Below are 144,179 nucleotides of genomic sequence, written 5' to 3'. Positions count from 1 at the left end.
GTTTTAATCTCAGCTGTCATCTTATAGTTGACTGTTCACATTCCCCATTTCTGGGGCAGACTTCCAGCTGTGGCCTTCATCTGTATACTTGCAAAAATGTGCAAGTTGTACAATCTTTTGTGCCTGCAAAATTACTCATTAACTCATTTTCTTCATGGGCATTCCTCTTGTTGCGTATGAACTGGGGAATTGAGCCCTTCTACCAGCTGGTTCACAGGCACCGTTATGCAGATGTGCATGCAATTCTGCAGGTGCAAACATTTGTGTGCACCTTTTTATAAGAGACAAAAATCAGAGGATTTGAAGCCTGGGGAAAATGTGGTCTTGCAAGTACAGGTATCCACTGGGATTGTTCATAGTGATCTCAGGTGCTGTGCAGTGGACTTGAAGGTCAAAGCTATTCCAGCACGCACCCTGTTACAAATGTTTGCTCCTTGTTGTACAAGCTAGCATTGTGAACTTTCACACTGACTGTTACACTAGCTGCCATTAAAACACCCCCAGTCTTACCATTCTTGAGCATGCACAGTGATGGAAGAAACACTGCTCAATAAACAAAGCAGCACCTTGAATGTTGAAAATAGGGTTCAGAGATAATCAAATGGTTTAATTCATGCTGTTGGCATTCTCAGGTGTCTTCTGCTTAAGTGCTATTTTAATGGTAGCTCATGTCATAACCCCTCTGGATTTTCAAAGCATCATTGAAAATAGCCTGATGGAGGGGGGAAAAAAGCAAAACCTTGATACTTCATACTGCTGTCTGGATGAACAAAGTTGTTTCTTTTAGAAGAAACGTTTTCAGGGTACAATGTGTCCTATAGTATAAAGTCTTCTGAGTAGTAAATAGTATAGTTATGGTTATGCTGAAACTAGCTGGCATTATAACTCGCTCTTCTCATATGCTAAGAAATTTTTTTTCCTATTTGGCTGAAATTTCTCAAGCTTGGAAGAATGATTGTGTTTACATTTTCAGCAAAATCAGTCTACCTTTCTGAAATTATGCAAAGCTTCTTATCTGCCTTGAATCCAATTCACAGTTGCCTGAATATTTTTAATATTCAATGGGGACACATTCAGACCCCTTGTCTCCTGACATGCCCTCTGCAAACACCCCCATCTCTTTACTCCATTCCTCTAATCTGTGTCTCCCTTTTGTCCCTGCCCTCTTAGCTCTTCCCCAGTGAGGTCCCTTTTTCATACAAATTACCTATGAAGGTTGTGGAATCACCATCCATGGAGGTTTTTAAGAATAGGTTAGACCAGCACTTGTCAGAGATAGTCAAGATAATACTTAGTCCTTCCTCAGTGCAAGGGACTGGACTAGATGACCTATGGGGGTCCCTTTCAATCCTACATTTCTAAGATTTCTAAGGTTTAGAGAGCTCCTTAACAAAGAGAAGGTTAACGGGTGACTCTATAAGGGGGAAAAATAATTGATAATGGGCTCTTCCTCTAGCAGAGAAAGGTATAACACAGTCCAATGCCTGGAAGTTGAAGCAAGACAAATTCAGACTGGAAATGCAGCATCAAACCATAGGAACAACTTACCAAGGGTCGTGGTGGATTCTTCATCACTGGCAATTTTGAAATCAATATTGGATGTTTTTCTAAAAGATATACCCTAGGAATTATTTTGGGAAAGTTTTGTGGCCTGTGTTATACAGGAGGTTAGACTAGATGATCACAATGGTCCCTGTCAGCCTTGGAATCTATGAATCGAGGATGGATTTCTACTGTAAGAACATAGCAAAGAATTTGAATTGAAGACGATAACAAATACATAGAGCAAGAAGATACCAGAGTGAAGGAAAAATCCCTCCCATCCCCACAGAATTGCACAAAACAAACTACACCGAAGAGAGAGAAATCTAGAACGCCATTACGCAAGACGACAGCCCTGTAACAACCAGCATAGTATGACTTTATGTTGTGCTACTGTCAGAGTTCCTTTTCGTAGTGACAGTAGTACTTTGTGTGCATCAACCAAGTGTGATGTAAAACGAGTGACCCAAAAGTGCTGCTTCCTCAACACGGTAAGCCTCAGGGGCACTTAAACCGAGAAACCAAACCACAGCATTCCAGGGTGCAGCTGCAAATCTGGTAGGTAAACGGGAGCACAATCCCAAGTCAGTACCAGCAGGTCCAAGCAAACAGACATACAGTTTAAAAGGGATGCAATTTTAGGTATGAATTACCAAGGGAAGAGACCATATGCATTTAGATGCCTCTACATCTTTAAACATCAAGGAAGTTCTAAAGTATATAGGAAATGCCCTAGCCACCTTGAGAAGAAAAGGCAAAACCTGCCTTTACGAGCATCATACGCATCATCCTGCATGTTTTTTGAAACAGAAGATTGCTGCTTCAAGTGAAGGGCTGGCAGCAGGATTGAAGTGATGGAAGGTGAAGACTAGCATTGTGAACACTCCCCTCCTGGGTATGTCTAGATTGCAGCTGGAGCTGACAGCGAGCTACAACACAGGCTGTACAAACCCACCTGGAACCCTAGGTAATTCCTTGAGAGTTATAGTCCTTGCTGAAGCTCGCACTGCTGTGGCTAAGTGTTCTGGGACCTGAGCTAATAAGGTAAAAGGTTAGCTCTGGTATGCCTGCTCAAGCTGCAATTACACCCGGTGACTGAAATACAGCCATAACTGTTATCAGCTCTGCCAACACGCTTTAACCCTTATCAGCCAAAGTGCTGACCTTAGCCTCTGCCAGCTTTGCCAACCCTATGCATTCAAAAACCACGAATCAGCCCCCCCCAGAATAATGAGATTGTTAAAAAAAAAAAAAGTCTTGATTTTTAAGCAAAATTCATACATTTGAGGATCTTTTTATTTGCGTTCTGTTTTCCCAGCCTTTTGGGTAGTTTGGATCCTGTTTTAAGTTGTTCTCCACAATTATGAAAGATAGAAACTTGTTTTCTTTAAAAAAAATGTTAGTAAAGATTTTAACATAAGCACTTGACTTCAAGAGTGCGGGCTCTACAAAAACACCAAATATTCCTAGATATTCCTAGATAAAATCACAAGAGTTGGCAACACTGCCCAGAGACACCCAACCATGCTAAACTGCGGTGAAGTCTGCGATACTCAACATCCTCTAGGATCTAGTCACTGATATGTAAGGTGAGTTAATTTGGTGATGTGTTGTGTCAGAGAGAGTACATTCCCTATTTCCAGGAAAACACTGTTTGATCTTAAATCAAATCTATATAAAGTGCACCCAAGGATTAGGATAGATATTTTATAAATGCATGTAATAAAAGACTGAAGCAAGCAAACTGCTTTCCACTTCTGTCCTATACCAAATTTAAACCCAGATATTTACTGCTGAAAGGCTAATGCATTAGTTTTCTGCATCATAGCTCTCTCATATGTCTTTCACCCATATTTTCAGCTGCTTGTAGGAAGGAGACCTGTGGACTAATGGGAACACATTTGGTTGCAGTAAAGGAATCCCCTCAGGTTTAAAGTACCCCATTAATTCATAGTGGGATTTTTTAAAAGCATCTGTGTCTTCATGGGAATTTTTCTCCCAGTGTTTACATGTTCTGTGTGCCCTTATAATCATGCCAGCAACAACTTTTATGGAGACTTTTCAGATGCGTTTTATCAGCCATCATGCTGTTGATACCAATATGTTAATTAAGAGACTATTATGAAGGTATTGAGTAATCTCGCTTTGCAAATGTTAATTATCCAGAATCTTTCATAAAATATTTGATTCTTAAATACTCTAAAGGGCTGGAGTCATGTTACTGAACAAGGAGCAACATTAGCCTATGATCATATCTGGGAGTTAAAAATGGGCCAGATCCTCAGCTGCTGCAGAAGGGCAGAGGTCTAATGAAGTCAAAGAAGAGGCACCCATTTTCACCAGCGGAGTATATGGTCCTATAAGTTCAGCTAGTACTCTGAAGCTAGTCAATTTCTAATCTTTAACATTAGAATGATGGGTTTTTCTAAGCTGCCAGCAAAATCTATTTCCTTGGAGTTTTGGTTATGCAAGGAGTGCAGGGTTGGCCTGGCTAAAGAAAGGATATATTGGTACCACATGACTATTATTTCCAAGAGGTTAAACGTTCTACTTTTTGATGGCATGACCAAGAAAGAATCTTCCCTTGTGATACAGCCAGGTACCTTCTTTTTCCTTTGGATTCAGAGAGCCCATTTTACCATGTTGTAGACCTTGGAGATTGCTGAGCATTGCTGCCAAGAAACAAGAGCAGCAGCTGAAGCAATCTAATTCTGCATCTTGGTTTTGCTCAACACTATTTCCTCAGTCACCATGTTCCATCCACTGCTTCGCTTACATATTATGCAATGTGCACGGCAGTTTGTTTTCCATGTTTTCTATTTAGTGCAACAGCAAATGTAATCAAAGTCGCACCTCCAGTACCTTCAGGGTCAAAGTGAAGAGAAGGGTACACAACATTTTGGAAGGTAATAAAAAGAGGTGCATCTTTGTAAATATCTTTCCTCATTTCCTGATTTACTGGAGAATAGAAACAAACAGATCTAATTCCCCTTTATCAGGCGCATATAACTTTCATAAACAATATTAATAATATTTAATTACCATAACAGCAACTTTCATCGAAGGTTTTCAAAACACTCTAGAAACACTGGCATTCAGGATTGGGTCCATTATTTAATTTAGTCAGAACTGCAAACCCCCCTTGAAATAAGTGTTATAATATCACTGATTTTACCACTTTGATGCTTCTGGATAGTTTCAGATCAGACATTATTTGTGCACTGCTGGTGACTCCTACTACTTAACTCTAATGGAAGGCAGATAGTTGTCTATTACCCAATGGGTAAAAGGTGCATATTTCAGTCCTGGCACAGTTCCAATTTAATATTAATAAACCAATTCTTATTTCGTAAGCGCAGGCAATATCCTGTAAAACAGATTCTAGGAGGAGACCAGGAAATTGGAAAATGTTAACATTAATCACAAAGTCCTGCTTATGAAATATTAATTGTTAACAATATTAATGGGTGTATTTAAAGATATTTTCATTTGCTCCTACATGTACATATTGCACACTAAATGTATCTACTGTATATCTCATACACAAACACATATGTTTAGTAAGAGCTAAGTATTATTTATTATTAATGGTAGTTCTAGTAAACCTCTTAATGGCAACATTTCAATAATATATAGTCACAATATCAAACATTTTAGTATCCAAGCAGTTGTCATCTGTAGTTTTAGGGATTATTACCAGAACACTATAGTATTTTTAAAAGTGAACCATATGGTAAAAGAGATTTGGTTTCTCCCTTTGCTAATTCTTAATAATGTAGAAAGCCTGTCTCCCTTTAAAAAAAAAGTTTTTTTTCCCCTACTTGATTTTTGTATTAGATGTCTAAGGTCCTCATTTCTCTGTTCATGGCAAGATCTTTGGAGAACCAAATAGTGATGTCACACCAGGCATCCTAGAACCTGGCCTGCATCTCTGTATTGCAAAAATGAGGGGAATTTCCAGGCTCTTTTTAGCCCTTTTTCTGTGAACAAATTACCTACGAACAAATTATTCTAAGTACGCTTTTCCAACCAGCTGTGCACCCATCTTATAGTAGGTTTGTCTACTATAATATTTCTTTAGTTTGTGTATGAGAAGGCCATGTGAGACAATATCAGAAGCCTTACTAAAGTCATGATATAACTCATCTGCTACTTCCCTCCATCCAAAAGTCTTGTTATGCTGTCAAAGAAGGATACTAGGTTGGTTTGACATGATTTTTCTTGAAAAATCCATGTTGCCTGTTACTTATGGTGTTATTTTCTTCTAGGTGCTAACAGATTAATTGATTATTTGCTCCATTATCTTTCTAGGTTCCAAAGTCAAGCTGACTGGCCTATAATTCCCTCAGATAGATTGAATTCCATGAGTCTATCACTATGAGGCATGTTTTCCAATCCTCCTTTAATCATTCTCATAGCTCTTTTCTGAATCCTCTTCAATTTATCAATATCCTTCTTTAATTGTGAACACTGGATCTGAACGCCATATAGCAGCAGTTGTCGCAGCAGTGCCAAATACAGATATCCTGATGATGTAATTTCTTTTGCTGAATATACATACTTTTTCTTTCCTTATTCAGTTTTTCAATTTTCTGTTGGGATGTGAGTTTTCCAGCTCCTGTGTTTATGGTGTGACATCTTTTCTTACTTGAAAGTTGGCTGAGCCTTTGCCAGTACCTGCTGTATGTTAGTTTGTTATGTGCCACTCTTTCTTGGTTTTCCCCACAAAGCTAGCATCGCCCTCTCCTGTGGTATTCTGTACATACATGTTTTGTCAACCAAAGTTGGAAATGGGATTTCTTTATCTTTTGGCTAGGAAACTTTGCCTTTTACGGTGTAATATTTGGAGGCTTTTATTTTCTGCTGCATCTTTCACTGCTCTGAGTAACATACAATGTGCATGCCTTGTGTAGCGGGGTGGTTACCCGCTCCTTCCCTTCGGGGCTTGAGACAGCCCAGGAGAGGGCTGTCTCTGGAGCAAGAAGCCTGGGCTGATTGAGGAAAGTAGGCTCAGCTGTGGCCATGCCCCAATCAGGCCCAGCTGTCCCCTATAAGAGGCTTGGAAAGCCCCAGGCTGCAGGCCTGACTATAGGCCGAATAGGTGCAGGGTTGCAATGGGGCAGCCCATGGAGAGGCAGAGGCAGCAGGTCCGAAGCCCTTTGCCTGTGATGAGTGACTTATGCTGCAGTCAGCCCCAGTGAACGGGGGCTAGATGGAGACTCCGGCCAACTGGCCTGAGTAGCCAAGACTGAGGCGAAGTGGGGATAGTGGGTGGGGGTTCCCCTGGGAGGGGGAGACCCAGAACTGTGGGGGTATTGCCAGGAGGCAGCAGCCAGTAAAAGGGGCATGGGAGTCCTGGGAGGGACATGGGGGCCAGCGGTAACGTGGATCACTGGCCAGCAGAGGGTGCTCTGGAGGCTGAAAGCTAATTCCCGTGGATAACCAGCAGGAGGTGCCACCGGGTGAGTCTGCACACTTACACTTGGCACTCCTTTCCTTTTTTCCAACAGGTGTTTGTTAGTATCCCTTAGGACTCCCGTCGAAGATGCTGCTGGACCCGTTGCTACTCTATCCTCTCATTGTTTGTGCATTGGGAGTATAAACAGAATGGATATTTTCAGTAGTATTGGAAGTTTGATCCATCTGAGAGGGAACACTCAACACTGATAACTGCAAATAATCCTTAAAATAGAATAATAAAATCACCGAAGTGTAGGACTGGAAGGGACCTCAATAGGTCTTCTAGTCCAGTCCCTTGTGCTCAGGGTAGAACTAAGTAATAACCAGACCATTCCTGACAGGTGTTTGTCTGTTGACTCTGTAAGAAGTCTTGGTGGGGCTCCACGTTTATTGTCCATTAGCAATTTCCCCCTCAAATAGCTCAGTTTACAAATCATTGGTATGGACATTTAAATCCTCTAATTCTCTTCTACTTCTCTAACCCGCAATGGGAACAATTTAGCTGAAGGATGATACCCCATAAAAGTATATCTCTGCCAATCCTACCCCGAAGTACACGTGGACAATGGATGCTGTAGTCCATTTTGCCCTCATTTAGATTAGCATAAGCCATTGATGTTATTGGGGATAGATGGATGCAACTGAGGATAGAATCAGGGTCAATTTTTTTTACTCAGATTGGATTTAACCCCTACTCAACACTGGCACTGACCAAATGCGTCCTCATTAGAATAAAAGTTGTTGCTAATTCTTTACCATTTAAACAACAGTCATTGCCGTTTACCATCACCAACTGAGACTGGTTTCAGGGAAAGCAGCCATCCTAATTAAATGCAGCCCAATTCATAAGGTATTGTAATATTTTAAACTAAGCCACTTACTTAGCAAAGTATATGTGAAATCATCTAAAATATTATTTTCTGATGCTCTCTGCATAAAAATAGCTGAACTCATTCAAATCAAATTTTATACAATAATTAACATTTCCATCTGGGCTGGAAACCTGTGTGCCAAACTTCAGCCCCAGGGGAATTAAAACAGACAAGATGTAAAGCCATCAAAACAGACCCTTTGCCATGACAGTGTTGCTAAATTAACACGAGTGTCAACTACAAGTCTCTAGCATTTTTGTTTGATCTCTGCTGCTTCTGATGTGTTCAATATGTTGCAAGTACAGTATATGCCTGTAACCTCTGTGGATGTTGCTCATCCCATCCCCACTCCATCTGTCCGATCCTGTAAGTGTTTCATAAGGGGAATGTTGTGGTAGACTGTAATGTACAAGTTGTTTTGGGTAGTTAGACATGATCTTGTTCTCTTCCTCCAAGTCTCTTTTTGTTTTTTTATGAGTACACAGGATCTTTGACGTGTGACTGTTAGTTATTATATTTATTATTTTGTATTATGGCAGTGGCAGGTGATTCCAACCAAAATTGGCAGCCCATTATGCTGGATGCTGTACGTACATATAGTGATAGACAGTCCCTGCTCCTAGGAGCTTACAGTCTAAATAGACAAGACATACAAAGGGTTAGAGGGGAAACAGAGGTTAGAGGGGCAGCAGAAGTCAAGTTCCTTGGTACATTTGGTTGCAAGTGTTCAGCAACACTGTATTTTAAAATATGGTTCGTCTAAAAATTGACTGTGTAAAAAAGGCTTGTTGGGGCTCCATCTAATTCCCACCTCAAAGAGCTCAGCTTACAAATAGTGTGCAAAGATGTCTTTTCTAAATGCCAGCCTGCACACTTATCCTGGGATAAGGGACTCATTCTTTCCTTCTTATTTTTCCTCACCAGTAATAAAGATTCTCTGGACAAAATTCAGCCTTTGGTTACACTCGGTTACCATTGTCACACGACTCTCTTAATGAAAGCTGTCTCACCATTTGAGAGACTGGGATAAGGGCTGATTACGTCAGAGGGGTCACCCAATGAAATGAATAGGCAGCAGGTTTAAAACAAACAAAAGGAAGTATTTCTTCATACAATGCACAGTCAACCTGTGGAACTCTTCGCCAGAGTATGTTGTGAAGGCCAAGACAATAACAGCGTTCAAAAAATAAATGGATGGAGGACAGATCCATCAATGGCTATTAACCGGGACGGGCAGGAATGGTGTCCCTAGCCTCGGTTTGCCAAAAACTGTGAATGAGTGACAGGGAAGGGATTACTTGATGATTACTTGTTCTGTTCATTCCCATCCACTCTCCATTTTTGTTCAGGCCTAATTCGATGGTGTCCAGTTTTCAAATTAATTCCAGTTCTGCAGTTTCTCATTGGAGTCTGTTTTTGAAGTTTATTTGTTGAAGAATTGCCACTTTTAAGTCTGTTATTGAGTGTCCAGGGAGTGGATGGGTCACTACAAAAAGTAATTTTTCTCTCTGCTGATACTCACACCTTCTTGTCAACTGTTGGAAATGGGTCACCTTGATGGCATTGGCCTCATTAGCACTACAAAAGTAATTTTTCCTCCTTTGGTATTCACCCTTCTTGTCAACTGTTGAGAATAGGCCACTTCTACCTTAATTGATTTGGCTCATTATCACTGACCTGCCCCACACTTGCTAAGGCAACTCCCATCTTTTCATGTGCTGCAATATATACACATGCTTACTGTATTTTTCACTCCATGCATCTGATGAAGTGGGTTTTAGCCCACTAAAGCTTATGCCCAAATAAATTTGTTAGTCTCTAAAGTGCCACAAGGACTCCTCATTGTTTTTGCTGATACAGACTAACATGGCTACCACTCTGAAACCAGTCTCACTGATGTAAGTTGAAAATTATTTTCCATGTGCAAAAGGGGAATCTGTTTCCACTTGAGTAGTTAACAAGTTTACATGGAAAATCTGTGCTTGAAACAGAAGTTGTAAAAACGTACAGGTCCTGATTCTGCTCTCAGGAGTCACTCCACTGAAGTCAGTGGAGCTGCTCATGTAAGTAAGAGGAGAATCGGGCCCTGTGAATCACATCAGCTCTCTCAATGGTGCATACACCCTGGGCATACAATATATAAACTAAAATTTTATATCTATATATCTGTCAGGCCCTGCAGGTCTCAAACCCAGGAAGCTGCTGGGACCAGGGTCCAAGAAACTCCCACCCCTGTGCTCAGACTGGGAGAGCTCCATTGCTCCTGATTGGGCTCCAGCCCCTATTTAAGCCAGAGGAAGTTGTCCATAAATGAGCTTCATCCTGTCCTGGACTGCTTGTCTGATGTTTACCTCTGCCTGCCTCCTGATCCTGACCTCCTGATATCCCGACTCAGCCTGAACCTGGTACTGCCCCCTGGTTCCTGCCTTCTGATTTGGTCATCCGAACCTGACCTCCTTGTATCCTTACTTGGCCTGAGTCTTGGCAACTGACTCTTGATCCCTCTCCTCCAATTTGTGTCTCAGTTCTGATCTCCTGGGTTCAAACCCAGTCTAATTCCCAGTAACTGGCTCCTGGTCCTGCAACCTGTGCTCAACACTAACTTCTAGACCAGGCCACCCATTCCCTGACATTACCGCACACACAAGGCCAATCAAAACGCATCCTTGGTCATGTTAACATAATTTAATACATTTCCTCAGCTAACTAAGCAGTTATTCCTTACACATTCCAAAGTCCTTGATTGCAATGGGATGCACAAGGATTGCAGGATCAGGTCATATAAAGTAAATCTCAGAAGTGTTGTAGCTGCGCAGCCCCATCCCTTTCCCCCTCCTCGTGCATGATAGTGGAGACTTGGAGTGAGGAATGAGCAGATCAGGGGAGTCCTAGAACTAGCTGCAGAGAGGAATGGGAACCCAACTGTGACTGGAGCCAATAGAGTGTTGTAGTGTCTCCATACATATGTCCTCGGCCTGCTGTGCATCCCTCTAGATCAAGGTTTCTCAAACAGGGGGTCTTCGCTTCTGTGGGGAAAGCCCCTGGTGGGCCAGGCCGGTGTGTTTACCTGCCCCATCCGCAGGGCCGGCCGATCGCGGCTCCCACTGGCTGCGGATTGCTGCTCTGGGCCAATGGGAGCTGCTGGAAGTGGCGCGGGCTGAGGAATGTACTGGCCGCCGCTTCCAGCAACTCTCATTGGGCCGAAGCAGCTATCTGCAGCCAGTGTGAGCCGCGATTGGCCGGCCCTGCGGATGGCGCAGGTAAACATACCGGCCCGGCCCGCCAGGGGCTTTCCCTACAGAAGCGAAGACCCCCTGTTTGAGAAACACTGCTCTAGATTTTAGACAGGCTCCAGATCTATTCCATAGGGGGACAAACTCTTAACTCCTAATGCAGTAACATTGGGGGAGGGTTCCTCCCTTACAGCCCCTCATCCATGGGTTGTCTTGCAATAGGAGGCAGTACAGGCCATTGACTTCATTGGGACAGCGTGAGTGAGTAAAGTGACTCACATGTGGATGTGTTTGCAGGACTGAGCACTAAGATAGAACTTGTTCTTCTGTTGTTTGCTAGAAATCCATCTCCACTCCTGAGCAGAGTCACCTCCAAGTTCACAAGTGTAGTATGTAAACTACTGCTAAAGCAAGACTAGGCACCGGATGACTGGAAGGTAGCTAATGTAACATGGATTTTTTAAAAAGGATCCAGAGATTATCCTGGCAATTACAGGTCAATTTGTCTAGCTCCAGTACAGGACAAATTGATAGATACTAGAATAAAGAAAAGAATGATTGGACACTAGCTGATAGATAAGCATGACTTGTTGGAAAAGAGTCAACACATATTTAATAACAGGAAATCATGCGTCACCAATCTATTAGAATTCTTTGAGGGTGTCAAAAAGTATGTGGGTTAGGGTGATCCACTGATAGTGTACTTGGATTTTCAGAAAGCCTTTGACAAGGTCCCTCACCAGAGGCTCTTAAGCAAACTAAGTAGTCATGGGATAAGAGGGAAGGTTCTCTCATGGATCAGTAACTGATTAAAAGATGGGAAACAAAGGGTCGGAATAAATGGAACAGTGGAGTCCCCCAAGGATCTGTATGGGGACCAGTGCTATTCAACATATTCATTAATGATCTGGAAAAGGAAGTGAACAGTGAGGTGGCAAAGTTTGCAGATGATACAAAATTATTCAAGGTAGTTAAGTCCAAAGCCGACTATGATGAGTTATGGGGGAATTCACACCATGGACAACTGGACAACAAAATGGTAGATGAAATTCCATGTTGATATGTGCAAAATAATGCACATTGGAAATAAATAATCCAAACTACAAATATATAATGATGAGTTCTAAATTATCTGTTACCACTCAAGAAAGAAATCTTGGAGTCACTGTGGATAGTACTCTGAAAACTTCAGCTCAGTGTGCAGCAGCGGTAAAAAAAAAAAGCCTCTCAGAATATTAGGAATTGTTAGGAAAGGGATAGAAAATAAGACAGAAAATATCATTATGCCACTGTATAAATCCATTATACTCCTGTAGGGTGTCCAGTTCTGATCACCCCATCTCAAAAAGTATATAGTGGAATTGGAAAAGGTTCAGAGAGGGCAGCAAGTATAGAAAGTATAGAAAGGCTTCCATACGAAGGGAGACAAAAATGATTAGGGTTGTTCAACTTAGAAAAGAGATGACTACGGGGGAGATATGGCATGGGGTATGCTGTCCCACTGATCTAGTAATGTTTTACACCCACTTTGCACTGGTGTAAATGGCTGTGCAAGGAGTGAAGGAGTGGAGAATTGGGCCCTTCTAGTTTTTCCTGTCACAATAGAAGAATCTCTGAGAAACAGAACTGTACAAGAAACACCCTGCAATGCAGCATGTTTTAAAAGGGATTCAGTAATAATGATCCTTTTTCAAATCTTGCGATGCCATCATATGTATAAAACACAGGACCGGAAACCTATGAAGTAAAGCCACTCACACAGAAACCCCTCTTTGTACTGGGAGTATCACAGACCATTTGAGTGATATGTTCCTCATTAACATGTGAACCCTTCTGTACGTATGGGCAGTGTGCAGTGCCATAGCTCCCAATGAAACAGCTGTCATGAAACCACTCTGTGCTCAGCGGCCGAGCCGTCGCTTCCAGCAGCTCTCATTGGTCTGGAGCAGTGAACCGTGGCCACTGGGAGCCACGATCAGCTGAACCTGTGGATGCGGCAGGTACACAAACTGGCCTGACCCACCAGGGGCTTTCCCTGCACAAGCAGCGGAACAAGTTTGGGAATCACTGCATTAGGTGAATCCTTAGAGGGCTGGATCCTAGGCATTATAGCAGCTTTGCTTTCAGCGATTAAAGCTGGGATTAGAACTGAGGAATTGCTGATTCCACCTTCTTCCCTCTGACAAGTAAACGTTGCTGCCTCTCAAGGGAGCAGTGTTCATTTGACCCCTAACCTTGAAGAAGCGTGAAAAGCCCCTGGTGGCTCAGTTGGCAAGATTTTTGGCTTACTCATTATGAGCCTAATGACCAAACAGTGGACTTGGATGGGATTGTTTGCCAGAATCTGAATCCCTGACAAGCAGCTTCCTGGAGCTGCATACAGAATAAACAAATGAGGGGCTAAGATAGTACAGATCTTGAATAATTAGGCATGGGAAGAGATTTACATGAATGCCTTTATCCATTTAATGAACCTCTTGTAGAAAGTGAATACCCTAGAGCTTGGAGGCAGCATATGTAATCACTAACCAGAAGGCTAGAAAGACACAGCCGTATCAAATTGCTGATCTTTTTGGTGTAGCTGAGAATATATCCCTTATTTGGAGACACATCAAAATCACATCTGGTTGACTGCGAATAACTTACTTTTAGAAGATGGTAATTAACTTAATTCTAACATGTCAAGATCGCTGGTTCATAGTACTCAAATAATTTGTTTCATGATAGAAACTCTTATGCTAGATGCTGCTGTTTATCTAACATCTCAAATAGGTAACATTAGCTGAATAGCCTCATTCCAAGTACATCCCTTACATAAAAACATGAGACTGGCCATACTGGGTCAGACCAAAGTTCCATCTAGCCCAGTATCTTGTCTTCCAACAGTGGCCAATGCCAGGTGCCCCAGAGGGAATGAACAGAACAGGTAATCGAGTGATCCATCCTCTGTCACCCATTTCCAGCTTCTAGAAAACAGAAGCTAGAATCATAGAAGATTAGGATTGGAAGAGACCTCAGGAGGTCATCTAGTTCAACCCCGTGCTCAAAGCAGAACCATCAGGCTAGGGACACCATCCCTGCCCATCTTGGCTAATAGCCATTGATGGACCTATCCTCCATGAATTTATCTAGTTCTTTTTTGAACCTTTTATAGTCTTAGCCTTCACAACATCCTCTGGCAAAGAGTTCCACAAGTTGACTGTGCATTGTATGGAGAAATACTTCCTTTTGTTTGTTTTAAACCTGCTGCCTATTCGTTTCATTTGGTGACCCCTAGTTCTGATGTTATGAGAAGGAGTAAATAACACTTCCTTATTTACTTTCTCCACATCAGTCATGATTTTATAGACCTCTATCATATCCCCCCTTAATCGTCTCTTTTCCAAGCTGAAAAGTCCGAATCTTATTAATCTCTCCTCATAAGGATGCTGTTCCATATTCCTAATAATTTTGTTCCCTTTTCTGAACCTTTTCCAATTCCAATATCTTTTTTGAGATGGGCAACCACATCTGGCACATAGTATTCAAGATGTGGTCATACCATGTGTGACGATGTATCCCATAATGCTTTATGGGAATATAACATAACTGGAATATGTTTTACGCTACATGTGCCATGTAAGTTATCTCTGTAAAGGTTATGGTCTACTGAATCTATTCATCCTGTTTGTACACATATATCATTTTTGTACTTGAAGTTATGAATATTGGCTTATACTTGCTTGATTTCTAAGTAAGATTTGTAAGGCATTTGGTCAGCTTCTTTAGACAGGAATTTGCAAAGTTAAGTGCCCAATCAAGAAGCACTTAAGGAACAATGGATCTTGGAATGCTCCAATCCACATAAGAAGTCTACTTGAGGACGTTCAAGGTAGCATGTGAACCATGGCTGCTACCTGTAGTTCTGAGTCATGCATGGACATGTGACTTGCCCATGTGGCTCCAAAACTCCATCTTGGAGCTAGACTTTGCATAGGAGCGAGGAGGGGGTCTCCACCCACAAGAGAAAATCTATTTAAACCCCTGGGAGACCTCTCCATTTGGTTTTCAGCTGGCTAAAGAGAGCGCCTCTTCACCCCCAAGGATACCTGAAAGGAACTGGAACAAAGGACAGTAACTACAGGGGGTGTGAATGATTGCTGGACCCAGACTAGAAGGAGACTAGTTTATAAAAGGAAGTTTACTGGAATTCCTCTAAGGGTGAGGTTCTTATCTGTATTTTTTCTTACCGTATTAAGCTTAGATTTGCGTGTTTTGTTTTATTTTACTTGGAAATTCACTTTGTTCTGTCTGTTATTACTTGGAACCACTTAAATCCTACCTTCCGTATTCAATAAAATCACTTTTTACTTATTAATTAACCCAGAGTATGTATTAATACCTGTGGTGTGTGTGCGTGCAAACAGCTGTGCATTTCTCTCTCAGTGTTATAGAGGGTGAACAATTTATGAGTTTACCCTGTATAAGCTTTATACAGGGTAAAATGGATTTATTTGGGTTTTAGACTCCATTGGGAGTTGGGCATCTAAGTGTTAAAGACAAAGACACTTCTGTAAGTTGCTTTCAGTTAAGTCTGCAGCTTTGGGGCAAGTAATTCAGACCCTGAGTCTGTGTTGGAGCAGACCGGCATGTCTGGCTTAGCAAGACAGGGTGCTGGAGCTCAGAGCTGGCAGGGAAAGCAGGGGCAGAAGTAGTCTTGGCACATCAGTTGGCAGTTATTTGCCTGTGCATGGGAGTAAGAGGACATATTATGGGTAGCAGTATGGTGAGGGGACGGCAGACTCTACAAAGCCACTATTTCTCCTCTTGTGTAAATGGACGGGGTGTTGGTGTTACGATGAATAAGTGAAGCATTCGCTCTCTCCCCCACAACATACCAGCCAACTCCACTGATCCAGATATAGGGATGGTGCAGATTATTTCACCCATGGAACAAGGGGGCAACCAGAGACCAGACGTCTCTCTCCAAGAGTTGGTTACTGGTCTGGTTCTAATAGCAATACAGCCACACATGGCCTTTTTCTCAGGGTTTGTGGCAAAACCACAGCTGATCCCCTGAAAGTAGGTTTTTGAAGCTCGGCTTTGAGAATTTTGGGAAGTATTATTCTGGGGGCTGAGCACAACAAAAATCACAATAATAATATACTGATTTAATAAATACTAAAAGGCTGACTTAAACTGACGAGAGTCAGGGGGCTAAATTCTGCTATCTTTACTCTGCAAAACTCCCACTGACACAAATGATATTTTTACCTGAGTAAGGAGTGAATAAAAACTTGAGTGCAGTAGAAAAGACTGTATTGCTTGGCTCAGGAGTTTTCAAGTCACCCTCTTCATTGCTGGCCTCTGCTATAGTTTGCTAAAGGGAGGTGCAGTGGAGTTCAGAGAAGACGGCGGGATAATATGGAGCAAGATCTAAGAGCTCTTAGAGTGAATTACCATCAGTGGGGAAAACGTGCCCTTGACAGAGAGGTAGAGGCAAATTGTGAGAGCAGCCGAGGATCTCCATGATCTATAAAGCCAGGGAGTGAGAAAGTAAGTAAGTTTTGCACTGGAATCCTGGCACTCCATTGTTGATGTACTTGATGCATGAGGAGACATTGGAGGTAGTGTATGTACTATGTATAATTCTGGAGTGGTATCATCCTTCCTGTCCTGCAGGAAAGGGAGTGTTTGCTTTACAGGAACTTCATGTTATTCCATGGAAGTTGCCTGCAGGACAGGTAGGATTATAGTCCCCTCCAGGGTTGTATCTGCTACAGTAAGCAGCATAATTGTTGTTTATTATTTTTGTGCTGGGAGCTTCACAGAAACCAGTAAAATGGCATTCTGCAAATGAGTTTCTATACAAAAATGATGTGTCCAGTTTAAAGTCATTCAAACAACTGAGCCTAGCATATGATAAAATGTAAACTCAAAAATGTTTATAGGAGAAAAAGGGATGTTGTATGCATTTATGTAGATATTTTAGCACACCTATCTTCAGTGCTTATCCTCGTCAATACAGACTTTCCTCTACAAAAATTATTTCCTCTTTTCTTCTGTGTCCCTGTGTCTTTCCCTCACAGTCCTTGTCTGGTAATTAATTTGTTCCCTGCTAAATGACAAACTGCTTCTTTCTTGTTATTTAAATGAGAAATTCCATTCTTACTCAAAAAATACACTTCGACTGCTCCAGGTGAAAATTACCATGTCAGGCCAGATGGACACAATAATTGGAATCCAACACAGCTCTGAAGTATTCTATTTTTATGATAAATCAGTAATTAGCAAATTTGTAAAACTAAAAGAAAGAACAGTATGAATTAAAGCAAAATGTTCCAAGCTCAGTGCAAATGGTATAAATGCTAGCGCTGGTTGTCTCTCCAGCTTTACTGGTAACTTGAAACCCTCTCCAGGCTGTGATTGCAGAGCTTTTTGACTTTTAAGATGGAGAAATCAGACTTGAAAGACATACTCAGAACTGTGTCACACTTTCTTAAGCTCAGACTGTGAGAGTCTTCTCAACAGTAGCAAAACACTGGGAGGAACAGGGGGTGAAATCCTGGTCTCACTGAACTCCCTGAACTCAGGGGGAGTTTTGCCATCAACTTTTCAATGGAACCACAATTTCACCCTGGTGTTCTCCTCTTCATTGTCCTAACCTCCCATTCTTCCATGTTATGGAGTCTTGGGTCATTTAGATGATCACCCAATTTGCGTGCGAAAATGCTTTCCCATGGTGTCCATGAAGTCCTCTCATGAGCTATTCCCTCATTTTCTTCCAAGCCTCTCCTTGCTCCTCCCACATGTAGTATTGTCCCTGTCTAAGGACTAGGGCTCAACACCAGAAAGGGTTTGTCATAGTGAGATAGTGCTTTGGGTTGTTTTTTTAATGCTGCCTTTGTTTGAAAACATTGATTTATTGCCTGGATCTTTTCTTTCTGGTATCTCAAACAGAATGTGTTCTTTTGTCTACTTTTCTCTAAAGGGAGGATCTTTACAGGCATTGGGTTTGGTGAGTTCCTCTTCCCTGTAACTTGCTAGTACATTAACCTATACCACCACCGCATGCTCCAGAGGTGATTTATTCTTTTCAGCTGTACGTTCAGGGAAGACACTGTAGATGGACAAACTCATCTCTGTCAAGTCACCCAAAGTTTCTACAGGGTTCTTTCCTTCTAAAGAGCACATTTCATCTTTAGACTTCTAAGAAATTCATCCTATCCAGCTGCAGTTTCTTCTGAGGATTAAACAGGATACACCTGAGATAAAAATTTTAAAAATATCATTAGTAAATGAGGGGCATTTTTCCAAAAGCACTTAAGTCAAAGGTTACTCGGATAGGTGCCAAGGAGCCTAAGTTTCATTGAAAATCATTTGGATGTAGGCTCCCAAATGCCTACATCACTATTGAAGGTGGAATTTAGGCTCAATCAGGGAACTAGTGGAGGGTTAATTCCCAGTTCAAGGAGACATATCCATGCAAGGGATGGGATAGCTTAATGGTTTGAGCCTTGGCCTCCTAAACCCAAGGTTGTAAGTTCAATCCTTAAGGGGGCCACTTAGGGATCTGGGACAAAATCAGTATTTAGTCCTGCCTAGCAAAGGCAGGGGGCTGGACTCAATGACCTTTCAGGGTCTCTTCCAGTTCTATGAGATAGGTATATCTCCATAAATTATTATTTTAGCTCTGATCAACCTAGCATGCTAGAATGTGTAGCTGTGGCAGCACAAGCTATAGGAGGAGCCAGCCACCCCAAGTACATGCCTAGTGTTTTGGACGGGTATGTACTCAGGGCAGCTAACCCCTCCTGCTGCTTGTGTCACTCCAGCTTCACTTATATTTTTAGTGCGGTAGCTTGATTATAGCTCATGAGGGTATGTCTCCTCAAGCAGGGAATCATACCCCCAGCTTGAAGTGCAGACATTTCCTTAAGTCCTTTAGTCCCAGACTCTGATCTCTTGGTTTCCAACCCGGCCTGGTTCCCAGCTCCCACTCAGTCCATTAAGTCAGAGTGCCCATGTCCCAGGCGTGAGAGTTTGCATGGACCAGTCAGGGCACAGAAGTGGGCCCAGGGCTGGCAGAATGGATCTGGTTAATTATTTGGGAGCATTGGACATGCTCAAGAGAGCTGCCTGCTTTCAGGCAAACAACCAAGCCCGGTTGTGCAGCTGAGCTCAGGAAACCAACTATTGCAGGAGCAAGTCAAAAATGCTGCAATCCAGGCATGCTCGCAGAGTTCTGTTCCCCGATACAGCAAGTCCGAGGTTTTATAAAGCAATGTCACTGCCTGTTCATGATGCATCCTCAGTCTGATACTACTGATGGTGCAAAGGAAAAGGGCAAATATAGTGCCAATCTATAAAAAGGGAAATAAGGACAACAAGGGGATTTACAGACCAGTCAGCTTAACTTCTGCACTCGGAAAGATAATGGAGCAAATAATTAAGAAATCAATTTGAAAACACCTAGAAGATAATGAAGTGATAAGTAACAGTCAGCATGGATTTGTCAAGAACAAATTGTGTCAAACCAACCCGATAACTTTCTTTGACAGCCTTGTGGATATGGGGGAAGCAGTAAATGTGGTGTATTTTGACTTTAGTAAAGCTTTCGATATGTCTGACATGACCTTCTCATAAACACCTAGGGAAATACAGCCTAGATGGAGCTACTATAAGGTGGGTGCATAACTGGTTGAAAAACTGTTCCCAGAGAGTAGTTATCAGTGGTTCACAGTCAGGCTGGAAGGTGCATAATGAGTGGGGTCCTGCAGGGATCGGTTCTGGGTCCGGTTCTGTTCAATATCTTCATCAATGATTTAGATAATGGTATAGAGAGTACACTTATAAAGTTTGTGGACGATATCAAGCTGGGAGGGATTGTTTTTGAGGATAGGATTAAAATTCAAAATGCTCTGGACAAACTGGAGAAATGGTCTGAAGTAAATACAATGAAATTCAATAAATACAAATGCAAAGTGTTCCTTCCTAAGTGGAGTAATCAGTTGCACACATACAAAATAGAAAATGACTGCATAGGAAGGAGTACTGAGAAGAGGGATCTGAGGGGTCATAGTGGATCACAAGCTAAATATTAGTCAACAGTGTAACACTTTTGCAAAAAAAGCAAACATCATTCTGGGATGTATTAGCAGGAGTATTGTAAGCAAGACACGAGAAGTTCTTCTGCTCCACTCTGCGCTGACTAGGCCTCAACTGGAGTATTGTATCCAGTTCTGGGCGTCACATTTCAGGAAAGATGTGGACAAATTAGAGAAAGTCCAGAGAAGAGCAAGAAAAATGATTAAAGGTCTAGAAAACATGACCTATGAGGGAAGATTGAAAAATTGGTTTTGTTTAGTCTGGAGAAGAGAAGACTGAGAGGGGACATGATAACAGTTTTCAGGTACATAAAAAGTTGTTACAAGGAGGAGGGATAAAAATTGTTCTTCTTAATCCCTAAGGATAGGACAAGGAGAAATGGGCTTAAATTGCAGCAAGGGCAGTTTAGATTGGATGTTAGGAAAAACTTCCTAACTGTCAGAGTGGTTAAGCACTGGAATAAATTGTCTAGGGAGGCTGTGGAATCTCCATCTTTGGAAGGTTTTAAGGACAGGTTGGACAAACACCTGTCAGGGAATGATTTATATAATACTTAGTCCTGCCTTGAGTGCCGGGGACAGGACTAGATGACCTCTCGAGGTACTTTCCAGTTCTATGATTCTATGAAAGTTGAGTCTGGTCATCAGCCTGCTGTCCAGGGAAGCATTAGACTGGGCCTCCCTCTTCTTGGAGTGTGACAACTTGATACTGTCAAGCTGGGAGGTCTTTCTGCAAGCCATGGTGGTGCTATTTGATGATCTACACTGAGCTTGAATGGTGGAGGCTGCCCTAAGGATGCTCCAATGGGCAGGGCACCATAGCCATCTATGCAGCTCAGTTCTGCAGCCTCATGGCTGATGCAGATTGCAATAAGGCCGTGCAATGTACCAGTTCCGGTGAGGCCTGTGAGAAGAAATTAAAGATGAATTGGCCCAGATGGAGATGCCTGTGAGTCTGGATGGCTTTGTGGCTCTCATCGTCCGTGCAGACAACTGGTTACAGGAATGAAGGAGGAAAAAAGAAGTGTCTTGCAACTCTCCTAACCTCTGTTCTGTTACCTGTTGATCAGTGCATCCCACCGAGCTGATGCATGTGGATGTATCCTGTTGACAACTCACCCCCCATAGAAAAGGAATAATGATGCTGGCATCCAGGGCCATTCTTAGGATTTATGGGGCCCTACGCAGCATTATTAAACTGGTGCCCCATTAATTCCAGTGCGCTGAGGGGGCACAACCACCATGCCTGCCTGCAGGCCCCCAGAAGAACCCCTCCACAATTGCTGATGTCCTGGGAGCCAAGGGGCGATTCTCGCCCCCGCAGGAGTGGAGAGGCCGGCCGGTGAATTTGGCGGAACTTTGCCCGACTCACCCTTGGAGCTGGCCGTGTCATAGGGGTCCGTGGAGCCCCACGCCCAACCCAGCTCTCTAGAGTCCACCTCTGCTCAGCCCTTCCAGGCTGTGTCATAGTCCCCCTCGCTGCTTGTCCACCACCGCCGCTGGCACCATGGTGAAGTGCAGCATCTCAGGGCCGGGGGACCTGCAGGGCTGCGGCAGCTCCTCCAGTCCTGTGCGGCTCCCCCTGGAATCGGAAGGATCGCTGCCAGGAGTGGATTCATCAGGCCCAGGAAGAAGTGAAGGATCACCTGGAAGAAGCAAGACCAGACTATAAATGGTATGCAGACCAGCATTGACAGCAAGGCCAAACCTACCCAATGGGAGAAAAAGTATCTCTCCAGGGAGCATCTCCACACAGACAGAGCTGCTAGCAACTTGTGGTTCCTTGGCTCTTTTAACATCCTGTGACAGGTTAATCCAGTCACTTTTGATCTTCAACTACCCCACTCTCTGAAGACTTATCTGTGCACATATCACTTTTGAAATCCTACATGGAAAACCCTTTCTCTCGCAGAAGCCAGCCACCTCCTCCAGCAGTACAGGTACAAGACCATGAGGAATACATGGTTCACAAGATCCTGGACTCTAAATGTAAACATGGCGGGTTCTGGTAGCTTACTGTCTGGGAGGAGCATGGTCCTGTGGAGCGTACCTTGGAGCCAGTGGAAAATATACACTTCACCCTGCACAAGTGTTCCATAGGAATCACCCCCGAAAGTCCCATTTCACCCTACGGCACCCCTTAGTGAGGGGGTGATGCCAGGATTTGTAGGTCTCAAACCCTTGTCTAAAGGCTCTTACTCACAGTTGCCAGAGCTAGAAGCTATACTCTGACAGAGGACTCAGGTCCTCAGATCTGATTGGCAGAATGGTGGGGGTCTTGACCGGTTCCCTGCTTGTATTTAAACTGAGCACAGGAACAGGAAGATGTCCATGCAACTCAGTTTCCCTTGCTTAGGACAGCCTCCCTTGTGCTGCCTGCTCCTACTTGCTGTCTCTGATCTGCTGATAGCCTGATCCGGCCTGCTTCCTACATAAGAACAGCCATACTTGGTCAAACCAAAGGTCCATCTAACCCAGTATCCTGTCTTCTGACAGTGATCAATGCTAGGTGCTTCAGAGGGAATGAACAGAACAGGTAATCATCAAGTGATCCATCCCCGTTGCCAATTCCTGGCTTCTGGCAAACAGTGGCTAGGGACACCATCCCTGCCCATTCTGGCTAATAGCCATGGATGGAGCTATTTGCCATGAATTTATCTAGTTCTTTTTTGAACCCTGGCACCTGACTCTTTTTTTGCCCTCTGGCATATCTCAGACTTTGATCTACTGGTATCCAAACTGACCTGGCCTGGCTCCGAGTCCTTCTCCAGCCACTAGATCAGATTGACCACATCTCAGTCATGACATTTAGGCACTTTTGAAAATTTTACCTGTTATTTCTATGACTATAATATCTTAGCATTTCATAAATATTTAAAAATGAAAATAATACTCTCTCCCTTTCTTTCTTCCCTGTATATATTATAGGGCACTATCTAGACAATTTGGATGCAACGTTACATTTTGTAAAGGGAAGTTATTATAAGCGAAAGCTCAAAAAGACTGGTACCCAATTTAAAAAAATTCCAATTAAAAAGGGAGCTGTTAAAGTAATAAGCACTCCTCTGCAGTTTTTGAAAATACAAAGAAATGAAGTGTCAGTGTTTTTTATCCAAAGCAACTGCTCACAATGTATAAATTGCAGCACTGAAAGCTGACATGTCAAACTGAGGCATGGTCTACACCTAAAGCTTAGGTTGACCTAGCTATGTTGCTCAGGTCTGTGAAAAATGTTATGCCTTGTGTGACATAGTTATGTTAGGTCAACCTAACCACCACTATAGGTGCAGCTAGGGCGACAGAAGACCTCTTCCGTCAATCTAGGTACCACTTCTCGGAGAGGTGGATTATCTACATCTAAGGGAAACTCGCTTCCACCTATGTAGGAAGTGTCTACACTACAATAGCACAGATGCAGTGTAGGCAGCCCTGAGTGAAAACAGAAGTAAAATTGACTTTGTTGATTTCCATTGTTCCCGGTAGGAGAAATGCTGAAAGGAAACAAGGAACATAAGTAGTGCTATGTAAACTAGATTTTTCCCCTGTAATAATCTGAGGGGGTTTTATTATTGTTAATGAAGGACCGTGTTTGTGTACAACATACGTTTTTTAAAGTTGACAGTGTCGTTAACACTACATAAACACCACATTTAGGAACTAGCTTGCAGACCGTGTGGAAATGATTGTCTTTTAAGGGAAACTGCAATGTGTTACCCCATGACAAGAGTACAGTATTTCACTACTAAATATAAATCAATAATTGTTGGCCTATGGTGCTGGTTAAACAAGATTAAATTATATGTGTGTTCAAGTCCTCCGAGGATGATATTATAAGTGGCCTCAGAGGAAAAGTTCTATATAAATGCAACCACAGAGCATTACAAACATCAATTAGGCCTCCGAGTGTTAAACATTGATTAGGTCTCATAACACTCCTGTGAAGGAGACAAGTATTATTTCATTCTCTTAAAGCTGGTTAGACTGAGGTATAAAAATTTAAGTGGCTGGCACCGGGGTGGGCAAACTTTTTGGCCTGAGAGCCACATCGGGGTTGCAGATCTGTATGGAGGGCCAGGTAGGGAAGGCTGTGCCTCCCCAAACAACCTGGCCCCTACCCCCTATCTACCCCCTCCCACTTCCCACCCCCTGACTGCCCCCTAGAACCTCCAACCCATCCAACCCCCCCTGGTCCTTGTCCCCTGACTGCTCCCTCCTGAGACCTTCTCGACCCTAACCAATCCCTCAGGACCCCATCCCCTATCCAACCTCCCCTGCTCCCTGTCCCCTGACTGCCCCGACCCCTATCCACCCTCCCGCCCCCCAACAGGCCCCCTTGGACTCCATCTATCCAACCCTCCTGTTCCCCATCCCCTGACCGCCCCCCCGAGCTTCCACCCTATCCAACCACCCCTCTGCTTCCCGCCCCTTATCCAACCCCCCCAACCCTCCACCCCCTTACTATGCCGCTCAAAGCAGCATGTCTGGCAGCCGCGCCACCCGGCTGGTGCCAGACACACTGCCCTGCTGCCCTGCAGGAGCGCACAGCCCCGCCACCCAGAGAGGGGACAGCAGGGGAGAGGCTGGGAGCAGCCTCCCCAGCCAGGACTCAAGGGCCGGGCAGGACGGTATCGTGGGTCGGATGTTGCCCGTGGGCCGTAGTTTGCCCACCTCTGGGCTGCCATGAAGTCATGTAGCAAGTCCAATCAAAGCCAGGAATAGAACCCAAGAATCTTGGCTCCCAGTCCCTTGCTATAGATGGCTGACCCCACTACCTACCAGTGTCTATAACTGTAAAGCTAAGCACGTTTTTTTGTGTGATAGCATATGACTGTTTTCTAGTTCTTTTGTTTAAATTTAGCTTCTATGTTAAAATGATAATTTAATGGAAGTAAGCACTGGTGTAAAAAAGTGTCTGGATGCCTTTGGAAGTGTACACACGATTTATCCTATGCAGCTTTCCATTAAAGTGAATTTCAGCATTTTCAATCTTTTCTTTATGATGTTACTGTCGCCTCTGAGTAAATAATATTTGTTTGTCTAATACTAGTGTACAGTACATGCTTCCATGCATTTATACAAAATAAATTGTAAATATACAAACCAGTATTGCCAACCCCAACTCTTCAAAAAGCATGAGGTATTTAAAAAAAATAATATTTGGGTTCTTTTTTTTTTAGCCTTCAGATTGCTTTTAGGTCATGTTTTCAAACTTTTCTCCAAAACCATGAAGGCTAGAAACTGTTTCCCCATTCTCCTAAGGAAAATCTCTGTCAATACTTTGCACTTTTAGTCACTTTTGTCTCGGTGTTTGTAGACAAAAAACAATAGGTTTTCCAGTTTTGGAAGGGGCATGTATGTTTCATCCCTTTCAGCCCAAGAGATGCCAGTCTGTGAGGTGAGTTAGTGTTGCACAGATTGTGGAAGTTAGATAATGTGTGCAGTTAAAGAATAGTAACGACCAAGGCCCTGACACTGCAAGTCTCCAAGTACATCAAGAGTTAAGGGGAGTTTGTGTGGGTGCAGAGATTTGCTTTTAGGGTTGACTCCATATTGTTTGTGGTCCTTATGCAAAAAACTCCCTCCTTTGTATGCCCCATGCCAGGGGGTGTGATGGAGTATATAAACCCCACACTAGGCCAGAAGGGGCTAAGAAGTGATTCTGGGTTTAGGTGACTCCACCCCACCACACCTGTAGAGCCTGCTGCAGCTGATGAAGGAGATTAACAAGGTGGGGAGGGGAGGAAGATGAAATGGCAGAGGAGGAGAGACCTATCTTAGGAGTGCCTGAGTAAGGGTGAGTCCTGCAAATGGTAGCTACTCTAAGCCTTAAGAGTAGGGGCCAGAGAGGAGACCCAGGTGTGAGGCAGCTGGGAGTTTTCTCTCTTGGGCTGAGAGAAGCCTGAGAGGCAGAGTCCTGAGTTGGAAGCTTGACAAGACAGAGGCTGATCAGGGACTGCAGCCTGCCTGAAGCTGTGGGCAGAGGGAGAGTGTGACAGCCTCAGGTAGTGGGAGTGAAACTTGGGCTAGTGTGAAACTGAGCTAGCCTGGAAGAAGACAGCAAGCAGCTGAGCCCAGGTGGGCTGAAGATTCAGTTGTTTGTGCTATTTTTGGTTGGACTTTAAGTGCAAGACTTTGAGGCCTTGTGGGGAAGCCAGTAGTGGGAAGCAGCCCAGGGAGGCAGCTCTGAAGCACTCCAGGGTGTCTTAGCACCCTCGGTTAGAGACTGATGGAGAGGGAGGGCCTGGGAACTTGTGGAGGGGGCATAAATCCCCCTACCCCTGGCAGAGGAGAGGCTAAAGACATTGTAAGCCCTGTGTTAAGGGCATGCCACATACGGGGGCCCGCAGGTAGGCTGAAGACCCTTTCTTTTGTGAGGCTATTGGCCTCTATGTTTTGTTGGACTCTGTTACCCTGGAAGGGGGTGAACTCAATTGTCAACCCAGCCAGAGGGCCGAGTCACTACCTACCAAAAGGTGGTGAGGGATGCTGGAGACGGGGGAAGAGTTGGGACCCAGTGACCTTACCACTACGCAGCACCACCGGTAAGCCAGGCCTCATCACAAGAGGTTTCTTGTATTCCTGTTCTGCTTAGGGGGAACTAAGTGACTGCTCCCTCTCTATGACCCCGAAGTCATAGAGAGGTCAGAGAGGAGGCACTCAGCATGGCACAGCCTGCACATCAGCTCTATGCATAGAGGAATCCACAGGATTGTGCCCCTTTTGAAATTCCACTGGGATGGTGCTGCTCCACACTGGCTGCAGCACAGGGCTCTGTGCCTCTTGCACAGTACAGTCCTGTGTGCAGAATCACTCTTCCAAAGCCAGATCTCTTAGCACAGCCACCCCTGTATTTAGAACTGCATCATTGCTGGCAGTCCTGGGCTCTAGAGCAGCATGAGCCATATTGTGTCATACTTTGTATGACTTGCATATGTCAAAACAAGGGTGGTAGCAATGGTGGAGTAGAAGTAGTCTTAGAAAATTATATTGAAGACAATGATTCTTTGCTAATTTTCTTGGATGTGAACAGAAGGTCAGGTAGAATGAAGTCAGACTCATTACATTACTAACAGCAGTTCTTGTTGCTCTGATCTTTGCAATTTTTGGATGGATGATTAGTTTTAAATTTAATGTCTTCTCATAATAAAAACCTCGATATGCTTAATTTCTTATAAAATGTAGGAGTCTATTCAATGTTTTTACCATATCACTTTATAATACCCCCTTTTCTGTATGGCATATATTTACCAAAATCATTTTGATTCCTGTAGAATTTGAAAATCACTAAATTGCAATGAAGTTTCAATGTTTTTATTCAAAGCAGCTTTTCACAATGTATAAATACTGCATATTAACACACATGAAAAATACAACTTCTAAGGCACCCAGAAATGTGTCCATACACTAGTTACAGGACCATCAACAAATATATTGTGTACAATTTGATGTAGACAGTCAATATTTGATATATCAAGATACAAGTCCCTCCGTACTGTACCAGTTTCAGAAAATATTTACAACACTGTGATTGAAGGGGTGCCTGTACCCTTATAATATTATATTATGTACTCATCATTACAAATATTAGAAACGGTTTTAGTCTGTTCCATAACATTCTGACAAAATAACGTAAGGGCCTAATTTGCAAAGTTCTACCTTTAATTTCTTGTGCAAGTTACTAGTTTGAAATCAAATAAATTTACATAGACAGATTTTGTGAATTTTTGGTTCTTTGCTTCATCTCAGAGGTTTGGTAATAAGCCTTACCAATAGACATGCCAGCTTAGCAGAACATTGCTCATTTTCCAATAGTCTAGTGGATACATTTTCCCCCCTTATGCTTAAAATGAATGAGAATGAAATGTTTGTAGCAGGAAGAGACCATTTGATCGTCACTATAAATGTCAGACTAGTTGATTTGCTAAGTAACTAATGCTTTGTTAGAATAATGTAGTTCTTTGGTCCTTTGTTTTTATGGAAGGCATAATATTTTTATTCACTAGAAATCACAATCCTGTCAACCTGTAGATAAGTTAGGGAATGACTTTCAGTGTAGTATTAAAGTAGTGGAAAAGAGATTTAATATGGCTTAAAACATACAGTTAACTGGGTAGACACAGATACCACATCCAGGATACCGAATACTTAAATGTACTATGATTAAGATTGTCTATAAGTCTCTTATGTAAACTTCTTTAGTGTCTCCTAAAGAGTGCTGGCTTTAGCCAGATTTGACTTTTATAGACCCAGCCACAAAAAGCCTGAGATTAACTACTGTGGTTGGGAAAACAATATGCACAGTTTATATAGAACAAAGCCCAAACTGACAAGTCTCTAACTATGTTGTTTAAAAAAAAAACCAAACAAACAACCCGTATTATCCTTTTCACAAGAAAAACTTAAGGCCCTGTACTCTGATTTTGCCAACTGTTTTGCAGAGATTATTTGGGGAAGTCCTTAATACTACATATGCCGTTGTGAAGTTTTAAGATTTGTTGTACCTAATGGTAAGGCTTATTCACAAATGCAATAAATTTACAGATTATACTTTAAACTCAGTTACTTCAAGGCTGGCAAAAAACAAAACAAAACAGAAGACCTGTGCACCCCCCCCAGCAAACCTGTCTGTATATCCCTAACATTAAAAGAGCATTTTATCCTAGTGAAAAACTATTGGCACAAAACCTATATACTATAGATTAAAAGAACAATTAATAGTAGTGAAAAAGATTGCCTAAAACGCATACCCTAACCTACCACAGAAATATAAAAGTTTATATTCTGAAAATATATACTGTATTAAAGTTTGTAAGCTTATTCATTTAAACAGAAATGTACTGAAGTAGTAAACTAAACAACACTTATCTACAGCAAAAAATATACATGCAAGACATCACAAAATAAATTGCTTACCTTGAATATCTACAAATGCAAAACTGCAGATTCTTAAAGGATTGTACAAAACAATTTACACAAGAATAAAATAACATACTTAACAACAAATTGCATTTATTTTTTTAAATACCGTGAATATTAGTAAAGGTACCCAGACTAATATGTACAGTACATCTATGTATCTGAATAGCAAGTAAAGACTGAAACAGAAGAGAAAAATCAATTCTGAGCCTTAAATACTCAAAAAGGAAGCTTTTGAAATTATTAGCCTTTTTCTGAAAGTAAAACAAATTCTATGGCAACTAGATTGTAATTGTTTAGATGTGAATAATTAAACATTAAATATGATTAGCGCCTTTTATGAAAAAACATATTTCAACCATTCCTTTGTCAAACAAAATATTAATATGAATATTTGAAAATGCAATTGAAATGGTGCATTTAAAAAGTTGATTGAATTATGATTCTTTTTTGTTCTAAAACCTTCTGTGATAAAACACATCTTCATACCGCAGAGAGCAATTTTCCTAGATATATCAACATGTAACAAGCACAGTATTGAAATAAACTTTCTAGTATTTTACTGACACATTTTACATGCCCTGGAGTTGTACCTCTCTGAACCAGTATAAGGAAAAATGAAAGTTGGGGCATCATGATACTTTTCTTGATTTTTCTAAAGTCTCATACTGGAAGCCTGATTGTACAAACACTTATGCACGTGACTAATCCCATTGAAGTCAGGGGAACTACTGAAGTAAGTGACTTGTGTGCATGCTTATATGATTGGGTTCTATGGCCCTGATCCAGCAAAGGCTTTAAGCATGTGTGTAACCTGGTCACATATTTAAATTTTGCTAGGGGGCCTAAGAAGTAAGCAACCCTTAACATATAACAAGTGCTGTATCAACCATTTTCATATTTTTACTGAAAGAATTACACTTTATTTTAGACCACTGAAAAATAAGAGTCACTCCATAATCACATACAATGTTGCATTTCGAAGACATTTAAACAAAGTCTAACTATGGGTCAGATTCTGCCATTTTTTTTATTTTAAGCAGAAGAGGGGGAGGGGAGTTCTGACTTCAACATAGTGCTCTGCTTTAAAAAAAAAAATCAATGGCACAATTTGGCCCTAGGAGCATAAATAGAATGTAAATGGAAGGTATTTTACTTTTAACTATGAAAACCGAAAAGATAGATGGACTCTGTGGAAACCTACTGCTCACTAGAATTGCTGGCTTGCAATCTCTCACAGACTTTATTGAGACTCTTTTTTGAAAGATTGTAAGGAAAAAATGAACAAACCCCTCAGCTCACTTGTGGTTCTTTTAAACTGTAATCTGGTCAGTGAGCTCAAGGATGGAGAGCAAGTGCACAAATCACTAAAGAAACAAAGGTGCAAATTTTCTGCTTTGAGAGATTTTGATTTGGGCATACTAACATGGCAGTTCGATTCACTGAACATGTTCATGTTATTTCCTCCCTAACTGCCTGCTTGACTGTTGAATCCAGGGTTCAAAAGTCAGTATCGCTGAAAAGTATTACGGTCACATTTTAAAAGAGCAAATTAGATTTTTTTTTCCCACTTAACATGGACTGTTTTTATGGACAGCCATAGATTTTTTTTTTTTTTTTTTGCTTCCCCATAACCAGATTATGGGATTGCCAGCAATGGAGTATTGGAAAAGCAAAACAAAAACTGTTTCCACCCATTTCAAAACCTAGCACCTTTTTATCAAACTCCTATCCCAGACCCAGACGCCTCCAAGTATTAATTATCCCACAACTGAGCAATCAGGCAGATAGACTAAGGCTCACAAGGGTCGGTTTGTAGACTTCAGACCAAAAAGAGATGTTTAAACCTGAAGAACGCTATGATGCCACATAAGGGCACCACACACCCTGTTATTAATGTCCAGCTAATAAGAAAATAGTAATCTTAAAGCATTTTGTTGGCAAGCCCTTCAGTGCTCCTCAGGAAGGCAGGAAGTGAAGAGAGACTTGTGTGGGACTCACTATTGGAGCTTCCACTGATTTTCCTTAACAAGTTTAACGAACTATGACTTGACTTCAATACATCTTTGTACAATTTCACACATAAAGGAACATGTACATGGCTGTCACTTTTAGTGGCCAGACATTTGGTGATTTCTGCATGTTCTTTATTGTATACACAGCTCACTGTTAAAAATGCACTGGGCTACTTACATTCTCATGTGAAACCATTAATCCAGTCAAGGGAAGTATGAAAATAATATCTATATGATCAATAAACAGTTGCATACAAACATAAAATAAATAAGTTAAATAAATTCAATGAAAGAAAAAAATCCTAGTAGGTTTTTTTCTTTCAAAACTAACTTTACATATTATACATATAAATTATCAGGTTTTTTCCATTACATTGTTAGAACTTAAAAAAATAATTAAAAGATTTCTGAAGTATAATAATCTGGGTCTGCAGAGTGTTACTGTGACCTGATTTTCAGATTGAGCCCTCAGTGTCAGCACAGACATTTGTTGCAAAGCAAGAATAAGTTAAAAAAAGGACAGACAAAATAAATCATTACAGAGGGTGTGCCTTACTGGGCCACAGTAGTGCTTTTCAGCACGTGGAATGTACACTTCTAACTGGATGAGCTTGTGAATGATGCAGCACTCAGCAGAATTTATGTGCGCTGACCAAGCCTGCCTCCATCTTGATTACACAAAATCAAACCAGCTAGAAGCAACTGTGTAACTTCTCAATTTAACTCACAAGGAAATTGACACAACCATATGTATAAGATACACTGTCACAAATTCATCTCAAGGATGCATTCCCTCCGCTTTTCAAACACAGGTAATGGTTGAACTCTGTTTACACTTGGAATGTTTTCTCTCAAAGTTAAACTGTGACTTCAGACTTCATAGATTTTGTCTTGCAAGTAGCTGAATAATGAATCCAGTCCTTTGGAAGAACTCCACAGCTGTTTTAACATCTGACACTCTTTTTCATTCACATCTTCAAGTCCAGATTTCAGGAAGCTCCGCACCAGGCATTTAGACTCTTCTAATACCTAAAGTTAAAATATTAGCAGTTATTTTTTTAATTTAATTTTTGATCTGCTCGACCTATTATGGACAGCAGTATTAACAGTGTTTTAACACTTAAATAATTATCTCTGTGGTGTAGAGAAGTTGGACCTGATTTTTCAGAAGTATTAAGCAGCCACCACTCCACCTGAAGTCAGTGAAGGTCGCTGATTCTCAGCACAGAGATTTGTATTTATGCTCTCGTACCATGATTTCCAAAAGTAAATAGTGATTTCAGGTGCTTCCATTATTGCGGGCCTTACTTAGGCCACCTTAATTTAGAAACTGTCTTAAGCCAAATTAGGTTGTCTCTCTTTACATTTTTTTACATACAAACCCCAATAGGAACTCTTATTAGTTAAATGAAATTGGGATATGTTCCATGCTTCACTGTGTTCTAAAGGTAGAGGGTTAATACAAGATGTTAGTGTTTGCAGAAAAGGGAGACAAAATGGAGCAAGCTCTACCAAACAACTGAGTCCTAGACTAAGGTATCCTCTCAGTTTTGGACTGTAACTCGTTACTATTCCAGAACTGTGTTTCTTCTCAATAGACTGTAAACAGGTCAATTATAAGCAGCAGGGTTACTGGGTTTTTTTCTGTTTGTTTTGTATTTTTATGCACAATTGTCCACAATGAGCTAGAATGAGACCATTATATTTGTTCTACTAGACTCCTAACTCTTTTATAACTTTTAAACCTTTTGATAGGTAGCTCATGCTTGGTCATATTATAGAAGTAGGGTGGGAAGAGACCTCAGGAGGTCATCTAGTCCTTCCTTCAATCTAACAGACTTCAGTAGAAGATGCTATTGTACACCTGATCCGTATGTGGGGAAATGAAGAATGCAGGATGAGATTCAGAGCAGTTCCCATTTCATATAATATAGGATGTATCAGCCTTATCCAATAAGCTTATGCTGCATTTCCAAAGACCAATTCATGGTGGGTTTAGTTCTGAGTGTCTTTTCTGAGATGTAATCTACACCTGATTTAATTAAAAATCTTCTGTGCCTCTACTGTGTCTTGAATGACAAGTCTTCTAAGTGAAGTCAAGGAATGCTAAGAGCATGGCTACACTGGAAACTTCAAAGCGCTGTCACGGGAACGCTCCCATGGCAGCGCTTTGAAGTGCGAATGTGGTCATGTGTGAGCGATGGGAGAGCTCTCTCCCAGCGCTCCTGGTAATCCACCTCCATGAGGGGATTAGCTCTGAGTGCTGGGAGTGTGGCTCCCAGTGCTCGGAGCCTGTCTACACTAGCACTTTAAAGCGCACAGACTTGCTGCACTCAAGGGGGTGATTTTTCACCTCCCTGAGCCAGCAAGTTAGAGAGCTATAAAATGTAAGTGTAGACAAGCCCTAAGAATGCCAGGGGCATGCAGTATAACTGAAAAATTAAGTACAAATGGCTACCAGTTGCTTTCATTTTGTCAGTGCTTTTTTAGGGAGGCTGTGGTTTTCATTGTTACCGTTTACATTACGTTTCTTTTAAAAGCTTAGATAGGGCTGATGCAAGAATATACAAGCCTCAAGGAAGAGGGCCTTGGAAAGTGAGGGTTATGCAGGAGTTTTAACAGCCACTAAGCTGCAATCAGAAAACAGGGAAGTAATAACTCCTTGGACCGATTTGGCTCCCAAGATCCTTGTATGGATCTCACCTCTCCCACATGGACCTCAAGAGAATGCTCTGTGGAGTCAGAAACTATGGGGGCAGGGGAAGAGAGAGGGAGGGAGTTGGCAGTCTGGTGATTGGATGAAAGCAGGAGCTGGGGACATACATTTTCCCATCCCTTCCACTGGCTCCCCTTCACTGGGGTTGGGGGGTGTCCCTTTTTTAAAGGCTGTGACAAATGCATCTCCATTGGAGCTGTGCTGCAGGGAGCAGAGAGAAGCTTCAGGGAGGGACAGAGAGTCTGCACAGAGGTGCAGGTCTCCTGCTGACTCTGTGTATGGATCCCCCTGGTTCATCAGTGAGCCCTACAATCCATTCCATATTGGGAAGTGAAACAACCTGGGAAGAAATCCATGAGCAATCCTTGCACAGACCTCCTTCTATTAGCCCTTCCCTCCAGAGGTTTTACTACAGGAGTTGAGAATCTAGTTCTCTAGTACATGACTAGCCCTTGTAGCACACATTCCCTGTTTTCAGTGAAGTTATACTTATAAATTCCTTTTGCCTATAACTGAACAGGTTTCTATTTAATTCCTTAATACGAGTTGTAGTCTAGCAGATAGAAACAAAAACTGATAGAGTTCTTACCACTGCGCTGCAAGATGCCATTTCTTTTACTCTCAGCATCACTTCTTGACTGAATGTTGTTGGCCAAAATACTTGTGACACAAGTCCTCTGCTGCAGGCTTCCTGTGCTGTTAGCTTTCTCCCGCAGAACAACATTTCATTTGCCTGCAAAAGAAAAGGCTCTCTCAAGCTCCTGGGTGGTGATTTCCTTCTGTCCTAGACCACATATGCCTAGTGCTATGGTCAACTAAGACTTGCAAATATTTTCATCCTTCTCCTTAGTGAGAAGTACTTATAAAGTGTTTTTGGCAGTGACATCTAAGCATTGTATGGACAAATTAAAAAAATACATTAGCTGTTCATATCAGCATATTGATGTCAGTGATTTTTACAAGAGTAACTGTCAGTATATAGGCAATGATAGAACACTGATCCATGACAGCAAGTATAAGCTATTATGGGGGTCAAATTCTGATCTTTTTTTACACTGGGGTAAACTAAGTGACTAATGGAATTACTCCAGATTTACACTTGTGAAGCAGACAGCAGTGTAAAGCCCCAGTGTACCGCATTAACTATTAGCTATTGCACGAGTCTAGCATGGTGCAGAAAGATACTTTTAAACCTCCCACATTAGCTTTGCCAAAGCAATTTGTCCCTTTCCTGACATATCCTTGAAAGTGGCCCCTCTTCTCATGTCCCTTGGGTCTCTCTTAACCAGAGACTGTAAAATGTGTCAAATTCTGTGACAGTCATAAAAACAGTGCAAAACAGTATGGAATTAACCAAGCCCGCTGAGCAATTCTAGGAGAAAAGTGCCTTACCAGAGCAACACCCAGTATTTGTGGGAATGTATACGATGAGCAGCCAGCTGGAGTGAGTCGGATCGTCGCATATGGGGTCTGAAACCAAGCCTTCTCGCTTGCCCAAACGATATCACACAGTGGTAAGATAGATGCTCCCAACCCAAGAGCTGGGCCATTGATAGCAACTACAATTGGCTTCTTAAATTGAATAAAAGCTTTTACAAAATCCCTAAAATAAAAAAAAAGGAAGTTCTTGAACAGGGAAACACTTAAATTAGTTCTTGAGTTTAAACTATGTATCTGAAAACAGATCTGAATGTCAAATGCTTTGCTCAGTTTTTATGCCTTCTACTGGGCCTTTCCCCAGATGAACACTTCAGCTGATTTGTCTGTAATTAATTTATAAGAATACTATGGCATAGAAAATGATTTCTCTTAAATTGTATTTGGTTTGTGTAGAGTAACTGGAATGCCTGGAACAGGGTACCTTTTTGCGGTATGGTTAGGACTAGTATTATTTCTGGACCAGTAAGTGATGGGTTGTATACTTAGTGGCTCTCACTCTATTCAAGGAAGGCCAGCATGGACTCAGGTGGTCGTGCTTAGCTAACTTGATGGAATCCTTTAAACATATTGCAGAATGAAAGAGGAGGGAAACTCAATGGGTGCACTGTTGTATACTTCTGTAAAAGAACCCGAGACTCTGCATCAAGATTAATGGTAAGGTATCCTCCTGAGCCATGGAACAGAGATAAAACAGGGTGATCTAAAGAGTACACACAAGCTGAAAGAGAAAGACACAGAGGGGAGCCGCAGATTGGAAAAAAACTACGTTGAAATGAGATTATTAGAGTGGTATCCAGAGGTCACATGCTGGATCTTTGTAAGAAGTGATTTAGATTAAGGTATAACAAAGACCTCCATGTCCCACCTCTTACAACAAATTTGAACTGATGGAGGGGGGGGATAAAGAGGGGAAGCGGAAATAATGCAGTCAAATGCAAAATGGATTGGCTTATTTAGGTGAGGGCTAGAAAACGGTAAATTTAGTGCAATAAGAGCTTTGAAATAAGTCACCTGCCTTCTAAGAACAAAGGGGTATGGAATCTGTGTGAAATGGAACAGTCTGCACACTGATCAGGAAAAGTGTGGGTGTATTTATGGACAAATTATGGGTTCCATCAAACCAGTGCACAGCAAGAGAGAAGGCAAACAAAATACTGAATGATATTAGCAGAAGGAAAACGCAAAGCAAGAGGTGATACTGTTACTGCCCAAGTCTCATATGGAGTATGTTGTGGAAGAATGTGATTCCTTTAAAGACATTTGTCCTTGGATGTGCTTGCAGATTTCCTGTTGAGATCAATGGGACCTATACTTGTGCATCTGAGAGCAGGATTGGGATGCTGGAGATGATAGCAGATCTCATGGAAAGATTAAGGCACTGATTTTAGCAAAGCACAGGTATATGCTTAACTTTAACCCTGTGACTAGCCCCACTGAAGTCATTGTGACTATGGATTGGGATATAAGAGAAAGGGGTTTATTTTCAACAACAACGAAATAAAAAAAGAGGCGACTTCGAGATGACCCAATATTAGCGTTTACAATGTATGAAAGGGACTGACAGTGACAGTGATGTTTTTTTTCAAAGAGGTAGTATAATCAATATTAAGAGGCCTGAGTCTGAACATGAGAAAATAAGGAGTGAATAGGGAGGTCAAGAGCTCCACCTCATACAACTGACAATAAGACAGAACAGGTTACTAGACAAGGCAAGTAGAGTACGGAGGAGTACTGTATCGATGGGCTCAGAAGGCAAAGATGTATTACTGGAAAAGGAGGGGACTAAGGGGAATTATATCACGCTTCGCTGACCAAAGCAAGGCCCAATGATTAACTTAAGGCATTTCTCTGCCTGTAATGTGACAAGCTTGATCAATTTCAAAATTTCAGAGTATTCTGGGCACCAATGGGCACAAGCCTATTGATTTTTGGTACAGATCAGAAACTGGAAAAGCCTAATGCAGAGGAAAATCAAGACTCCCACACTGCTAGGTGCAGAAGACAGAGGAAACTCCCTTTGCTCCTGCAGCTGCCTTCACAGATCAGAGGCAGCAGCTAAACATGCTGCATGGGGAGACAATCTGCAGCCTGGCAGAAACAAGACAGCCTTATAAGGAGAAAGGGGGACCCCAGGAGAGGAGAACAGAATGTGAGGGGACATTCTTAGAATTGCACTGGAAGTTGTAAATACTGTTGCACAGTGGAACTTATTACAGTGAAAAGGGAAAATGTTATGTTTGGAAGGCTTTCGTTTTTACTACAGGAGACGTGAAAATATGGTCTTCATGTGCACTTTTGAATCTTGCAATGAGCTTGGCATGGACACAGCACTCTCATTGCAGGATCAGGGCTTCTAGTCTGTTAAAGAGCCTGTGAAACAAACGAACTGCAATCCTGTTGTTTTAGGCTATGATCAACATATGAGAGCTATAGCACAGACAGAAGGAATACACTGTGAGAATTCTTCTTTTCATCTCATAATATTGATATGAACACATTCCATTCTCAGCTGATACAGAGAATGGACACGGGTAAGTTACTATACACTGGAGCACCCTAACTACTGACAAAGCAACATTTTCTCTCTCTCTACAGTGTTATTTTGTGTCAGTCAGTTAACTGCTTCTCCCTTTTCAGGGAATGATTGAGCAACAGAAAAGCATTGACGGTTAAGTTAAAAGTTTATGAATATTGTATTTCCATGCTCATAAAATCTAATCTGACTGGGCCAGAATCTGACATTCTTGCTGAGAGGAATGATGTTGTTCTGAGACTACTACTGATTTTAACATAAGAAAGGGTAGCAAAATGGACTTGATCCACACCCCTTTTAAATAAGAATCCAATTGACTTCACTGCTTGTTGTCAGGCCCTATATGAGGGACATACCAGATTTCATTGAGCAGTTTATATGGGGCCATATTGCAATACCCTTCCTTCCATAGATTGTAAGCTACTATTCAGTGCAACTGGAGTAAGGCACTACCAATGTGAGTCAGAGTATCGCAGTCTGGTCCATACTTGTTTAAATGTTGAATGGATATGTATGACTCTATACATCTATAAGATTTCTGAGTGTATAAATATGTTTATTTAGTCATTCATATTTATAAAATAAACATTAAACAAGTATTTACATATTGATTGTGTATATATGTATACCCACACACACACACACACACACACACACACACAATTTCATACATAACTAGTGATTTTGATACACTTTGAAGGCGCCTGATTTTCTGAAAGTGCTGAACATCCATCCCAGAAAAAGTAGGCCTCTTTCAGGAGTCCTCAGCCTCACAAGACACTTCTGAAAACTTAAGCCATAATATTATATAATTAAATTTACAAGACATTCATTTTTCTCTATTTTAAGTTTCAGAAATATCTACTAGAATTATCCAAATTGTACTGTAATAGTTGTGACAGATACGGCAATTTCCTGTGTATTCTTGGGAGACCTTACTGAATTAAGTTGAAGTGTCTTTGGGGTCCATTGTATTCAATGCAAATCTTATATATTTTGGTGAGCAGGGACTGTATGTAACCTCTCCAGGAGGCAGATGTGATGTGAAGCCAGGGAGTTTCAAAGGTCTAAATTAAAAATGTGTCAGAGAAGAATGGATTTTGGGACATTAAATGTGAGGTATTCCTCAGGAAATGTACTTAGGGAGAGGTTAGTTCGAATTCCCCACTTCCAATTATGCAAAAACTCAGCCTTTTGAAACTATGCCCTGAGGAATGGGTAATTGTCTGCTGATTATCTGTTCCAAGAGACTGCAGATCACATGCCCAAGCTGTATAAAGGAATAGTTGTACTGCAGTTGAGATTCTGCTTCTGAATTTGAGACAGTTATGAACATATTACCACAGGGAAAACCCAGTTGTGGGTTTTGAAGGACTGACCAGGGCTCACGGTTGGACCTGGGGTGAGCTCTGGTAAGCTTTTCAGCATGCAAGTAGATTCTTTTATTGTTTTTAATGTTTTCCCTGTAATGCTTTTATCTTAAGAATACATGTGCTTGCTTAGAATGAGCTGTGTGATAACTTATAACTGATGGCAATACACAGGTGGCAGCCCCCAGGGAGAGAGAAAAGCACCAACACTGGCTTTTTTGGCAGTCTAGTTTGCTGGGGAGATCACAGTGTAGGCAAGGAACTGTATAACCTTAAAGAACGCCCAGTCAGGATGGCGTGAGATACGGGATCTCTGCCCAAGAGAGGTGACTGCTGGGACCCTAAGAAATACAGGTGCAATTGCCCTGAAACTGACAATAGTCACTGCAGTAACCAAGACACTGGTAATGAACAGACTGAGGTCATTACTAAAATGGCTTGGCTTCCGTTAGATAATTCTGTTGATTTATATCATGAAACAATAAAACAAGTTGTCCTAATATAGCTGAAGTCCAGATCTATAGCAAACCATCTCCTTTAGTTGGATTCCTTCATAATAATGTCAGAATGTACTGCATAAAACTTGAAAACTCTCAAAAGAGGAATACATATTTGTAGGAAATAATAAGTCTGAGCCAAGTCCTCAGCTGGTGTAAAAAGATGTAGTTCTATTGACTTTAATGAAGTAACACTGATATACACCAGCTGAAGATCTGGTCATCTATTTATACCACTGTGGATAATGGGAACATTTGATGGTTTATAGTGTAGACTGATTTATAGACAGCACTTCATAAACCCCGGATTTCTATTAAAATAATCTATTTTAAACAAAACCACATTTTAGTTATGAAAATAGAACTACATTTACATATAAATTACATGATTTAAATGTAAGAAAAATATCAGAAACCTTTCTAAGAAGGTTCTGAAATACATTAGATGCCTGCTGTATTAATATAACACGACTAAGTCATAGATCCCCATTTGTACTGAAACTCATTAAAATGATGATAACTGAAACAAGTAAAATATCTGGCTTTGAGGAACAATGTTAAAACATGAAGCCACAGCTAATTTAAAAAACAAAGTTACATCTCAATTTGAATTTGAGACTTGAGGAAGAATTTTGAAATACCCTGAGGTAGTGGAACTAAATAAATCTTAACACATTGTACTGGAAATAAGAGTTCTGTCTCATAAGAAAAAGCTACAGCAAACTCATTCCTTTTTCTTGTTAAATGAATTTGTAGGACTAAAATTAACGTACAATCAACACTTAAATATATAACACTCTTGGACCTGACAAATATTTTTTATAATCACACACTGCATTTCATAATTTAGAGATCATATGTAAGCTTGGGTCACCTTATAGCTTCTGCAATCCTAGTGCTTTCTTTTCTTCTGTCATTGGATAACCTGCCAATTAAATATGAGTAATCTAGGCCACTACAGAATACACTTCCCACTGCGCTGAGAAGTAAGAGTTTACTGTCATCAGCTGATGCATTGCACAATGCTCTCCGAACTTCCTTCATGATCTGTGGATAAAGAAAAGTAAACAATTCGACATGCATGCCTTTGCAAGATAATTTCTCTTGCTTTATAAAATTGTACTTGTTGTTAGAGATGTATATTTTGGCCACTGTAACTTAAGTACTTTGAATTATAATAGTGTTTACAAAGCCCTTACATCTTTGAAGTGCTTTGCGGACATGCAGTAATTCAGATCCATTTTTGACAATGTGGCATTTCTTCGCTTATCCTTTGGGGGAAATTCTGGTTACCTATTGATATTTATCAGATATTGTTATTCTATTGATATTTAACAGATTTCTTGTTTCTTGGCTCTTGTTTTGCTCCTATGACTTTTTAAAAAATAAACGGATATACATCATTGTACCATCAAAGTTGTTACCACAGCAATAGCAGGGTAAGCTCTGTGTTTGAGTGAAATATATAAACCCTGGCCTTCGGTTCTTCCACCAGTTCAGTTAGGGCAGTCTGTATCAGTCAGGTGGAACAATACAACTTTAAATGCTCAGACTTATGGCTAATTTATCGTTTATAGTACTATGGTCAGTGACATTTTTAAAGTCTACAAATGCTATCGTAATAAAAGCCAGTAGAAAGGTGACTAATTTACCGCTTGATTTACTATTAGATCAAATTATTCATAAACACTAGTCAAAATCTTTAAGACCTTGATATACTGGTGTTGAAATAAGAGACTATTATTATTGCAAGCACAACATTTTTCCTAACCATTTTAAGAAGGGGAATAATATTTCATACATTTCTGCAGGTAGTTTTCATTCCGGCCCTGACTGAACAAGGCATGTACACACATATGTAACTTTAAGCATGTGAGTAGCCCTGTTGACTGACTACTCTTGTTGACTTTTATGTGTGAAATCCTGCCGATTTAAATCAATGGGAGTTTTCTTATCGACTCCAGTCGGACTAGGATTTCATTTAGTGAGACTATGCATTTGCTTAAACTTTTGTACATATTTAAGTGCCTTCTTGATTCAGGACCTAAAGCATGATGGGCCAAATTTTGCGCTCATTTATGCTGAAAGATTTGATGTACAGGGAAATTTTCAAAGACCGCAAAATTTGGCTTGATGAGTTACAGATGTAGAGAAATAAGACATTCAGATGGCAACTACTACTTTTCACTACGTAATGCTTGCAAAGTGCTTTACATCTCTGAAGTGCTGTACAGATATGTACTAATCCAAATCGATTTTAAAAAATGTCACTAAATGTACAGGTGCAATTTTATGCATGCCACTCTTCCTGGACAGGCTTTGCACACACAAATTCTATGATTTATGGCAGTGTTTCCAAAGCTTGTGATGCGGCTTGTATAGGGAAAGCCCCTGGCAAGCCGTGCCGGTTTGTTTACCTGCCGCATCCACAGGTCCAGCCAATCATGGCTCCCACTAGCCGCGGTTCGCTGCTCCAGGCTAATGGGAGCTGCTTGAAGTGGTGGCCAGTACATCCCTCAGCCCGTACTGCTTTCCCTACACAAGCAGCATCCCAAGTTTGAGAAACACTGATTTATGGGAACAAGCTTGCATTTGCTTGAGCAAATCATGTAGCGTGGTGTCTACCTGATTTGCATGTGCAAACACAAAGATCTGAATTCTAGCATGTATAAAACTTGCACATGAGAAATGGAAGGGTAAGTTTTCAGAAGATAAAAACTCTTTTGTAGGTGCATATTCGAGTGTTTACAATCCTGACTGTGTGTGAAAATCAGGTAGTTATAGGCAGAAGTTCTCTCAGCTCTGTAGCTAGAATTCATGTACAAAAATGGCAGCACTGATTTTGTGAGGGCAACTTACACCCAAATCATGGAGGCACAGGCTCAGTCCTTTTGAGAATATTAATCCACACTCATGCAAAAATGCAGCTGGGTAGAACAGCATATGCAAATTTTGTTGTAGCTGTGAAGTGAGAACAATCTTACTCAAAGTTTTGCATGTGATTTTAGACCTGATCAAAGCTAAACATTTATTTCAGAAGATACAGAACTGTGTAAGTCAGAGATCTATTGGATTGACTAGTCCAACTCCCTGCTATTATAAGATTGCTCTCATCAGTCTCTTTTTCTAATGTTTTATGTTTCCCTAACACTGGGACTTCCACTATTTCCTTGGCAGATTCTATAATGTAGTCAACATGTTTGGGCAATATTTTGTGTGGCCAAATTAGAAGCAACACTTCCTGTTGATCATAATGGGGGGCTTTGCTTCAAATATGATGATAGAATATGACTCTCCTGTCAGTTAGTTCCTCCTGATATTCAACTGCAATGTTCCCATCCCCATATGTTTATATGCACATCTACAATTTCTCTCTTCCTTAATGTTATCATCCTTCAAATACTTGTTTTGCTCTTAGCCCACATGTATATCTGGATCTCTTCATTTTCCCACAATAAACTTTCTGGACTTAGGTTTAAATGGATCAAATCATAGAAATGAAGGGCTTGAAGGGACTTTGAAAAGTCAAGTCCAGCCCCTGCGCGGTGGCAGGACCAGTTAAACCTAGACGGTCCCTGACAGGTGTTTGTCCAAGCTGCTTTAAAAACCTCCAGAGATGGGGATTCCACAGCCTTCTTTGGGAGCTTAATTACCCTTATAGTTAGAAAATTTTCCCTAATATCTGAGCTAAATCACCTTGCTACAGGTTAAGCCCATTACTTCTTGTCTGACCTTCAGTGAACAGTTGATCACATTCCCCTTAAAAGCAGTCCTTGACATCTGAAGACTGTTATCGGGTCCCCCCATCAGTCTTCTTTTCTCAAGTCTAAACATGCTCAGTTTTTTTAACCTTTCCTCATAGGTCAGGTTTTCTAGACCTTTAATCATTTTTGTTGCTCTCCTCTGGACTCTCTCCAATTTGTTCACATCTCTCCTAAAGCGTAGTGCCCAGAACTGGACACAGTACTGCAGCTGAGGTCTCACCAGTGCCAAGCAGAGTAGGATAGTTACCTCCTGAGTCTTACATACAATCTCCTGTTTCTACACTGTAGAATATTAGCCCTCTTTGCAGCTGCATCACATTGCTGACTCATTCAACTTGTGATTCATTACAATCCCCAGATCCTTTCCAGCAGTACTAGTGCCTAGCCAGTTTATTCCCCATTTTGTAGTTGTGCAGATCTTTCCTTCCTAAGCGAAGTACTTTGCTCTTGGATTTAGTGAATTTCACATCTTGTATTCAGACCAATTCTCCAGTTTGTCAAGGTCACTTTGAATGCTAAGCCTGTCCTCCAAACTACTTGCAACCTCCTTGACACCCCTTGCAGCATGGTGTCATCTGCAGATTTTATAAGCATACTCTCCACTCCATTATTCAAGTTGTTAATGAAAATACTGAATAGTATCAGCCCCAGAACTGACCCCTGGGTGACCCCACAAATTTCCCCTGAGAGTTTGACAGCGAATCATTGATAACTACTTTTTGAATAAGGTCTTTTACCCCATTTGTGCAGCTGCCTTATAGTAATTTCATTTTAGACCACGCTTCCCTAGTTTCATTATGTGAATGTCATGTGGGACTGTGTGAAAAGCCTTACTAAAATCAGGGTATAACACATCTGCTGCTTTCCCGTGTCCACTAGGTCAGTAACTCTGTCAAAGAAGGAAATTAGGTTGGTTTGGCAAGATTTGTTCGTGATAAATATATGCTAGCTATTCCTTTATAACCCTATTATCATCCAGGTGCTTGCCAACTGACTGTTTAATAATTTACTCTACTATCTTTCCAGGTGTTGAAATTAGGCTGACCGGTCTATAATTCCCTGGGAACTCTTTTTCCTCCCCTTTCAAAGATACTATATTTGCCCTTCTCCAGTCTTTGGGGACCTGACCCATCCTCCAGAAGTTCTCAAAGATAATTACTAATGGTTCTGAGATTGCTTCAGCTAGTTCCTTAAGTACCTTATAATGAATTTCATCTGGTCCTGCCAAACTGAATACATCTAATTTACTTAAATATTCTTTAACCTGATCTTTCCCTATTTTGGCTTGCATTCTTTCCCCCTTGTTGTTAATATTAAATGTGTTGAGTATCTGGTTGCCATTTAACTTTCCCTGGTGAAGACTGAAGCAAAATAGGCATTAAACACCTCCGCTTTTTTGATGTGATCAGTTATTAGCTCTTTCCCCCGATAAGCAGAGGATCTACACTTTCCTTAGTCATTCTCTTGCTCCTAATGTGTTTAAAGTGCCTCTTCTTATTGCCTTTTATGTCCCTTGCTAGGTATGCCTTAGTCATTCTTATTTTATTCCTACATGATTGTGCTATTCTTTTATACGCCTCCTAAGCAATTCGTCCTCATTTCCACTTTTTGTAGGATTTCATTTTGATTTTTCAGGTCATTAAAAAGCTCCTGATAGAGCCATATTGGCCTCCTACTATGTTTCCTATCTTTCCTTCACATCAGGATAGTTTGCAATTGTTCCTTTAATATTGTTTACTTGAGAAACTAACAGTTCTCCTGAACTCCTTTTTCCCTTAGATTTTCTTCCCATGGGACCTTACCTACCAGTTCTACAAGTTTGTTGAACTCCATTATCCTTATTCTGTTGCTCTCACTCCTTCCTTCCCTTAAAACCATGAAATCACCCAACATGCCTTCCACCTTCAGATTCACTTCCAATTCCACCATGTTGGTCAGAATCAGGTCTAAGATGGTTGTCCCTCAGGTTACTTCCTCCACTTTCTGGGACAAAAAGTTGTCCCCTACACATTCCAAGAACTTAATGGAAATTTTGTGTTTTGCCAAATTACTTTTCCAACAGATGTCTGGACAGTTCAAGTCCCCCATTACTACTAGGTCCTGTGTTTTGGATATTTCTGTTATTTGTTCTAGAAATGCCTTATCCAGCTCCCCTTCCTTATTTGGTGGTCTACAGTAGACCCCTACCGTGATGTCACCCTATTTTTTACCCCTTTTATCTTTTTACCCAGAGACTCTCAACTGGTCTGCCTCCCACCACCTCCTGGACCTCAGAACAAATATCTGTTTTGATGTGTAAAACCACACAGAAGGGCAATTTGAGAAAAGGTTTTATTAAATGTACACAACACTCCTCCCCCATTCCAATTTTTCTCATCCCCCCTCCCCAGTGCTGAAGATTGATTGTTTGTTTGTTTGTTTACAGAGGGAGCCGAAGGACTTTAAAAATCTGTCCCTGGGAACTGATCCCTGGGATCAAGGTGAATCAGAGGAGGCCAAATTTCTGACATTCAGGGAAAACATTTTAAAAATATAAATGAGAACTTATTTTCTCCCCTACAGATGGGACATAATTCATATTAATATAAACACCGAAAATTAGAAAGGAAAAAACCCCCCAGAAAGCCTATCGAAGCCCTTCCAGGCTCCTGATAATTTTTGTTGCTCCTCTCTAAATTTGTCAATACTACTTTAGCAAAGATGTGCTCAGAAGCTAACAGAGTATACTTGGATTACCAGAATTCCCTGGTTCTGTGATATGATGCCTGTGCAGCCTAAAATGCTATTGGCCTTTCTACTATTCCATGGTGCACATTTGTCTCTAGCTTGCAGTTCGCTATCAGACTCTTTTAAGCCTCTTTTGGCATTATAGTTTCCCACACTTCTCATTGAATATCTGTGTTTTAGATTGTTTTCCTACAGATGTTTAAACATACATAAACAGACATGGCATACTTATTGATAATCATACAGGACGAGCACAAAATCTACTTCTCGGACTACACAACTACGTATTTGCTAGCAGTGTTCCAAAATGAATATCATTTTGGTCCAGTTCATGTCATTGTTTTTTTAAGCAGAGCTCCCCACTGAACTCCATTTAATATATTCTGTCTGTTTCCAGACTCTCTGTAGGTTCCCATGTACTATTTCTCTGGCCTCTCTGGTATTGGCCTCTCTGGTATTTTCACCTTCCTGCCACTTAATATAATTTGTGAAATTCATTAAAATGTAGTTTATTTTGTCTCCCAGACCAGATCCAGCACTGATTCCTGCAGGAGCCGAGTAGATATCTTCCCCAACTCAATACACTGCTGTTTATCATTTTAATTTTCTTTTATGACCCTTCAACCAGTTTTCATTTGACAGGAGATTATTCCTACCCAAGTCCTATTTGAATTAATGATTTAACGTTATAAACAAAAATTCACATGACCAGATCCTCAGCTGGTGTAAATCAGCCAAATCACCAATTTAGGCCAGCTGAGGCTCGGTCCTGCATCTACTGCTTTGCTGAAATCCAAATATATTAAAACTACTGCTTTCTCTAGATTGATTTTTTTTTTTTAAATAGGACTACAAAATTAGCAATCAGGTTTGTCTGGCAAGATTTCCCTTTTATTAACCGATATAAAATGTATGTAAACTGCTAAAAAAAATAGACCACTATCTTTCTAAGAGCTTAGTTGAGTTATTTCTCCTCCCCCCTCCCCTTCTTACAAATGGGTGTTTTCAAAGACTTCTCTCTAAACTTTGCTTATATTCAGAAAGTCTCAGTGAATCGGGAATTTATCCCTAAATTCGCCTACACATAACCTGTATAAATCAATAGAAGTACCAGGTTTAAAAAATTAAATTTCATGTATTTATTTGAAACGCTAACAGTCCATTTGCATATATAAATATAAAAAGAGAAACATTCTCTAAAAATGTTACAATGAGCAACCCTTGGTAGCATTTTTATAACTATTCTGCAGTGATTACTTTGGACAGCCTTGTTAATTATACATGTAATTCTATTATTTATTGATACATCGGCACTCCTGTAAGCACAGAGTCCTTTCCAGTACAAGGATATCTGATAAATTATATGGGGATGATAAATCCTACTGGAATGATAGGGCAATACTTGTGATTGAAGTTGCCATGAGAAGCAATCTGTCTGCTAGGAGAATAATAATACAGGTAGCTGTCAGCTTGAACCTACCATATTTCATGAGAAGAAGAGTGCAAGTAAACCAGTGATGTGACATATATCTATAACACTACAAGCATTGCATTTTTTTCATGTCTAGAAGAATGAATGTTGGTATTTCATGTGTGTACCTCCACTTTCAGTTTTTGACTCATAATGCATATGGAGTAGTTCGGTCAATCTTTACTAAAGCCATCAACAATCTAGAATTTATTTCTCATTTACTCTTCTGCTTTTTAACTCAGTAAATTATTAATCCCCAGAAGTATTTTTACTCTAACTAGGAAGAATAAAAACAATGGATTAACCATGTTCCTGGGTTTGAAACAGATTTTGGATTACCAAAAGCTGTTGAGTTTAAAAAACAATAACAGAGGTTTTCTATATATTTAGGTAATAGACTTTCAAAAAAGTTTGAATCAAATCTTCAATATTAGCAAGTGACTTGTGAAGTTAAATAATCCATTGGTAGAATTTATGTTGAAAATTTGCATGACTCTCTTTAAAAAATGAAATAAAATACCAAAGCAAAATTATAATTTTTCAAAATGAGCAATGTCTAGTTAAAGATAAAAGGAAATAATTCCATTAGTAATCTGAATCTTTTTTCGAAAACCACAATGGCACTGAGCCAGTTACAATCAATGCAGATCCTAAAAGAAAGGAACATAGACATGTTTTATGCTAAAACCAACTGCATGAACTTCAACTGTGAGGTAGTTACTAGCATGAATTATGATGTTCCATTTAGTGTTAGCTTATCTCCCTTTACTCGTGATATCAACAAGCCTAGTGATAATAAATTGAATTGCATACCATAGTTGAGGTTAATCTTTTGTCAGGCAAATGTTTGCTTGGCTCTGCTTTGACACGTGCAGAAAACTCTATAATATAACCTTTGGGTTTTTAGACATCTTTAAGTGGGGATAAACAGAGTAAATCACTAGTTTAACAAAACAGCTAAAGCCCAGAGGGAATCCAGCTGTGGCTGGGTCAGGAGGAATCACAATGGAAAGCAGAGAAGCTAAGGAGAGAGTGGGCCTTTGTGTAATGTATAGTTTGATGATTCTGGGCTGCACAAGCCTTGCTGCCTTGTCTACTTACTCCACTGATGGTAGCGATCATGGCAGCTCCAGCTCAAGTTTTAACTTCCACGTCAGCTAGACCTGCTCTGAGCAGATTTGAGCAAACATTTTTTCCTATGTTTCTAATAGAGTCTGAAATGATTATAGTAACTTTTATCAAAACCAAACCCTCTTCTCCACTGTCTATAAGTGTTCTGCATGTGTGTGATTAGCTCTGGTAAAAGGTTTCAAACTGACATCCCTGGGGACTGAAGCTCTGTGTTCACCCACAGAATATTGTCTCAAGCCGCCTAGGGAAACCACACACCAGGGACCAGAGGTTTGCTCCATACTGCATGGCCCTTGGTCTCTTTGCCGAAATTGTGGCTTTTAAACACGCAAAGCTAGATACCCTGTTACTAAGCCCCGACCATGCAGACCTTAGATATTAATGCAGCTTTAGAAAGAAAAAGGCTATTTATTTCCACGTTTCCGACTTCAGCCCAGCCCCGGGAATCCTGTCAATGCTGCGGATCTGAGAGAAGGAGCCCACCATATCTGTTTATGTGGTTCATGCACAGAGGTGGGCTGCTGGGTTACAGAAAGATTCAAAGGAGTAGGCCAGGTATGGCTTCTCTGGAGAATTCTGGGCTCTAGCCACACTGCTCCATGAACTTGAACTCCTCTTGGTGATCTGGGGGATGAGCTCTCAGGGCCAGCAACACAAAGCTATGTCTGTCTAAAGTTAACATGGCAAGTCTTTGGTTTGCCTCAGTCAGCAGTCATTTATAGCACAGCAGTCTCATACTTATACATAAAGTTGTTTGCCTCATAACGAAGTGATGGATTCTATAGGAATAATGGATTTAATGTAATTTTTATAAGTATAGTGAATTTGGTGCTCGATAGGATTTACCTTTACTATAGTATTCCTTATCATTTGGGCCCTACCAAATTCATGGCCATGAGAAACTATAACTGGGTTAAAAAATAAAGTTCATGGAGGGATAGGTCTATAATAGCTATTAGCCAAGATGGTCAGGGACACAACCCCATGCTCGGGATGTCCCTAAGCCTCTGACTGCCAGATGCTGGGACTGGACATCATGGGATGGATCACCTGATAATTGCCCTGTTTTGTTCATTCTCTCAGAAGCATCTGGCATTGGCCACTATCAGAAGACATCTATGAAATCTGATCTTTTGTGTGCTTTTATGCTATGCTATACAGATTTCATGGGTGAGACCAGCGTTTCTCAAAGTGGGGGTCCTGACCCAAAAGGAAGTTGCAGAGGGGTCACAGGTTATTTTAGGGGGGTTGCAGTATTGCCCTTACTTCTGTGCTGACTTCAGAGCTTGGTGGCTGGAGAGTGGCGGCTGTTGGCCAGGTGCCCGGATCTGAAGGTTGCGCCCCACCAGCAGCAGCACAGCAGTAAGGGTGGCAATACCATCCCATGCCACCCTTTCTTCTGTGCTGCTGCCTTCAGAGCTGGGCAGCCGGACAGTGGCAGCTGCTGACTGAGAGCTCAGCTTTGCAAGCAGCAGTGCAGAAGAAAGGGTGGCAATACTGTACCATACCATCCTTAGATCTGCGCTGCTGCTGGCAGGGGCTCCGCCTTCAGAGCTGGGCTCCCGGCCTGCAGCCACCACTCTCCAACTGCTCAGCTGTGAAACAGCAGCACAGGGTTACGTATAGCAATACTGCAACTCCTTTTTGGGTCAAAAATTACAACACCGTGAAATTTCAGATTAAAATAGCTGAAATCATGAAACTTATGATTTTTAAAATCCTATGACCATGAAATTGACCAAAATGGACCATGAATTTGGTAGGGCCTTACTTATAAATATTACAAAAACTGAGGATGGTAAGTGTCTAGTTTTGTATGGTACCAACAGTGTTAACGTCTCTGTGTATGTGTCCCCAATATGAAAGACAGAGTACATTTCCCACTGGATCCTAACTATTTAGGGGGTGGGGGAAGGTAAAATTTAAGGCCTAATGTGCTTGGCAATGCTTTTAGCTGTGTTCAATTATTGGAAATTAATTTCAAAATGACACATTTGTTACTTAATAGAAGTCATGATAAACAAGACAAAACAATCCTAAATCCTAGATGTAGAATGATGGATTCAATGGAAATCAATAACATCACTTATACAGAGACACTGAATCCCTGTGCATTTGAGTGCAGGGTTGGGGCCTCAGTTTGTAAAGAATACAATGCCAAATGTCAAATGGACAATTAAATAAAAGCAGTGAAGGATTAAGATGACTTTTAATTTTTTGAATTTTTATCCTGAGATAAGATCCTGATTTGTGTATAAATCATTGCAGTACTAATCAAACATATTGTGCCAGATTTCCATTAAGGGTAGTAATTTTTATATTTGAACAACTATTTCTTAAAACTGCAGGAAGAGATTCGTGATCATATCTTTTCTTTTGGGAGAGATTATTTGAAAAAATATTTTCCATTGCATATAACAATTGGATCCATCTGGATAAAATTCCAAGCATGGAAAGATGGAATATTTGAGCTCCATAAATTTTAAAAAGATATTCAGTAGGGTACCCCACCCTCTAAAAATACAGATTAAGAGTTGCCTTTAATTTTCAGGTTAACCACATTCCCATCTATTAAGATGGATTCCTTTTGCTTTTATGGCTACATGCTTACCTCTGGGGTCAGTGCATTGTTATCTGAAGTCTGGCTGGAGAGCAGAATGTGTGTGAAACCATCTTCTTTCCGGACCACAATGTCCCTGAAGCGACAGTTACTTTCATTTTGACGCACGCTGTACCTTAGTCTCTTATCAAAGACATAATCTTTCTCCCCATCCAGTTTCCTTTTCACAGTGCTGTGCAGATTCAGGCCTCCGTTGGCCAGAGAGGAACCTTTCAAATGCAAACAACCAAAATGGATACATGTTATCATATCTATCCCTCCAAAGAAAACAGTGTAGTGTATCATTAACTTGAATTTCACTTGATGTCTAGATCATCCTATTCCAAGGGTGGGCAAAAATGTGTCCAGCAACCAAATGTGGCCCACGAATTCTAGTGTGTCCTCTGACTGTTCATTTTTACTACAGCGGTTCAGCCTGTGTATCCCAGCATGAAATGCTCTATCATGATCTGAGCAGAAGACCACTCCAATTTAGATCAATCATTGCATTTTGGAACTGGTAGTCTCAATAGATATGCCTGTAGTGGAAAATAAGAGCAGCTGTACCCTGCTCTTTTATGGGAATTTGGGGTAACCCTCAAGTTCATGGGAAAATTCTAATTCAATTTTCCTTGGAAAAGCTCAGCATGATTGACTTAGTCCATATCACCTCTTCCTAAGATACAATTTGTTCCTTGTTTACAGAACTAAAGCCATTGCCAACTCCATTTGGCAACTTTAATGTAGGAACAGGATCCTCAATTGTACATCTCTATAGGGACTCAGAGCAAGATAGAACAGTTCATATCAAACATTTACAGCTAAGCTGACTCCACTATCATACTCCTCTTCCTTAGAATTCCAGCAGTCACCATTAAAGGTAGTATTTTACCCACTGTTATCGCACTATGGTATCTGAGATTATGCTCAAATTAGGATACAACTCGATACAAGGTACTCCATTGGAGAGGCTTCAGGGAAAGGCAAACATATTTGTAAATGTGAAGTTTGTGTCCAAGAAACAGAGTCATCTCATGACAAAATGCTGGCTTCCTTGAGGTCCCCTGATCTGCTTAACTAATGCTCCAGTAAAGGATCTACATTTTAAACAGGATGACAAATTAACTTTTTTTTACTGTTAGCAGCAAGACTTTGTATTGCACATTATTGGGAAAATATTACTTCTCCTTCAATGGAATTGTGGAACAGTAAAATACATACTGTCCTCATATTAGAGGACATATTACACCACGTATATACCCAAGAGAAGTGCCAAAAAGAGGATAGCCATTTTAAAAATTTGATCACCCTTTTTAGCATACTATGAGAATGAGGGCTCTCCAACTAGGAAGCCAAAATCATTAGCCAGGTTCTTTGAATATTAAGCTGATCCTTAATAAGTAATAATATATAACGAAGTAGGTTAATGTCTTCTTGTAACTTTGCATTAATAAAAGTCCCCTCCCCACAAAAGGGGGACTAGGACACAACTGTGGTATCTCATATACCACTGTGTAGTAATAGAGGTAAATACTGACTTTTTAATCACCTGTACTTTTAACATAAAACTGCAAAAAAGGTATTAATGCTGATGCCATTTTGCAGAACACATATTGATAGGAAAACACCAAATCAATGACAAGAAATACATGCTTCCTCTTTAAAAACAAAACCACCACAACAAAACAGCATCTTACTGAGAAACATACAGTTTATCCTGCGTTCTGCTTGCAGCAAATTGTAACTCCTGCTTTGTTCATATTTATAATTCCTATGGGATATTCAGGAAATATGTTGTCATTAGTAACAATATACAAGTAGGTCAAAGGCTGTGTTATGGAGTCATAAAAATATCCTAAACACATGCTTTCTGTAAGTCTCCTTTTTGCAGTTACAGATATTTTAAATGTCATTACCATTAAAAATGATGGGTGAATAAAATAATTAGATAAGTTCATGGCGGAAAGGTCCATCAATGGCTATTAGTCAAGATGGTCAGTGTGTCCCTAAACCTCTGACTGCTAGAAATTGAGACTGGATGACGGGATAGATGACTTGATACATTTCCCTGTTCTGTGCACTCCCTCTGAAGCATCTGGCACTGGCCACTGTCAGAAGACAGGATATTGGGCTAGTGAACCATTGGCCATACTGGATCAGACCATTCTTAAGTTCTTATATAGACTGTACAAAAGCAGAAGTTAAAGTTGCTTAATTTACTTGATATATTGGCCATTTAAAAAAAAAAAAAAGAGGGGGAGATGGTCCCAAAATACTCCAAATGTCCAGGAAGGAAAAAGAGGAGTACAGTCTGCATCCAAACCTGAATCTGTATTTAATTTTGTTCTTACTTCTACAGTAAAGTAAACCAACCTCCTGGTTTTGGTATTAAAAAGCTAAAGGATTTTTTTGAGGAGGAGGGATGGAAATTAGGACATGGATGTAAATTTCGTAGCTTAGATCTTCTTTGTCCAATTAAAAACGCATTGTTACTGATGACTGTAATGATGAATTTATAATGAAAAATTCCCTAACAGGAGCCAGCCATCTTCCTTAGATAGTCTTAGTATTTCCATTACTTGATGTCTGAGTAGCTAATTCAACTACATTACTAGCCATCACTAAACCCTGGACTCTGCAGATGTTCATGTCCTGTAAAATATCTCTTTATACTCTGCAATTATTATATTTAGTACTAAACTATATTAAATGTCTAATAGTATTCAGCTGATAAAGTCTTGCCTGATTTAATATATACATATTTGTTAATTTTATTTTTTCAGGGATTCAATAAAACACTTTTTACAGTTAAATTATAAACACTCTCGCGTAGAGCTCTAGCAGATATATTCAATTAAATAACGGTTTATTAACTGAAACATTAAATTTAAATTAGTTCCTTAGTTTAGAAAGAATATTTGAAGCCTTTAGGTTTGTTTTTTTTTGACAAGAATTATTTTCAAATGTAAAAATCCCAAGCCAACAACACATGTCATTTAATGCTTGAAATTTTAAAAATTATAACTTGTACATTTTTGGCTTCTTCCTTGTTTATAGTGACTCATTACTAGAGCACAATGACTTGTCTGGTAGTTTATTCCTTTTTTTTCTGTTCATGAATTATTTGCAAACTGAGGTCTCAATCTTGCAAACACATATGTGCTTAACATTAGACTGAGGAGGAGTTCCATGGAAGGCAGTGGGAGTATTAATGTGCTCAACGATAAGCAGTGTAGAAGTGTCGGCAGCACTGGTGACTGACTGGCTTTTACAGATTTGTACAACATTCAGAATTGTTCACAAATACTTTGTGAAGGCATTTCAGCCTGTCATTGTTTGCAACCAACTTCCTTTATCTAGGTCTTCATCTATTTTCTGTTCGCTAACAGTATATGTCATCTAGGATGCATGGTACTGTTTCTTGTGCCTGACTAGAGGACTGTAACTTTTTTACAAACAATAGATGGGAAATAGGGTCCCCAGGTGTCTGGTTTTCAACTGGAATGCCTGGTCAAAAAGGGACTCTGGTGGCTCCAGTCAGCACCGCTGACTGGGCTGTTAAAAGTCCGGTCAGCGACGCAGAGGGGCTAAGGCAGGCTCCCTGCCTGCTATGGCTCCTGGAAGCAGTGGCATGTCCCCCCTCTGGCTCCTATGTGTAGGGGCAGCCAGGGGGCTCCACATGCTGCCCCGCCACAAGTGCCAGTTCTGCAGCTCCCATTGGCCAGGAACTACATCCAATGGGAGCTGCGGTGGCAGCGCCTGCAGACGGGGCAGCACGCAGAGCCACCTGACAGTGCCTCTGTGTAGGAGCCGGAGGGGGGACATGCCGCTGCTTCTGGGAGCTGCTTGAGGTAAGCACAGCCCAGAGCCTGGACCGTGACTCCCTCCTGCGCCCCAGCCTTGATCCTCCTCCCATACTCCAAACCCCTCAGCCCCAGCCCAGAGCCCCCTCCTGCACCCCAAATCTATCATCCTCAGCCCCACACCAGAGCCCTGTACCCCAAACCCCTGCCCCAGCCCAGAGTCCCCCCCACACTTTGAACTCCTCACTTCTGGTCCCACTCTGGAACCCACACACCCAGCCCAGAGCCCAAACCCCCTCCCAACCCTCTGCCTCAGCCCAGAGCCCCCTCCCATACTCCAAACCCCTCGGCTCCACCCCCCAACTTGGAGCCTCCACCTGCACCCCAACCCCCTCATCCATGGCCCCACCTCAGAGCCCAGCTCGAGCACTTACCCTCTCCTGCACCCCAACCCCCTGAGCCAGCCCAGTGAAAACGAGTGAGTGATGGTGGGGAGAGTGAGCGAGAGAGGGAGGGGGAATGGAGTGAGCAGGGACGGGGCCTCAGAAGGGTCAGGGCATGGGGTGGGACAAGGGTGTTCGGTTTTATGTGAGTAGAAAGTTGGCAACCCTAATGGGAAAGCAAAGAAATTTCAAGAGGGCTACTTGAATAGGTGGTCTTGTTAGGAAAGAAGTCAGACATGACAGTCATAGTTGTTCCTTCTGGCCTTTAAATCTGTGAACAACTTCTGGTATGAACCTTTAAGCAAACTTATACTTAGGTATTCATCAATTTCACTTTTCACAAACATTCTTATAAACAAAATTTCTTGTACAAACATTCATGTGAAATGAATAATTGGACTTGTGAATAATTCTCTTTCTTTTTTGGGGTGGGGGTGGGGAGGGAACAAAGATTCCAATACCACATTTATGCACTATTTGCTCTGCTTCGTGCTCACTATGTTGTTTGGTCCATCTGGAAGCCTGCTGGAGAGGGAGATTTTGCAATAAAGTCTAAAGAACTTAGGAAATTAGATGCAAGAATGGACATGAGATGGAAGCAGCCTTGGGCTAACTGCATTGGTAATCTGCATACTATTAAGGAATAAGCAACAGCTGTTCTAAGTACAGATGGTAAGGGAAGGGTGGGGGCTTAATTCTGAAGGGAAATCCATCAAAACAAAAAGCCTCTCGTCAATCAGTTTATCATCATCATTTGTTGCATCTCATTTTGTTCAAACAGTGCGCCAAGTGGGGAAGTTAAAGATATGACAAAAGAAGCTGTTAACCTCACAGCAATTATTATAAGCAAAGTGTATGTCAGCTGACAGGATTTTAACCAACAGAAGGTCTACATGCAATCTACAATGGCACCTATGTTTTCTAATTTATGTTTTCCTCAAATGACACTGAAGACTGCATGTAGACCTTCTGTTGGTTAAAATCCTGTCAGCTGACATACACTTTGCCTATAATTTTAGGTTTCATGCAAAGATTTACACCAATGCAACTAAAATAGGTCTGGTCGTTTTTGTATGAAACCTAAAACTGATACAAATACCAATAACTATCCATGGATTATCTATGGGAGGAATGTCTGATAGTCTCATGATAGTGCAATTCTGTATCAAAATTCTGAACAATGTTGCCTGTCTGTCAATATCAGTATTCCAGCATGGAATGCAGACACTCATCTCTAGTTGTTGGAACCTAAACATAATTTAGTTATCTACTTTGAGATGGGCCAAGACAGTGAATATCAATGTTTGCAGCTATAATTAAATAATGCGTCTTCCTCCTGAACATTCAGCCTAAACCAAAATGGTGCCTAACTTTTTTTCACCTGGTTAGTACATGGTAGGGTAACAGTTAACACCTTAATATGTCAAGATGAAAAATGACTGTGGCATGGAGTACAGCTAACCATCCCCTAAACAATGAATAATGTATGTGAAATAAATTAGAGATGTCACAAAGAAACACAGGAAGCTTTAGCTACCTCTGAACTTGGTTTCCCAGCCTAAGCACAGAGATGAAAATTTTAGTTCAGCTTTTTGGTGCTGTCAGTTTATATGTGAAAGAGAGCATGAGACAATATTTCCTTAATTTACCTAGGTCTATACATTAAATACCGGGTTATAAATAATCTGCAATAAAACTTGTGAAGGTATGAGTAAGAGCCATGTAAAGACTGGGAAGAAGAGCTAGTAAAAGTCATCAAAGGAACAAAATTTATATTAGTCTAGGGATCCCAGCTGACTTCAGGGCCACATTATGCTAAGTGCTGTACAAAACTCATCCCGATAGTCATACTGTCTAAAAAGATGAAACAAAGGGTGGGAAAGGAAACAGACGTGACACACTTAAGGTCATACAGCAGTTCAGTGCTGAGCCAGGAACAGAACCCAGTCAAATGCCCTATGCACTAGATCACACTGTCTCTCTAGCTACCCTGTTAGCTAAGAATTGATGAGTAGGGCCCTACCAAATTCATGAAAAACGTGTCACAGACTGTGAAATCTGTTCTCCTCCAGTGAAATCTGATCTTTTGTGTGCTTTTACCCTATACTATACAGATTTCATGGGGGAGACCAGCGTTGCCCAAATTGGGGGTTCTGACCCAAAAAGGAGCTGCAGGGGGGTCACAACGTTATGGGGGGCGGGGAGAATCACAATTTGCCACCTTACTTCTGCGCTGCCTTCAGAGCTTGGCAACCGGAGAGCAGTGGCTGTTGGCCAGGTGCCCAGCTCCGAAGGCAGCGCCCCACCAGCAGCAGCACAGATATAAGGGTGGCAATACCATCCCATGTGACCCTTTACTTCTGCACTGCTGCCTTCAGAGCTGGGAGGCTGGACAGTGGTGGATGCTGACTAAGGGCTCAGAGCTGCAGGCAGCAGCGCAGAAGTAAGAGTGGCAGTACCATACTATGCCACCCTTACTTCTGTGCTGCTGCTGGCAGCGGCTCTGCCTTCAGAGCTGGAGCTGGGTTCCCAGCCAGCAGCCACCGCTCTCCAGCTGTGAAGGCAGCACCACCGCCAGCAACAGTGCAGAAATAAGGGTAGCAGTACTGCAACCCCGTAGCCCCTACAATAACTTTGTGAACTCCCCACAACTCCTTTGGATCAGGACCTGTACAATTGCAACACTAAAATTTCAGATTTAAATAGCTGAAATCATGACATTTTAAAAATCCTATGACCGTGAAATTGACCAATATGGATCATGAATTTGGTAGGGACCTAATGATGAGTCTCCCATACTTTAACCAAGTTTGTTACTCACTTGTTGCAAGAATGTTCCAGAAGAGAAAATGAAAGTATGAATGTCCCAGAGACAGTTCTGTTGCATTAAACTCTCAGGAGTGTTTTTCGGTAATAGTTTTAGAGCCATGTAATCAATTACGCATCTGCAGAGTTCCTTAAATCAACACATTTCTATCCAGACTGAACTGAGAAAGTAAGACAAGGTGGGTGAGGTAATATCTCTTATTGGACCAGATGTCACAGCTAAGTAAGGTGGAACAGATTGTTTAGTATAAGCAGTTAACACACATGAATGGCAAATAATTGGCAAATGAAATTTAATGTGGATAAATGTAAAGTAATGCACATTGGAAAAAATAACCCCAACTACACATACTATATGATGGGGGCTAATTTAGCTACAACTGATCAGGAAACAGATCTTGGAGTCTTTGTGGATAGTTCTCTGAAGACGTCCACGCAGTGTGCAGTGGCAGTCAAAAAAGCAAACAGGATGTTGGGAATCATTCAAAAAGGGATAGAGAATAAGACGGAGAATCTCTTATTGCCCTTATAAATCCATGGTATGCCCACATCTTGAATACTGCATACAGATGTGGTCTCATCTCAAAAAGATATACTGGCATTAGAAAAATTCAGAGAAGGGCAACTAAAATGATTAGGGATTTGGAACGGGTCCCATATGAGGAGAAATTAAAGAGGCTAGGAATTTTCAGCTTGGAAAAGAGGAGACTAAGGTGGGATATGATAGAGGTATATAAAATCATGAGTGGTATGGAGAAAGTGAATAAGGAAAAGTTATTTACTTGTTCCTATAAGAACTAGGAGCCACCAAATGAAATTAATGGGCAGCAGGTTTAAAACAAAGAAAAGGACGTTCCTCTTATCACACAGCGCACAGTCAACCTGTGGAGCTCCTTGCCTGAGGAGGCTGTGAAGGCTAGGACTATAACAGGGTTTAAAAAAGAACTAGATAAATCTAATGGAGGTTAAGTCCATTAATGGCTATTAGCGAGGATGGGTAAGGAATGGTGTCCCTAGCCTCTGTTTGTTGGAGGGTGGAGATGGATGGCAGGAGAGAGATCACTTGATCATTACCTGTTAGGTTCACTCCCCCTGGGACACCTGGCTTTGGTCACTGTTGGTAGACAGGATAGTGGGCTGGATGGACCTTTGGTCTGACCCACTATGGCCGTTCTTATGTCAAAGGGCCATTCAAGGTGAAGAGGCATGTTAACACCCCTCCAGTTATAGGTGGGTGAAGAAAAGAGGAAAAAGGCAGTGGGAGTTAAGGGGTTTGGGATTATTATTGTATTTATGGTTTATTACTGCAACGTGTCTATTCAGTCCATTGGAAAGTGTTGTTGTGCAGGTTTCCCTTAAGGATGAGGACTGATAGGTCAGATCACTTTGTAAAAAGTGCTCACCCACAGGTGATGTGTTTTTATTGTTATAATTTTTCCTGTGAGTTCATTCGAGAGCATAGTGATTTGTCTGGTTTCACCCACATAACCCTCCACCCCCAGCTGCCTCCCTCACCTTCCTTCCTCCCCCTCTCCATCCCCAATGGGAGGGGTGTTAACAGGCCACTTTACCTTGAATGGTTCCTTGAAATGTGTTAACTACTTATGCTAAACAATCTGTTCCACCTTGTGTTTAGCTGTGACACTTTGAGTATGTTTCCCAGACCTGAAAAAGAGCCCTGAAAGCTCCAAAGCTTGTCTTTCTCACCAACAGAAGTTAGTCCAAGAAAAGATATTACCTCACCCACCTTGTCTCTCTAATATCCTGGGATCAACTTGGCTACAACAACACTGAGAAAGTGAGTATTTTTGGTTGCATTTTACTGTTTCCTATAATGAACAGAATAAGGGGAATAAAAAGAAAGCAGGAAACTGGATTGATAGAGAGTATTTAAATTAAGGACACCATGACACTATGAAGGTTTTCATAGTGGAAAGATACAGAGGTTAGTGGTACACAACAAACAGGCATTCTTCAGCAGATGGTGTGCAGAACTAGAGCAGGGCAGGAAGAAGACTATTTAAAGGAAAAATTTGATGCTGTCAAGGAATTTGACACAACAATCTCTCTTAATTGCAGTATCATGAAAGAAGCAGATAAGAAATGGGATAACAGAAGACAACAAATGTCATCAGAATACTGCTTCAAGCTACAGAAAGTTTTTGAACAGCTATTACAGAGTTTACCTAGTGTTTGTTTTTCCTCATGGCCTGGCCTATTACAGTCATTCACAATGCAAGAGTCCAGACCTGCAAGGCTAACAGCACGCATCTTCTCGGCAACATCAAAACAACAGGTGTTCCGAGTTTATGGTGAGATGCAAAGGAAACAAGAGAGCAGTGTACATTAACCTGCAGCACACCCTTACACTTACTGACAGGAAAGAGCTGAGAAGAGGTGGCTATTTCATGGGAATTACAATGCTGCGTGTTGAAATGGACTAGCTAGTGTATATGGCAAGTGCAGCCCCCTAGTGGACAGAACAAGTGCAGCTCAGGTCATTTTGATCTATGTTCTCTAATGTCCACCAGGCAAAAAGCTTTTACCCTAATGGAGGCAGATATAAGTATTCATAGAGTCAGTTGTTACATGGTTCTGTTCCGCCATTCTAGGTAACAGAACTAATAAAATACAGTAATCTTGTGATTAAGGAAAATTAAGAGTAAGCGGAGGAATGCAGAATGGAAATTTGTTTTATTTTGGTAAATGTATTTAAAGGTGGGGTTGAACATTAGAATTTTAAAGATATAGATATTAATGTACATTATGAGGTGCTTGAAGCTTTTATCACCAGCTGTTGATTCCCTTAAAAGATAACAGGAGAAGATGGTAAGCACTACTTGTTCTGGGCTTTCAAGGTTGGGGCTGGATTCTTCCCTTCGGCAGAGAAGTCTATGAAAGAGGCAGTATTTTTTCCAGGCAATTATCTCCTCAAGGAGGGAGAGTGCAGATGGTAGGCAAAAGGTGTAGTCTCCCAATCCGGCAGATCCTGAGAAGAAAGCAAGTCCATGGGATGCAGAGGCAAAAGCTGTGTCTGTGACTATCCCAGCTGCTCTGCTGAGTCTGACATGGCTGCACAGTGGTCCAAACCTCCAATAATGTGCATGCAGGTATGTGTGTGCATGTCCACATACACATATCTACAAGTACACTATGGGTCTGTTGGTGAAAATTGTATCTGTGGGGTGTGCAGGTGATAGCCCATCCAAGTGTATGTGTCCAAAGCGGGGCATGCATTAGTGGAGGCCACTTTAGGGAGCCATTGAATCTCAGTCCCCGAACATATTTTATTTCTATAGCACCATTAGTATGTGTGGTATTTTATAGACAAAATACAGGTTATTTAATTATAGGGTTACTCAGCTTATCGCATAAATTTAATTATCAGGTTAATTCAATTATTCATTACTGCTATAGTATGAAAGACACTTTTGGTTCAGGGGGATGGAATATGGGGCCTTTCACTTCTAGGCTATGGGGTGGACTATAACCAAGATTGGGGATGACTGAAGACTTAGCTGCTGTCCTATGTAAAAGGAATTGGTGATGTCAGTCCAGTACTAAGTGGACATATGCCCTTATCACAACTGGCATCTGTATTACTGCTAATAAGCCTTCCTGTAAGTGTGCAAACTGAGGGGAGAACATATTAGTCTCGGCTGGATATGAATAGCAATGCAGATTTCTTTGATTTACCTGTGGTTTCTGTCACACTCTCTAATTTCTTCCTGACAAGGAATGGAAGAAATTTCAAAGCCTATAGCAAAAAAACTTTAAAAAGCATTACTTTTAATCAGTCTTGCCTGCTCCTCCTCTCCCCTGTTTTCTATCCCTTCCCCTCTTATTTTAGCTGCATAGTTTGTCCCCTTTTTCTCTCCTCCATTGTGCATGTTGACCACTGCAAAGTGAGACTGGATGGAATCATCAGCTCAGGAGTGCTGCTAGACAGAACTTTTGGAGGAGATGGATCTAAGCTCAAAATGTAGAGATCAAAATTCAGCTTCACTTTGCTTCTGGTTGCAGGAAGAACAGAATGGAGTGAAGGGAGCAAGACAAGAGTGTAAAGCACAAGAATAGAAGTGATGGAGATATACCTATCTCATAGAACTGGAAGGGACCTTGAAAGGTCATCAAGTCCAGCCCCCTGCCTTCACTAGTAGGACCAAGTACTGATTTTGCCCCAGATCCCTGAGTGGCCCCCTTGAAGACTGAACTCACAACCCTGGGTTTAGCAGGCCAATGCTCAAACCACTGAGCTATGAGTTGGGGAGAGACAATGTAAAAATCGTTATAAAGAAATGTTCTCAGATAGTTCGGGCCATCTGCTGTTATGCCATAAGCCATATCCGTAAGTGTCTGCATACCTAGGAGCTCAGGGCGAGGAAGGGCTTTTTTTTTCAGGACAGACTTGTCAAGAGTATTATTCCAACAAGGAATGGGAGATACACTTTTTTTTTTTCCCAGTGAGGACAAATGAAAGTTTATTTGCCCCTCGAGATCTCGTTTTATTTTCCCCTTTTAACAAAATGATCTTAAAATATAAAAGAAAGGTATGTGTAAAAACCACTGCATTCTGAATAAATATATTGTGTACTGGAAAATGAAAATGGATTAGGAGCAATAGGCATTAGAAACCTTCACTCATTAAAACCTATAACTACAAAAAAGAAAAAAACAACTTAAATGTTATACACATAACACAGCTGAAGCTTAATTTTCAAACAGACTCCTTCACCCAAACCCAGCAAAGCACAGAAGCCCAGGCTCTCAGCTTTAAGCATGAGAGTTGCCTCACTGAAGCCTTTGGGATTACTCATATGCTTAAAGATGAGCATTCTCTGGACCGGACAGGACATTTGGATGCTCAGATTGGAACATAGATGCCTTATTTTCAGCCTCAGACCTTCACTGGCTAATGTGAACATTGGTGCATTAATGCCTGTGGGCGCACTTGAAAGGGTTCAAGTTAATGGACATTTCGGTAAGTTTCACTTGTGAGGCTTTAAATTCCCAAAATCCAGGTGTGAACTTCTTATGCAATACCCAAATAACAGCAATGGTTGTGTAGTGTGGCAACTGCTGGGGTAACTATAATAATCAAGGTTATGGGATTAGCAAAGAAATATACTGAATACTCTCATGTCACTGAAACAATACCAAAACGGAAATTAAGGAATTAAAAACACCTTGATGGCCATGATGAGGCAACCCAGTATGGCTATGTAAAAGAATACTGCACCTCTCTAACCTACTAGAGTTCTTTGAATGTGTGCCCACAATGTAGTGGATAATGGAAAACTGGGTGATATAACATGATTTATGTGGAATTTCAGAAAGCCGTGACAGTCATTCACAAGAGGCTATTAAGGAAACTAATACTATCACGGACTAGAAATTGGCTAATAAAAATAATGAGTGGAAAAGAAACCATTTGTTCCATCATGGCAAATGATTAACAGTGGGCTGCCCTAAGGACCTGTAGTAAGACTGGTCGGTTTGATATACATAGACACCTCTACCCCAATATAACGTGACCTGATATTAACACAAATGGCTATAACGTGGTAAAGCAGCGCTCTGGGGGAGCGAGGCTGCACACTCCAGTGGATGAAAGCAAGTTCAATACAGTGCCGTTGTAAGATTTTTTTGGCTCCCAAGGACAGCGTTATATCGGGGTAGAGTTGTAAATGATCTGAAAAGGAAGTGAAGTGATAGAAACATCTTCAGTGAACAAAATTTGATTAGTGGAGACTAGAAGAGATTGTGAAGAACTAGAGAGAGAGAGAGAGAGAGAGAGAGAGAGAGAGTCCTAACAAAGATATGTGAATTGGCAACACGATAGCAGATGAAATGCACAATGGAAGGAATTTGAACTACTCATACACATTGCTGGATTCTAAATGAACTGTAATCACTCGGGAAAAAAGATTGGTGGGTCATTGTGAACACCTCAATGAAAACCTCTGCTTGCTGTGCAGCAGCAGTCAAAAAAACCAAACAAAATGTTAGGCAGTAAAAGGAAAGGAATAGAAAACAATACTGAAAACAGTGTAGTGCTATTATATCAGTCAGCAGTACAGCCTCACCTGGAATACTGTGTTCAGTTCTGCTCACACTGTCTCCAAAAATATACAGCAGAAACAGAAGGGGCCACAGAAGGCCAATGAAAATAATTAGAAACATGGAAAGACTGCTGTAGGGGGAGAGATTGAAAAGACCTGGCACTCCTTGGCTGACTGAGGCGATGCATGATAAATTGGTTGCCCTATTTACCTTTTCACAGAATATAGGACCAAGTGGATATTCAGTGACATTGAAAGGGAGAAATCGATCAAATGAAATACACAACACACAATTAACCCAATTTAACGATTATGTTAAACAGGATGTTTTTTTTATAAGGGGTATAAACTCCATTCTCCAGGGCATAAGCCAACCACTAACTACTGGGGAAAGGAATAAACGTTCCCTCTGGGCAGGTTATTATAAATTGTCTACTACAGGATTCCTTGTACCTTTCAATGAAGTGTTTGCCTTGCACCTTCCTATGAATCAAGTCACTGTCAAGAGATACTGACTTCTGGGCTCATCTGGAATGGCAATCCTGAATAATTACCTCACAAACGTCACTAGTGGCAGTAATAAGTACTGTAAAATTATTCAGGCACATTTATCACAAAGTTTAGGCAACAAATTAATACTAAGATAGTTTCCAAGATCCTGCCTTTTCTGGAGTGCTGGGCCAGTACTTGTGGAATTGAGAAGCAATTAGTATATTGGTAAGAGGTATAGCCAGAATTTCAAAGTTGTATATACCTCAACTGTCACCTCCACACCATTCCTCGGCATCCCTCTCCCACAAATACCTGTAAATAAAACACACCAGAGAGGTGTGTGACACAGTCCACATTGCCTCACATGACTCATCAGGAAAAGGGAGGGAGGTGAAGAAGTGGATTGATGGAAAATTGTGTGCAGAGTCTGGACTTTTTCATGTGCTTATTACTCATGCAGTATGACAATAACTTTTCCATGAATTGGGCTCTTTGTTATCAATTGCCATAATTAAAACCCAACAGAAAGGACTGTTGCTGTTTAAATCACATACCGATTCCATTCACAACAGGCACATCATTATTAACTTCCAACATGCTGGGCAAATCATGTTCTCCTTCGTGGCCATTTAAATCCATGTTTTGCTGTTGTGAGCCATTCCCAAAATGTCTAGAATCTTTCTCGTGACCAGCATCTCCGTTCTGTAGGCCATTGTGAGGCTTTTTCAATGGCATGATCTGTAAACCACTAGGCGTAGTTCGGTAAGTCACAGTTTTAGCGGCCCTGTCACCAGCAGGTGCCGGCTTTGCTGTGTACCCTCGTTTCTGTTTTTGAAGAGATGGGTTAATTCGCTTTCTTTTATGTGTTGACCCTTTGGCCTTCCCAGATTCAGAAGGTCTGTGTGATATTTTCTCAACAGAAGACCCTCGGCTTTCCCGTAAAAATTTTGGCGCACTGGTCTGTTTCCCATGTTTTGCTCGCTTTTCTCTAGTGACACGTAGTCCATTGAACTCATCAATAAATTCCTCACAATGCAATAGGTGATGCTCAGGTTCCCAAGTGTCCTCATTGCTTCCATAGCCTTTCCATCTGATAAGATATTCCCATTTGCCCTTTTTGTTCTTCCTTTTGTCAACAATCCTCTCAACCTAATAGAAAAAGAGGAGATACCATTAGCTGTTAGAAAGAAAAACAATTCAGACATGAAAAACATTTAGGGCCTGATCCTCAGTTACACTAAGGTGCCTTTACACTGCCAAAGGCTGTTTACCGGGACCTTAGTAGAAATGAGAATCAGTTCCCTATTGTGAATATAAACTGATATTGCATTTCTAAGCAGGCTAAACAGAAATTTTGCCAAGCAGATCAAATATATTCTCATTTTTAGAAACCTCTCCAATCCCCTTCCCACACCTGCAGTCCCATCAGATCCTCAATAGACCCTGGCTGACTGCTGATGTGGCCTACCTGCATATACTGCTTGATATTCCATTTATGTATCACAGCTAAATGTCCTCATTTGTCAAAGAATGCTCACAAGCAAATCTGGCTGTATATGTAGAGGAACTTTGCTGGCCCATTGGATATGTTAATAGCAATCCCATTTGCAGGCACTCATCTGTTTTCCCTGTGAAGGAATCTTAACTGTAATAATGTACAACTGTTTTTTCTGAGTATGGCTAACTCTGGGAATATATGAGGCTTAGGATCAGTAAAGAATGTGTGTTACCATTGAAACTGCATTTCTCAAATGAGACCATATTGTCATCCTCCTCAACTGTCTCTCATTGAAAAAAGCTAAAGTAGCTTTTGCTGCACTCTTTACACATTGAACACTCTATTCTGTGTGTATGTATGTTCTGATAGTGACAGTTCTCTTATTACCTGAACTATAGGACCCCCAGCTACTTCATCTCTGAAACTGTCTCACAAAGAAATTGTATTAAATTGTGTGGTCATCCTGAATATTGAGGGCCACATTTGCAACATTGTGTGTGTCCTTTTATATTTGTCAGCTCTCCCAAAGTCAGATTTCTCTATGGATGCAGTGTTTGCACTGAAATTTGTGCACACACATCAGTGTATGTGAACTTAGCACATTTATTTTTGAAAATGTGGTCTCTGGTGACTGACACTAAACTGAAACTAACTGATTTGCATCTGACACCAAACTCAATTCAGGTCTCTAAATGTATAAAGCGAAAGTTAACAGTACTGGTATAGACAAAGACAAAATTAAATGGGTTAGTGCAACAACTTTTATTGGTCCCCTGAGGTGAAAAGTCGCCATGTTTACGTGCACTGTACCACTTCCCTCAGCTTATTTTCACTTCCCCCCGGCAAAATTAAATACCTGCTTAACAGTTATCTACTATTAGCTCCTTAACTACCCTTTAGACTACAAAAATGTCCAATTTAATTCATTTTGCACATGCATATGTTGATTTGTTTGCACAATTACATTTTTTTCCATGCATAAAATTGATGGCATGATTAAAAAAAACATGCTGAAAAACTGCTGACCATGATACTTGTCAGTAATAAATTCCAAGAAACCTTTGTCCATTCTTGGGCAGCGACTGTGTCTTCATTTATGTTTGTGCCACTCCGAGCACACTTATGGCCGTCAATGAATAATAAAAGAATATAAGCAGCCTGCTACTTCTACCTGCGTCTTTCAGTGATGCTTCAGTTTTAGGCATATTTTAGGCATCACAATTACTTATTTGATAGGGTGTATCAAATCATTGAAGAAACTGAGCATCAAAAGGAGATAGTGATTAGAAAGGGGAAAGCTGGTATTTACACATTTTAATGGGCAACTATGGGAAAGAGAATACAGATTAAATGCAGGACTTTCCAAGGAATTTGAATCTGCGTGTTTATCTCTGAACATGCACAGTTTTAAATCAATCTATTTAGTGCAGCATCAATAGAATCCTGAAGGAAAGACATCCATTTGGAAATAGAAAATAATTCATTAGAGTTAAAGATTACAACTACAGTGCAACACCCATTATCAGCAACTGAGGTCTGTTTCTTAAAAGGTATAAAACAAAAGTGTCCAATGCTTGTCCAGGTTAGATATAAAACCAATCCCACATCTTTTTATCCATTCACAGCTCAAAATTATGTTGAGATGTAGTAAAGGGCAAGAGTCTGTATTAGTAATTTATGTTAAAATACATTACATGGTTATTGTAGGTTTCCCCAAACTAAGCAATATAAATCCACACAATTCAGATTTAAGGTTAAACTTGAGGCGAGGGGGAATCAAACATCTTAAGTTATTGAACTGTACTGTTAGGATACACAAACAACCTTACACTGCATTACACCAAACAATAAGATATGGTTAGGATTAAGAAATTTTACTGTTTGAGGTCCAGTTTAGTTTAAATTGATTTTTAAAGACATTCGATTCTTTTCTTTTTTCCTTCCACATGATGTCACAGCACTAGCAAAAACACACTCTCTAGTGCCACCTGTCAGCTGCCAGTATCCCTACTGCACTGGCTTCAGGCCAGAGAATAATCCAGGTAGATGACTTTTGCCTGGCTATAGACTGGGGCAGTACATCCATAGTCATCCTGTTGGACCTCGCAATGGCATCTAGTAGTATTGATCCCCAAACACTACAGTCCCACCTCCAAGAGGCAGTAGGATTGTAGGAGACACCTCGTGATAGCTTGAGGCTGAGAGGGCTGTGATGGGAAATTGTTCCTCCATCTCCACTGCACTCAGCCATGGAATCCATCACGGCTCATTCCAATCTTCTTTCTTATTTAACAGCTACAGAAAACCACTGGGGAAACAGATGAATCAACATCTCCTCCACACTGAATATAACAGCACCCTCTCCCAGCTTTCGCATGCTGATATAAGTACAATGATGAAGAGCAGCTGCCTAAAGTGGGATCTAGGCAAGGTGGAGGTGATTTGTAGGGAAAGAAAAAGCACTTAGAAGAACTAGCCTCTTCCACAAAGTCCAATCTTAAGGACATCTTCCCTCAGATAGTTAAATTGCTTTGAAGCGTTGGGATCCTGTTGCATTTAATATTACCAGATGTCCACATGACACTAGCTGCAAAAAAACCTACCCACTAGCTGCAAAAAAACCTACCCTACCCTACCTAATCTGTCTGTGGCTGGTTAGAAAATGTTGTAGCAAATTATGGAACGCAGTCCTGGCCATAGTCATCCACACATTCATACCTTGATTATTGCAGCACACTGTACCAAGGAAAGAAGTCATGTGTCATGGACAAGCTCCAATTGGTACAAAATTGAGAAGCCCATTTGCTAAGTAACAAGGTTGCTGTGAACACATCACATCACACTGGTAATCTTCCCATTGTGTACAAAGTCCAATTCAAGATCTCTGTCTTGATACACAAAAATATTTATCAGGCTGACTCTACTGATCTGGGAGATCACCTCTCCCTTTGCTACCATGACCTTTGCAACAGCTATGTTCCACCAGAACAATGGAACTGTTAACCATTAGAGAAGGCTGATTACAAAAGACAGATCGTTAACAGGACCGAACTGTGGACCTCACTCTCACAAGAGACAGAGATGACAAAGGACCTCACAATTTTCATAATTACATACAGAATATTTTTTCAACCTAGCTTTCCCATAATAAACTCACAAACAAAATTTCTACTAACTACTCAAGTGCAATCCTACTTCTGAGAAGGAAAGAGGCCATTTTTTTTTCTTTTTAACATTTGGGAAGTATTCAGATACTTCAGCAATAGAGCACTATAAATATTTACACAGACAAGAAGGGCCAATAGGAGGACTCCATTCCTAAGGAATAGCACACTAGCAATGGAGAATATTATAAGTGGTCCACACAACACACAATTGCTTCCAGTACAACATAGGAGCAGAGAGACAGACATGAGTATCACGAATATACATGTGCAACAAGAGCGCGAAAAAAGGCACCAAATGATGCACAACACATATGACTAGATACCTGCCTACCCCTCCCTGCTGTCCCTTTGTGCACTATATCCTTAAGCACAATTATTGGGCCTTTCAACATGGCCCCCTTTCCCCAGTGGCTTCATGTCCATCATTTTGCCAACCCCCTTCGAAGTGCTGCTTTGCCCTCTAAATGTATTCAACAGAAGCAGAGCAGTGCTTCCGTTTGGACATGAATTTCATATCTGTTCCCCATCACGTAGTACAACTTCCACCATTTCCCTTCAATGTGCAGTGAACACCAACAGCACAATTGGCCATATATTTTTTCTAAAATGATTGGTTTTAATTTCTACTAAAGCAGTTGAAAAATGCGCTGTACAAATCTTCTTGCGTTTAGTGTAAGCTTTCAGAAATTCATAGGAATTTTTCTTAAGAAATTATTCTGACAACTAGTGATTAATGGAAATGATATTTTAGTTTTTCTCCCAGAATACACAATTTCTGTTTAAGTAGAAAGATCTGTTACTTCCACTTCTTATTTTCCGTATTTCCAATCAGTTCACTCTTCAATGAACAATGTATAACATCTGCAAAAAGCAGTCTTGGTAGTCTTGTATTTGGCACTTTAAATTTATTACATTTGGTTTGGAAAACTAGATGGTTATTTCTATTAAAAACTACATTACCTAATTACTTTGCTGTCCTATTTTTTATAAGCACAAGTACATTGTACAAGTATTATAGTTAAGAGTGTCAGAATTTTACATGTGTCATTACTTCCTTTGACTATACAATAGGCATACAAGCTAATACTGGGTGAATCAAAATGTTACTGAATATGTTTTAAGAAAAGAAATGGAATGCAGCCATGACATCTGTGGAAATGCATTTTTAATGCTACTTTTCAACTTTCAAGTGTGGATGATTCATAATCTTAGCAGTATTCTCACCTATATAGGTTAAGAGGAATGACAAATGAAATAACATCCTTTTTGACTAAACACATATATGGGGACACAGTATTCGTATTAGATCAGGAAACAATGGTACAGATCTGTAGAATTTTGTAAACTAAAATGTGAATGCAGAATTTGTGCATGCAATTAGTGATTGCATGAGCAAATAACCAGTTAAATGTAATTAGTGAAATTGAACAGGTCATGTCTATACATGTTCTTGAATTAGCACTTGAATTTCTATATCAGTGGTTTCCAAAATTTGTATAACATGGACTGCCGAACAGAGATGATACATACTGCATACACAGCATGCACATTTTGCTCATTCATAAAAAATACAACATGCAAATCATTTGTTATAGAAGTAGATCAAATCTCAAAGAAATTGTAGGTTCAACCCTTAAAAATTAATTTTATCAGTTCAATGACGTCAGGCATTGATGTATAATTAAAGCACTGTGCATGCTGTCACAAATCAGATAATCAGATGTATACAGCATATATAAAACTCTTCACATTTCAGCAAGACTACCTATAATTCAGCCTGCCTAATCATGGAAACAAATCACCTTTCCAATAGGATATGGTTGGAAGATTACATACCTAAATCCTGATTTCCAGAATGGGCAGAAGAAATCACCTCTTTTGTGACCACATCTATCTGTATGTGGACAGATGCTGTAAATAGTAATCTATGGCACCAAAACAGCCCCTGTCAACGTGCAATGGGGAGGAACAGACTGACTTCCTGGCATGGACTGGGAGAACTGCCTTTCATTACTGTGAGTTATAGTATTTGCACTACTTTTGTGTGTCTCCTTCATTTTGAGTTTTTGCCCTACATTGTGTGCCAATATATTGTGAGAGATGGAAAGGGCTTGTGAACAAGGTGCCAAAGGAAACAGACAAAGACCATCTGATCCAACGTGCTTGCCTTTTAAAAATTCATTATTGTACTAACTTCCTGCTTTTTCCACTCGATCACTTACAGTCCTCGCTTCCATCACCTTCCTTTGTAACTCATTTCTGATCTTTGGATTTAATTTACAGAAAGCTGATTGTCCAAACACCTGGGCAATGTGTGGTAAAAATACAGGACCAGTTTTTCAACAGTGCTCAGTGAGCTGAGTGCTGGGCCTTTCTTGAAAATCCAACACAAAGTTTAAAAACTAGAAGAGATCCAATGACCCACCTGAAAAAACGCTCCCTACTGGACCTGCATAGTGAAGGAAAGAGGAAAAGCTAAATAGCTACGAATATATAAAAGGAAAATTTACTTGTTCTAAATCACCCACAGACAGTACTTCAGCAGACATCTTCAGGGAAGAAGTTCAACAGACAAAGTCCTGGTGCTAACAAGGCTCAACTTCTGCTTCCCTGCTTCTGTTTCTAGGTTTACCAATTTCTAAACCTCTGGAATCTCTCCTGAAGTGAGTGAACTGTTAAAAATGCCCCTGAAATGTTCACTGGTTTGCCTGCTGTGATGTCTTAGAACAGGGGTTCTTAAACTGGGGTCAGGACGCCTCAGGGAGTCGCGAGGTTATTACGTGGGGGGTTTGTGAGCTGTCAATCTCCACCCCAAATCCCGCTTTGCCTCAAGCACATATGAAAGTGTTCAATATATAGAAAAGTGTTTTTAATTTATATGGGGGGGTCACACTCAGGGGCTTGCTATGTGAAAGGGGTCACCAGTAAAAAAGTTTGAGAGCCACTGTCTTAGACGACTACAAAGGATACTCAGAATATAAAAGTGAAACATTGAAATTTCAAAATAATATTTGGAAATACGTATTTGAAATGTTTCTATGTGTGTATGGATATGAATTGGGTGACTGCGTATGCCTGGGAAGAGAGTGAAGCGCAGGACCAGGAGGGGTCAGCCATTTTAATAATTGCATCAGGACTAGAGGTTGACACAAGGGGCCAGAAGGAGTTTTCATAAGCAAAGATTTTTTTAGAGGCAGTCTACACTCTTATGGTGTACCTGGACCTCTGGTTCTGACAAGAAGTGTACACATTAGAGCAATGTACTGTACAGTACACACCCCTCCCCTCCCCCCATATTATCAGGGCCTCATGTTTTGCCTACTTTAGGTACACTCTATTCTCTTTCCTACCATGAGCATAGTGTTCAACTCCATTGAAGAAAACGAAGCATAAACCTGACACTGTGTGAAACTAGGCAATACAATTTTCTCCCTTCCTTTGTGTCAGGAATCTTCTGGTTTTCTGAGGCTGAAATCTGGGAAGAGAGCTGGCCAGCCTCTTTATACCAGTATACACCAAAGGAGACTACGGCCCACAGCCTGTTGTGTTTGAAAAAACCAAAACAGACCACAACTATGGCTCTTCCATCCACGCTCACATCGCTACCTGCCTCCTAGCATGTTTTCTTAGAAGTCCTATCACTATCTGAAATTCAATCTCTTTAAAATTGAACTACTCATCTTGCCTTCCAGTTTTTGCTCTCCTCTGCCTCTTTTCACTATTTCCTTTTGACAACTGCCATTATGTTTCCTGACTTCATTCCCATAGTCTCAGTGTAATCTTCTCTCTCTCTCTCTCCCCCTTTCTCTCCTTTTCCAACCACTTCCAGTCTCTTACAAGGTCCAATGCTTCTTCCTCTAATATCTTTTCCTTGCTGTCTCTGCTACCAAAACCTATTTTCATTCCCATGTCTTCTCTCATCTTGATACTGCAACTTTCTCCTGGACTGATCTACTTGCCTTTCCCTTTTACCTATTCCAATTTGTCAAAATGCCTGTGTTCAAACCATATTCCTCTCCCACCCTAATCTCAAGGGGATTTTCTAAACCACTTGACTGCATTAGTACACACAAAATACATTAGCATCCTTCAGAAAAGTCCACAGTGCTATGGTGCCTTTCCCATTGGGCAAGGTCAATTTAATTTCAAACGCAGATAAAATGCCATATCCACCCTTCCTAGCTTTTGTGGATTTTAATTTTGTCATCAACTTGTAGCTTTTGAGGGTGTCTTGCTAGCTGGACTCTCGTCTAAAAGCCTATATAGAGGGTTCCAACGTACATTCAAATGAAAGGCAGATTCTTAATACAATGTGTGGATTTTGAAATTCCGTCTGCCATTGTATTGGAAGTATTAATATTTAAATTATGAAAGGAACACTGCCAAGGCTGCAGGCAGGGAAAAAAGAGACCAACCATGCTTTTACTTGTGGGTGTACATACTGTAGCACGACCTATGGTAAAAATGCTGTGTTTGCTGACTGTCCATGTGAGCAGTCAGGGTAATGAAATATACAAGAATCCTACTCTGGAAGAAGGGAATTTTTGTATAATTCAATACTGTGACTACCCTCAAGAACAGAGCCAGAAAAGGGGAGTAGTGGTATGACAGGACATGCACATGTTTGTGTTACACACACACACACACACACACAGACAGACTGTGCCTGCGTGTTTTCTTGATAGGTTGCTTAGCAGAACAATTGGTAACTCTTACTTTTAATTATTTTTAAACAACACTGACACTCTTATTTTGGAAAACTGATTAGTTTTTCAGGATTAAGAGCCATGTCGTTAGGAAAATTCTCTGTTTTGGATAGATTTAATTTACATAGACTACATTTCTTGTACCTAAAAAGATTAAAACATAGACCACACCCTTGCACCGTTACATCAAAAGGACTAGGATGCATATGAATGAGGCTTCTTTAGGTTAATCAAAGAGTAGTTGATTAGAATTTTCAAAAGTAGTTGCTAAGTAGTTCTGTGAAGTAATCTAGTCTGTTCAAAAATAATACTGAATGCAATAAATTCCCACCAAAATAATCACATTCCCTTCTCTCATAACAAAAATGCCTGTCTAAATAATTCAAAACTCACTTGCAAAGCATCAAAGCACAGAGCACAACATGTGGAAAGATAATAAAGATGGGTTTCCCACTTATTTTAAAGAATAATCATGCAATTGCATTGCCAAATGACCATTTTCTATGGCAGGGGTAAACTGTTCCCTTGTACAGAAAGTAAGTCAACGAATGTTCTTCAGTGTTTATTTTTTTTTACAAAAAGCACAAAATAAGAAGCCAGGCTTCCCAATGTTTCAGCTTCTGTTGGATAAAAAATTAGAATTTGGCTATGATTGCACATGCGACAATCCTGCTAGTATAAGTTATTTCAAAATGAAGCTGTTAGAATTCCACCCAAGGCATTTGAGTTTGATGACGAATACTTATTTTTATTTCACTACTAAGCTACAGATTAGTTTTTACTGTGCAACTAAATTTGTTTTGCAATGGTGTAGTGCATACTTCAAATATGGAAACAATAGATGTGTTTTCAGTTTACATGCTAACAAAGGAAAAAATAAGTACAGGTTCCTATTTACTGCTATAAGTGGGATTTAAAAATAAAGGCTGTACATTGTGTTAATGCAAAAGATTTGAGAAGTGGATAAACTTTGTTTTAAGTACAGCTATGTTTCTATGGTCTATTTTTGTGACTAATATTGATGAATATAGGAGAAATGAGACATCAAAATATTTGTAAAGCACTACAGTGCTTGCCTACCATAGGAGATGCAAGTTTGGCTTTCAGCTTTTATGGGCCAGATCCTCAAATGGTGTAAATTGGTATAGCTCCTGTTGAGTTCAACATACCTATGGAGTGTTGGGCCAGCTGATAATCTGGCCCATCTGAGCTCAATCATATGTACTGAGGGAGTGAAACATGAGACAGGATGCAGGTGCACGAGGATGCAAGAGTTCATTACAACTTCGATAAGCATTAAGAAGTAAGGGCCTGATTCTGAATACACTTACTCTTGCTTTCCAAGGAGGGATACACAGAAGCAAACTCCGTGAATCTAAACAGAGGGACTCCACCCTCCCTGTTCCCAGCCTGGAGAACAGAATTACCAAGAGCTAATCTTTCTTCCCCCCTCACCCAGAGGGAATGCAAAGTCAGGCTAGTAAATCTAACACACACAGATTTTCCCCTGACTTCTTCCTCCCACCAATGCCCTGGTGAGCACAGACTCAATTCCCTAGAGTTCCCCACTAAGAAAAACTCCAACAGGTCTTAAAAAGAAAGCTTTATATAAAAAGGAAGAAAAATACATAAAAATGGTCTCTCTGTATCAAGGTGACAAATACAGGGTCAATTGCTTAAAAGAAATATGAATAAACAGCCTTATTCAAAAAGAATACAAATCAAAGCACTCCAGCAACTATAAACATGTAAATACAAAAGAAAAACAATAACCCTTATTGTTTTTATGATCTCTGTACTCACAACTTGGAAACAGAAGATTAGAAAGCAGGAAACAGAAATCACTTCTCAAAGCTGAGAGAGAGGCAGACAGAAGACCCAAGAACAAAGGACACACACACAACAAACCCTCCACCCAGATTTAAAAAAGTCTTGTTTCCTGATTGGTCCTCTGGTCAGGTGGTTCAGATTACTTCTATCCGGGTGAAAGAGACGTTAACCCGTAGCTATCTGTTTATGACAAAGGGCCTGATTCTGAATACACTTACTCTTGCTTTCCAATGCCATAACTCCATTAGTGTCAATGGAGTTGCTGCTACTTTACACAGGTGCGAGATCGGAATTATTTTTATTTCTCTTGGTTTTAAAATTAGGGTACTTGAGTGGTGGTGACTTTTTTTTTTTTTTTTTAAACTTCACAGCTGAAGGGCTTGTGCAAAACACTCACTGGTTGCCTGCTGAGATACCTTGACGATAAGAACATACACTATTATTACTCAGTATTTCACTGAAAATGTACAAATCTTTCTTTAATTGAGAACATTTGTTTAATTAAAGAAGTTGATAAAGTCTGCAAAGAATTAAATATCTATTGATTCTTCCACTTTACTGCCCAGTTCTACCGACTACACTATCCTCCTCATTGCACTCCTACTGACCAGGAAAGCATGTAGGGACAGACCCTTTGCTGGTGTACACTGGCACAGATCTATTGAAATCAGTGAGGCTATACTGAGGCCAACCGAGGCTCTGGCCCATTGTATTTTGTTTGAGAATCTTAGTTTTATCTGCTAAGGCCAATTTACCTGAAAAGAAAATCTGTATCAACTGAAGAATCTGAAATTTAAAGAGGTAATTTCAAACTCAGCATCACATAAAAATACCACTGTACTTGACTGCTTATACTAACTGTTTTCATAGGATCTGGCTATATTTTCTTTCTGCCTAGGGCCCGATCCCGCTTCAATGGAAACCAATGATAAAATTCCCACTGCCTCCACAGAAGCAGGATTTGGCCCAACTTCAGGCATACTACTCATGGCAATGATAATAATTCAAGTAAGAAGAGGTGAGTAGGATGCAGGCTGGATTTCAAGACACTAAGAGGGCTGGTATTTCTGTGACAGCAGCACAGCTCTAACAACGGAATATGCTGGAAAGATGTTGACATTAGTCATGTTTTTAAATAGGTACAGGAACATATTAGAAGCAATTAAGCTTTTCACTAGCATCAAACTAAATGCTGGGGGTTATTTTACAATGTCCAGAAATGCAGGAAGTAACTATTAGTTTACATAAATGCTGTACCTGAAACCATTAGCATTAATGAGCTCTGCCTGTTGTCTTTCGTGTGCTTCTATTTCCCCATTCAGTTGCAGGTTATTTAGGTCTCCTGTTCTTGTAAATTTCTTCCAGTCTTTTTCCTTTTCCATTTGGACCTGACTAATGCCCACTGAACCCAGTAGAAATACTACTAGTCACTTCAGTTGGACTCTATTGCCTCTATCTCATAGATCAGCCAGAAGTGGTGAGTCAGTGAACAAAGATAATCATGAAGGTGCACTTTTAATGCTATATTAATAACAGTTTGAACTTCTGGGCTGTAGTGCCCCTCTTTCAGCATCAGTAATAAAACAAGCCTCCTCACTCCTGTGTGGCAGGTAAGTATTTGTATAGCTTTCTGGCACAACAGAGTGGAAAACGCAAGCAAAAAGAGGGTAGAACCCAACTTTTGAGAAGTGTCTGCTCATAGTGGGTGAGCCCATGGATCTAATATTCAGAGGTACTGAACACCCACAACTCCAAAGAAGTCAATAGGAACTTTATCTATTCAGAGATGCTCTTTTCTTCCAGCTTCTTGCAATGGGACATAGAAGTAGGTATTCTTCTGGGGCAGTTTCTTGGCTGTGGAGAACTTATGCGCTAGGTATAAGACAAGAAACAACAGGTGGATACAACAGATAGGTGAGGGGAAGTGCAAGATAACAAGATGATACTGATCAGCACAAGAATAACTACCAAGAAGGAAGAATAAGAGACTACTATCCTCTCAAAAACAGCATTCAAGTGAGCAGTGTCACTGGGCAAGATTTGGACCTGTTATCACATTAGCTTCTGTGGAGTCACTCAAGATTTACACTGATGTAGTTAAGATCAGAATCTATCCCAATGTAAAATCAATATATTATGGGAGCCTGGAAGGAACAAACTACTACCTTACTGATAGTGCTAAAGACAGTTATGAAAGTTGTCAGCAGATTTCAGGCTGATGTGTTTCCAAGAATCCACAGAATAGCTGATTAGAAGCTACATTAAGAGACTGGCAGTCTGCAAAGGCCAGGAAGCAATGGAGCAGGAGCATATTTAACTGATTTGATGTAAGTACATGTTCTGGGGTCATCAGAGGCAATGTGTGTGTTAAAGACCATTTCCTCACAATGTAAATGAAAGACCACTTGCTATGGAGAAGCCTTAACGCTACTGTGCTTGTACAAGTTGGATGTGTGTGAAATGAGCCATGTTCTGACTCTACACCATGCTGCATGGCACGCTACAGAGCTTATGTCATCATGCAGAAAGTAACACTTTGTAAATTCAGAATAGAGTCCTCCACATTAATCAGTCTGAACTCTCTGCTATTTTGTAAGACCAAAAACAGGCAGTGAAGTCAGTTCTTTCCATCACCCCCCATTACCCATAGCTAGAGTGTTGAATAAAGAAGTTATTATGTAGTCACATAACTCTGATGGCAACAGAAAGTGAAGTACAAACACCACGGGGAGGATAGAGTGAGATTGGTACGCAGTAGAGTCAGACAATCACATGTTCCCTTCTGCTCTCCTCAGGGACAGCTAAACAGACCCTGTTGAGAGGCCACTTTGGCAATATCCAGAATCTTCAGCTTTTCTTGACCCCACTCAGTCTGGTTTCAGCCTTGGTATTGTACACAAGCCAAGCACCATTAGCTGTTGCTTGCTGGTTCTTTTAGACCTGCCAGCCTCCTTCATTATTCTTGATCATGAGGTTTCAGTGTCATGTCTGCAGACCTCCCAGGGATAGACAGTATTGCTGTGAAATGGATCCATTCTTTCTTCCTGAGAAATCTGACAGGGTAGTATTAAGAATTGCTCATCTGTCCTGAGGGCTCTCCCATGCAGAGTACTACAGGGTTTTGAAGTGTTGTTCATCCTGTTTAAAATGCCTATGAGGCTAATAGGCAGGTTAATGAGGAGGCCTGGGCTACAATGACTGTATGCTAATGACACCCATCTCTGTGTCTCCTGTCCCTTTTGTTTAGCACAGACTGATATGCTTATAATCCTCCATAACATATATATATTTGTAACATGTTTATAATATCTATTAATCATTTACTAACTCTGTATAAACTATTTATACATGGAACTTTAATATAAAGTTTGGCCAAATTTTCGGTGGTATCTGTAATTAGTTAATGTGATTGAGCTAACAGATGCCAGGCTTAGGAAGCTGCTGGCAGGGGATTTCCCATGAGCAACTCTGGAACTTCTTTCCTTCTTTGATCCTTGATCCAGGATTTGTTGACTTTCAGGTCATACTGCAAGAATCAGCTATTCTCTCAGACATTTTAGGGCAAGAAAAGACTGGGCTGGTTTGTTACAGGGTCTTATATAGGTTGCATTTTTAATCACTAAATAGGCAATTTGTGATATTAAATGGGCTATACACCGTGAAGTAGCTATTGCTGCTAAAGTCCCCTCATTAAAGGATACAGAAGGAGTAGTCTATTTTTAGTGTTTGCTTGGATGTTTAACCTAGAAGCAGTTTTGTCCAGTAGATGGACCACTGGATTGGAGTTTAGAAGACTGAGGTTCTATTCTCAGCTCTGCCATTGACCTACTGGGTGACCTTGGACAAGCCACTTCACCTATCCGTGCCTCAGTTTCCTCATCTGTAAAATGATACTTGCCTTCTTTGTAAAGTGATTTGAGATCTAGAGATGAAAATTACTACGACAGATAGGTGGTATTATCAGAGGTTGTGAAGGTACTATTAAATGTCTATCTCAATCCGTTCGTAAGTTGAAAATTATGATGAAGAGAATGTGTGAAGCTATTTCTTTGGAAGCCTAGGAAACAGCGTAAAATGGAAGAAAAGAAAGATAATTAATTTATATTGTCTCTCTGTATTTAGCATTTAGGCCAGCTGATACCTGCATTTAGCATTTATGTGAGTAAATTATGCAATGCAGTGTTCTGAAAAGACCAGGAGGATCCAAGTATTCTAGGAGGGAACAGCAGGTTCATATGATGAATGCAAGTTTTTCTTTGCTGAGAGGAAAAATGTACCATCCAGGATTAGATGACTATGCAATTATGTACAGAATTTATGATCCTATATCAGCTTGTCCTCTGCTCCAAAGAGTACATGGGTTACAAAGGCACATATAGGAATAATAATGCCAAAATAAGTGATAATGTAGAAGGTGAAGGGATATCATATGCTTATAACTGCAACAGAGCTACTACAGGAAGCAAGGTAAATATTGGGGAAAGCATTACCCATATTATGGTTTTCAGGTGCAGACTAATATGAGGAACTTAAATCTCAATCAAGTTAGAATCTTTATAGGAATATTAGCTAGCCTTCCAGATAAGAATAAGGCAAAATATATTTTACATGGATTTACTAAGAATTTTAAGAGTTGTGCACATGTCTAAGAATGTTATTTCTGTGCTGTTTGAAGAGGAATCAAGAATCCACTTTACATTTGCAGATCATGAGAAAATGATCTGTAGTGAAGTTGACCATTTGAACAACTGTCTTTTAATAGAGAACTTCACCACAAAGCTCAGTGTTCCCAAATTATTGATCTTTGACATTTAATTTTTATTGCTTGTAAAGCACTATACACAACTATGGTACTCTATGAATAATAGTAATAGCTATTAATAATAGTAGAGATGTAACTTGGGTCAATGAGCACTTCATGATGTAATATATTGTGTGCCACAATGATCCAACATGTATATTTGGTTAAACGCGGATGACAAAATACAATAGTGAACTGGCTTTTGGATTGTAAGTATTGGTGAACACAAAAAATGTCAGATTCTCTATTGCTCTGACAAAGACCTTCCCCTGGGCTGTTGAATGTCATATGCGGTGTTCAAAATATACAATATGCAGTGCAGGGGCAAATACAAGGCATACAGTTCAGTGTGCTACCTTATCTCAATTTTTTCTGTTTTGCTGATTCTGCTAATACAAGCAATTGCAAATCAGTATATATTTTAAAAGAGTAGTACTTGGGAGCTGAGAGTTACTTTTAAATGGAAGTTTGAGATTCTTTAAACAAAAGTAATTAGTTTTTCAAAGATACATAGTAGTTAACTGATAGCCACAGGAAAAATTGGGAAATTTATCTCTTTATTGATGGAAAGAATGCTCTAAAGCAGAGGTGAAAGTAACTTAAAGGACTTACCGGTACGCCGGAGTCCAGAGTGGGGGCGTGGCCTCAACCGGAAGAGGTGGGGCTTTAACTGGAAGAGGCGGGGTCATTCAAGATGTAAAGGCCCTGGGGCTCCGGATATGGCTGGGAGCCCCAGGGCCTTTAAATCACCCTGGAGCTACCAGCTGCAGAGGCGGCTGGGAGCCCCGGAGCTCAGGGGCAAATTAAAAGGCCCAGGGCTCTGGCCGCCGCAGAGCTCCGGGCCCTTTAAATCACCGTGGGAGCCCGGCTGCCAGAGCTCCGGTGGGGATTTAAAGGGCCCAGGGCTTCCCGCAACATGAAGAGTGAAATGCAAAGCAGTATTTATAGATTTAATTACTCCTAGACGTAAAGGCCAGAAGGGGCAATTATGGCCATCTAATCTGATGTCCTGCATTACATAGGAATGAATTTCACCAAGTTATTCTTGCATCAAACCCAGAACTTGTAGTTTAGCTGGTGCATATCTTTCAGAAAAACATCTCACCTTTATTTGAAGATTTCAAGTAATGGACAATCCACCAGTACCCTTAGTAAATTGTTTTAATGGCTAATTATCCTCACTTCTAAAATATGAACCTAATATCTAATCTGAATTTGTCTACATTGTCTTCCAGCCATATGATCTTGTTATGCCTTTGCCTCCTAGATCAAAGAACTCTCTACTATCAGAAGTATTCTTCTTATGCAGGTTCTTGTAGATGATGATCAAGTCACCTCTAGTAAATTTAACTTCATAAGTCTCTCATGGTAAGGCAAGATTTCCAAATCTTGAATTCTTCTTATAGATCTTTTTTGAATCCTCTCAAATTTCTCAATACATTTTTAAAAAGTGTAGACACTAGAACTAGACACAGTGTTCCAGTGATGGATTGCTGTTCATCTGGAACCTCACCTTCAACCTTCCCACCTTGGGCGACTCTGCCAGGAGTGTGAACTCCAGATAGCATCACTCTCAGAATCATGGGAATGATTAAGTTGCTCCACCACATCAAGGTCACGATCCATTAGGGCTTTGTGGAGAATTCTCCTTAAATTTGGATGCCTGCCAAAATTTGTTGCCATCTTCTGATTCCTCCATGACAATATGTCTATGTTGGTTGTCAGCAATGGATCTGAAACAAACCCCTTTCTAGTTAAGACAGGAGTTAAGCACAGCTGTGTTGTCATGCTAATCCTTTTCTCCATCATTACCATCACTGACAAGCTCTTCTCCTGACTTGACATCCAATTCAGAATGGATGGCAAGCTCTTCAGCCTCATTCACCTCTGATCCCAGCCAAAGACTATTACTAAATCAATCATTGAGCTCTAATACGCAGATGACTGTGCCTTGTGTGCCCACTTGGAAAAAGATCTTCAAAAAATAGTCGACACGTTCTCTGCGGCCTATAACCAACTTGGCCTCACACTCAACATCAAGAAAACTAAAGAAGTCCACCAACATACTCCATCCACATCACCAGGATCCTGCTCTTGTAATTCAGATCAATAAAGAGACACTGGAGAATATTGAGCACTTCCTTTACTTCGGCAGTCATCTGTTGCAGAAAGCTGACACCAATGAAGAAATTCAACACCGCCTTCAATGCACCAGTGAAGCTTTTGGACATTTGAGAAAACATGTCTGAAGATTGTGACATCAAGAATTAAACCAAGCTTCTTGTGTACCAAGCCATTGCTATCCCTGCACTCTTGTATGGTGCTGAAACCTAGGTCATGTACAATAGACACCTGAAGGTTTTTGAACAATACCATCAGTGGTGCCTCTGCAAGATCTTCCGAATCAAGTGGGATGACCAACATACCAACATCAGTGTTCTGTCCCAAGCCAAAACCTCCAGCACTGAAGCTATTATCTTCCACCACCAACTCTGTTGGGCAGGTCATATTCTTCAAATGCCAGAAAATCGACTCCTGAAGCAGATCATGTTCTCACAATTGAACTATGGCACACAGACAAGGAGTGGGTAAAAAAAGCATTTCAAAGACACCCTCAAAGCCAACATGAAAGAGTGCAGTACTGACATAAACTAATGGGAAAACCAAGCCCTTGACTGACAAAAATTAAAAAGAACCATGTGGCAAGGATCCCAGTATTTCAGAAAACAACAGGAAATGGAGAAATGGGAAAGGACTCAGTCCGACTCAGCAATCCAGATCTGCCCCTTCCATTGGGAAATGTCTGCCCCAACTGTGACAAGATCTATGGATCCCAGATCAGTCTCATTAGCCACCCACGGATCCGCCAGCAATAACTGGCTACCATTTTAGGAAAGACAACCATCCTCGAATTCTGAGGGATTGCTGACGTCAGTGATGGTATCATCGATATCATAAAGAGAATATCCCATTTCTTTCTCTACTCAGTATTCCCCTATATATCCAACAATTGTCTTATCTGTCTCAGCCACAGCATCTTATCCCTCCATCAATCTTTGTGTCATCAGTCTTTGTGTCAAAGTTTACAAGCAATTATTTTATACTTATTATTGAAAAAAGCTTTCAGAAACATTTTTCAGGAGATGATTCTTCAAACAAACATAAACAAACAAAAATCCTTTTGCTCCCTCCTTGATAAAGGTATTGACTTTTTAATAGATATTTTGAAAGATATTGTTATGAGGCCAAGAACAGATCCCCACAGGATGCCTCTATAACCCCCACATTTGATGAAAATTCCCCAATAATGATGATCCAGGCTGTTTAAAGTAAGTTAAATAGATGGTCTCCATATTTCTGTAAATGCTTAAGACTCTCAGAGCTAATATGATGGTGTAGTCTAAAATATTGTATCTTTTGTAATGAAGCTGTATCAGCCGGCTTCCAAAACACTATCTCCCAGGTTTGAGGGGTCAATGCACATTTTTAAAAAATTAGGTATTTTTTATACCATTTTAGGAAAAAGAGCTGTTTCCAATAAATGTACTAGTCGCAACATTTTCTTTAAAAGGTTAGTTCAATTCAAGTTACCTATTTTGTCTCTGTCTTCTATTATTTTTTTAAAATGTTACATTCTTTTCAGAAAGTGATGAATTCCAATTACAGACAAAAGAAAGTTTTGAGTATAAGGAAGCAGGGTGGATTGATTTAAATTGAAGCAATTTAAATCACCGCTTTTAATCATGATTTAAATCAACAATCAGGAAACCTTGATTTAAATAATTGATTTTAATCTTGTTCTGCATTTGCACTTTTTAGTAATTTTTCTAAAGGTTGATTCTCATTGGCTGGTAGCCATTAAAACGTATTGATTTACAACTAAATGTAACCTTTACATTAAATTTAGTACTTCTGTTTACTAACCAGGATGATGTACACATTTATTTAAGCAATTATATAGCTTAACTTATATTTATTCAGAGTCTAAATTTTTAATTTTTTATTATGTGAGAAAATGGTGAATGATGCATTTGTTATCTACTAAATAATTAATTTTTTATTTGTGAATTGTGTCAAATTCAATAAATAATGCATAAACAGCATTTTAAAATGTGGTTTTTTTAGTTAAATAACTATCTTTAATATGCTGGATACATAAGAAAAAGGTTTATCAGGAAGTATATCAAAACATATTTTGCATTTAAAATGAATTGATTTGTTAAATAAAGGAAGTATTAGCTGTAGTTAGTGCATGTAATATTGTTTCTGGTCACTGTGTCCTTCAAGATTTTGGAAAAGGTCAACAAGCTTTTCTGCTTTTTCAACTACTACAGGTTTCTTAACTTTAAATGAGCTAGTCACTGAACTACACTAATTGAATACACTGAAACTAAGAAAATATTCTCTCTGCACTTGTCGAAGAGGCTATTGCTGTTGAAAGCTGGGTTAGCACTTCATCTAATCTGGCTCCAGGAGCTTGGTCAGTGACTTCCCCTGGTGCGGTGGTTTGACTTTCTTTAAATCTTGGCAGCAAATGTACCACTTAATATTATTTAATGTAATTTAAATCATTTTAATAGATTGTAGTGAATTTAGCCCTTAACATAGGTTGTCATTTTCAGATTTAATTATAACTATGCTTATTTCCAACCCCCTCCCACACTTGTATTTAAATTAAAAAAATAATTAAAAAATTTGTAAATTAAAAAATTGATTTTTTTTAAATCACTGATTTTCATCTACCCTGCAAGGAAGATGTTTAATACTAATTTCTCTGCCACCATTGTGTTGCAGCTGTGAAAAAAGAGTTTTCAGCTGGTAGCTGTCTAAATTGCATCTGGAACCATGTGTTCAGTCCTATTGGCTAAAGGAATAGTTTCCCCATGTTGTCCCATATTGCAGTGGTTCTCAACCAGCGGTCCAAAGCCCCCTAGGAGGCTGCGAGCAGGTTTCAGCAGGTCTGCCAAGCACGGCTGGCATTAGACTTGCTAGGGCCCAGGGCAGAAAGCTGGGAATGCAGTTGGGGGCCCCAAGCGCCACCACCCGGGGCTGAAGCCGAAGCAACTTAGCTTCGTGGTGCACCCTGTGGTGTGGAGTCCCAGACAATTGCCCTGCTTGCTACCCCCTAACGCTGGCCCTGGTTTTATTTGCATAAAAACAGTTGTTGTGGCACAGCTGGGCCAGGGAGTTTTGACAGCATGTTGGGGGGCCTCAGAAAGAAAAAGGTTGAGATCCCCTGCATATTGTATCACTGCACATACCTACAGACTTGCCCACATTCTGCTTTATATTTGCATAAATCTTAACCTTTCTTTCTAAAATAGGATGACAATTCACACCTTCCTCATTTGTATTTCAAAATCCAAGTGCTTATTGTTTCTTTGAGTGTATTTAAACTTCCTGTTTATGCATGTCTAAGTCACTAAAAAGTATCTAAGTAACATAAATCCTGCAGAGTTTAATAATCTGCCTTTTTAAAAATCAAGTCTTCTTTGTGTTGAATTTTTGTAAAACTCATGTGGTGTATTCGAGAATCTGTTCAGAACTTAGGTGGTTGTAAAGAATATTTCGACATGCACGAGTTTTAAAAGGATACACCTAATGTGATGATCAATATGTAGGGAAGGAGATAAAATGTATTTTGTATTCTAGATGTCTGTTTTATTCAAATTTCCAGTTTGGTGCAGAACTCATTGGAAGAGCTTGAGCTGAGTTGGTCTTTACACAGCACTATCAAGATCGATATCCCTTCAATATACCTTAAAATAGGAGAGGCATGGTTAAAGCTGACCCCTGAAAAGTTTTCACAAGGCACAAATAATTTCCCTCATAGTTTTACGCTGAATGAAGGAAGATTTCCTTCTGGAATTAGAAAGGTTTATCACAGGCACTTTTAAAAGACAGCTTGGTGAGACTGTACCACTTGGAAACACATAAAGTCATCATTGGAAATGTTGTTGTTTAACTCCTAGAGCAGACTGTGAATTAAGAAACAAAAATTTAGTAATTGTTTTCCACTGAAATTCACCACTAGCGAGTTTCCACTGAAATAAGCCAGGTCTCTGCATTTCAGAGCTCAGTGAACACCACAGGGCAAAATAACTCAGGTAGCCTCACCTTGTTGGTACATGAGTTCACTGGTCCTGGCCAGCTTTATATGACTGATAAAATATTTTAGTTCACTACTTAAAACGATCCCTCAGAAGTGCAGTTGTCAAACTGAGTGCCAAGAAGGGACTTGAAATGGCTATCTGAGAAACTCTGTTTTCTAATACTTTTAAAAGTTTTCTAATATTGTCTAGGAATTTTATAGTTTCTGGAAGCTGCCAATAATGTAGCCAGTTTTACTGATACCATTTTAATGTCCTTAAAAGCATGTCCTAGGTTATTACACATTAATTGTTTGAACGACTACTTAGAGACTTCAAGTCTTCAAACCAAGTTTAAAATTAAGGCTTGATGGGAATGTTCACAGTGGTAATCTACAAAGAAAAATGTGCATATATCCGTACTTACTAAAACAAATGGTCTGTAAACATCACAGAGGGTATATAATTTTCATCTGTTAGCTATACTTACAGCATGGGTCAATACCAAACCTTTCCAATTTCTAGCCATTTTCTCTGAGTCACTGTTGTGAGAAAATATGTCTGTTTGTAATATGTATTTTTGTCTAATTGGTTAAAACATCAGTATTTTTTTTGTCAAATACACTCTAAAAGCAAAGAGCGTGTCCTGCCATTGATCTGCATACAAAACTTCTGTGAAGTCCAATTCGAGTTCCAAAGACAGGATGATACAGGACACAGCATAAGATGAAGGAATACAACTTTGGTACTTTCACTAAAGTAAAAAGGGAACAACATTTGTTGGTCACGGATCTAACAGAGCTGGACCAGCACTTGTTGGCATTCTGGAGGTCATCTGAACATCTGTTTAACAGAAAGTAGGCTACCTGCCTACAAAAGCTTCCCTGCTTGACTGTAAAAGGTTTCTCTGGGTCTACAGCCACAAAAACATGTCCTTATTATCAATGCCTCAATCTTCATACAGTTGCTTATTATTATCCCCATCTCATGGACAAAGCATGTGACCCATCCCCAGTTAATTGCAAAATATGGCAACTCTGCTCAAAGGGATGATGTTGCAGGTGGAGTACCAGCATTTTCAGTGTGACCCACAATAAGGTACAAGTTGCCTTCTGACATTCAATCAGCCAGGGAAGAATTTTAGTAAAATTGGGCCCGTGGAAGTGTCCTGAGCTGACAAATCTATTTTAGAACTCACTAAAGGCGAAGACACTGGGTTGAAGATTTCTCTCCCCCAACTCCCAGCAAAAGGGAGGAGGAAGGGATTTTGATCACTTGGAAGGAGTCCCTCCTCATGTCAGCTCTGGTGATCAGGAACAGGAAGCCCTAAATTACCTGTCCCTGCTGATCAGGAAGGTGGCTAGGATCCACCTATCTCCCACCGTTGTGCTGCACTGGACGGTTACTACTTCCTCGGGTTGTGAACACTAAAGTGAAGGGAAAAGCAGCGGCCCAGCTCAGGCACAAGGAACTGTGTAGTGGAAGGGAAATGGGAGCCCATTAACATGAACACTTTTCCTCTTCTTCACTCCCCCAAAGTAATTCTCCAATTCCCCGCTATAGAGCTGTTTTTTTCCCACGTGTGTTCTATTGCAAGTAGCCACCCTTTTCCTTGACTGGATCAGGCTGCCATTCAGCTAGCATCCACATGGCCTTTTGGGGCTTGCACAGGTTGGGATGTTCTCTCTTGGTTGGGCCCTGAGGTAGTACTGTCTTGTTTTCGCTGTCTGTTTGAAAACCCCTCTAAAGGGGCTTCATAAAGAGAAAGAAAAGAAAAATCAGACTATAGCATTAGCAAGTTATGTTTTAAAGTATGTAAATGACATATTCCCCTAAGAAACACTAGAATCTTTTATATCAGATCTTTCCCTAATCATCTGTGCTGAAGGCTGTGGATGATGCCTTAGTAGAAGTCAAAAAGCATTGACATTACACCATTATTAGCTTTTGATGCATCATTTAAACTATGCTAAGTTCATAACTATGCAGAACCAAATCCCTGTAGCGCCTTGAAATGTAAGGTCAATCATGTTCAGCTGAAGGGTTTTTTTAATAGAATTTTTACTATACTTAGCTATAAAGCTTTTTATTTGTTATATTTACCATGCTTTTCAGCTTTTGGTATTAGTAGATATGACTCTGTGATGAGCAGGAAAACTACCAGCCAGTACAGCAGGGGTTAAAGAGAGCCTTTGTGACCAGCTAGCCGCACCCCACTATACCTGCAGCCAATGCCAGTCTGGAGGTGGGGAGAAAAGAAGAGAGACAGACTCAGTTTGCGGCTAATTGGGGAAGAAGCGGGAGCTAACTGCCCCCCTACTTGAGGGGAAGGAGTGCTAGCCAGTCAAGGCAGCCAACAGGGAATAAGCACTGTCTCCCCAGCCAAGGGAAACTGCGAAGGGAACCTAGGAGCCTCCAGCACCTGAGACAATGAGTGAGTGAACCCAACAGACATTGTGGAGCTCGCCCTCACCGACTTGCGGCTGCCCTGCCTGAAGAAGCCTGGACCATGGTAGGGTGTTGCCCAAGACCCAAGAGGGGACCCTATAAGAAGCAAACCACCCAATAAACTGAACTAGAGGGGTCATACCCCAAACTGAACAGACTGATAGGAATTATCCTAGGGCAGTGGATTTTGCCTCTCTGCTAGGAGGGACCTTCCACCCCACCCCCATTCAGGGGTAGACATATACTGGTCCCTGGACTGGAACGCAGTGGAGGGGGAGGGCCTGGGTCCATCTATGCCTTAAAGACTGAGGCTCCTCAACCAAGCAGGGTACTGAGAGCTACATTCTCTAACCATTAGGCTGCCTGGCCCTCCAAGCTACCTGTTAGAGTATTATTACTATTCCAGTAAAGAAGAATCAGTTGGAGAGGATATGAAAAGTTAGGCCTTACTGTTACTATTAATAGATGTAAGTCTTAGCAATCAAATGAATACCTAGTCCTGGAAAGGTGATACACCAAATATTACAAATCTAGTGGGACACCTCCTTAATCAAATGCCATTGCATTTAGAGGTGCATTTGTTCAAATACACATTCAACACATCCCTACTGTTCTGGCTTTAGGTCTTAAACAAACTTTAAGGTATGATATTCTGGTACACATGCAGATTAAGATCTCATCAGATAATTACTATCATATTTCAGCCCATGAATAGCAGAGATGTTGCAAGATTTTGGAAAGGCCATCTGCTGGGGCCAGCAGGAGCAACAGCAAGTGGAAAAGCACACATAGGGGGAGAATGGGGTTGTATGTGGATAGACACTGTCAGATAATGACTGAGATACACAAGAAATCAGTTTAATTTGGGAATCTAGAATTTCACTAGAAAATGTAATGCTGAGCCAAAAGTGGTAGCTGTTACTGAAGGAATTCTGGTTGTAGCCTGAGAATGGAAGCAGCTACCAAGAATTTTCTCCTTAGTCTGTAGACTGTGATTTAGTCACAAATCCTGAAATGGATTGTGAAGAATTGGGGTGTGAACATTCTAACATTGAAGGACAGGGGCGATAGTCCAAAAGCAGTTGGGTAGCACAAGTATTTTTATTGTTCATTATGCAATGTCCCTCTTCTCTGTGCACTACACAGGCTACCAGAACAGTTGTTGACAGCCCTGGAGAAAATTTGCACAGTTAAGTGTGCAAATAGCAAGTCCAGTTCACAAGCAAAAGAAGCCTTTGTTTTCTAACCATGGCAGGTTGTCAGTGACATTTGATTAGAACAGCAGAGAAAATAACAGTGGCACAGTTGTGGAAGAATTTAAAACACAGCCCACACTGGATTATCAACAACTGGTAACTACACATGTACTACGATATTTGATACCAAGTCTGATAATGAGAGCTGTGCTAGCATTGACAATCACTGCAAATACTTATCTTTAGTGTCAGAAAGCAAGTTTGTTGTTGCAGGGTCAGAGAATATTGATGGGGAAAAGGATCCTGCTTATGACAAAGCTGGGAAAAGGCAGACAAATTACCCATCCAGGAGAGATTGTCTTACTCCACTTCTCTTAACAACTCCTTGAAGGGGCAGCAAAATCCATAGTTCATACAAGCTCTGAAACAGGTCTGACCCAATGCGTATGGTGAGCAGTGATGTTTATTGATGCAAGTGTGTCCTACTGATGTTCAAGCAAAAGGTTGACAAGAACAATTCACATGTTACATGTGAAAGAAAAAAAAAGTTGCCTCCTTAGTAACTTGTAATTTCGACAGTGATCCACTTGATAAATGTGGTGCAACATGCTGTTTGTAAAGCCTTCCTCAGCAGGGAGAGATGGCAAGGCCACGCTGGCACCCTTGCTTTAATCTGTCCTCTGATGCAAGTGCATGTCAGTGCATGGGAAAGGCACCAGAAGTCATTTATTGCTGGAGAGGACACATAAGGAGAACAGGCAGGGAGGAGACAGTCTTCTTGCTCTGACATCAGAACATTCTTTATTAACTGAGGACATGGGAGGGGCAGATTGTTCTACTGCCCCTTCTGCTACTGTCAGGTCACAAAGCAGTATCCCTGGTACTAAATCTGAGAGCATTATTTATTCCCTTAGTGCCCCCCAAATTACTAACAGGCCACTAATGGATTCAGCAAGATCTGGAGTAAATTCTGAAAAAAACTGATGAAGGGAGAAACCTGGTGCAAAGCACCTGTTTACTAAGCAAGTTACTGAGGTCTTTGCTGCTATGAGAAACAGGCCCTGGTTCTCATGGGGGTCTTCAATCATCCTGGCATCAGCTGAGAGAGCAATACTACAGTGAACAGACAATCCAGGAAGTTTTTGGAGAGTGTTGGGGACAACTTCCTAGTGCAAGTGCTGGAGGAACCAACTAGGGGCTGTGCTCCTTTTGACCTGCTGCTCACAAACAGGGAACAATTGGTAGGGGAGGCAGAAGTGAGTGGCAACCTTGGCAGCAATGACCATGAGATGGTCGAGTTCAGGATCCTGACAAAAGGAAGAAAGGAGAGCAGCAGAACACAGACCCTGGATTTCAGAAAAGCAGACTTTGACTCCCTCAGAGAACTGAGGGGCAGGATCCTTTGGGAGGCTAATATGAGGGGGAAAGAAGTCCAGGAGAGCTGGCTGTATTTTAAAGAAGTCTTATTAAGGGCGCAGGAACAAACCATCCTGATGTGCAGAAAGAATAGCAAATATGGCAGGCAACCAGCTTGGCTTAACAAAGAAATCTTCGGTGAGCTTAAACACAAAAAGGAAGCTTACAAGAAATGGAGACTTGGACAGATGACTAGGGAGGAGTATAAAGATATTGCTCGAGCATGCAGGGGTGTAATCAGGAAGGCCAAAGCACAATTGGAGTTGCAGCTAGCAAGGAATGCAAAGGGTAACAAGAAGGGTTTCTACAGGTATGTTAGCAACAAGAAGGTGATACTCTTACTGAATGGGGGAGGCAACCTAGTGACACATGATGTGGAAAAAGCTGAAGTACTCAATGCTTTTTTTGCCTTAGTCTTCACAGACAAGGTCAGCTCCCAGACTACTGCCAGGGCAGCACAGTATGGGGAGGAGGTGAGCAGCCCTCAATGGTAGGGTGACCAGATGTCCCGATTTTATAGGGACAGTCCTGATTTTTGGGCCTCTTTCTTATATAGGCTCATATTACCCACCATTCCCTGTCCCAATTTTTCACATTTGCTGTTTGGTCATCCTTCTCAGTGGTGGACTATTTAGAAAAGCTGGACATGTACAAGTCCATGGGCCCAGATCTAATGCATCCAAGGATGCTGAGGGAGTTGACTGATGTGACTGCGGAGCCATTGGCCATTATCTCTGAAAACTTGTGGTGATTGTGGGAGGTCCCAGACGACTGGAAAAAGGCAAATATAGTGCCCATCTTTAAAAAAGGAAGAAGGAGAATCTGCAGAACTACAGACCAGTCAGCCTTACCTCAGGCCCTGGAAAAATCATGGAGCATTTTGGAATCCATTTTGAAGCACTTGGAGGAGAGGAAGGTAATCAGGAGCAGTCAACATGGATTGACCAAGGGCAAGTCATGCCTGATCAACCTGACTGCCTTCTATGATGAGATAACTGGCTCTGTGGATATGAGAAAACTGGTGGATGTGATATATCTTGACGTTAGCAAAGCTTTTAATACGGTCTCCCACAGTATTCTTGCCAGCAAGTTAAAAAAGTATGGATTGGATGAATGGACTATAAGGTGGATCAAAAGCAGGCTAGATTGTCGGGCTCAACAGGTAGTGATCAATGGCTCAATGTCTAGTTGGCAGCTGGTATCAAGCGGAGTGTCCCAGGGTCGATCCTGGGGCTGGTTTTGTTCAACATCTTCATTAATGATCTGGATGATGGGATGGATTTCACCTTCAGCAAGTTCATGGATGACACTAAGACAGGGAGAAGGGTAGATATGCTGTAGAGTACAGATTGGGACCAGAGTGATCTAGACAAATTGGAGGATTGGGCCAAAAGAAATCTGATGAGGTTCAACAAGGACAAGTGCAGAGTTCTGAACTTAGGAAGGAAGAATCCCATGCACTGCTTACAGGCTGGGGACTGACTGGCTAAATGGTAGTTCCACAGAAAAGGACCTGGGGATTACAGTGAACAAGACACTGGATATGAGTCAACAGTGTGCCTTGTGGAGGGGGGATTTGATAGCAGCCTTCAACTACCTGAAGGGGAGGCTCCAAAGAGGATGGAGCTCAGCTGTTCTCATAAATGGCAGATGACAGAACAAGAAGCAATGGTCTCAAGTTGCAGTGGGGGAGGTCTAGGTTGGATATTAGGAAAAACTATTTCACTAGGATGGCGATGAAGCACTGGAATGGGTTTGTAGACGGGTTCCGCCGGGGCTCGACCCTCCCTGAGGGGGAGGGGAGCCACAGCGGCCTCGCTGTCTTCCCTGCAATTACAATCTGCTCTGGCCTTTCGGCAGGTCAGAGCAGTGCCAAAGTCAAAAGGGGCCCAGCCCTTGGTTCGGGCGGGCACCAAACACAGTTATAACCAGCTCTGGCCCTTTGGAGCGGGGCAGAGCAGTGACAAAGTCAGAGGGGGCCCAGCCCTTGGTTCGGGCGGGGCACCAAACACAGTTATAACCAGCTCTGGCCCTTTGGAGCAGGGCAGAGCAGTGGCAAAGTCAGAGGGGGCCCAGCCCTTGGTTCGGGCGGGGCACCAAACACAGTTATAACCAGCTCTGGCCCTTTGGAGCTGGGAAGAGGGGGAATCTGCCACCCGGTTACGGGTGGCAGGGGGAACGCAGGCCCACCCACTCCTCTGCGTTCCAGCGCGGGGCCCTGGCAGCGGCCGTCACTGCTACCGGTGGTCAGTGGGGATCCTGACCGAAACACACTGACATCGGCAAGGTTAGCTCTACAGCCTGACTGGCGTCAGGCTCCCCTGGGCTACTTCCTAGCTCCCCCTCTACTCCTACCTGGTCCAGGGCCTCTGTTCCGGGGACGTCCAGGACCATCGGTTCCTCCCAATCCGGGCTGGGCGGCAGGTCCGGTAAGGTTTCGGGGAATGCGGGCCAAGCCTGGTCTGGGGGCTCCTCGGGGCCGTAGTAGGGGCGAGGCAGCTCTGGCGGCTCCTCGTCGTAGCGGCCTCGAGAATGCTCCGGCGGCTCCTCGTCGTAGTAGGGGCGAGGCAGCTCTGGCGGCTCCTTGTCGTAGTAGGGGCGAGGCAGCTCTGGCGGCTCCTCGTCGTAGCGGCCTCGAGAATGCTCCGGCGGCTCCTCGTCGTAGTAGGGGCGAGGCAGCTCTGGCAGCTCCTCATCATAGCGGCCTCGAGAATGCTCCGGTGGCTCCTCGTCGTAGTAGGGGCGAGGCAGCTCCGGTGGCTCCTCGTCGTAGTAGGGGCGAGGCAGCTCTGGCGGCTCCTCGTCGTAGTAGGGGCGAGGCAGCTCTGGCGGCTCCTCATCGTAGTAGGGGCGAGGCAGCACTGGCAGCTCCTGGTCTCGGCCTCTGGCTCGGGCAGTCTCCCAGTTATGGGCGTCAGCGGACACGTCTGCTTCTGCCGGTGGCAGACCTGCAACTGAAGGCTGGGGCCCGGCTTTTATTCTTCCAGGTCACCGCCTGACCCTCTTAGGGGCGGGACTTCCACTCAGCGGCCCCGCACCCGTGGATGACTGACGGGGCTCGACCCTCCCTGATGGAATCTCCTTCCTTAGAGGTTTTTAAGGTCAGGCTTGACAAATTCCTGGCTGAGATGTTTTAGCTGGGGTTGGTCCTGCTTTGAGCAGGAGGCTGGACTAGATGACCTCCTAAGGTCTGTTCCAACCCTAATCTTTTATGATTCTATTATTCTAACCCTGTGACCCTTTCTGTGGGAGATCCATGACTTCCACAATATACTGCAGACGACCATGCCCTAATATGATATGCCAAACAGTATTTTAAAAAAACTGTGCCAGAACCATTCCTTTGTTACTTTGTGTGTAATATAGGAGAAAATCCTCCCAGTGTAACATTACAAGTCATTGATCACTAACACTCTGCACCAGCCTGGAGCCCCCTCCTGCATCCAAACTCCCCCCCACAGCCCACACCTGTCACCCTCTCCTGCACCCCAATCCCCTGCACCAGCCTAGAGACCTCTCCTGCACCCAAACATCCTCCCAGAGTTTGCACCTCTCACCCTCTCCTGCGCCCCAACACTCTGCACCGGCCTGGAGCCCCCCCACCCCAGTAGCTAATTTTTTTCAAGCTTTTCTTTCCCTCCTAGTTGCCTCAATCTCTTTTCTTTAGTTTTTCTTTTACAGATAGATTAAAACAAAACCATTCTGTATTTCAGCCATCAACCCCCTCCTCATTCATTAATAGGCTTCCTTTCTTCCTCATATTCCCCAATCTCTGATATTTTTAAAGGGATTTTAATCTACTGAATCCTAACATTAACAAATTCTATTTTCTGCTGCCCTTAACTTTTTCCTGCAAGCCTTAATGGACTTCGTGCGCTGTTGTTTGGTTATCTCCCTTCTTTTTCATTTCCTGAACAAAGCTGTTATCCTCACATTTGTGAGTTGTCTCTTATGAAGTTACACTGCTTGTTCCTTGCAGTCTTCTTTTTTCACAGGATTTTTTTTTCTCTGGTGTCTCTTAGATTCTCCAGTCTTTTTCTACACTCAGGGATTTTCATACTTTTTCCCACTGCTCACTAAAATTTCTTAGTTCTCCCAAATTTGCTGCTTTGAATTCTAATCCTCTAGTTCTGTTGCACTCTGTGAAACATTCCTTACTATACTGCATTCAAGTAGCTTGTAATCAATAGCTCCAAGAACTTTCTTGTTATCCTTGTGTTCTCGAAAAGTTCCTTTTCTTTTGTTCTCACCAGCAAGATGACGATCCAGGATAGTTTTTCACAGGGTTGGAATCTCCGCTTCTTGACTCCTTGGATCAAAGTGCTGTCTTCTACGTAAGCTGGGAGTAAGGACCTTTTGAATGTTGATGCACATTTAGCCATATTGGCTACCCAATAGCTATCTGGGTAACTAACTTGTTTCTTGTGAAAGGTATTCTGCAGTACAGAGTTCGCTGAAATTTGTGCCAAAAAGTTTTCATTCTTGCACTTCTCCAATCCTGAGGATTTGCAGCAAATGGCCATTATATTTTCTTTTGTCTTTCTCTTTCTGTATCTCTAAGTATTTCTCTACTATTTTTGCCACTGAAGTGTATTTCACTGACTTGGTAAATATTATACTTCCTACTCCCCATTGCCACTTCCTTTTCTACACAGAGTGCATCTGACATTCCAAAATGGGAGTAAATGATCATGCCCCAACTGAGATTGTTATGCTCCAGTTTTCCGTTATTGGACTCAACCCACAAAGTTTCAGGTATGTCCTCTTTGTCATAATCTCCATAATTTAGTATTACTTCGGGAACTTCTGGGTTATTTCCCATTCTCCTTGTATTTTTGTGGAGACACTAGTACATGAATGCACCTTTTTCTATCATTCCTGTCATTCTGATTACAGTACTTAACTTGTGATGCAGACTGTATTCCTCATCTGTCTTATGGTGTAAGATGAAAGTACATATTTGATTATTGGAGTTATGCTAAAGCATCTATTCTCACATGTGACTACTTCATTTATAGCTGCCATAACAATACCTGCCATTTTTGAAACTGGGAATTTGTTACATCCTTGTTTAAGTGGAAACCATCAAATACAGTCTCTTCTCATCACAGAAGGCATTCTGATGATCCATGAACACCAACTCTCCTCCATCCATGCTTCTATCCATTAACCTCCAATATTTTCACTCTACTCATACTTATCATCAGAAAATTTTCTGAGATGTTCACCTGCCTTGACTCCCTCTTCAAAAGTGCCAGAAGTCATTCTTGATTCTAGCAAAACTCCATTTGTGCACTTTGTTCCTACATGAACTACACTCAACAGGAACTCCCCAGCAGTATTCAGGAGATGCTCCACCTTTCTTGTCACATTTCTGACACTGAAACACCTGCTTTCCTGTCACAATGAGGTTTCTGAAAGAGGAATTCATTTATATATTCATTCAGTATATTCATTTGTTAAATGTAATGATTTTTATACTACATCTTGTTAATCAATCCTATAAATTAATGAGGTTTTAATAATTTAAGACATTCTGTTGTTAGTTTGAGGAAACTCCAAACACTCAACATTTTAGGGGAAGATCCATCTCCCAACATTAAACATTAAAAAAAGGTAATCTTCAATAGATACAGTATAGAATTCAGTTGTCTGTAGTTATCAATTATAATTTAAACTGCATTAAACATTAAAAAAGGTAATCCTTTTACCAAACCTTATCATACAGTCATGTTCTTTTTGTCCTCCTTCCCCTATCATGGATGACTAATAAGCTATGTGAACAGAAGCTATCTCCTTTACAATCAGCCTGTTATACTCACTGATGTCAGAGCATAGCTCATAACATCACTGTTCATCATAGTGAATAAGAATGTGATGCTGTAAAAAATGAATTCTGGCCTCACTGAAATAGAGCAGATTTGCTGGACAAGAGGTAGCTGTTTACATTAAAACATATTGATAATCAGCATTTATAAGAAGGGTAATAAGGAAAAAGTATATACCCATTTAATAAGGTTTCTGTGAAATGTTACTAAAATAAAAGTTTGAATACACTACCACTTTCACACAACAGCAAACTAGGTCTTTTCAGATTAAAGGGAAGAAAACATAAAATTCTATAGAGTGTGATACTTCTGAAGAGGCACCTCAAAATCTAAATTAACTGAAAGCCCTGGAATAAATCCTCCCAGCACAGATCTTGAAATGATTTTTCTATTCAAAGCAAAATTAAAAAAGAGGAGAAAGATATTTTAGGCCATTAGAAATACCTTCTTTCATTAATATATATTTACAACAACATTGATTTTACAAGTTAACTCATTCTACACGTATCACTAAAATGCCTTTTTAATTTATCATAATTTCTTTAGAAGGGATTTTCAACCAGAATTGAGGTGGTCGGTCAAGTTTATTACTACTGTCTATTAAGCATAACATATTTGCACATGCCGCAGCATGTGGAGAGTCTGGGTGACACTGCCGTCCATAGGCAGCTGAGGATGGGCTACCTAAGTTGTGCCAGAGGTTGCAGCAGCCTCAGGAACAACCCAGCATGAGGGGCATACAAAGGTGGCTTAAAGCCAGTTTAGTCCCCACTCCCTCTGGGTTGCAGGTTTTGTGCTGGACCTCCAAGAGGCACAGCAAAAATCACACCCCAAGTGATATAACAGCAGTTTGCAAAGAAAAGGATATTTTTGGCAGACATTGTTTCAGCACTATTTTCATTGTCATTGTCTATCACTAAGTAACCCCATGCTATTCATGTATCAGGATTTACTCTAATGGGTGATCTATTTCCCCTGCTTTGCTAAGTTACAACAAGAATCACTGGCTCCTACACTGTCCATCTGCATCAACCTAAACAACGTCAAGAAAGTTATGAGAAACGTTAAATATACCCTGCAATATACAGGTCACTGTTTAAATTATAACTAATAACTACAGAAGACTGAATTCTACTGTATCTAACAATGACAACATTACAGTTGGTGTGTGATAAAAGAAAATAGACACACCATATTTCCCCCACAGCCTTACAACACTAGCCATTTATACGATAAGGGCTTTGGAATAAACATAGCTATTGTGGCACTGTTGTTAAACAAATTAGAAGACCAGTTTTCTTTCTCTAGGAGACAGAAAGAATAATCTTATTTTTATTTGTGTAAAACATGTTGGGGCTCATACAGTTTGATCATCATTTCTACCACTGTAAATATTACACATTTAAATGGTTTGATATGAACTTTACATAATTCCACACACTTAAATAAAAAGAATAGTTAAGTCTTTCATCCAGTTTATGGCATAAAATATATTATAAAATCATTTCCCAAAATATATATGTAAGAGGTGACAACAAATAATCTACACTGATGAAAATATACAAAGCCAAGAAAATGCAACAACGTTAAAAGTCAAATGAATGGACAAAGAAACATTATTCACTGAGTAGTTAGCCATTACAATTCCGCCTTTGATGAAAAAAAAATCAGCTAATTTTTCTCAGTATCAGATCACATTTGAATTTCACAATTATTTGTATTAGGTTTGTTCTAAATATATTTTAACTTACAAAACACAAACAATTACATAATTACATGACAATTTTGAATAAAACACCAATCTAAGTGCAATACATTTTGTATTTTTACATTTTTGTAGTTCACCAAAATGCTATCAGAAAAGTTATGATGTGATTATATATGTACCTAGACAGTGAAAGGAAATATACTGAGTTTAATTTCTTTTGAGAAATGTAGTTCATTTTGTATACTTAATGGCAGTTTAACTATAATAGAAAGTATATTTCCAATAGTTTATCCAATCAGGAACGTGGTTATCTCATGCACATTCCTGAGTTAACCTACATTTGGAGGGAATATATCATGCTCTGGATGAAAGAACTTCATCAAGATGATCATAAAACACTAATGCGATAGAAAATCATTTGGTTTACAATAGGTCTTTTCATAATCAAAAAGTCCCAAGCAATTTCTAATGCAATGAGGAAGTTGGATACTGGTAACACAGTGAGAATGTAGGTAAAATGACAGTTGTTGCTCATAGTAATGTTTTACATAGCTTTTGACACCAGAGTCTGGTACTAAGCTTAGTCCACACTTAAACATTAGATCGACCCAACTACATCACTCAGGGCTGTGAAAAATTTTGTGCCCTGAGTACTGTACTATAGTTAGGTTGGCCTAACCCCTGGTGTAGATGTGGCTTGGTCAACAGAAGAATTCTGTTGACATAGCTACCCCCTCTTGGAGAGATGGATACCAATTTACACCAGCTGAGAATCTGTCTTGATATACTATATTTTTCTGCCCTCACTCCAAAATAATTTTCATTATTTATACAACCATTTGCTCCTGAAGTCGTCATTCTCTGCTTGTGACATCACACATATTCCCACAACAACCAATTGTTATGTCAATAAAGAGGCTTGGAAATAAGTATATTTACTTCTTAAACAAACATTCTGTTTTCAAGTAAGTTACCTCTGTAATGAAAGAGGAGACCGTGAAATTGTTTTAAAATAGATTCCCCCTTCCCAATGTTTTCCATAAGATAACAACAGTTTAAAGTGTGGCTCTGTACTGAAAAATGACTCCATGAAAAGAGCATTGTGTGCTTCCATCTTTATTACGGACTGGTAATCACATTAGCTCGGTTTACAAACCAAAAGTCAATTTCTAAACCCTAGTTCTGTAAACTCAAAGGGGAATGTGAAATTCAAGTTGTAGTCTTTCTGATTTACACATCAAGACAGGTTACAAATATTCAGTGGGCCATATTTTGCCCTCATTTACATCTGTGGAGCACCATTGTTTTCAGATTCTGTCCTCACTGATAGCTGTGCAGTGAGTACAGGTATAATTGAGAGAAGAATTTGACACTGCAACTCACTTGGAGCTTAATTAACAATCCTGTTGATGAGGTGAATGGGAATAGACTGCAACTCACTCTCACATAGCCATATTAACAGGAGTAAAATGTAGTTAAATCTTATTTTTGTCACTGATGTAGGTAGACATGAATATACATTGGCATTGTATCTCTTGATTAAGACAGTTTCATTTTTAAAAAGTCACTTTTCCAAGTAAAATAGCACTTTAGTGGCTAATAGTTTTAAATAATGATGAAATTACTGTGGTCCAGAGATATCTACCTGCCACATTCCTCTTGAGAGACTTAGCTGCTAATTCATTACATCGCTGAATTAAGATGCTGTTTAATAAACTACCATAACTGGAATTCCCAATAGTTTTAAAGAACTATGAGAAAATGTTTAAGTTTTGATCTCATTGTTCCAAAAGCTCTGATTATGTTGGTTTATTATAAACAATGAGAAAATATAGAAAATTTTAGATCAAAATAAAAACTACACTTCAAAACAAAAATGCTTGTGATCTTCAAAAGCTTCTGCATGTTATTGATAAATGATATCAGATATCATCATCATAAACCAGAGCTTATGTTTTATTGCAGTAAATTGCATTCTCTTTGATAGAAAAAACTTGTGTGCAGTGGTTTGAAGTAAAAGTTTTGTTTCTTATACTGTCATCTCATATTTAATACCAGTGCAGTAGCCTTCTTAAGCAACCTAATTCTGTTAAGAGAAGGTCTTAAGTGTTGGAACTGAACTCAAGATGGAGAATACAAAAGGATATACCAAGGCAATGACAGCAAAACTCATAGCACCAATGAGCAATGTTGAAATTTACTTTTATTTTACCTATTCTCTGTTACTGAGATTAATAAAGACATTATATCAATACATTCAACAAGCTGTCTAAACCAGAAAGCTCAACAGTGCTATGCTACTGAAGGTCACTGTGCATATGCTGTTGCTAAAACATGTATTTAAATTTTTATTGGTCTAAATACCGTGCTGTGTATTTCTTAAATATTAAAAAAGATTACATCTCCTGAGAAAATATCAACATAATAAAGAACCTCCTCACCCTCCAGGAGAAGCTCAGAGTCATAATTACGTCAAAACAAGCAAACAAGAACTGGCCTTTTGTTCAACCTGTGAATGCATAGCTGTTCTTGAGATTCTATTCTGTTCTATTCCGGTTCTTACACTGTGCTCATCATCGTAATATCTGAATGCCTCTCCCCACTTCCATTTAATCTAAAATTTCTTAAAGGGAAAACCTTGACTGAATTTCTTCACAAAAAAAGAATATTTGTTTCTGTTGTCTTCAAAATTAGCACCTACTTTCTAATAATATCTGATGCAAGATATTCTCAAGTGTAGCACATCTGGATTCAAAGATACACAAACCTAGAACCCTATTATCAATAAGCACAGAAGTCTCTAAGGATGCTTTTCATTTTGTAGAATAAATGGAAACTAATTTGTAATCCTAAAGAAATAGAACATATTTCAAGCAGAGATGGCTAGAAGCCATTTGATACTGAAAAGTGTAGCAGAACAACATAAAATATTATTGTTGTTTGGCTGTAATCTTCATTTCCTTTAAGCTCGACACATGCGCTAAATTTATCTTCAAGTCAATACCGTGTTGAAAAAAAATCTGTTTTTAAAATAATTGACCAATACAAAATGGATGAATTGTTATATATATAAAATACATATCTAGTTTGCACTGAATTACATTTCTTATATGTTACATAATATAGATACAACCAAGGAAAAATGTTTACATGGGTTAGAGAGGTGGTAATACAGTGTACTCTTCTTAGTCATAACTACTGTAACCGTAATTAGCTGTAGTAAAATAATTTTTAAACAATACCAATTGCTTACTAATACAGAGGTAACTGCTCTTGCCTGATTCATTGAACTTCAGTAAAAATCTCTGAAGGACTGAGATATTGTTAAAGCAGTTCTACACATACTTAGTAGATTCATAAGGTGTATCTACAATTAAAAATATTATGCAGAGTGCTTTAAGCCCCAGATCATTCAGAAGAGCAACCTGTTAAAGGTGACAATCATAAGCTATTTAATATGCATCTTGACATCAGAACATTTTAGCCGGCCAAAAAAGCAACAAAACAATGTCACATACAACCAACAAATAAGGTATGGACTCCAAACACACCACATGTTCATGGTGATATCATCTCTCATGCTACCTAACTGATATTTGACATCACTACCCACACATCTGTTAGAAGCCTCTTTCTAACGACTTCAGAAAACCCAAAGACATCTTTAGATGTGGGGAGTTGTGTGCGTGTGTGTGGGAAAGTTCAGCAGTTATTTAACCAGAGCCTAACAACTGCCACCTTGCAGCATATCAGAATATAAACTATTCAGCTTTCCAGGCTCTGGCCCCAGTCACAAGTACCTTCACAATAGAAAGGTTTTTACACCGCATAGATTGAATTGCTAACATAAGCACTATATATACGTTTCCCAGCAGCTTGACATAAATGCAATGATGTAACACCATGTACCATCTCAGACATAGAAGAGGTGGAGATCCATTCTTTCATTGACCTTCTCTATTATATATTGATAAGCAAAAACAGCCCAAAGGGAATGATCAAGAATAATCCACAGGCTGTAAACTACAGCATTCAACATTGCCTAAATTAAGTTCATGGTACTGTCAAAGATGGTTTCACAGCTAGACCTGAGCCTTTAAAATGATCATGCTTCGATGTGCTTCCTAGGTTGCAAGTCTGGATTTCACATAGCATTTTCATGGCACGTTGTTACTTACAAAATTTCCACACAATACACAATATTAAATGCAGAGCCCATCTCCCATTTCTATAGGCTATCTGCTCATTCAGAGTACCACAGGACTCATAAAAGAGCACAGATTTTAATTAATGAATAGGAGCTGTAATAACACAGCCAGTGTCAATGTCAGCGGTATCTGTTTGTTTCCTTCCAGAACCAATCTAAACGTACTGAAATGTCTCTGGGATGCAAGATTATCTAAAACTTCTCCATGCTTCCCAGAAGTTACAAATAGACAGTAAAAGAAGAGCCCAAACCAAACCTTTACTTCACTGAAAGTTATGGGCCAAAGTCATCCTTGATAGATCTCCCATAGACTACAATGGAGTCAGAGCACAGATAAAGTTGACACAATGCCGTTAATAACTAATTACAAACTGACACTACAAAATCTATGAAGAACCAGGGAAAACAAGCTGACAATATTAATTTAGATCAGTACACATCTCTGAGCATATCTCACCTATAAGAGTCCAAGTTCTACTTACTTCAAGGAAACAAAGTCCAGTTCAGCACAAGAAAAACAAAACCGATCAATATCGTACATTAATTACACCCTGTGTTTGGGGATTTCAAAGGCAACAGCCATGGTAAAAGGGAAAAGTTGATCACAGATCCTGAGAGTTTTGGATGCAAGACCCCAAATTCTATGATTAAAATAGAGAACATGCCTAGCTACTCTTACTGCACCAGACCCAGGCGCATCCTGGTATATGAGCGCTGCAGAAACCTTGACACTTGGATGGAACTGGAACATGACAATTTTTGGTTGCAAGTCTCATATTGTAAACAAGAAGTCAAGCCATTCCATTTTCACTGAGAAAAGGTGGACCTTGATGCATCCTGATTCAGTAGCAGTTATAGGACCAGATATGATTTTTTTTTTATTTCAATGATGGAATTTGGGGCTTGGACCACATTTTGAAAAGATTCAGCTGGATCCATTCGCTGGCCCCAGGTATTTGCAGTGCCTGGGTCCAAATTCTCTTGTGGCCCAGCAGGAGGGACTAGACTTACTCTTGCTTTGGATATTTAAAATTAGGTGCTCGGGGTCAAAATTTGGCTGGATCCAGCAAGACCCTACGGCCAGATTTGGTTTTAGTCGGAAGTCCAGCGCTTTTTTTTTTTCTTGCTTTTTTTTCTGGCGCAGTAGGAGCAGCCAGACTTGTGCATGGTACAAATTGGGCGCCTGGAACCAAAGACGAGCAGGATGCAACGAGCTCCAGCTTTTCCCTTCCTCCCTTAGCCGCTGAGGTCCAAGCAGTCACCAGGGACCTGCCAAACTTTGACAGCCACCCCGCCACCCCCCGGCCAGCTGCCCCGATCCCCTCCCCGCAAAGCCCCCGATCTCTCCCCCACCCCCAGCCTCCGCCTCCAGCCGCCCCCCAGGCGCAAGGTGAAGCAGCCGGGCGTCTGCTCCTGCACTTTGCACGGCCAGGCGCGGAGCCGCCTCCATCCCTGCGCCTTCCTCCCCAGCAGCGCCGCGGCGCATTTCCCCTCTCCTCCGCACTAATCTGCAGATTCAGCACGTCCAGCGCCGCCGCTGACTTTACCTGGACTTTCTCCACTCTCCGGGCGGCGGACACCTCCCATCCTACCGCTAACTCCGGCTCGCGCTCACTCCTTCCTCCTTCTCCCTCCTGCAAGGCCTGCTGCGCTCCAGCCCCACGGAAAGTAGGGAGCGCCAGGGACGGAGGGAGCCAGGCAGGGGGAGGGAGGGCAGCGCTCCATCCCGGTCCCCCCACCCCAGCGCACACGCCAGCCCGGCTGCCCCCACCCCCGCCTGGGCGATTTCCTCCCCTCTTCAGGAACTAACCAGGCTCCGCTAAGCGTTTCCGAAACAAACCCCCCGCTGCTGCTGCTGCTGCTGCTGCCTCCCCTCCCCTCCCCAGCCGCCCTTGCCCGCCGGGCTGCGGCGTGCGGCTGGCCCGGGGCTGCTCCCCGTACCTCGTAAAGGTCCCCCGAAGCCATGCTGGGCTGCGGGACTTGGCTTCTCAGCTGCCGCCTCGCCACCTCGCCCTCTGTCTCCCCCGCTCGCCGTGGAGTAAACTGTGTTTTGCAGAATGACAGGCGCTGGGGCCGGCTGTGCGCAGAATCAGAGGCGAGGAGAGACGGCGAGAGAGGGAGGCAGCGGCCGGGCGGCGGGGCTGGCTGGCGTAACCAGCTCTGGAGCGGGGCGCTGCGCTCTGTGGCTTCTCTCGCGCCGGCTTCAGCCGCCCCCCTCCCCCGTGCCCCCTCCAGCCTAAGGGAGGGCGAGGAGGAGGCTTGCACCCGACACACGCCGCAGGGAAAGTCCCCGGGCCCTCCGACGTGCCGCCTCCCCGGACAGCCGGGTGCGCTTCAAACTCTTTCCACGGCCAAAAAGGAAAGAGCGAGGCGGGAGCCCGGACCTGTGGTGTCACCACGGCGGCACAGCCAGGGCAGGGCAGCTAGACCGGCCTCCAGCCCAAGGTCAAGGCAGGCGGTGGGGCTTGCAGGGTGGCAGTGGAGGGTTAGGGGTTTCTGGGAGCACGGGGGAGGTGGTGGCTGCCATCTCCCTCAGGGACAGGGTGCCGCCATGAAGGAACCCAAGGTGGCCAGGGCTTACTTCAAGCCCCATCCACCCAAGGACTGCTATCCAGGACATGGAGGTCTGATAACCCTCAATGGCCACCTGTAGGGAACCATGAGGAGACAATGGCTCCCTTCCAACCCCTCTGCCCTTTCCTTCTGGCCCACTGGCTGCTGACTTCCTCCATGTCCCACCGCATCAACGGCCACCACCAGGAAAATGGAGGTTTTTTCATGGCTTCTTTCAACCATCCCACACTTGGAGTGGCCATTATCAATGGAGCTGCCCATGACTGGCTTCAAGACCCTCCTCCAGTAGATACAGACAGGTAGTCAATGTCATGAAACAATGTCTTTATGGAGAGCGAAATACGGAACAGATTCTCTGTTCCACTTTGCTCCTTTCTTGGAGCATGGAAGCCGTACCAACTTGCTCTGAAAGGCATTTACTCCCTTCTTCCCAGCTCACACCCCCTTTATTTGAGGTGAGGAGTCCTTCAGAGAAATTTCTCAGAAGAGGAAACTTGCTAGGTGCCTTGTGTTCCACCTCTGCTTTGCTTCTAATCTGAAATGTTTGGGAAACACATTAGGGTTTGGATACCATGCAGAGGATGAGGGGGATCCACTGAGTGAAGGAGTCTTAGATCGTGAGTAATGTCAGCCTGATACCATTTTATTAGATCAGAAAGGTGCTAGCAGACTAGGATGGATCAGCTTTGCCTTTGGGCAAGGTTGTCCAGGAAAAAAGCAACTGGGGATTCCAGCTGAATGGATTCTGATGGGACATACTCTAGAATGCCCAGACTAGGAGTTTTCCCCCTTGACCTGTTTAGCCTCTATTCTCCAGGAATGTGGTGAACACCCATGGAGCCTCCGCTTTGCATAGGATGGGATGGGAGCTGTATTTTTTGTGTGCAAAGAAACCATCCAGAAATGGGCTACATTTTGGAGAAACTGATTAAAATGTTAGAGGAGGCAAAAGACTCCTTTGCAATTGGGTGCCATTACAGTAATATAAATGATTCTCCTGAGACTTCACAACCCCAGATCTACCCAACCAGAGGGACTTATCCCCCCAACTAAAAAGTGATAATCTTCTCGGTAAGAGCTTTCTTGACAATGGAGAAGAAAGCAAGTAGATTCTGGTTTGATAAAACCATTTCATCTTGACTTCATAGAGACCCTGTTGTCAGCAGCACTGTGTTACCTGGTTTCAGATTTGATGTTTTCACCTCTCTACAAGGCACCATTGACCTGTAAATAGCGTGGTCCTTGTCACAGTGCCTGGACAGATGACATGGATGCTGTCAGGTGTGGCTATATTTTCGCCCTGTTTTCTATTTGCCCTCACTTGGTTAGTATTTGTCATTTTGGTTGTCCGATCTCATCCTTTTGAATGTTTCTGTAATACACATGAATGTGAGATTTGTTAAGAGAAAGAAATTTGAATAGAAGGTGGAAGCCAGTGATTAAATATTATATAATAATTCTACATTGTTACTAGTAAATACGGTTATTTTTGGCATTGCATTGTCTTCTGAATTTTCATTTACAATGAAAGATTCAAATAGAATAAGTACTAAATACTGTTGTAAGTAACAGAAATTTACCAATGCTCAGTACTTACAATTGATTGTGTATTCTCTTTTACCATGACAATAGGAAATATTTATATATATCTTGACTGACTATTCAGCCTACCAGTATCCTGAATTGTGAATATTACATCTAGTGATTATGAACTTGCCAGCTAACCAGATTAGTATTGACATTTGGGTCAATAAAAACTATATAGAATAGTATTTTGGAGCTTAAAGCCATTTATGATTCATGTGGTCTACTGGATGATATAATCAATTTTAAATTCCTAAAAACAAAGCTAGATTGTTTACCGAAAAGCTCTGTTCTGGGCTTATCAATTTGCCAGCAATATTTGAATTTTTTGAGATCTGATATTTAAGTAGTAATATGTTGAAAGGATTAAGAAATATCATAAACTACCCATGAATGGAGCATAATTAGTAATTGACACAGTAGAAATGCCTTTATGCCCAAGAAATATATTACTTGATAATCACACCCAATGGTTTTGCCTTGATGTTATTGTAGAACTCCTTTGTCAGAGAACAAATACATTATTTTGTGCTAAAGTAAACTGAGATTGGTAGTTTACGATAGCAACTCAGCTCTTTAGAATGCTCCCTGAGCAGAATGCTCCTTAGATGTAGATAAATTTTAATTAATTGCCCTTAAAAGTCTAGTTTGCGGGACACATGCCTACCATTGTGCTTCTATCCACAGCAAAAACCCCAAAATGACAGTCAAAACAAGTGAGTCACTTCTCAAGTGAGTCCTATGACTTCCGTTTCATAATTTTTTCTAAGAATTAATTTCAAAGATGTCTTAAAAATATCCCTTCTCTAGTTGTTGAAGAACATGCATTGATACCTCTTCGTACATCTCAATAATCTAAACGATATCTCTAGTCTTTCATGTCATCTTGTTATTAAACCAATGAGAATTTGAACAACCACCTTCTAGTCACACTTGGAGAAACTTCTAGGACGTGGTTTATATTTTAAAAGTGCTTGCAGAAATATTACATTGTATTTAGGTTAAGTGAACATTGTCGATAAAATTGCTATAGAAGATGCTATAGTACAAGTTGGATCATAAGCCAGGCAAGCATTACGTGTTGGATACTTTAAAAAGAGGAATGCTTTAGTGAATACTTTGAAGAGGGGAAACATCTTTTTCCTGATTACTCATTCCTTGTTTTTAGAATATGCAGTCTCTTGGGTATGCAGTAAAGTGTGAGTCAATATTAAGGAGTAGGAAGAGGACTTTTATGGATATTTAACCCATGAAAAGTTGATTATGGTCTCAGTGTTTTTTTCTCTCCTATAAGTAAATTTGGCAAAAAAAACCCCAGCAAATGCATGAGATGTTTATCCGCTTAGTGAAACACACACTTGTTTTTAATGCATCAGTTTGTATGACTAATATCCATTTGAGTCTTTCTGAATAAACCAGAAAGAATGTCTGACAACAATGGAAATTTATTAATAAACTGTGTTTCAGTTTCTGTGCACAGTTTTTACAGGGAGTAATTTTTTTAAAATCTCAACAGTTGTTTTTAAATTTAAGAATATACATTTTTATTCTGAAGTCAAGTTACTGCAAAATTACAGTTACGTTGTAAAAATCATATATTTTTGGACACTATTACAAACACTAGACTAAACATTAATTGCAAAATATGCACTTTTCATCCTCTTAATCATGTCCCACTCCCTTCCATTTCCCGTCCTAAGAGACAGTGGAAGGAAGGCAGAGAGATTCTGAGGATGATGTAAAGTGATCACACAGTCTTTCTGGTTTGATTAGATATTTTGGGTTCCAGCAGTACTCCCCATTCAATATCTCTCAAACTGGCAGAATCTTTCAAAATGGAAGAAACTTGTTAAGTGAAACCATTGTACTATTTTTAGTTTAAAAATAAAGAGAGTAGCATGTCTGTGATATTGATTTATTGATTGTTCATAGTATGCTCAATGCTGTGTAAATACCGTATAGCCAACAATATAGTTCCTGCCCCAAGGACCTTACAGTCTAAGCCCCAATCTTGCAATGAACTCTGTGTGGGTGGGCCGCTCTACTCCTACGGAACCCAGTGCAGGATCAAGGCATAAGGGCATAAACCATACATTTAATCACTATTGAGCAAAATGCTTTCTACTGTGATTAGTCCTATAGACTTCAGTGTGTCTGCAATTGGCAGTAAATAGTAAGTCTAGCAGGATCAGGCCTTAAATTAGAGACAGGTAATACGGTCTTACATATAGGCTATATAGGGTAGATGGTGGGGTGTTTGTCAGGTTATCATAGAGAAGCACCATAAATAACTGAATTGTGTTTTAAAGAGCAGTGAGAATGAAAAGAGGAAAGACATTAGGTGAAGAAGGAGAGGGAGTGAGTGAGTTACAATCTGGGGCAGGAAGGAAAAAGGGCATGAAGATAAGATTGGAGAAGGATACAGAAGAGAGCATTCAGGAAGGAGGGTTAGGATGAGCAGAAGTAATGGGAATGGGACTAGGGGACCAAGAGACCAAAGATGTAGGTAAGGACACAGCTGTGTTAAACCTTGAAGATGAGAAATTTGATAATGATGCAAAAAGGAGGAGGGAAGCCCTTGAAAGGATCTGAAGAAGGGAGTGACATGATCCAAGTGGAACATGAGAGTGGAACATGAGAGCAGCAGCAGTAATTTGGAAATACAGTAGAGGAATGAGGTGAGGAAAAGGAATCCATAAACACGGAGATTTCAGGAAGAAAAGTTAGAGGTGACCAGAGCATGGACAGATGTCTTAGCAGTGAGGGTGAAGAGGAAGGAATGGGTTTTAGAGATCTTGTAAAGGAAGAATTGACAGGATATGGCAATTGTCTAGTGTAGAAGAGAGGAATGTTTATTGTCACACCACTGTTTTGCACTGGGTGATGAGCAGGAAAATGGAAGTTTTGACACAGCTGGAGAAATGCAGTTGGTGTTCACATGTTGATTTTGAACTGGTGAGGAAAGATGCCAGAAACACTGTCAAACGCATGAGACCAAACAGGTTGGACAGCAAGATCCAGGAATCATCAACTTAGAGATGGTAGCTAAAAGTGCACGAGTAGGTGAGTATGAAAGCAAAATAGGAGGGGATCAAGTTTTGAGTCACTAATTTGCACATTTTGTAGAGGGAAAAAATGAATTTGAAAAAAGGAGTATTCTTTATAATCATGAAAATGCTGAACAGTCTTCATTTCAAAGGTAAACAAATGGTTGTGATCATTTGGTTCTGATTCTAAATTCAAAAGATGTTCACTAAATTGTATACAATGCAAATCTTTATAAATTAAATAAACATTTAAAAAGGCTACCCAACATATCACAGTGTATTTAAAACAAATATAAGCTAAGAATAAGTAATACAAATATCATTTGAGAAAATGGACAGGATTCCATCCATCTTTTTAGGCATTAATACTCTAACAACTTCGTATAGAACTTAAGGACAGAGTGAATCTAATGATTTTCATATGCAACTGAATGGAATTCTTCCAGCATTGAAAATATACTTTAATTGCAATTGTTGTTAAGAGCCACTTTAATTTGTACAACCCTGTTCCATTAGAGTATGCTTGCGGCTTTTCACAAAACTTATGGTATGGCTTAATAGTATAATAATTTTGTCTTTCTGTTTTGTGGGAATAATTCAACACTTTGACCCTGGATGTGTGAGAAAATGGATGCTAAGAAAAATATCTAGTAAACTATCCTGAGATGTCTGTCTTAACAAGCCATACCCTGAATCAGAATCTAATAAGACAATGTTATGTATTCTTACTGCCATCCATATAGCCTTAGGAATTAAGGAGGAGGAGGCCTGACTACCAGAGACTGGAAATCCATTTGTATACAATACCAGATAAGTGACAAGGAAATGGGTGGAGATATTTTTTTCTAATACTTTCACTTAATTTGGGATTAGTTTGAGGGGTTAAAGATAGAAATGAAAGACAAAAGGAATAATAGAGGAAGATGGACCCTATTGGACAGTTATCTACTTTGGAAAATGTGTCAGGTCAGAGACAGCTCATAGCCCTGATATTGCAAGTTAATCCATTTGATCTATTGACTTTAATGGATCTCTGTCCAGCATAAGGACCTATCAATTGTTATCCCCAAAACAGAATTTGTATACCCCAGAACTGATAACCTGTTTATTTGTTATAACCCATCTGTTTTCATTAGGTATGGGTATCCAAGGTGCCTAAGGAAATACTTGGAGGACGCGGATGCAGCCTTCTGATAAATGGTTGACACATGCAGTATTATTTCTCAAACAAGATGCCTTTTATTGATACAAATAAAAGTCCTTGACAAAATAACAATCTAAACTCGAATCCCTTATAACAAGTTAAAGTAATTCAAACCACATTGTCTTATAGTTATAAATGATACGAAGTGGCCGGTCCCTGCTTACGGTGATCAGTCATTCATGCGTAGTTAAGAGCAAATTTTAGATGTTCATTAGGTTTTACATATATGAATCCCTTTCACAAGCAACACACATACATACATTTTTATTAACCCCCCCACACACTTATGTACATTAACATACATATTATGCTATAACTATTACTTTGACAGACTTACTCAGATGACTACACAATATCTTCTCCTGTTATTTCTCTCTCTCACACTTCTGATGCATCCTTCTCTTGTCATTCTGCTTGCAGCTTCTCCTTCATCTCATCCTCACCACCTTCACACCTTTCTCTGCCTTCTTAGCTCTCTGCTCAGCTGCTTTCTCAATCTCTTTTCAAGCCTGTCAGCTCTCAACTGTCAGTAGTCAACTGCCACACTGACCTTTATACTATTTCAATTCTATTTTTAAACATGACATCATACCATTTGACTATTATTTCTATCTGTTAGTCATGGTTTACCACCTTCTTTTCTCACCAATTCTACTATGTGACCTTTAGTCTGTATTCTAAATAGCTCACAGTGTTATGATCTGTTTATCACCTTTTCTCGCCAATTTGGTTTTTAGTGCTATGTGACCTTAAGCCTCCATTTAATAATGGAGTGATGCTTGCTTATTTAAAATGGAAGCCAGGGACACAAAATGGAAGCGAGGGACACAAAATAGAGTTTCTCTGGTATTACTATATGGATCAGTTTGGTGGACTGGAACTGTATAGATAAAATCAGGAAAAGACTCAGAGAAGGCTTATTTAAAAAAAATAAGGCATGGAGTGATGGACTGTAAGAAAATAAAGCAGAGATACTATATGCCATTGCTATGCCATATAGAAAAAGAAAGGACAGAAATTATCCTAGAGACATCACTAGAGAAGGAGACATCACTGTCAAAACAGTTTTCTGGAACAAATGAAAGTACCATTCTGTAATGGCAGTCACTGAAAAGAATAAGAAAACATGGTAGTGGGAGAACTTGTCGCCAGGACAGATAACTCATGATCAGTTTCTGATGTGAGTCAGTGGAAAGTACATTGCTGATTCATTATCATGACAACCACATTACAGCCACTGCAGAAGATGTATTACCAGCAGGTATCCCTGTTCTAGGACAAGAATGATCATGAAGGACCTATCCAAACCCCATTGAAACTAATGGGATTTTTTCCTCTGAGTTCTATGGGCTTTGGATTGGAGCATGGATCCTACCCAGGTTACTAGTTAATCTCTCCCTCTTTTTTTTTTGATTCCCTTAGCTGTATTTACCATTCATTGTACCACCTATAATCTTATTTTAAAAGTGTAGGCCACCTTCCTGCACTAATGCCAGAAAATAATTACTTTCGTTTCTTCTTCGCTATTGAGATATCTCTTACCTAGCTTTCCACCTGAACACACATGTTCTTTTTCAGGTTGCTCCCTGTGACGCCAAGAATACATCTTTTCAGATTCTGCTCCATCTTGTTTGCAATTGCAGTTGTATCTACTCACATTTCATGATAGAGAATAGACAGATGCCAAAACATTTTTGTTTAAGCAGACAGGAGGCTTGCTCCATAGACAAAATACCTAATAAAGAGGGAAAATAGTAGGACACGTAGATCAGGTGGTTGTCAGTGTCATATGGAAAATTACTGTACTATACTACAAAAAGCTTTTAAAAATGACAGTTCAATGGCTGAATTTTTGCAAGAGTGAGGAAATGCTCAGATGATACAAAGAAGGGGCAGATGAGAAGCATTCTTTTTTAAGGTTTCAGAGGGGTAGCTGTGTTAGTCTGTATCAGCAAAAGCAACGAGGAGTCCTTGTGGCACCTTAGAAACTAACAAATTTATTTTGGCATAAGCTTTCGTGGGCTAGAACCCACTTCATCAGATGCATGGAGTGGAAAATACAGTAGCAGGTATATATACATAGTACATGAAAAGATGGGCATTGCCTTACCAAGTGGGAGGCAGTCTAATGAGACAACTCATTTAATTCTCCAGTATGTCCTAAATATAAAATGAGAGAACATGGTCAAAGACATTAGTTAACTGTCTAACTTTTATAGGAGTAGAAATTTGCAAGTCTGAAATGGATGGCTATGGTGGTCTATTTATCAAGCAGAGGTGACACATATTGGAGGGGCATGGAGAGTCACGTTCCCCCCCCCTCCGATTTGCTGATTGTCTTCTACTGAGCATGCTCACATGGACTGAGCATGCTCAGTAACACTGCTGAAGCTGACTGCCCACTCTCGGCAAACATGGGTCATGTCTGCTATCAAGCAGTGCATGAAATAATATAAACAGCTTAGAATTGCAGAAGTTATAATGGAATAAGGAAATTGAAACATATGCCATGCCAAAATAGAGAAAATGTTAAGAGTGAACATGCTGTCTGGACATAGCCATACTGGGTCAGACAAATGGTTCATTTAGCACTGCATCCTGTCTTCCAACAGTGATCAGTGCCAAATGCTTCGGAGGGAATGAACAGAACAGGAAAATTTACTGAGTGATCAATCCATCCCCTGTAGACCAGACCCAGCTTCTGGCAATCAGAGATTTAGGGTCACCCACAGCAAGACGTATTAGTATCATTAAGAAGGAGCCATCTGTAGACAGACAAGTTGGAAAACACCAGTAGAACTACCTGAACTAAATAAGAGTCACTTCCTGAGAAAACATCTGCCATCTTCACCCTACATACCAGTAGGTCTTGATATAATAAAGCACAGAAATAGGTTGATAGCTTGTCCCTCCTGACATTTCATTTTCAAACAATGTAGTACCCACAAGCTTCCAATATCTACTACTATGTAGATATTTCAATTTATGTTCATATTTCAGGGATAATAACATTTTATATGTTAACCCAGAGGATGTTTCTTCTTTGTTCATTTTTCAGTCATGGATTCAAATTAGGGGTCTGTGTTTTTAATTGCAGCCCACAAAAATTCTGTTGCACACGTAGTATTTGTTACAGTGGCACAATAGCAAGAAATCTGTGTGTTTAAATATGCCAGTGGCTCTGAAGCCAGGCCAGGACACATGTCATTTCAGAAAAAAGAACCGCTAAAGACATATTGATGCAATTTCTTTACTAATGGGCAGTACACACAAAGAGTAATGCAAAAATCATAATTTTCTTGTATTTATTACTATGTTTAATATTAACTATTTGCACATGTACAGTTTCTTTCATCTGAGACTCTCAAAGTACTTTCCATATGTATGGTGGTTTTATTATTCCTAATTTATGGATGGGAAAGTTCAAATGCAGCAAAGCTAAATGATTTTCCCAAGCTCATGAAGAGTTGCAAAGACAGGGATGGAACCCAGGTCTCCTAACTCTGAATAAATTGTGTTTCCTGCATTACTATTTTATTTTATTTTTTATTTTGAAGAAACCTCTCTTGCAGTTAAAGAGGTCCTGGACATTGGAGAATTACCATAGATATCACTTTGATTGCTTTTAGGAAAAACACATGCATTGGAACCTCAAAATAAATGGGGAAAAAAGTGTGGTTGGTAAGGATTGCAGTAGTGGCTCAAAATATTACTATTGTGAACTAGACATGAATAATCTACTCTTGTCTAGGAGCTTGAAGCAAAGGTCTGTTGGATGTTGCCAAACATGGAAAAGATTCTTTAGGCTAGGCAAGAGGAAATGGAGAGCCTTGAGTCTATATGAAGTCTATTCTGAGATTTATTCTGTGATTAGTTATGTAGATGGAGGCTCCAGCTGTCTTGTTGGCCTTGTGGGTATTTATGAGAAGTTTGTGAAACTGGAGATTAAAAAAGGCAGAAATAAGTGCTTGTCCCTTTTGATTTATTTTATTGAATATATTGTCTGTTTTTAGACAGTAGACTGTATATGGTGCTTTATATTTTAGTCAGATCCATATTCTTTAAAAATAGTAATTTATTACATGTTTATTAATTACTTATTATTAGAGTGGGTGCACTAAAATATCATCAGCTAGTAGAACTCTCCATTTATGTATAGGGAATATTGCTGGAATTGATAGTAGTTATACAACAGGAATTATGTTTTTAAGTGTGACCACTGTAAGTGACTATTCAATGTTATGATGCATACTTAAGTATGCTTATTCGTGGGACCAATCCTCAGGACTACTATTGAGAGTAAGGATTACAAGACTGGGCATTGAAAATGGAGTAAAATAGCCTAAAAATCATTCTCATGCAGTTTTTATGAAAGAGAATCTGCAAAAAAGCAGATATCCTGTTGGTCATGTTCTCAGATATTAGGTAGGTACTGCTTATATACTGGGATGCTTAGTCTGTGAAATTAAATTCAGCTGTAAATTTCAAAATGTTGAGAATTTCAGGTGGACTCCACAAAGGTACTTGGATGTGTAAGTCCCATTGTTATGCACCACTGCGAAGCACAAAACTCTTGCTTGGCTGCCATCTAGCCCTACAGATGCCTAAATTCACTCAGTGCCAAAGCTTTTGTAATAAAAGCTCCTTAGGAACTTATGTTTCTGACTCTGAGCATGTGCACTGCTGCTCCCTCTAGGTGCCCAGGCACCTATCTCTCATCTAAACCCCAGAGCAAGTCAGAAACAATAGGCGGCAGGTTATATGGGCTCGAGGTGCCCGGGCTCCAGGAATATTCAGGATTGGGGGCCCTGCTCCAGCAATATTTGGAGCTGGGTCTCTCCCCCGGACCTGCCTCGACCGGTCTCGGCCCGGCCCCCGCGGGTCTCCCCCTCCGCCCTGCCGCGTCCCTGCCAGGAGCGGGTCCCGGCCTCCGCCTTCCACCCCTCCCCCTGCGTCCCCCCTCCGCTGCGTCCCTGCCTGCTTCTGCTGCCAGAGAACGGCTCCCGGCAGAACTGCTGTCTGCTGCCCCAGAGTCCTAGCGCCTGCCATCCACTAATGGCAAGGCAGGCTGCCCTTACCCTGCTCTTCTGCCCTAGCCCTGAGCCTCTCCAACGCCGCAAACCCCTCATCCCCAGCCAGAGCCCTCATCCCCCTGCACCCTGATCCTCATCCCCAGCCAGAGCCCTCATCCCCCTGCCCCCTGATCCTCATCCCTAGCCAGAGCCCTCATCCCCCTGCACCCTAATCCTCATCCCCAGCCAGAGTCCTCATCCCTCTGCACCCTGATCCTCATCCCCAGCCAGAGTCCTCAACCCCCTGCACCCTAATCCTCATCCCCAGCCAGAGCCCTCATCCCCCTGCACCCTAATCCTCATCCCCAGCCAGAGCCCTCGTCCCCCTGCACCCTAATCCTCATCCCCAGCCAGAGCCCTCATCCCCCTGCACCCTGATCCTCATCCCCAGCCAGAGCCCTCATCCCCCTGCACCCTGATCCTCATCCCCAGCCAGAGCCCTCATCCCTCTGCACCCTGATCCTCATCCCCAGCCAGAGCCCTCATCCCCCTGCACCCTAATCCTCATCTCCAGCCAGAGCCCTCATCCCTCTGCACCCTAATCCTCATCCCCAGCCAGAGCCCTCATCCCCCTGCACCCTAATCCTCATCCCCAGACAGAACCCTCATCCCTCTGCACCCTAAACCTCATCTCCAGCCAGAGCCCTCATCCCCCTGAACCCTGATCCTCATCCCCAGCCAGAGCCCTCATCCCCCTGCACCCTGATCCTCATCCCCAGCCAGAGCCCTCATCCCCCTGCACCTAATCGTCATCCCCAGCCAGAGCCCTCATCCCTGCACCCTGATCCTCATCCCCAGCCAGAGCCCTCATTCCCCTGCACCCTAATCCTCATCCCAGCCAGAGCCCTCATCCCCCTGCACCCTGATCCTCATCTCCAGCCAGAGCCCTCATCCCCCTGCACCCTAATCCTCATCCCAGCCAGAGTCCTCATCCCCCTGCATCCTAATCCTCTGCCCCAGCTCTGAGCCCCCCTGCATCATGAACCCCTCATCCTCAGCCCCAACCCTCATTCCCCTGCAGCCTGATCCTCTGCCCCAGCGTGCACCACCTCCCCCTTCCCACACCCCCATCCCCAGCCGAGCCTGCACCCAAACTCCATCCCAAAGCCTGCACCCCTCACCCCCTCCTGCACACCCACCCCCTGCCCCAGCCCGGAGCCTGCACCCAGCACCCAAACTACTTCCCAAAGCCTGCACCCCTCCTGCACCCTAATCCCCAGCCCAGGACCTGCACCCCAGACCTCCCCCCTGAAACTCCACTCAGAGCCTTAGGCAGGTGGAGGCGGAGTTGGAGGGCGGAGTTGGAGGGGGCGGGTTCTGGGCACCACCAAAATTTCTACAAACTTGCCTCCCATGGTCAGAAACTGTGGAAGATAGGCATTCAGTGTCCTTAGTTGCTTGTGCAGGCCCAATCCAGTAGCTGTGCTTACAGGCTGTGAAACACCACACAAGATGTAGGGAGGAAGAAGCAGACCTCCTGTAGCTTAGGGTACGTCCACACTACAGCCTAAAATCGATATTAGTAAAATCAATTTTATAAAACAGGGTTTATAAAATCGATTTTACGCGTCCACACTAGGGCACATTACGTCGGTGGTGTGCGTCCATGGTCCCAGGCGTCCATCGATTTCAGGAGCGTTGCACTGTGGGTACCTATCCCATAGTTCCTGCAGTGTTCCCTGACCCTTGGAATTATGGGTTACTACCCCAGTGCCTGATGGGGCAAAAATCACTGTCATGGGTGGTTCTGGTACAGCCTCACCCCCTCCCTTCCTGAAAGCAGCAGACAGCCATTTCGCGCGTTTTTTACTGGGTGAAGTGAGCATTTTACAGCAAGCATGGACCCTGGTCTGATCAGTACCTTGATCGTGGACGTTGTAAACAGTTCACGCATTCTCGTGCTGTCTATGCTGAACCATGAACAGCAAATGCAGGAGAGGATGCTGCAGCGATGGCAGCGCAGCGACGAGAGTGATGAGGACCTGGAGACTGAGTTCTCCGAAACCGCGGGCCCCTGCGCTTTGGAGCTCCTGATGGTAATGGGGGAGGTTCTACCCATTGCTCGCCAATTTTGGGCCCGGGAAACAAGCACAGACTGGTGGGACCGCATAGTTTTGCAGATGTGGGACGATTGACAGTGGCTGCGGAACTTTCGCATGCGTAAGAGCACTTTCTTTGAACTTTGTGACTTGCTTTCCCCTGTCCTGAAACGCCATAATACCAGGATGAGAGCAGCCCTGACAGTGGAGAAGTGAGTGGCAATAGCCCTCTGGAAGCTTGCAACGCCAGACAGCTACCGGTCAGTCGGGAATCAATTTGGAGTGGGCAAATCTACTGTGGGGGCTGCTGTGCTGGAAGTAGCCAAAGCAATTATTAAGCTGCTGCTACGAAAGGTTGTGACTCTGGGAAATGTGCAGGTCATAGTGGATGGCTTTGCTGCAATGGGATTCCCTAACTGTGGGGGGGCCATAGATGGAACCCATATCCCTATCTTGGCACCGGAGCACCAGGGCACCCAGTACATAAACTGCAAGGGGTACTTTTCAATGGCGCTGCAAGCACTGGTGGATCACAAGGGACGTTTCACCAACATCCACATGGGATGGCCAGGAAGGGTTCATGATGCTCGTGTCTTCAGAAGCACTACTCTGTTTAAACGGCTGCAGCAAGGGACTTACTTCCCAGACCAGAAAATTACAGTTGGGGATGTTGAAATGCCTGTAGTTATCCTGGGGGACCCAGCCTACCCCTTGATGCCATGGCTCATGAAGCCATACACAGGCAGCCTGGACAGTGGTCAGGAGTTGTTTAACTACAGGCTGAGCAAGTGCAGAATGGTGGTAGAATGTGCATTTGGGCGTCTCAAAGGTCGCTGGAGAAGCTTACTTACTCGCTCAGACCTCAGCCAAACCAATGTCCCCTTTGTTATTGCTGCTTGCTGTGTGCTCCACAATCTCTGTGAGAGTAAGGGGGAGACCTTTATGGTGGGGTGGGAGGCTGAGGCAAATCACCTGGCCGCTGATTACGCGCAGCCAGACACCAGGGCAATTAGAAGATCTTACCAGGAAGTGGTGCACATCAGAGAAGCCTTGAAAATGAGTTTCATCATGGGCCAGGTTATGGTGTGACTGCTGTGTTTCTTTCCCCTTCATGAACCTCCCCCCCCATGTATTGACTCCTGCTGCAAGCAAGCTACCCTCCACCCTTCCATAACAGCTTGCTTATGGAAATAAAGTCATTCCCTGTAACCAACCCACCCTCCCACTGTCTTTGAATAGCATGTCATTATAAGAAGAGTAAGAGAAATGAAAAGGTACCCCGGGAGTGGTTTGGGAGGAGTATAGGAGGGAAGAAAAAGGCCATTAAGGGCATTTCAATGTAATGACAGCCTTTTGGTTGGACTGTCCACGGGGGTGGAGTGGGCAGGTGCAGAAAGCCTTCCCCCACGCGTTCTTACACATCTGGGTGTGGAAGATATGGGACATGGTGAGTACTGAGGGAGGTTAAACATGGGCTGGAGTGGCACTCTGTGACCCCGCAGCTCTTCCACCAGACTTTGGAGGATGTCAGTTTGATTGCGCAGCAGCTCCAGCGTTGCATCCCGCCACCGCTGATCTTCTTGCCTACACCTCTGATCTTCCTGCCGCCACATCTCATCTCGAGCGTCCCTCCTGTCCTCACGTTCACTGGCAGCATTCCTGTACTTTGCGACCACGTCTTTCCATTCCCCCAGATGAGCTCTTTCACTACGAGTTACTGCCATTATTTCTGTGAACATCTCCTCCCGGGTCCTCTTCTTCCTTATTCTCCTTATCTGACCTATCCGTCGGACTAGGGTAGGGAGGCTTGAAAAATGTGCAGCTGCATGAGTGGGGGAAAAGAGTGATAGAAGGATCATAAGAGATACATTTCACAGAACAATGGTTATACTCTTTCAGTGAACTACACTATTCACCATACGTAGCACATGTCACTTCACTACAAGGTCGCCTTTGGATTCTTTTAGTATTTAGTGCCTGCGGCTGTGGTCAGAGAGCAACACAGACGCAGGTCCGGGGATTACAAATCAGCTTGCAGGCGGACATGGTAAGGCATACATCTAATGGCAGTTAACCGTACAACCTTTTTTATTCCCCCCTACCACTGGCTATTACCAGGTAACATTCATGCTTGGCAGCCAAACTGCTAAAAAGCACATCTTTTGCTTCTTTTCTTATGCCATCAGAAAGGTTAAGCACTAGAGGAAAATTGTGAATGGTTCCCCCCCCCCACTCTGCATGTCTGCTGTAATGGCAGGTCACTGAAACCTTACCACCTCCCCCTTCCCCCCTCTATGCCTTGGCAATTAGCAGCGAAAATTCCTGCTGCCCAAATGCTAAAAAGGTCAGCGCCATTAGAGACACCTCCCCGTAGGAATGTGCTGTTTTTTAGCTCCCCCAACATGGCTAACTGCTAGGGAAGGTTTTGTTTAAAGGCGCAGGAAAGCAGCAACGAAGGAATGGTCATCTCTGTTCCCTTAATAAAATACATTACTTTTTACCAGGAGACCATGAATGATATCACTCTCCTGAGGATAACAGACAGAGAAAAAGAAATTATGCTTCTTGAATGCCAGCAATCCCCGGGACCATACGCAGCTAGGCATTGTCATGCAATGATATCCGATTACGTGCTCCAGGCATGGCGTGGTAAAGTTTCATACCATGGTGGACGGAATAAGGCTGCCCTGCCCAGAAACCTTCTGCAAAGGCTTTTGGGGTACCTCCAGGAGTGCTTCATAGAGATGTCCCTGGAGGATTTCCGCTCCATTTCCCAGACATGTTAACAGACTTTTCCAGTAACTTTAATGCCAGCTACTGCATGCAAGCCCTCATGGCAAATCAATCATTAAAAACACTTGCTTTTAAACTATGTTTTTTATTTAAAAAAGTACACTCACCAGAGGTCGCTTCCATGGCTTCATTGTCTGTGCTAGTGGCTTGGGAGGGCTGCGATGGTAATTCTGTCTGGGTGAGGAAAAGCTCCTGGCTGTTGGGGAGAATGGAGTGCTGTGTGGTCTCTGCCATCTCGTCCTCCTCTTCCTCCTCCACATCTTCGCCGTCCGCAGAACCATCAGCAATGGCTGAGATTACTACCCCCACCTCTGAATCCACAGACAAGGGGGGGCTTGTCGTGGCGCAGCCACCTAAACTTGCATGAAGCTCCGCGTAGAAGCGGCATGTTTTTGGCCCAGATCCGGATCTGCCATTTGCTGCTTTGGTTTTCTGGTACGCTTGTCTGAGCTCCTTCACTTTAACTCTGCACTGCACCGAGTCCCTGCTATGGCCTCTCTGCCTCATGGCATTAGAAATCTTTTCAAAAGTTTTCTCATTTCGTCTACTGGAACGCAGTTCTGATAGCACAGAATCTTCTCCCCATACTGCTATCAGATCCAATAACTCCTGTGTGTTCCACGCTGGTGCTCTTTTCCTATTCTCAGGAGACTGCATTGTTACCTGTGCTGCTGAGAGCTTCACGCTGGCCAAACAGGAAATGCAATTCAAAAGTTCCCGGGGCTTTTCCTGTGTACCTGGCCAGTGCAGTAGAGTTCCTTTACCTGTCCAGAGCGGCCACTGGTGCACTGTGGGATACCTCCCGGAGGCCATTAACTTCGATTTCCGTCCACACTAGCCCTAAATCGATTTTGTAAAATCGATTTTAGGGTTACTCCTTTCGTTTAGCTGGAGTACAGAAATCGATTTTAAGACCCCTTAAGATCGATTTTAAGTGCCTTGTAGTGTGGACGGGTACAGCGTTAAATCGATTTAATGCTGTTAAAATCGATTTAACACTGTAGTGTGGACCTGGCCTTAGTGTATAGGGTACTCATCCAGGATGTGGGAAAGCCCTGGTTCAAGTCCCTTCCCCCACTCCTTCTAAGTGAGAGACAGGATTTGAAAAGAGATCGGTGATCTCTCAGGTGAGTTCTCTAGGTTGTAGAGTTACTCAATGCTTTCTGTGGCCCAGTTAGTTTAATCATTCAATTATTTAATTAAAGTGGAACAACATCAATGGCAGAGATTGAAGGAGAGCCACATTGGAATATTTTATAGTCTAGTGACTAGTGTAGTCACCTGAGGTGGCTGATCCCTGTCCAGGCCCTTCTCCCACTCAGGAGGAGCAGGGACTTGAACTAGGGTCTCCCACATCCTGGGTGAGCATCTATGACAGAGTGCTGGGAATTAGCAGGTGAGTGTGCACGCTGATCACTCTAGCATTAATTGGCTGCTCCAGAGAGGGCTGATTGGGGGGATGAAAAGTAATTATAGTAAGCTAGGTGAATTAAGGGATTAATTAGCCCCTCAGCAGAGGACTGATAAAAAGGAACAGGAACAAAGTGAAAGAGGGAGGAGCATGGAGTCAGAGAGATCTGCAGGAAGGGAAATGTCTTCTCTTAGACCCTGGGAAAAGGTCTGAGGATACAAGGGACATTGTACATAGTGTTGCTGAATTAAACTGTAAAGATGTTGGTGGAGGGATCTGAAATAAACAGCACAGTGTGGATATCTAACCAATGAGGTCTGAGCAGGTTTCTGTGATACCACAGAGCAGGGGCAGAGTGCCAGCCTGTCACAGCAGCCTATCCACTTAACTAAAGGTTATGAGAGAGAGTGTCCTCCTCTTCCCCCTCACTGTTTTGTTTCAAGGATTGCATGTGTCTTAGGCATACGGTCACCTGGCTCATGGACGGCAAGCAGAGATAGGTGCCTCTCGAGCCCAGATTTAGCTTTGCCTAGCTTTGTGAGATGGGTGGGGCTTAGGCCACACCCCTCTCCTCTCTATGTCCTATTGGCTAGTTTAGGCCTCTCTCCACCTATTGCTGGCCTTGTGGAACACATTCTGAGGTGCTGATTGGTCCCTATTAATTGAATAGAAACATAGGCACCTAACTCAGGCTTTATGGATGACGGAGTTGTTCCTGTGATTTCCTAAGTCAGTTGTGGGCAACCTGCAGCCCATCAGGGTAATCTGCTGTTGGGCTGTGAGACAGTTTGTTTACACTGACTGTCGTCAGGCATGGCCGCCTGCAGCTCCCGGTGGCTGTGATTCGCCATTCCTGGCCCATGGGAACTGGCAGCCAGCACGTCCCTGCAGCCACTGGGAGCTGCGGGCAGCCGTGCCTGCAGATAGTCAGTGTAAACAAACTGTCTTGCAGCCCAACAGCAGATTACCCTGATGGGCCGCAGGTTGCCCCCCACTGTTCTAAGTGCTTAAAAGCTAGGTGCCCTGACACTCAGCATTGTCTACATCCCTTGTGGCTCCTACTCTTTATTTTTATAATTTTTCCACCCAGAATGACTTAAATTTAGTAAAAAATTGAAATTCATCCAAAGAACTTGACCCTTTCCATGTTAAAAGTGATTTACAAATAGTAACCAATCTAATTTACCTTGTTTTTAATGGAGATTATATAAGGGTGTGGCCAACTATCTCTGTCTGTGATAGGTATTGGCTAATCCACCTGCTTAATAAGGTGGCTTTCTGGGGTAACAATGAAATGACTTCTTGGAACCTGAGTTAAAAGGAATTAACTAATACGCTTAATTAAAATTAAGAGCCTGATTCTCCTCATATTTCCACTAGTGTAAATCAGGAGTAACTGTGTAGAAGTTAATGAAGTTCCATTGATGCAAAACCAGAGTAAGAAGAGAATCAGGCCTGAATCTTTAAACACAAAAGCAGGCTTCCAACACAACTAAGGTCTTTAAATACAAATTGGGACATCTTAACAGCTTGTAAGCTAGATTCCCAGAAGGTGTACATTGGTGACTTCTGTGAAGCTACACCTGTTTACATCATCTGAGAATTTGGTTCAGAGTCTTCATCTGGAGATAAAATCATGTGTGCCGGCAGCCCTCAAGGAGAGAGCTTTTATCAGCTGAGTTTCCATCATCCAGTCTTACTCCACACTCTTGAGCACATTGACTTAAAGAGCACCTGTGTACCAACAAAGTCACAGTGTAAATGGCTTCCAATCCCACTATTGTGGTTTATACTATTTCTTCCTCACTGATGGAACAGTCTTTGACACTGACTCCCTACCTCCTCTTTTCCTTTGTCTGGATTTTACCTTTAACTTCTGTAATGAAGGCAAACACCAGAAGTGAAATCCTACCCTCCTGCTCTTCACCATTGAAGTCAATGGGAGTTTTCTAATTTAGTGAGTCCAGGATTTCACTCCAGCTGTCAACATGCTTCTTAGAGACAAGGTTTAATCCTTCTGTCTGCAAAACACGTTGTTAGGTCTGCATGTTGAGTTACAGGGACATACTGAGAAAATAATTAGAACCCAAAGAAAAGGCTCTGAGATTTTTTTGCAGGATCCTTAACTGCAGTCATCAAGGTTTTTTTTTTACTTTTTGACATTTTTAATTTTTAATGTCATGTTAGTACACGGGTATACGAAATAAAGCGATCAAATTATCTTGTGTGGGTGGAGATTATCTACGGTTTCGAACAGCAAATAGTAATTAAATGGGGTGGTGGCAGAATGTACCCTTTACTAGAGCAGCTGCTATCCACATTGTTCTACTGTCTTCCTTCACTGCATTTTGTACAAAGTACTAGTGCAACTTTAAAGAAAAGAGGAAGGGAGTAGATAAAGCTGCCAGATAATCATGAGAGTGTTGTGCATGAGTTGCCTGTGTTTATTATGATATGATTGTGTTGCTCTCAGACTAATAAAATGTGTGATTGCAGATCTTCTGCTAATAAAGTAAACCTGTAATTGGGCATTCAGAATTTGTAAGTGGCCAGTCTCTGAACTGTGCAGCTGTATGTTCACATCTGCAGTGGTGCGCGCGCCTGTAATCCCAGCTACTTCGGAGTCTGCAACTAGCGGATCGTTTTGAGTTCAAGGGTTCTGGGCTGCAGCATGCTATGCTGATTGGGTATCTGGTGCCACTGACAGCCTGGCCAGCAAATGGTTGAAAGACTAGCTAGAACAACACAAATGACATGTTGTGATCAGCACTCTGTGAAGGCTGATGGACCGATCAGTCAAGATGATGTTCGCAGCTATACCTTAATCTTTAGGTGTAAAGATATTCCTAAATCCACTTTATGAAATTTTCTGAAAGATCAGCAGTTCAAATCCATTTCAGGTCAAATAGTGACCCAAAGATGTAATAATCTGACAGCTGTTTGGTGACTTGCGTGAAGTGAGTTTGGGGGCCTCAGTCCCATTTGTACTGGATGTTTTCCAGTTCACAAAAACCAGTAACTCTTTTGGAGGCAGTATTAGAAGACAGGCCAGGGACTGAATGGACATAGCAACAGAACTCCTATCACCTCTGGTCTTTGTAAGCCCCAAAGGCTTCATAGGTCACTCAGCCTGGGCAGAGTTTATTTTGCAGCAGAAGTCTCACTTTCCCCCCACATAATAAGCCAGTTTCTTGGTGGCAAATTATAGAGCTGCCCAAGAGGAAGAGAGATTGTACCAATGAGTGGTAAACTAACCTCTTCTGCCCCCTCAGCACAGTCCGTTTGTCCACTTCCTTCTTAACAACCTTTGGGATTAATTTCTCTGCGTAGCTTCATTTTAGGGACAGCGGGTGGTTGGGTCCAGTTTATATGCTGAATGTAAACAATAACAACAAAATCAATGGGAGTGAGATTAGGCCCCTGAGGGCCCTCTCTTTCTAATGCAGACTCTGGTCCTTCAGTTATGAACGAGTCCAGCCTCACTACTCTAAATGTTGTGTTTTGGGGGTCTTTGCTAATATAGGAGAATTTTGAGGGGCTTCTACCTCCAATACGGTATGGGCCACACAGCTACTTCCTTCCTTCTTTTTTATTACTGACTACAGGCAGGGAGCTAATAGCATGGAAGAGCTCCAAATGTCTTGCTATGCCCATGTTCAAATCTTTCCTTAGCTGACGCTTATTCAGCCATCCAGGGAAGAGCCTGATCCTGTGTTAGGACATGAGGGACAGACTATGAATATGAAGGGGGCAGTGTCATCTCTGCAGAGGCAGTATGACTCTGATGCTGAGGCTCATTTTGCCTGGGTCTGTTCCTAGGGGTTGTAAAATGCCAACTTACAGGGGAAATAGTCATTTGTAACAGTTTGTCACTCACCTATGCCCGAATGTGTGATTTCACAGGATAAAGAAAAGGCACTTCTCTAACCTGAGGGCTGAACAACCTTTACAATAATAAGCTTCTGCTTGGGTATTGTGTAGTGGTATCTGAGTGATGTAGTTCATGAAGCAAGACTGAACAAGAATACCACATTACAATTGGTAAATTTATTTTTAAGGTACTAATTTTCTAACTTCCATGTCTGTGATAGATGATGTGAGAACAGTCTCAAGTACACCCTGAATACTAAATTATTTATAAATGCCACTTCCCACCTTCCAGGGAGGAAACACTGCTGCCCCTTTTCACACCTTTGCTTTTCTTTCATGCACTTCTCTTCTAGTTCCTCTGCTGAGAAGAGGTGGGACAGAGTTGAGCATCTCCTCCCTGCCCACAAAGAATGAAATGAGCAGGAGGAGATGCTACTGCTGTCAGACATCTTGCTCCGAATCTCAGGGAAGTTCAAGCACCATATTGGGATGAATATATAAAAATATTCCAAGAAATAAGAGATGGAAAAGATTTATTACTGTAGGTCTCTCTCCCTGGCCAGTATGAGATTGTTCTTCCAATGTTTGGTCCATCTACTTTCAGTTGTCCCAAGCAATGAGGTCTTCATCAGTTCCACACACTACTAGATCTCACCATTAGGAAGTCTTTCCTAATGCTCAGCCAATGGTCCCACTTCATGCCATTATCCTTAATTACATGTTATTTGCCCACTCCTAGACATCCCCTCCTAGGCATTTTCTCTTCTTTGATTCTTTGTTTTTGCCCATTTCTCTCCCTATAAGTATATCTATTGTGTTCATCGTTATGTTATCTAGGGACCATGTTCCAGTGCCAAACATAAGAGATATGTAATATTTTGCTAGAAGTTGGAACTCCCCTTTAGGATCTAAAGGCCTTTGAGATCAGTAGGAAAGCTCTCATTAATTTCAGTAGGATTAGGATCAGCCCCTTAAGAAACTATCTTTGTGAGCACAGAGGTTTTACTCCTACACCAAATACCTCAGGGCTCATCTGCTTTGAATGCCAATGAAAAGATATGGGTCTTGCATTGTACCCTAACAGTGCTGGTTTCATGTTGCTCATCATTCCATTTCTTCTTTCTCTTTCTTATTGTGTGTAAATCCTCCCCTCTTTCCACCGCCTTTATTACCACTTTCCCTCCCACAATGTCTCTGACTATTCTTCCTCATCTCTCTCTCCCTGACCCTTCCCAGAGTGGAAGGATCTCTTGATCCATGTAGTAGGGGAAGGGGTGCTGAAGCTTATTCAGTCTGGCTTCATGAACTACATCACTCAGATACCACTACACACTGGGAGATATCATTTGGAGTGGAAGAACCTGTACCCACCATTGCTCCAACAGCTCATACACCTTCCCAGTATAGCATGCACTACTGCTGCTGCTTGGGTAGTAGTATGCAGCTGGCTCTTTAGAGAGTTCATGTTCAACTCTTATTTTGGCATGATCCTAAATTTTTCCTGAGCAACGCAAGCAAGAGGGGGGAAATGGTCATTTGTAACAGTTTATAAATTAGTGAAACCTGAATGCAAAAGAAAAGGCACTTGTCTATCCAGAGTGCTTTCTCCCTACTGAATTTCAAGGCCCTGCTGCAAACTATGTAGATTTGTGAGGTTTATAACAAACCAACAATTATTTGCAGAATCTTTTATAATGGAAAATGGTAGGCAATATAAATATAGAGGTTACTAAAGGCAATAATGTTAAAGTTTTAAAAATAATTTCTGCCTTTGAAAGGATAAACCAGGGAGAAAAATATTTATGTTCTGACTGTCGAGCAAAGATTTGGGTAAGCCACATACATGAAGATGAATCATGAGCTGGTTCATGTGAATGACTGTTGATCCAAGTCTGTTCTGTAGCAATTAAATTCACAGATCAAAAGCACAGAGCAGTTGTTTAACTCCCAAGAAATGGGAGATGTGTTTGTTCATCAATTTATTTCAAGAGTGCTTTGTGAGCCTTTAAGCTAAAAGGTGCAATATATAAAAAGGTACATTTTATGATTTTTTCAGATCCAGAGGGGTGATGCACTGAACTGAATTTTCCTGCTCTACTGCATAAAGGTTCTCTACTGACACACAAACCTTTTATTGATGCAAAAACATGCAGAATTCCCCCTGGAAAAAGGATAACAAAACTGGGGAAAGGTACAGTATATGCTGAACTACAGCCACTTTTGCATTCAAAACCATTCAGATTCCTCCCATCTTTCTCTGGCAACTGTCCTTTCTCTGGGAACTGCTTTGGATTGGATTTTTCCCTGTAGACACAGGAGAATGCAAATTGCACCTCCCTGTTCCTGTGGTGGCAAGTGTGCTGGATGGGAGATTCCCCTAGTGCAGGTGGTAGTACTGCAGGAATGGCAGGACTGAACTCCAGCAGAGGTTTCTTAGGAGCCCTTCAGTGAAGGTTGCCTGAGAGATGCTGTGATGGGTCATGTGTCCCATACTGGCAAATAAAGGATTAATTAGTGCCTAGGTAGCCCACAGGCTACACCTGGGGGAGGGAAGAAGGGCAGGCCTAATTTAATATCGCCAGCTGAGAAGGAGGATAGGGCACCATACAGGTAGAGGCTGGGAGCAGCCTTGAGAAAACTCTTCAATAGAGAGTTGGGAAGAAGGTGTAGTGGTGGTTGCAGTCCTTCTGAGTGATGCCAATAAATGGGAAAAGGTAGGAGCAGCCCAGGGAAGTGGCAAAGGATTGTAAGGAATATCCCTTAGCTGCCTAACACACAAGGACCCTCCTTTAACTCAGAGGAAAGGAGAGAGCAGACCTGGGTTCTCCTCCCCTGCCCCCAGCCATAGTGTAAGTACAAGCCTCAAGACTAAAAGAGGCAAAGATTGATGGGAGCTGAAGGCCTGTCATAAAGGTTATTAGATGTTGGGTTTTTTTCTGTCTGGACTTTTCTGCTACCCTGAATGTGAAAGGTGACCTGGCCGGAGAGTTGGGCCATAGTAGCTGCAAACCCAGGACCATAGGGACTAGAGTGAAAGAACACCACCAACTCCTTATCATGGTTTGTGGGGGTGTTTCAGTGGTGATTTTACCCCCATTATAGATGCTTAATCTGTTCCTCTTCCACCTGGATAGGTGATGCTCCTCCTGAGCCAATCTCATCCAATTTGGGGCTGCCTGGGCTGCTTCTGTGCCCTCTCAATGGAGTGGGATTAACAGGAAGCTGGCAGCACTACACCGCTACTTTTGGTGAACATACCAAGGTCAGTAGCTGCTAGACCCTTAATTAGAAAAGTAAAACTCCCTCATGCAGTTGCTCAAAAATTTTCTGTCAAAACTTTAGTTTGACAAAAAATGGCTTTTTGAATAAAGAGAAATTTGTGTGGCCAAAAAATTCTGTTCTTGTCAACAATTTGAGGGTTTTCATCCAAAAAATGAAAATTTGAAAATGTAAGTTTTTGGCAACCAACTTTGTTTTGGTTTTTGACAAACATTTTCATCAACATTTTTCACAGGATAAAAATATTACTTCGCAACCAGTTCTGCTCCCTAATATTGGCCTTTTCAGGTAGGTAGAGCTGACCTGTTAAAGTCTGAGTCTATACAGCTTCAGTGAGCAAGGTAAAAACTACTTTTTTACTCTCTAGGCTTTCATGATTGGTCAGTGCAGTGCTTCAGTGTCAGCTGTAGGTTATAAACCATTTTTTTAAGACAATAGGAATAAGACCACCCCATCATTACACATGCTTACCAGCATTTCTTATACAGAGAAAGCTAAATGTTCTTAGAATGTTTTTACTTTAGGGATATTCTAATTTAATTTTTGGTAAAAAGTGTTAAAAGAAAGGTGGCCTGTCTTCTAGCATACAGTACAAACACTGAAGTACTCCAAAGTGCAGTAGGGTGCTTTAGGCTGCTAATAATTGAGTGATCTTTATGTTAACACAACTTGCAAGAAGATTTAATTCCTCTTTAGTGACATTAATATATACAAGAGTTATATTAATAAGTATTTTGAGTCATAGCTCAGCTTTAAAATGTAATTACATGTTCCTCATACTGTTGCTATAGTCCAATAAATTCTGTCTTTTCATTCAAAAATTGTCTATGGTGAAACTAGCTGCAGTTCCATTCTTTATTGCCCATAAAGCCATATCTTGAAGTTATTGGGTTTGCACCAGTGTAGCAGAGCGCAGTGTGGCAGCACGTGACAAAAACTCAGCTTTCCATGTATTGTTCTTATTGTAACTGACAAACCTATTTTTCATTATTTCCGTATCAGAAAAATTAAGTAAAATGTGCAAAATTGTGTTTTTTAAACCACAATTGTTGGAAAATAACAGTAATGGAAAATCAGATTTCATGAATAAAAGAGAGTCTGTGATTAGCTGTTATATGGGCTTGCTCCATCCTTGAGGACTAAGGTAAAATTGTCATGTCTGAATACCAATTTTAGCTGGAAAATAGGAGTTTCTTGGCAGGAAATCATGCTTTTTTTTTTAAAAAAAAAAAGCCACGACACTTTATTTTTTTTCAGAATGAGTTGAGCTTGAAAAACATGTTGGGGATATGTTCCCTCTTCTTTCTCTCCATTAAGAAGTAAGTTTCTCATTGAGAGTTCAGAGAAAATGTATATTCTGGTATGAATAGGTACTTCTGCCCTCAGGTTTTACCATTATTTTATGTATGGCATATTGAACTGGCAGGGATAGAATATTTTATTTGCACTGCAGCTACTTTAAAAAAAAACAACAACAGACATGGGTTCTGTGGAGACCTCAGTTTGGTATTGCTGAATGGGGTGTCAGTCAGCTGTTTTTCAGAACATGGTATTCTGTGTAGGGAAGGATGAGTCAGCAGGTTGTCCAACCAGAGTGTTCTGGGATAGCTGGTGCAGTTTAAAAAAAAAAAAAAAAAAAAAAGCCACAGAAGTCAAGGAGTTTGCCTTCATCAGCAATACTTAGATCAGACTGTGCAGACTCCTATGGAATCTTCAAAGTGAAGGGAGAAATCATTGCTTATGGGTGCTTCTGGCTGCTGTTCTCGCCACAGCCTGGCCTATTGTGCCCTTGTCAATGACTCTTAAAAGTTTGACTTTCCAAAAATAGCACAACACATTTTGCACCTGTAACTCTTTTTACTTACAAACAGCTGGGCATGCCTTTGCTAACGCCAGCACGTGTGTGTGTGAGTGTGAGACAGACACTAACATCTGTGCACACAAATGGGTTTTGCACATGCCAGTGTAATCTCTAGTGTTGTGCTCTGTGTCAAGTGGTTAGTCCATGTAATGTGCACATGCAGACCTATGTGTGTAAAATGTCATGTGCACACAAATGAGATATGGATAAGGTCATAAGAACATAAGAACGGCCGTACCGGGTCAGACCAAAGGTCCATCTATCCCAGTATCTGTCTACCGACAGTGGCCAATGCCAGGTGCCCCAGAGGGAGTGAAGCTAACAGGCAATGATCAAGTGATCTCTCTCCTGCCATCCATCTCCATCCTCTGATGAACAGAGGCTAGGGACACCATTCCTTACCCTTCCTGGCTAATAGCCATTAATGGACTTAACCACCATGAATTTATCCAGTTCCCTTTTAAACATTGTTGTAGCCCTAGCCTTCACAACCTCCTCAGGTAAGGAGTTCCATAAGCTGACTGTGCGCTGTGTGAAGAAGAACTTCCTTTTATTTGTTTTAAACCTGCTATCTATTAATTTCATTTGGTGACCCCTAGTTCTTGTATTATGGGAATAAGTAAATAACTTTTCCTTATCCACTTTCTCTACATCACTCATGATTTTATATACGTCTATCATATCCCCCTTTAGTCTCCTCTTTTCCAAGCTGAAGAGGCCTAGCCTCTTTAATCTTTTCTCATATGGGATCCTCTCCAAACCCCTAATCATTTTAGTTGCCCTTTTCTGAACCTCTTCTAGTGCTAGAATATCTTTTTTGAGGTGAGGAGACCACATCTGTACACAGTATTCAAGATGTGGGCGTACCATGGATTTATTTAAGGGCAATAATATATTCTCAGTCTTATTCTCTATCTCCTTTTTAATGATTCCTAACATCCTGTTTGCTTTTTTGACCGCCTCTACCCACTGCGTGGACATCTTTAGAGAACTATCCACGATGACACCAAGATCTTTTTCCTGATTCGTTGTACCTAAATTAGTCCCCATCATATTGTATGTATAGTTGGGGTTATTTTTTCCAATGTGCATTACTTTATATTTATCCACATTAAATTTCATTTGCCATTTTGTTGCCCAGTCACTTAGTTTTGTGAGATCTTTTTGAAGTTCTTCGCAATCTGCTTTGGTCTTAACTATCTTGAGTAGTTTAGTATCATGTGCAAACTTTGCCACCTCACTGTTTACCCCTTTCTCCAGATCATTTATGAATACATTGAATAGAATTGGTCCTAGGACTGACTCTTGGGGAACACCACCCCTCTCTATTCTGAGAGTTTACCATTAATTCCTACCCTTTGTTCCCTGTCTTTTAACCAATTCTCAATCCATGAAAGGACCTTCCCTTTTATCCCATGACAGCTTAATTTACATAAGAGCCTTTGGTGAGGGACCTTGTCAAAGGCTTTCTGGAAATCTAAGTACACTATGTCCACTGGATCCCCCTTGTCCACATGTTTGTTGACCCCTTCATAGAACTAATAGATTAGTAAGACACAATTTCCCTTTATAGAAACCATGTTGACTATTGCTCAACAGTTTATGTTTTTCTATGTGTCTGACAATTTTATTCTTAACTATTGTTTCGACTAATTTGCCCAGTACTGACGTTAGACTTACCGGTCTGTAATTGCCAGGATCACCTCTAGAGCACTTTTTAAATATTGGCGTTACATTAACTAACTTCCAGTCATTGGGTACCGAAGCCGATTTAAAGGACAGGTTACAAACCTTAGTTAATAGTTCCGCAACTTCACATTTGAGTTCTTTCAGAACTCTTGGGTGAATGCCATCTGGTCCCGGTGACTTGTTAATGTTGAGTTTATCAATTAATTCCAAATCCTCCTCCTAGTGACACTTCAATCTGTGATAGTTCCTCAGATTTGTTACCTACAAAAGCCGGCTCAGGTTTGGGAATCTCCCTAACATCCTCAGCCGTGAAGACTGAAGCAAAGAATCCATTTAGTTTCTCCGCAATGATTTTCTCGTCTTTAAGTGCTCCTTTTATATTTTGATTGTCAAGGGGCCCCACTGGTTGTTTAGCAAGCTTTCTGCTTCTGATGTACTTAAAAAAACATTTTGTTATTACCTTTTGGAGTTTTGGCTAGCTGTTCTTCAAACTCCTCTTTGGCTTTTCTTATTACACTCTTGCGCTTAATCTGGCAGTGTTTGTGCTCCTTTTTATTTGCCTCACTAGGATTTGACTTCCACTTTTTAAAGGAAGTCTTTTTATCTCTCACTGCTTCTTTTACATGGTTGTTAAGCCACGGTGGCTCTTTTTTAGTTCTTTTACTGTGTTTCTTAATTTGGGGTATACATTGAAGTTGGGCCTCTATTATGGTGTCTTTAAAAAGAGCCCATGCAACTTGCAGGGATTTCACTTTAGTCACTGTACCTTTTAACTTTTGTTTAACTGACCCCCTCATTTTTGTATAGTTCCCTCTTTTGAAATTAAATGCCACAGTGTTGGGCTGTTGAGGTGTTCTTCCCCCCACAGGGATGTTGAATGCTATTGTATTATGGTCACTATTTCCAAGTGGTCCTGCTATAGTTACCTCTTGGACCAGCTCCTGTGCTCCACTCAGGATTAAATCTAGAGTTGCCTCTCCCCTTGTGGGTTCCCGTACCAGCTGCTCCACGAAGCAGTCATTTAAAGTATCGAGAAATTTTATCTCTGCATTTCGTCCTGAAGTGAAATGTTCCCAGTCAATATGGGGATAATTGAAATTCCTCACTATTATTGGGTTCTTAATTTTGATAGCCTCTCTAATTTCCCTTAGCATTTCATCATCACTATTACTGTCCTGATCAGATGGTCGATAATAGATCCCTGATGTTATATTTTTATTAGAGCATGAAATTTCTATCCATAGCGATTCTATGGAACGTGGATTAGCTTAAGATTTTTACTTCATTTGAATCTACATTTTCTTTAACATATAGTGTCACTCCTCGCCCTGCATGACCTGTTCTGTCCTTCCGATATATTTTGTACCCCGGAATGATTGTGTCCCATTGATTGCTCTCAGTCCACCAGGTTTCTGTGATGCCTATTATATCAATATCCTCCTTTATCACAAGGCACTCTAGTTCACCCATCTTATTATTTAGACTTCTAGCATTTGTGTACAAGCACTTTAAAAACTTGTCCCTGTTTATTTGTCTGCCCTTTTCTGATGTGCCAGATTCTTTTTTATGTGACTGTTTATCATCTGATCTGGCCCTTACATTATCCTCTTCCGTCCTCTGTTCCTGACTATAACCTGGAGATTCCCTATCATCAGACTCTCGATCTGCAAATGAAATACTAACTTCAGCCACTGATGAACAAAGACAGATCTTCATCTAATTATGGGGCTTTCAAGTGATTAAAAAAATTAACCGCATGATCAAACAATAAGATAATACAATTTATTTAAATATTTTTGGATGTTTTCTACAATTTTAAATGTATTGATTTCAATTACAATACAGAATACAGTGCTCACTTTATATTTTTATTACAAATATTTGTGCTGTAAAACCAAAAGAAATAGTATTTTTCAATTAACCTCATACAAGTACAATAATGCAATCTCTTTATCATGAAAGTTGAACTTACAAATGTAGAATTACATACCAAAAAAAACCCCTTCATTAAGAAAAACAATGAAAAACTTTAGAGCCTATAAGTCCACTCAGTACTGAGCCAGTCACTCAGACAAACAAGTTTGTTTACATTTGCAGGAGATAATGCTGCCTGCTTCTTGTTTACAGTGTCACCTGAAAGTGAGAACAGACGTTCGCATGATGTTGTAGCGGGCGTTGCAAGATATTTATGTGCCAGATGTGCTAAAGATTTTTATGTCCCTTCATCTTCAACCACCATTCCAGAGGACATGCGTCCATGCTGATGACGGGTTCTGCTCAGTAACAATCCAAAGCAGTGCGAACCAGTGCATGTTCACTTTCATCATCTGAGTCAGATGCCACCAGCAGAAGGTTGATTTTCTTTTTTGATGGTTTGGGTTCTGTAGTTTCCACATCAGAGTGTTGCTCTTTTAAGACTTCTGAAAGCATGCTCCACACCTCATCCCTCTCAGAGTTTGGAAAGCACTTCAGATTCTTAAACCTCAAGTTGAATGATGTTGCTATCTTTAGAAATCTCACATTGGTACCTTCTTTGCATTTTGTGAAATCTGCAATGAAAGTGTTCTTAAAACAAGCAACACGTGCTGGGTTATCATCTGAGACTGCTGTAATATGAAATACATGGCAGAATGCAAGTAAAACAGGGCAGGCGACATGCAATTCTCCCCTAAGGAGTTCAATCAAAATTTAATTAATGAATTTTTTTAACAAGCATCATCAGCATGGAAACATGTCCTCTGGAATGGTAGCCGAAGCATGAAGGGGCATACAAATGTTCAGCATATCTGGAACATACATACCTTGCAATAATGGCTACAAAAGTGCCATGCGAACACCTGTTCTCACTTTCAGATGATCTTGTAAATAAGAAGCCGGCAGCATTATTGCCCATAAATGTAAACAAACTTGTTTGTCTTAGCAATTGACTGAATAAGAAGTAGGACTGAGTGGACTTTTTGTTTTTGAGTGCAATTAAGTAACCAAAAAATGTACATTTTTAAGTTGCATTTTCATGATAAAGCAGTGTTTCTCAAACTGGGGTCGCCGCTTGTGTAGGGAAAGTCTGTGGCGGGCCGGGCCGGTTTGTTTACCTGCCTGGTTTGTTACTGCAGGACAATGGAGACTTCTGGAAGCGGCGGCCAGTAAGTCCCTTGGCCCGCGCCGCTTCCAGCAGCTCCCACTGGCCTGGAGCCTGGTTTACAGGGCAGGTAAACAAACTGGCGCAGCCCACCGGGGGCTTTCCCTACACAAGCGGTGACCCCAGTTTGAGAAACACTGTGATTAAGGGCTTGCATTATGGTACTTGTATGAGGTGAATTGAAAAATACTATTTCTTTGGTTTATCATTTTTACAGTGCAAATATTTGTAATAAAAATAATATAAAGTAAGCACTGTACACTTTGCATTCTGGGTTATTTAAATCAATATATATGAAAATGTAGAAAAACATCCAAAGATACTTACTACATTTCAATTGGTATTCTATTGTTTAACAGTGTGATTAAAACTGTGATTAATCATGATATATTTTTTAATTGCAATTTTTGAGTTAATCGGGCGAGTTAACTGCTATTAATTGACAGCCCTACTAATTAAACCTAGTAAGACATTAGCTCTAATCTTCCTTTTGTGTTTAGTGAAATTATAGTTCTTTACATCCCACATCATAGTCACTTATATTGGAAGCTATAATGTCACAAATAAGATCTATGATATCAATTTGCTATGGAACAAAGATTTTGTTAAGTCCATTCTTTTTCATGATAAAGCTTATATATCTTCTATTCATGACTGTTAAAGACTGATATATACATCTCTACCTCGGGAGTCAAAAAATCTTACCGTGTTATAGGTGAAACTGCGTTATATCGAACTTGCTTTGATCCACTGGAGCGCGCAGCCCTGCCCCCCTGGAGTGCTGCTTTACTGCTTTATATCTGAATTCATGTTATATCGGGATAGAGGTGTATTTAACTTGTTTATATTTCCTTCGTAAGGAAAATGCTGATTAAGAAGTGCTGTGAAAAGCAATTTTACTTTTCCTGTGGTCATTGCCTTGCTTTTTGACTCAAGTTATTACTTACATGGTTGCCATATTCCCAAAACCCCATCATAAATGAGCTCTAAAACCCAGTGGTGTGTCCTGGTCAGGTAAATGAATGAAGACAAAATACTCTAAATGATCTTGCTGTTCACATTTCATATCCAGTGTGTTTTATGTCTGGTAGACAAACTCAATAAATGTTATGTTTTATGCATTTGTGCCACAAATATTCCATTTGATTCCTAATGGTTCATGAAGTACCTTCTGCAAACCATTGAGGGGACGTCAGACTGAACCATGGAAAATATATTCCCTACTAAATTCATTTTTCAGTTTTACTGTATCATGTTTATCCTGTTCTTACTTTTCTAAACTGTATAGATTGCAAATTTTTATATTTTGGACCTGATCTGCCTCTTGTTTGTAGAAGTCACGCCACAGAAGCCAGCACATTTACACTGACACAAAATAGGTGTGAACTGGGTTCTTTGTATATTGCTGCATTCTAACCTATGCAATCTTTTATTAACATAAGAATAAATACTAATCCCTGTTAAAATTATACAGGTCTTGATTTTTTTTTTTAAACATACAGAATGAAGACAGTTTAGAAAATTGAGTCAGAGTAGGTTTGAAATATATCAGAGAGGTCTCAGGCCAGGAGGCTAATGTGCTGTTAAATCAACTACAGCTTGCAGAATGGATCACCCATTGTTCCTGATATAACATGATCTACAATTCCTGACTTGGATGGCAAAAGTTGAATGAGGCTGCTGTAACAGAGGACTAACCCAACTTCAACTTCTTTTGGCATTTGTTCATTTAAGTGAGAATCCCACACCCCTTTCCAAGACTGTTTTAACATAGAATTTTGCATTTTCCCCCTTTGTTTTTAAAGTGCAGTTACACTCTGAAAAGTGACTGTAATGGTGACATTGTGGAGTTGTTTCTCAATAAGTATATACATACTGCTTATTTCACTAGGAAAAAGATGGGAGTTTGTTCTGCCTGACATTGCTGTCTGTTTTGTGATATGTAAATCAACTGTCTCTCTTCTGGCTTGGGCAACATTGCCAGTTATAAAGATCCAGCATTCAGAACTTAGTTAATAAAGTTTTTGTGGATGATGCAGGAGTGAGAACAGACCTTAGCTTGCTCTTCCTTAGCTCTATTGTCTCTGCAGAATAAAGAATAGTAAAACCATATTTTTATCACCAAAGCAGGCTAATGTCAATTCTCTGACCATAATCACAGTTTAAGGCAGTATTATTTATATTAGGTCAGATTCAGTCATATTGAATTACATGTCTATATATTTGAGAATATCATTGTAAAGACTAACATAAAGCAATTCAGAGGACTGTAGAAAAGCTGAATATCTAACTTGCTTTAAGTAAGATTCAGTATGCGATTAAGATTCAGATAAACCGGTTTCATCTTGGGTGGAATAGATTTTCATAAATGTGGAGCATAAAAAGAAAAAGACAATAAATTCTAAGTAGAAGATGGTACATTTTGAATGGCCAAATATACAGTGAGATCCAAATGGCTGTGTTAGTTCAGCATTTGCTTCAGTATTTAGGATGACTTATTTCCAGAGAATTCCCTTAAACAATCTACTTTGTGTGTGATGGAAAGTTGTAGATCACCGAGGCAATGCTAATATCTTGCATCTTAGTTCTGCTGAACAGACAAGTACTGGAATAAATAGGATTATATGCAGCCAGGATGTTGGCAAAACCATGGCTATAGAATGCTAAAATAATATGGTTTAGTATTAATGAAGAATTCATCTTTTTGAGAGCTCATTGGATTTAAAGGATCCACCTGTGGGGTCTAGCAATGCTTTTTGTATGGGCTCTGTAAGGAAGACTTACATAGCATGCATATTTTGACAGGAGAAACCAGGGTGAACAGAGTGTTGCATGGCAAAATTATACCAGGAGGTGTTAACTGCAATTTAGAGTGAAGGCCAATAAGCACCAATGTGTTTCATGCTCTTGTTAAATAGTATGAAGTTATTTGACAATCAAGGTTAGAGGACGTGAAACAAGTAAGGACATTTGGAGAAATGTGGGTAAAGACAAAAGCATTGGTACCTGATCAGCACTGCCACTGTATCCTTGTTAGTTCAGAAAAACTGCTTCTGACCTGATCAAGGTTCACTGAAATCAGTGGAAGAGTTTCCACTGATTTCACGCTGATTTGAATCAGACCCGTAGCCCTATGCAATGCTTATCAAGAGTGTCTGGAAATGTGTATAGAGAAAAGAATAGGCCCTCCCTTAGTTGTTTAGGGAGCTCCTTAGAAATTTGTACTTTGGCAATGAGTACAGTCCTCTTCAAATTAACATCGTTTGATCAGAAAAGTACATGTAAATCCTTTAAATATTCTATTAAATCAGTTGAAGTATCCATAGGCAGCCCCCCCAGACAAAACAAAAAGTTCTCTGAATGATATATTTTGGATAATAGAATCAAATCAGCAGAAAAGGTACAGAAGCAAAAGCAGATGAATCTGACCCCAATACATTCATATTCTGTAACTGGGGGTGGGGGGAGTTTCAGAAGACATATGTCAGTACTATGTAAATCCTTGACTGATACAGTGCCCAGTAGGCATGGATTGCAAACAATGTGTGTGTAATTAATGTGCAACTATCTGTTCAGTCACCTTCAATGAAAATGGTGGTAAGAGGTGGCACAGTATCTTATTTGATTGGCTATTGCTAGAGATGATGGCATTCAGAAGTAAGCTGTTTTAAAGCCTGTGGAAGTTCACTGCTTAATGAGTGTCATATAATCAATAATCACAAAGATTAAAGATTCAAATGTTGGACTTTCATTGATAATCATCTTCAGTGCTTGCTCTCTGTAAAATGTTTAGGATCAATGGTATAGCAATAATCAGCATACAAATTATTGCCTCCAGTGAGGTCAATGAAATATTTCCCATTGATGTTAATGAGAGCAAGATTGAGCCCAGAGTGACAGTCTACATTTAAAAATTAGGATTAAAGTAATTATAATGGAAAGACTGGTAGTCTCTTCAGAGTTAAGGTAGTAGGTGGTATTCCATAATAAAGCAGGATCCAAATCTAGAATCTTCCAGTCCTTATATTATCAAAATTTGAAGGATCAGAGGGTAGCCGTGTTAGTCTGGATCTGTAAAAGCAGCAAAGAATCCTGTGGCACCTTATAGACTAACAGACGTTTTGGAGCATGAGCTTTCGTGGGTGAATACCCACTTCCTCAGATGCATGCATGCATCTGAGGAAGTGGGTATTCACCCACGAAAGCTCATGCTCCAAAACGTCTGTTAGTCTATAAGGTGCCACAGGATTCTTTGCTGCTTTTACAAAATTTGAAGGCTAATTCTGAGGGAGAAAGAACTTTTCTGGAAACCTTGGAGGAAATTGAACAAATGCTTTTCCATCTGAATTAATTTTTGAATGGCTGACTGTTCAGTTGTTGTGAAATGTTCAGTCCAGGCTTCTCTCCATCTCTGAGCCTGTGCAGTTTCAAAACACTGAGTCCATTGACCTGATGAGAAGGATGGACAAAGGACGCCAGATTTTTGAAGCCATATTTAGAAGCCTTATTTTGCTTTGACAATACTGGTTCCCGTCTTCACTCTACAATGTTATGGCAGGGATTGTTCCTTTAGCTCGAATAAAGACTCCTATGAATTAGAAAGAGCCGCAAATTGCTTGTCAATCAGCTCGGACAAGGCAAACCAATGCTCTGTATTTCATCCATTGTAAAGTTTGTTACATCTTCCTAGTTAGATTTAGGAAATGTAGTTTCCAAATCCTCTATAGCTCTTGGAAAAAGCAATTTGTCTTAAAGCTGGTCTTTCTTTTTCAGTGTGGATAGCTACGCAGTTCTTCATCTAAGTGTCTCGAAGCCTTTCCTCTTGTTAGGTTCAACCCCAAACTGGTGGGAAGGTCCATCTCTTACTTGTTATGTAATAATTTTAAACTACGTATTGCCTTTTAGATAGAACTGGTCAGAGAAATTTTAATATTCTATTGGGTTATTTGGTTCTGAAATGGTCATTTTTCCCAGACATTTGTTTTGAAAGAAAATTGTGGGGAAAAAATTTCTGAAAACACAAACATCCCATGATGACATTTTTGGAACAGATGTTTCAATTTTTTGTTTTGGAACAAAATTTCAATATGAAAAGTTGTTTATATAATATAAAATTGGAGGTGCCTTTGGCATTCTGAGTCAGCCTTGCAAAGCAGTCTAGAATAAAGTTCATCACGTTAATATCTTAGTGCTAAATTCTACCTGGCTTTAATGGAGCTGTATGGATGTGACTGAAGGCAGAAACTGAAACATTTAATGAGCACTCAGGAGTCAGGTTTTGTCAGGAGTGAAGAGAGTATTTGTATTAGCTATGTGAACAGTCATATCACACTGGGACTGCTCAGGGTATGTCTGTTACAAAATTAGGTTGATTTTGCAGAATTCGATTTTTAGAAATCGATTTTATACAGTCAATTTTGTATGTCCCCACTAAGCACATTAAATTGGCAGAGTGTGTCCTCACTACCGTGGCTAGCATCGACTCATGGAGCAGTGCACTGTGTGAAGCTATCCCATAGTTCCCACAGTCTCCACTGCCCATTGGAATTCTGCGTTAAGCTCCCAATGCCTGATGGGTCAAAAACATTTTCATGGGTGGGTTTGGGTACATGTCGTCAGTCTCTTCTCCCTCCCTTTGTAAAAGCAACTGCAGACAATCACTTTGCACCTTTTTTCCTGAGTTAGCTGTGCAGACGCCATAGCATGGCAAGCCTGGAACCCGCTCAGCTCACTGCTGCTGTGCAAGAATTGTAAACACCTCGTGTATTATACTCAGTATGTACAGAACCTGGCTAAGAGATGGCAGCATGAGGACTATTGTGAGGAGGACATGGACACAGACATTCCTGAAAGCATGGGATGTGGCAATTGGGACATCCTGGTGGCAGTGGGGCTGGTTGATACAGTGGAATGCCAATTCTGGGCCTGGCAAACAAGCACAGACTGGTGGGACCGCATAGTGTTGCAGGTATGGGATGATTCCCAGTGGCTGTGAAACTTTCACATGCATGAGGCCACTTTCCTGGAACTTTGTGAGTTGCTTTCTCCAGCCTTGAAGTGCAGGAATACCAAGATGAGAGCTGTCCTGACAGTTGAGAAATGAGTGGCAATAGCCTTGTTGAAGCTTGCGACGCCTGACTGCTACTGGTCAGTTGGGAATCAATTTGGAGTGGGCAAATCTACTGTGGGGACTGCTGCGATTCAAGTACCCAATGGCAATCACTGACATTCTGGTATCAAGTGTTGTAACGGGGAAATGTGCAGATCATAGCGGATGGCTTTGCTGCAATGGGTTTCTCTAACTGTGGTGGGGCGATAGACGGAACACACATCTCTATCTTGGCACTGCACCACTTTGCCAACCAGTACATAAACCGCAAGGGGTACTTCTCAATGATGCTGCAAGCACTGGTGGATCACAAGGGACGTTTCACCGACATCAACATGGGATGGTTGGGAAAGGTGCATGACACTCGCATCTTTAGGAACTCCGGGCTGTTTGAGCAGCTGCAAGAAGGGACTTACTTCCCAGACGAGAAAATTACTGTTTGGGATGTTGAAATGCCAATAGTTATCCTTGGAGATGAGTCTACCCCTTGCTCCCATGGTTCATGAAGTCATACACAGGCAGCCTGGACAGTAGTAAGGAGCAGTTCAACTATAGGCTGAGCAAGTGCAGAATGGTGTTAGACTGTGCCTTTGGATGTTTAAAAGCTCGCTGGTGC

At 41.2% G+C, this 144,179-nt stretch overlaps 1 protein-coding gene across 2 annotated transcripts; it reads right to left on the bottom strand.

The window, feature by feature from the left end:
- Window positions 1-27,488: 27,488 nt before the first annotated feature.
- CDYL2 (chromodomain Y like 2) lies at window positions 27,489-106,331 on the bottom strand. Of its 2 annotated transcripts, none has more exons than XM_030581251.1 (7): window positions 105,834-106,331; window positions 65,553-66,147; window positions 51,385-51,602; window positions 40,555-40,727; window positions 35,233-35,443; window positions 34,430-34,573; window positions 27,489-32,153 (listed from the first exon to the last, which is right to left on the bottom strand). In XM_030581251.1, the coding sequence occupies exons 1-7, from the start codon at window positions 105,855-105,857 to the stop codon at window positions 31,995-31,997; spliced, it is 1,524 nt and encodes a 507-aa protein (XP_030437111.1). In that variant the 5' UTR covers window positions 105,858-106,331; the 3' UTR covers window positions 27,489-31,994. The 2 variants fall into 2 exon arrangements, with proteins under 2 accessions (XP_030437111.1, XP_030437112.1); XM_030581252.1 differs by lacking the exon at window positions 105,834-106,331 and adding an exon at window positions 67,523-67,554.
- Between the last annotated feature and the right edge of the window lie 37,848 nt (window positions 106,332-144,179).

Source organism: Gopherus evgoodei, chromosome 12, assembly GCF_007399415.2.
Source record: "Gopherus evgoodei ecotype Sinaloan lineage chromosome 12, rGopEvg1_v1.p, whole genome shotgun sequence".
Classification (NCBI taxonomy): domain Eukaryota; kingdom Metazoa; phylum Chordata; order Testudines; family Testudinidae; genus Gopherus; species Gopherus evgoodei.
This window is presented reverse-complemented; position numbering and strand designations above follow the sequence as displayed.

Excerpts from the sequence above, each read along its gene's own strand:
- CDYL2 (XM_030581251.1), bottom strand. The coding sequence starts at position 105,857 with ATGGCTTCGGGGGACCTTTACGAG. Across the intron at positions 51,603-65,552 it reads GCCTGTTGTGAATGGAATCG|GTTCCTCTCTGGCCAACGGA; the intron begins GTATGTGATTTA and ends TGCATTTGAAAG. Across the intron at positions 35,444-40,554 it reads AGGATTGCAGAAGCTATAAG|GGATTTTGTAAAAGCTTTTA; the intron begins GTGACCCAAGCT and ends TTTTTATTTTAG.